Source organism: Borostomias antarcticus (genome assembly GCF_949987555.1).
Source record: "Borostomias antarcticus genome assembly, chromosome: 7".
Lineage (NCBI taxonomy): Eukaryota > Metazoa > Chordata > Actinopteri > Stomiiformes > Stomiidae > Borostomias > Borostomias antarcticus.
In genome coordinates this window covers 1,128,695-1,269,950 of record NC_140240.1, presented here as the reverse complement: position 1 = coordinate 1,269,950, position 141,256 = coordinate 1,128,695, and the positions used below count along the sequence as shown (strand labels likewise).

Genomic DNA, 141,256 nt, shown 5'->3' with positions numbered 1-141,256 from the left:
ACGCATTTGAATGCATGACTACTTGATGAAGGTAAGTAAAGAAGAGCATCTAACGGATGTCTGCACCCTTTCTAGCTACCGTTAGCCAGTTAGCTAGCTAGCGTCCTTGCTAACGTTATTTAGCTAGCTAAATAAATTAGCCCTGCCTAAAATTGCCTATCGTTGCTCACACCATGGTAAAACTCTACCAATAAGGTTCACAAACAACTTCAAAATGTCTTATATTTCGTCAAAAAATGCTTCGTTAATCAGATGTATTGCTCTACGGGCAGGGAAGGGAAGCGTTCATTGAAGTACGTTAGTTTATTATAACCGGGCCGCGCCGCGGTGCACCGCTTTATATTTGACTTCAGAACAGACGGCCACTTTCCTCAAAATCCTCTAATTCAGAGTCAGGTGGCATCGGATCAAATGGGGGGGGGGGTTAACGTTACACTTCACTGTATATAACGTTAAAACAACAATAAACTGTGGTTTCTAAATACGTGGGTTTAATCAATTTAAATTTAATCAATTTAAATTTAAATAAAGCTTTGATTGATTTAATCAACACTTTGCTATAATGCCTTGGTTATAATGACAAATGCACTGTTTCTAACCCACTGTAATACTTGTATCCGTTGTAAATCATTCAATCTTCAGTACACGAACAATATCCCTCCAACTTTGTTTACAAGACATATCAACATCCGATAGCCCCGCATCATTACGGCGCATAGCCCGTTTCAGGCAAAACGAACGGACCTAATGACCGTGTAACCAGCACCGCCAGTAACTATCTAAACCAAACCAGCCTCAATAAACAAGATACGAGGTGAGGTGGAAAGTCAATAAACAAGTCAACTCACCTGTTTTGGACGGCAGTTGATCTTCTCTCTGCACTTGAGTGATGATAGAACTTTCCATCTAACAAATGCACAGCCCCTCAAAGTCCAATCCGTTCCCCCCAAACCGGAGATACTTTCCACATCCAGATAGATGGGGAGCAATCGCGCTTTTACCAACCCGATGTTGTCCTTTCCGAATTATCCCGCACAAAACCTCTTCTTATTCTCGCATATAACGATAGCAATTACGTTTCTAGCTATTGTTTTATGTTTTTTCTATTTCAATTAGTCTCGTTTGCCTCACAGGAAGAGTCTGAACATGGTTGGGAAAGACCTCGCTGTTCCAACATGGAGAATCCAGAGAAGCAAAACAAGCGAGGAAATGGGGCACGACGCGGTCTCAAGTTCCCCTTACTATTGATAAACAACCCTGACGATCACAGTCGGTATCCAATTAAAATAGAACACCAAAAATTATCAGCTTATCTTATTTTTATTGAGGAAAGGTGTGTTTTATCTTAATGTACATTGTAGATAATTGTTTATTTGGACGCCTCGACTCTTGCCTACACTGCTCGCGAATGATTCGCTTCAGTGAATCGATTAGGACAAACTATTCGACTGATTTAATCATTGTGGCATGTTGGAAATTGGAATCTGACTGGCCAGAACCAAAAACTAAAAAAAAGAGTTAAATATAAACACCAATACCTCTTATCAATAAAATACAATATGTTCCTTAATCAATTATCTGCCAGGGGACGCGTCTAATAGGCTTAAGATACAAGCTCATACAAAAACTATGTAAACCACAGAAAATCGTATGGTTGTGAATCCACCAGAGAACAACTGATCTCAGTTCAGGCTGGTGATTCTAAATGCCCGTCACTGACTCGGGGCGCCTTGAGACCGTTGCTCGTCCCCGATTGGTCCTTGTGGAAGCAGAAGTACCACAGGCATTCTTCTCTCCTGGCACATTCCTGCTGCGCCTTAGAAACAGGTTGACAGACTGACTGCTCAAAATAAGACCTGGCTCGTCACTGTTAATGAGGTAGAGAGATATCATAGTCATTCTGGGTTATCCAAATATTTCTATTTCAATTCAAACCTAATGTGGTCTTAGGAAAACGTTCTCTTGACTAAAGTAACTTACTTATATCATCACTCTGATACTTTGCTATTTTGAGTAAGTTTTGCCAGCAGGTTTTGGTAGGCTATGGTTAGGAGCCACATTGAATGACACGTGCGCCATGCAGGGACAGTGAGGGGCTGAGGTAGTGGCTGGTCATACCTGATGCCTATTGGTTGAACAGACATGTATGGAAAACCTATAGGGTGGTCACATGATTCTCTGCTCCTGTTAGGAGGAGGCAGAGGAGGAGGCTGGAGAGAGGAGGAGGGGGCTGGAGAGAGGAGGAGGAGGCCGGCCAGGGAACACATTTAAGAAGTCACAAGAGCGGGGCAGCTAGGCCTCAGACACAACTAGCTGAGTGCCTGGTGTCACTGATTTGATCACGATCTTGTAAAATTACAGAGATCAACTCCCACCAATTAAGATGAGCACTAATTTACAGAACAGAAGGTGCTACTAATATATTTGGTGTGACGAGACACAAGTGCAATTAGGCACGTAGCTCAAGAGGTAGAGCAGCTGGCTGGGGCAAGGTCCCCGGTTCGATCCCAGCTCCCGGCATTTTGCCGAAGTGTCCTTGAGCAAGACACTGAACCCCCAAATCACTCACGTGCGGCATGGTGGCGCAGTACCTAGCACTGTAGTACCTAGCACTGTAGTACCTAGCACTGTAGTACCTCGCACTGTAGTACCTCGCACTGTAGTACCTAGCACTGTCGCCTCACAGCAAGAAGGCCTCTAGTCCTTTCTGTGCTCAGTTTGCATGTTTTTCCCGTGTTTGCAACAGTTTCCACCCAAAGAACCCAATACGAAAAACATGCAGAAGTCCTGTCCCTAACCAGGACTTGGACTGAGCACTTGGACTTGGTCCCAGGTGCCATGAATGTTGTTTGCCCGCTGCCCCTGGAGGCTTGGATGGGATAAATGCACGGAACAATTTCCACTGACAACAAAAAACAAACAACTATGTCAGGGACAGACAGCATTAGCAATCTGTTCTTCTGCAAGTTTTTTGTATGGGTTATTTTGGGAGGAAACCCTTGCGAACATGGGGAGAACATGCAAACTCTGCACAGAAAGGCCCAAGACCTTCTTACTGTGAGGTGACAGTACTAGGTACTGCGCCACCGTGCTGCAGGTGACTGATTTTGGGGTTCAGTGTCTTGCTCATGGATACTTCGGCACTGCCGGGACCTGGGATCAAACTGGGGACCTTGCAATCCCCAGACGACCGCTCTACCTCCTGATCTACGTGTGTTGTGTGTGCTGTAACACCCCTCACTGTGTGATGTGTGTCTCACTGTGTGGCCAATAAAGACCCTTGAGGTCCAGATTATTATTAGCACATTGGGTAGTTATCGTATTCCCAGTACCAACGTGAAGTGTAGCAAAGGCAACTTTGCACCATATGTTTTGTAATTAGAGGTCTGTGTTGCCCCTCCTCTTTACCACATTGCCCTGAGGCGGCCTCTGCTGTAGGGCACTGTTTCCAGGAAAAGGGGCCTAGTGGGCAAATTGTGATGCCTGTGTAGTCTGAGAGGACCCAACAGAGAGACAGACAGACAGAGGTCAAACAGACACAAAGTGTGTGTGTGTGTGTGTGTGTGTGTGTGTGTGTGTGTGTGTGTGTGTGTGTGTGTGTGTGTGTGTGTGTGTGTGTGTGTGTGCGTGTGTGTGTGTGTGTGTGAGAGAGAGAGAGAGAGAGAGAGAGGATATTGGTAATATAAGTGTGTCTTGATAGTGAGGTTAAGGTAGAAACGGAAAAATGCTAAGAATTCACTGCCTTTGTACATGAACCATATTCGAAAGAGTATATAAAAGCTATGTATTTTGATGTTATGATTAGTTGATTAGATTATTCTAGACAATGCTGTGCTGCACATGGTCAGGATATTTAGTGTTGAATATGAGCATGTTTTGAGTTCTTATATGTATTTTATCTGCATAACCTTGTAACAGTTCTCTTTATGTGATATTTATTAAAATCCAAGATAGATGCATTCACACCATTGAGCAGACTATTATTCTAGCTCATGGGCGCCACCCTGTGTGTGATGGTTGTAAATGGTAGTCGACATGAGAGGACTGTACATCCAGTCAAGTGCATTTTATATAGAAAGTAACAGATGCGATAAAAGGCCAAGGCCAATCCATATTGTCATAACTTCCTCGTCACACGAACAATGCACGTAGATATTATGTGTATCATTATAATGTACTCATAAGTCCGTCTCTAAACGCTGCGTTCGAAAGTCTAGTATCGCGAGACTAGCTATGAATTTCTTCTCGAATTGATAGTGCCGTGGCTCTTGTTTTATATATATTACGGTAGGAAAGAGGAAGAGACGCCGGTCATCAGGGTTTTGTTCATCATTTGGCCAACGCATCGGTATCATCGGGGGTCAGCAACCTGTCTCACAGCTTTCGAGATAAACAAATGTAAGTATTAATATGAATTCCTCTATAACAATGCAAGCATTTCCTCTAGTTAACGTTATGTCCCGACGAAAGTGGGCGTGTCTGGAACAGCACAGGTAGCAATCGTGCTAGGATGCTAGGATGCTAGCTAGGGGACACTTCTAACACAACCCTTTTTAGTCAGATGATATCATTCTCTCAAGTGCCAGCTGGTAATTGCTTAGTTGCTATATCTGATCGTGTGCCTGTGACTCGAATAACATATTTACTGTAGGCTACATTAAAGTCGCAATGAAATGAAAAAAGCATTCTGTCCCATTTTGGTTCACATAATTGGTCATAGTGTTCACCTATTCAACGATGTATGCCAAAAAATTTACAAAATTCTACTTTTGTTGTAATCTTATATCAAAGTATATAATTTCTTATTTCCTGGAAAACGGTAGGTCACGTGCAATGACGACAACAGGTACCTTCGATTTTAGGCCAATCATCTCACGACATCCACCCGTCAATCAACGCTATCCTCCTATCGAATCTGTCTAAAGTTTTTAAAACCCGCCCACTTGTCAATGTTCCAATCAAATTCCTCTAAACATATGTCCCACCCTCATAGCTTGTTTGCGTCGGAAACACGTCAAACTAGGAAGTTAGATGATCTCAAACGTCCGTTTCAGTGCGACTTTAAACATTTTCCAAATTTTTATTTTTCAAATGTACGGTGTACAGTCACGGCGAAATGTTGATGATATTATAGCATCTTACTAAAAATTATTTATTAAGAGTAAATTATTCACTCAGACAGAACACACAACCTGACTTGGGGAAGAAAGGTAGTCATGCCCCCTCCCAAATAAGACTGCCCCCTAAGTCAGGATGCTAAAGGGTGACGATGACAAACTTTTCAGCGAATTGGGGTCAATGTCAGTCTATTTTTTCCTGAAATATGGTCCCATGGGACAGCTCTTCCTGCTTGTTTAGGCTCTATTGAGAGAATAGCTAGCAGCACTTAGATGTTTGATCTTCTTCTGACCTTGCTTTTCTTTCCCCAGCGCAGCACGGCATCATGAGCTCAGACCAGGATGTGAAGGTGCCGCGTTATGAGGAGGAGCATTCCTCCAAGTTCATGAGGAAGGCAAAGGAGTCGCCGTTTGTCCCTATAGGTACATTTTCTGGGACGGCTGTAGCTCAGGAGGTAGAGCGGGTTGTCCAATGAACGTAGGGTTGGTGGTTCGAATCCCGGCTCCTCCTGCCCACATGTCGAAGTGTCCTTGGGCAAGGCACTGAAACCCAAACTGCTTCCAATGAGCAGGCTAGCACCTTGCATGGCAGCTGCCGCTATTGGTGTGAATGGGTGAATGAGAGGCCTTTATTGTAAAGCGCTTTGGATAAAGCACTATATAAGTGCAGTCCATTTACCATTTTCAAACTGAGTTTGATGAATAATGCTTTTGCCAGTGTGTGTTTGATTGAATTCTAATGAAGGAAGCAGATCACAACTGTTGGCTGTCTAATCTAAATCCCACGACTCAAAGGTCACCCAGATGCAGAAACCAAGAATATATTTTGCACTCTTTCTGTGTATGTTCACTTCCAGGCATGGCTGGATTCTGTGCTGTGGTTGCCTATGGCCTGTACAAGCTCAAGTCAAGAGGGGACACAAAGATGTCTGTTCACCTCATCCACATGCGCGTTGGAGCCCAAGGTTTTATAGTGAGCGCAATGACATTAGGCAAGTCCAGGCACACAGGCCCTAATATCTGACACATGATTAACACAGCACACAGGACAGACAAGCAAATCTGATCCATTTATACTGTAATGCATCACGCAATAATGATGCCAGTTTTTCCAAATTTTAACTGTGACCCAATAACAAAAATGAAATTCTGTTAAGTACCAAGATAACCAAAGTAATCAATGTGTATCTGTTTGTAGGTGTGATCTACTCCATGTACAAAGAATACCTAGCCCCAAAGGACCCAGCTAAAGACAGCAAGTGACCATGGGGGGCCATTGGACCACATGACCAGAAATTACTCCTTGTTCTCCTACCTGTAGTAATAGAATTAATAGAATGGATGCCACATTCTGCTGCTGGGAGGCCATTTTATTTGTATAAAGGCATATAAAGCACATTTGCATCACAGCAATTACATCTGGACACCATTTTGTACAGTATGACTACAGCTCCCACACTGCATTCTGTTCCTGTGACTTTGATGCCAGCCATCTGAGGAGAGGCTTCTCAAGCTCTAGGGTAAATACATCTAGGGCTGCACAATTAATCGTGAATTAATCGAAATCGCGATTATGACCTCCGCGATTAATTAATCGCAAAAGGCCGCAATTAATGTGATTAATAATTTTGCTTTGAATTGAGTGTGCTAGGACTACACGGACGAATCACAGGCGCTTATGCTGTCTGACCAATCACATGCGTTCCCGCTGAGTGCGCTGTGCGCAGCAATTTCACTGAGAAGACAGATAGCAGTAGGTCAAGACAAGTGTCACAAGAGTACCTGCAGCCGTGAGTAGTGAAAAAAATCTAGGTCAGTGAGTTAGTAGCAAGGGATCAACGTCTGTGATTTGAGAGCATTTTAGTTATTATATATTAATATATATTAAATAATCGCAATTATTAATCGTAATTATTAAATTACCATTTTGAAGCAATAATCGCAATTATCTTTTGTCATAATCGTGCAGCCCTAAATACATCTGCCTCAAAGTCTATAAAAGAGATCAAAGTGATGTACAGGCATAGTTGCATTTACATACCAACATTCCCCACACAATTTACATAAGTCACTTGTACCAGTCTGCTATGGGACACTGGGCTGGGACACGCCCCCTGGCTGAGTCGGGCTAACAGCGGTCCGTCATCAGAACCCCCAGACCAGCGTCCAGGGGAAAGATGCATTTAAACAAATAGAAACCCTCTGTTGTTTGTTTGTCCTAAACAAATAGAAAGCCATCTGTTGTCTTTAGGGCTTCAAAAGAGTGGAACATGAAGAAGTTAAGCTCAGGAATTTTCAAAATGTTGACTTTTTTGTGCTTAAGTTAGCCTATAACAGGGCATCCTGATGACATCATCGGCCTGTGACCTCCAGCACTCTCGGGATCGGTTTGCAGCTGAGTGCGAAGCGGCTGAGATGAAAATCAGCACCTCTAAATCTAGAACATGGTTCTCAGCAGGAAACCGGTGGATTGTCCACTCCGAGTAGGAAATGAGTCCTTACCCCAAGTGGAGGAGTTTAAGTATCTGGGGGTCTTCTCCGTGAGAAACTCTCATTAGAGCCGCTGCTCCTTTGCGTCAAGAGGAGCCAGTTGAGGTGGTTCGGGCATCTAGTGAGGATTCCTCCTGGGCGCCTCCCTAGGGAGGCGTTCCAGGCATGTCCGGCTGGGAGGAGGCCGCGGGGTAGACCCAGGACCAGGTGGCGGGACTACATCTCTGCACTGGCCTGTGAGCGGCTAAAGATTCCCCAGGCAGAGCTGGTTGGTGCTGCTAGGGAAAGGGATGTCTGGGGCCCCCTGCTGGAGCTGCTGCCTCCGCATCCCGGCCCCGGATAAGTGGATGATGATGAATTAACAAATAGAAACCCTGTTTTCTTAAACAAAGAGAAACCCTCTGTTGTCTTAAACAAATAGAAACCCTCTGTTGTCTTTAACAAATAGAAACCCTCTGTTGTCTTCAACAAATAGAAACCCTCTGTTGTCTTCAACAAATAGAAACCCAGTGTTGTTTTTGAATTGTAAACGGAACAGAATGCAGGAAGCTCTTTCTACGCAAGCCTAATAAAACATGTTCTTGAAGCCATGTGGTCAGTTTTCTGGGGAAATAAATTACACTTTTGAGAGAGACTGTCCATCTGACTATTTTCCGATATTTAATTCTGTATATTATGCAAAATGTGGATTGTCTTCTACATTTTCTATTTATTAATTCACCATAAATGTATTAATGTAGGCCTATATAGCCAAGTCTAGATTGGCCTGGGAGTGACACATCTTTGACACCTACTGACTCCTGAACACTGCTTGAGCCAAATATCCATCTTTGACTGTTGTGCCTATTGTGTTTGTCTGTTGTGCCTATTGTGTTTGTCTGTTGTGCCTATTGTGTTTGTCTGTTGTGCCTATTGTGTTTGTCTGTTGTGCCTATTGTGTTTGTCTGTTGTGCCTATTGTGTTTGTCTGTTGTGCCTATTGTGTTTGTCTGTTGTGCCTATTGTGTTTGTCTGTTGCCAACAGCATTTGCTGTACACCGTTTGTACAGAAGCGCCACCATGCTCTGAACCTTTATCTCTCAACACTTTTCACTGTGCAAACTCATATTCAGGTGGTGTTCTATAAAAATGCTGTTTGTACATATGTGAAATTTGTGTAGTGGAAATGGACTTTGGAGTTTGGTAAAATATGAAAATAAAGCACAAAAATGAAAATAAAGTACAAATATTCTTTATTTGGCATGATTTATTTCATTTTACAAAATGTATGATAGAAAAAAATCTAACGGTTGGTTCTTTGGTTGTCCTTTGAAAAAAAATAATACAAATATTCTTTACACAGTGGAATACTGACCTGTCTGTCCACAGAACATTAATAGGAATTTCATAATGTTAACTATTCAATCACTTAGGAGTGGATTTCATTTTAAAGAGTCCATGAATACATCCAGGACTATCACTTTATTGGAGTGACATGACCATCTTCATTTAATTTCCTGGTATTATATATCATATCACCAATGGTGATTAAACATTGGACATTTTCTGCCTTTTAATATTAAAGAATGAATTAAATTAACACAAAATTAAATTAGTGACATCGTCATAAACCTTAAATATGACTATTTTACTTAACACAACCCTCTATTTTTTATAAAGAACAATATCTTATTTTAAAATAAATAAATAAATATTCTTTAAGATAGTGGCCAAAATGTTCCAGTCAATTTCAAATGCCATAGCCACAAGTTCATGGAATCAAATTAAATGTACATACTGTATCTAAGTGCTTAATTTCCCATAATTGATTAAGTTAAAGTTCTTAAAATTGTTATGAATAGTAGCTAATATAAATCTGTCTACAAAATAAAAGCATGTCAATAAAATGACTACACTGCAAATGAAATTGACCAATGTGTAACACAACTTCATAGTAACTAATGCTGTGATAACACCAGTTATCAAGATAAACAATTTATTAAACAAGTAAACAAAAAATATTATTTTTCTGTTTGCCCAATTACAAAAACTCCTTTAACAAACGTACATAGTAACTACACTGCATGTAGTTATGTAACAAAAGCTCACAAATTACTGTGTAACAACATGATAGTGTAGAGCAATTACAGCACGAATGCACAGGTGTACACTAAGGTTTACAGCAGGTATAAACTGTAGCCCTCTGTAATGTAACCTCTGAGTGGCCAGCTAGTTGCCCACCAAGTGGAATGTGAGGTGTTGTGGTTTGAGGCACCTTTGAGGGTTAGGCTGAGGCCGGATAAGGACACTTGCGGTACAAGGGTTGAGCACTAAGGCAAAGGTACTCGTACTAGCCAAGTCTGGTCTAAGGCAAAGGTACTCGTACTAGCCAAGTCTCTGGTCTGGTCTAAGGCAAAGGTACTCGTACTAGCCAAGTCTGGTCTAAGGCACAGGTGCTCGTACTAGCCAGGCTGTGGTCTGGTCTAAGGCAAAGGGACTCGTACTCGTAGCCAAGTCTGGTCTGGTCTTCCGTGTCAGGTCATACTGTTCTCTGTAGCTACCATGCTAACGGCCACCTCAGCCACGGCTCTTCCTATCTCTCCAGCATCACGTCATTGTCCATGTCATTCAGCAGGTAGATGTCAGTATGCCCCGACAGCCCCAGACGCATCTGTAAACACAAAGAAGGGGAGGGGCAGAGAGAGAGAACAGTTTACCTTAGTTAACCTGATATTGTTTTATAACCTAGCCTGTGTCAGAAGCACTGGGTTGGACACCTGTTAATGAATAGTCATGAATCATTCCAGGTAGTGCTGAATCCGGGTTCATGCTACTAGGCCTGGGCTACGGAAGCTGCAAAGCACTCATCTGTGATCTTTGAGCTTATTGTGAAGATTGAGAACAAGATCACTCACTGACAAGAAACCAGTTTTCTTACTGGAATCTCTGAGTACGTTGAGTTTCTAATAGCTGATGTGATTTCCTCGTGATAGTGAAATCATGGTATTCAAGTTAATGAATACGTATTTCATGAGTATGTTGTTGAGTTCATGAGTTCAAAGTTCACTTCACTCAGTAATATGACTAACCGGGGAAGCATCCAAGGAGAAAAAAATGTAGTAATTAATGAGGAAAGTGTTGATCAACTGTGTGTTGACTTATCTTCAATTGATTCCTATCTTGCCTTGCTTTTTCTTCATTAGAGCTGGTAGTTTCAAAAGGGCTGCTCACCTTGTGTTAAAGTGAGGTTTTAAAAACAAAAAATCTAACTGTTCAGTAGACAGCACTTCCAAGTCTGTCCCTCAGTTCACTTATTAGCACACAGCAGTCTGTCCCTCAGTTCACTTATTAGCACACAGCAGTCTGTCCCTCAGTTCACTTATTAGCACACAGCAGTCTGTCCCTCAGTTCACTTATTAGCACACAGCAGAGCCTTGTACCCGTTGACATGATTGAATCGAGAAAAAGTACTTGAAGACGAGACTTGGCAACACTGGCAATACTGCGGTCACTGTATTAATATAGTATCTGTATTAATATAGTATTAAGTAACATCACATTACACACATACAATGTTCAATAATGACATCAGATGATTACGACAATCAATATTGAGGATATGACATAAAACTCTTTGACATCTACTTCACAGATCGACTCCATTATTGTACACTTGCATTCCACTTGGGTTGCTATGATACATGGGGTGTGTTTGATTTGTATTACATTTTTCCCTTCTCTCTCCACTGGACTAAGCGCCTGCTCATTTCTATAATACATACAGACCCTGTCAGATCTGGGCAGGTGAGTGTCGTGATGGGATGGATGAGGATGGATGAGGATGGATGAGGATGCGGAGGATGTGAGGAGCAGTGCGTTTTACTTACTGCACAGACTTCCTGTACAACAGGAGCAGCCAGCTTGCAACATAAACGAACACAGACATCAGAGGCTTCTGGCCACATACTGACTGTTATTTCACCAAGAACACCTGCTTTTATACACTAAATTATCTAAAATGTCATTACTGAAATACATACTTTTTATTATTATTAAAGCTGTAAACTCCTCAGTTTGACATCAAGACACAAGACACCATGAAACATCCATAGAAACATCCATGTTTGTTTTTCCTTTTATTTTGGATACATGGTGTTGCATCATTCAGTAGTCACTGACAGACACTGTCACATAGCTTTGATCTACAGTACACTATACTCCTGATCTCAGTACGGTACATACGTCTACAGACTGATCTCAGTACGGTACATACGTCTACAGACTGATCTCAGTACGGTACATACGTCTACAGACTGATCTCAGTACGGTACATACGTCTACAGACTGATCTCAGTACGGTACATACGTCTACAGACTGATCTCAGTACGGTGCATACGTCTACAGACTGATCTCAGTACGGTGCATACGTCTACAGACTGATCTCAGTACAGTACATACGTCTACAGACTGATCTCAGTACGCTACATACGTCTACAGACTGATCTCAGTACAGTACATACGTCTACAGACTGAGTCACTCTCATCCACGGTGTCACACAGAAAGAGGCAAAGGTATTATAACAGATATGGACAGGCTAGAAGCCCCATGACAGCACTCTCAAATATAACATTGTTACATTACATCTCTTAAAACTTGGTAAAAACCGAATGAAACCCATGAAACCTTTAGTAGCTAGTTTCTGGGTTATTACCAGGTACAGCGGACTATAAGCCCGGCCACGACTCCACTGCAGGACTACAAGTTGCATTTAGTCCACTGCATTAAACATTGACAATAAACCCAGACCTTGACAGCGATGTTATTTCATGGAGGGACAATTTCATTTCTGAAATGGACTTGGCTCTTGCTCATCAGGACAGTTTTCCCGGCTCAAAATTAACATTCAACGGAGGAGCTCAGAGGCAATATTAAAAATAACCCCTAAAATGGTTCTTACACAACAAAAAAACATGAACTGATATACATAAAGTAACCTCAATAATAATTTTGTAAGGGACATGATTGGTTTGTGGTGTGCAATGTGCAATATAATTGTAACAGTAAAATTATCTCTACCAGTTTTAGTACAGGCACCTATTAAAAGAAAGTGCAAGCATCATTATGCGATCTGTCCAACATTATGACCCAAACAAAGTCCTGTTTTCCAGTGTCGGATGAACAACCTACTATTACACTGAAAGATGTAACCGAGAACAGTGACAAAACATACTATAGTGCGTAGAGATGAGTTGACACGGACAAAAGGTACATTTTTAAATCATGTTGAATAAGGGCAACCTGAAGACGTTGAACACAGTTGAGGAACTGTCCTTTACGAGCCGTGTAGGAAAGGCCAAGGAACCTACACCCCTCAGCCAGGACATTAAAACCACCTGCCTAACCTTGTGTAGCCCCCCCCCCCCCCCCACTCTGCCAGAACAGCTGTGGGCTGAGTTTCCCAGAGGCATCGTAGCGCTACGATGAACGGCGTAGCTTACGATGAACGTAGCGCTACGATGCCTCTGGGAAACTCAGCCCTGACCAGCTGAGGCATCGGACTCGTTTTTCCCGCTCACATTCCACAGACGCTCAATCAGACTGAGATCCGAGGAATTTGAAGCCTTGAAGTCTTTGTCTTTGTTCTTCAAACCATTCCCGAACAAATTTGACAGTGTGTCAGAGCACATGATCCCCCTGAAAGAGGCCGCTGCCATCAGGGAATACCGCGGCCAAGAAGGGAAGTACCGACTTGGGCTGCAACCGTGTTCATGTAGGTAGTACGTGTCAAAGTAACGTCCGCATGACCGCCAGGAACTACGTTTCCCAGCAGCACATCTCCCAGAGCGCCACACTGTCAATGTGACTCACTCCACGCGTCAGTGGTTTTAATGTTGTGGCTGATCGGTATATGGCGGAATTGCATTGTTTACATTTAACATCTTTTAACATCCTAATTGATAAAATGTCTCTCTATAAGAAGGAGCAAGTCTCTGAGAGGTATGGGAGTTATTGACTGTCCTGCTCAATGATACGGTAGGGTTGGTCCGCTGTCGGCTCCTCTACGAGCACAGCAGGTCGGGTGCTTACCCTGCCGCCCACGTCCAGACAGGAGACGCCCAGAGCAATCAGACACAGCCAAGCCTGCGGAAACACACACACACACACGCACACACACACACACACACACACACAAACACGCACACGCACGCACACGGACACACACACACACACACACACGCACACACACACACACACACACACAGGGAAGAAGCAGATTAAGTGTAAACCCCAGTAATTGTGGTGTTCAGCATTTACCTCTCAAAACCAAACTTCATTCTGGGCTGAGTTTCCCAGAGGCATCGTAGCGCTACGTTCATCGTAAGCTACGGCGTTCATCATAGCGCTACAATGAACGTAGCGCTACGATGCCTCTGGGAAACTCAGCCCTGATCTGTTTTCTATATTGGTACAGTGTTCTACAGGCTGCTAACTCACCAGGTAGCCCACGAAGCAGAGGTAGGCGATGGACAGCAGCGCGGCCATGACGTAGAGCGTCACGCTGCCCAGGGCCGTCACGTACACGATGACGAAGTACGCGTTGATCGCACAGACGCACAGGATGAGCACGCCTCCGCCAATCTTCCACGCCCTGCGCAGAACGCTCAAGAGTCAGGGACTACCCATCGACAGAGAGGCGTTTTTTAAAGAAAGACACAATAATTCTGTAGGAGTTAAAATTGTCTCCACTTACAATCCGTTAGCAAAATCACTCATTATGGACGTTAGACTGGTGAAGGTCAGGATTGGGATCAAAGCAAATGGCAACTGTTGAATGAAGAGAGACATGGAGAGACATGAGAGACATGAGAGACATGAGAGACATGAGAGACATGGAGAGACATGAGAGACATGGAGAGACATGAGAGACATGAGGGACATTAGGTCTCACCACTACTGCAAAGAATACAGGAACTAAGAGAAGAGTAGTTGTAGAAGCATAAATTATACGTAAATATTATTATTTTTATTATTATTATTTTTTTTAGATATTAAAATATCTAAAAAAGTCCAGCACAACCTGTAGGTGATGTACGCCACTAAAGACCCTCTGATCCCCCGCTCACCCCGTCCCAGCCTCCTCCCTGCTGCCCTAGTAGTGACCCCTGACCTCTAGTAGTGACCCCTGACCTCTAGTAGTGACCCCTGACCTGCATGCTCTGCAGCACGTTGAGGAAGTCGTTCATGCCCGTCAGGTGCGTCACGTCCTGGAAGATGGCGACCAGCAGCGTGGGCGTGATGGCGATGGAGCGCGTCAGCAGGACCCGGGAGAAACGGGACCAGCGGAGGTTCAGGAAACCCTGAGGTCAAGAGGTCACATCTGGTCAACCTGCTCCGTTTGTGTTGGTGGTTCATTTACACACACACACACACACGCACACACACACGCGCGCGCACACACACAAATACACACAAATACACACAAATACACACGCACGCACACACACAAACACACACAAATACACACACACAAATACACATACAAATACACACACACACACACACACACAAACAAATACACAAACAAATACACACACAAACAAATACACACACACACACACAAACAAATACACACACAAACAAACACACACAAACACACACAAAAACAAATACACACAAAAACAAATACACACACAAACAAACACACACAAACAAATACACACACACACACGCGCACACACACACACACAGAATAAATCAGTGTTCTTCTCACCTCCATGACAAACTGCCCAGAGTAAGTACCCGTCATGGTGGAGCTCTGGCCAGCAGCCAGGATTCCTATGGCCCAGATATAGAGAGCCGCAGGGCCGAAGAAACATCCCAGGACCACGCCCTGTACACACACACACACACACACACACACACACACACACACACACACACACACACACACACACACACACACACACACACACACACACACACACACACACACACACACACACACACACACACACACACACACACACACACACACACACACACAGACAGACAGACAGAGACACACAAGCAGACATAGACTTTATTTGATTTCATTAAGACTTCACAGAAAGCTTTCATGTTCTCTTTGAATGGGTTACAGGTGCTGTATGGTCCAGTACTGTAACCATAATATGTGGGAACTAACAGAGGCGTAAACATGGTGATGTGATTCATACTCCAGACAGAGTGAGTTCACACAGATGTGTTGGGTTAGTAACAGACATACCCCTTTGTAGATGTCCACCTGTAGGGTGCTGTTGTCCAGGGGGAAGAGGTCTGTGTGTGGGCTGCCGGTCTCATTACACTGCTGGTTCTGTCACACAGAGAACAGCATCGCGTCACGTAATGTCACACAAACACGCAGACCACAGAACAGCCACACACACACCCAGACCACAGAACAGCCGTACGTCAGACACTGACCACAGAACAGCAGTACGTCAGACACACTGACCCCAGAACAGCAGTACGTCAGACACACTGACCACAGAACAGCAGTACGTCAGACACACTGACCACAGAACAGCAGTACGTCAGACACACTGACCACAGAACAGCGGTACGTCAGACACACTGACCACAGAACAGCCACACTGACAAACACACTGACTTGACTGCTTTAGATGTCCTGCTGCTGCTTAATGAAACATATAGAGATGTCTTATTAACACGTAATGTTGTCTAACGTTAGCGTTCTTATTCTGTGTACTCACCACTTCAATGTTGGTCTTGCCGTAAAAGGCCTCGGCGAACACGGCGACCACAAACACATTGATTAAGAAGGACACGAAGAGGGCGATGGTCGACTCGATGAAGTAGTATTTGTTGGCCTCCTTCACTTCCTTCTTGTTACCGCGATCTATCTGCCGAGACTAGAATAGACCGCAGAACAATTCATTATCAAAAGAGGCCCAGTCTCATCTGTGATGGTTCTCAAAACGCAGAACATCGTAAGGCTGATTGAGGGCAGGGCAGGCCAATCTGGACACACCCGACTCCGCCCCTCGGTGCCGTGACATCATATCCTGTCTGGGTCAAGGTGTGTCTGGGCTCAACTACCTTGACCAGGGCCGAGTGCAGGTAGATATTGTGGGGCATGATGACGGCTCCTACGATGCCCACCGCCTGCTCCAGCTGCACGGGTCCACAGCCCTCGCAGTACGGGACAAACATCCCCTTCAGAAGCTCCCCCTGGTCCGGATTCACCAACACGTACTGGACACAAATGCATGTGAAATATTCAATGGAACCATCCAAACAATCCAAGAGACGATGAGAAACACTGAAGAAAACGGCACGTTACCTCGTAGCCAAAGCTTATCGCCATGACGGTGATGAGGACGCCAAAGAAAGCTTCAAGTTTCCTTAAGCCTGAAAATGCACACAAAAAAACATGCACACCTGGATCTATACTGGCGATGGTAAAGTGCTTTATCCAAAGTGCTTTACAATGGTCTCTCATTCACGCATTCACACACACATTCACACACCAACGGCGGCAGCTGCCATGGGTGCTAGCCTGCTCGTTGGGAGCAATTTGGGGTTCAGTGTCTTGCCCAAGGACACTTCGACATGTGGACAGGAGGAGCTGGGATTCGAACCGCCGACCCTTGCGATCACTGGACGACCCGTCTACCTCCTGAGCCACAGCCGCCCACGGCTATACAGCGTAACCACTCAGTCAGAGGAATGATCACGCTGGAGAAACACTCACCGTACTTATCAACAAACACTCACCATACTTATCAACAAACACTCACCATACTTATCAACAAACACTCACCATACTTATCAACAAACACTCACCATACTTATCAACAAACACTTACCATACTTATCAACAAACACTCACCGTACTTATCAACAAACACTCACCATACTTATCAACAAACACTCACCATACTTATCAACAAACACTCACCATACTTATCAACAAACACTCACCATACTTATCAACAAACACTCACCATACTTATCAACAAATACTCACCATACTTATCAACAAACACTTACCATACTTATCAACAAACACTTACCGTACTTATCAACAAACACTCACCATACTTATCAACAAATACTCACCATACTTATCAACAAACACTCACCGTACTTATCAACAATCACTCACCATACTTATCAACAAATACTCACCATACTTATCAACAAACACTCACCGTACTTATCAACAAACACTCACCGTACTTATCAACAAACACTCACCATACACTCACCGTACTTATCAACAAACACTCACCGTACTTATCAACAAACACTCGCCATACTTATCAACAAACACTCACCATACTTATCAAGAAACACTCACCGTACTTATCAACAAACACTCACCATACTTATCAACAAACACTCACCATACTTACCAACAAACACTCACCATACTTATCAACAATCACTCACCATACTTATCAACAAACACTCACCGTACTTATCAACAATCACTCACTGTACTTATCAACAAACACTCACTGTACTTATCAACAAACACTCACCATACTTATCAAGAAACAGGAACACAAACGTGTCAACAAACACTCACCATACTTATCAACAAACACTCACCATACTTATCAACAAACACTCACCATACTTATCAACAAACACTCACCATACTTATCAACAAACACTCACCATACTTACCAACAAACACTCACCATACTTATCAACAAACACTCACCATACTTATCAACAAACAGGAACACAAACGTGTCAACAAACACTCACCATACTTATCAACAAACACTCACCATACTTATCAACAAACACTCACCATACTTATCAACAAACACTCACCATACTTATCAACAAACACTCACCATACTTATCAACAAACACTCACCATACTTATCAACAAACACTCACCATACTTACCAACAAACACTCACCATACTTATCAACAATCACTCACCATACTTATCAACAAACACTCACCGTACTTATCAACAATCACTCACTGTACTTATCAAGAAACACTCACCATACTTATCAAGAAACAGGAACACAAACGTGTCAACAAACACTCACCATACTTATCAACAAACACTCACCATACTTATCAACAAACACTCACCATACTTATCAACAAACACTCACCATACTTATCAACAAATACTCACCATACTTATCAACAAACACTCACCGTACTTATCAACAATCACTCACCATACTTATCAACAAACACTCACCGTACTTATCAACAAACACTCACCATACTTATCAACAAACACTCACTATACTTATCAACAAATACTCACCATACTTATCAACAAACACTCACCGTACTTATCAACAATCACTCACTGTACTTATCAACAATCACTCACCATACTTATCAACAAACACTCACCGTACTTATCAACAAACACTCACCATACTTATCAACAAATACTCACCATACTTATCAACAAACACTCACCGTACTTATCAACAAACACTCACCGTACTTATCAACAAACACTCACCATACTTATCAACAAACACTCACCATACTTATCAACAAACACTCACCATACTTATCAACAAACACTCACCATACTTATCAACAAACACTCACCATACTTATCAACAAACACTCACCATACTTATCAACAAACACTCACCATACTTATCAACAAACACTCACCATACTTATCAACAAACACTCACCATACTTATCAACAAACACTCACCATACTTATCAATAAACACTCACCATACTTATCAACAAACACTCACCATACTTATCAACAAACACTCACCATACTTATCAACAAACACTCACTGTACTTATCAACAAACACTCACCATACTTATCAACAAACACTTACCATACTTATCAACAATCACTCACTGTACTTATCAACAAACACTCACTATACTTATCAACAATCACTCACCGTACTTATCAACAATCACTCACCATACTTATCAATAAACACTCACCATACTTATCAACAAACACTCACCATACTTATCAACAAACACTTACCATACTTATCAACAATCACTCACTGTACTTATCAACAAACACTCACCGTACTTATCAACAAACACTCACCATACTTATCAACAAACACTCACCATACTTATCAACAAACACTCACCGTACTTATCAACAAACACTCACCATACTTATCAAGAAACAGGAACACAAACGTGTCAATAATGGTGATGAGAACGCCGGCCCACAGCGGAATCCTGGGGAACAGAAACAAAGCAGAAACGGATGTATCTTCTGACCTCTGACCTAACAAACGTGTACCTGTGTAACAAACGAAGCATGTGAAGTTGTGGATGCCAGCGTGTATCCATCTACCTGCCGACGGAGAGGAGGTTGAAGGCGATGGCGCAGCCGATGACCTCCTGCATATCCGAGCCGATGATGGCCAGTTCCACCATCAGCCACAGCAGGATACGAGGAACCTGGGGCAGCAGAACAGCGGTGGTGTAAAGAGTTAAACCAGTCCTTAGCTGTGTTCGGAATCGCTCCCTATTCACTACCTAGTGCACTATATAGGGCGTCAGCCATTTTGTGTCCGAATTCTCCACGGAATTTTCGTTCCCTATATAGTCCACTATTTATTACCCACAATTCACCTTGATTTGCAGGGAACAGTGCATGTACCCTACATTTTCTCCGTTCCCTAGGTAGTTCACTACATGGTGAACCCTATATAGGGAATAGGGAGTGAGGGAACGAGGGAGCGATTCCCAACACAGCTCGTGTGTGTGTGTGTGTGTGTGTGTTGCGCTGGTGTGTGTGTGTGTGTGTGTTGCGCGGGTGTGTGTGTGTGTAAAGTGGGGGGCTAACCTACAGGGGGGTACTGTCGGTTGCAGACCTCCGCCAGGTGCATCCCCGTGACGACCCCCAGGCGTGCCGCCAGCCTCTGCAGGAGGAGACCGATGATGGTGGCGCCTAGGAGAACCCACAGGAGCTAGAGAACACAGAACCACATCAACCTAGGAGAACCCACAGGAGCTAGAGAACACAGAACCACATCAACCTAGGAGAACCCACAGGAGCTAGAGAACACAGAACCACATCAACCTAGGAGAACCCACAGGAGCTAGAGAACACAGAACCACATCAACCTAGGAGAACCCACAGGAGCTAGAGAACACAGAACCACATCAACTTAGGAGAACCCACAGGAGCTAGAGAACACAGAACCACATCGACTTAGGAGAACCCACAGGAGCTAGAGAACACAGAACCACATCGACTTAGGAGAACCCACAGGAGCTAGAGAACACACAGAACCACATCAACCTAGGAGAACCCACAGGAGCTAGAGAACACACAGAACCACATCAACCTAGGAGAACCCACAGGAGCTAGAGAACAGACAGAACCACATCAACCTAGGAGAACCCACAGGAGGTAGAGAAGAGACAGAACCACAGCAACCTAGGAGAACCCACAGGAGCTAGAGAGAAGAACAGACAACCACATCAACCTAGGAGAACCCACAGGAGATGCAGAGAACAGACAGAACCACATCAACCTAGCAGAGCCCACAGGAGCTAGAGAACAGACAGAACCACATCAACCTAGGAGAACCCACAGGAGCTAGAGAGAAGAACAGACACAACCACACCAACCTAGGAGAACCCACAGGAGCTAGAAAACAGACAGAACCACATCCACCTAGGAGAACCCACAGGAGATAGAGAGAAGAACAAACAGAACCACATCAACCTAGGAGAACCCACAGGAGCTAGAGAGAAGAACAGACACAACCACATCAACCTAGAAGAACCCACAGGAGGTAGAGAAGAGACAGAACCACATCAACCTAGGAGAACCCACAGGAGATAAACAGAACCACATCAACCTAGAAGAACCCACAGGAGGTAGAGAAGAGACAGAACCACATCAACCTAGGAGAACCCACAGAGTTTAGAGAGAAGAACAGACAACCACATCAACCTAGGAGAACCCACAGGAGATAGAGAGAAGAACAAACAGAACCACATCAACCTAGGAGAACCCACAGGAGATGCAGAGAACAGACAGAACCACATCAGCCTAGGAGAACCCACAGGAGATGCAGAGAACAGACAGAACCACATCAACCTAGGAGAACCCACAGGAGATAGAGAGAAGAACAAACAGAACCACATCAACCTAGGAGAACCCACAGGAGCTAGAGAGAACAGACACAACCAAATAGGTGTGGCTGAGACTGTGTTTGTGGTCATCACCTTAAAACCTGCTTTGGCTCCAGACTGCAGGTCAGACTCGATGTTCCCGGGGTCCAGGTAGGCGATGCTCATCAGGAAGCCGGGTCCCGTGAAGGCCCAGAGTTTACGGAAACTGAATATCTGCCACGGAGAACCAAAAGTCACACAGTCAACATTCAAAGCTGCCATTTAAGCAGAACAGAAACAGAAAATTGCTTATTGGACAGGAAGGGGCACATTGTTTTACAACTGAGGTTGTCTGAAACTATCCTTCCTCCCTTCCTTGAGGTAATCTCAACCATCACATACACAGCTAATTCCTAGCATCCGACACACTAAGAGGGCTGTAGAATTGAGTTTTACTCACATATAGATGAAGCAAAAAATGTAATTTTTTAAAAATTGTAGAAATGTTTGCCTGCATGTCTGCTTATGACAAAGCAAAATGTTTACATTTATGTCTGTTTATGACAAGATAAATACAGTTGGTATAAATAACATCCAAATTCCCAGTTAATTCCTGTTAATTCCCGTTAATTCCCATAAATTCCCATAAATTCCCATGGAAAGTTTACAACTTTGAATATTCCCGGAATTTTGCAACCCTACTAGCGAGTGTCATTTGTTTTCCCCCAGTTTGGAGGAGGGGCTAAAGGGAGGGGGCAGAGATTTTGTCAGTTGCATTTCGCTAAATCTTTCTAAACCTTCCCTAAGTCTAACAGAAAATCACAAGCTGCATACTGCACCTTTAAAGCAAAATCACAAGCTGCATACTGCACCTTTAAAGCACTGCACAGCTTCTACCAAATAAACTGCAAGTGATTTTTCAAGTAAGGGAAAAGGGAAGGATGCTTCTTCAGAGAATTGAAACGGGGCCAGAGACCCGTTGGCATGAGCAATACCAGGAGTCACCGCTGCTGTGAGGTGATCGGCGCCGTACCTGGCTGGCATCCTCCGGGATCCGCACCTTCTCCTCAAAGTAGGTGGAGAAGGGCTCCTCCTGGTCCAGGGGCGAGGCCGGGGGGGAGATGGAGCTGTACTGGGTGGTCTGGACCACTCCATTCTCCGGGGGGGGCTCCTCTGAGATGGGGGTGGTGGGAGATCGGGTTAGAGAGGGCCCAATGCTCAGAGAATCAAGCAAACATTATTACACCAAATGCATTAAGCACTGATCTGTTGATGGAAAACAAAAGGTCACATGACTGAGTGACACGTTTCAATTCCATAAATTCCATTCACAAGATAACAACATTGTGTAAACTTGTTCAATCTGGTTCAGACACTTTCAGGCAGTTTATGAGGTCAGTGACTGAAGCTTTGGCCAGTGGCATCAAGAAAGCGATGTGACACAGATAGCATAGTAGTAAACGGTGTCCGTGTACTGGAGCTTTGTAATTAACCTGAAATACACAAGAAGCACCAACAGACCTGTTTTATGACTCATGACTCAGAATTTAGCAACGTTTTCTGTTTGTTCTGTTTAAAGATCATCTGGTGTGCTGTCTCCATCTGAACCATGTCATCACACCTCCATAGAGGAGGGAGGGAGGACATAGCAACGAAAACCTAGCAAAGAGAACCTGACATCTTGAAATGTAGGCCTACATAGGGCTGCACAATTAATCGTGAATTAATCGAAATCGCGATTATGAACTCCGCGATTAACTAATCGCAAAAGGCCGCAATTAATGTGATTAATAATGCTTTGAATTGAGTGTGCTAGGACTACACGGACGAATCACAGGCGCTAATGCTGTCTGACCAATCACATGCGTTCCCGCTGAGTGCGCTGTGCGCAGCAATTTCACTGAGAAGACAGATAGCAGTAGGTCAAGACAAGTGTCACAAGAGTACCTGCAGCCGTGAGTAGTGAAAAAATAAGAGAAAATGAGGTCAGTGAGTAAGTAGCAAAAAAGGGATCAACGTCCGTGATTTGGGAGCATTTTGGTTACGAAAAAGATGATGTCGCTCAAGCCCAGCAGGTCATATGCAAACTGTGCAGAGCTAAAGCTATTACTTTGAAATATTCCTCGCAATTATTAATCGCAATTACCATTTTGAAGCAAATAATCGCAATTATTATATTTTGTCATAATCGTGCAGCCCTAGGCCTACATGAAAACAACAAATCACATTCTAATGTTAAGGTCGTGTTGCATGAATTACAAACGTATCATCAAAGAACTGTACCTCTCTGATGTGTACAGACACAGTACGTTGCCAACAAAACCTCGTAATTGACCTCGACAATCGTATAAATCTCTTGATAGAAAGCTGGCCGGTACTCACTCAGCATGGAGTGCTCACCGGACCGCTTCTCCTCACTCATCTCCCACAGACTCGACGGAGGGCTGCAGTCCACTGACCTTATATCTGTCCACTCCCAGCTCTCACACTGACCTTATATCTGTCCAATCCCAGCTCTCACACTGACCTTATATCTGTCCACTCCCAACTCTCACACTGACCTTATATCTGTCCACTCCCAACTCTCACACTGACCTTATATCTGTCCACTCCCAGCTCTCACACTGACTTTATATCTGTCCACTCCCAGCTCTCACACTGACCTTATATCTGTCCACTCCCAGCTCTCACACTGACTTTATATCTGTCCACTCCCGGCTCTCACACTGACTTTATATCTGTCCACTCCCAGCTCTCACACTGACCTTATATCTGTCCACTCCCAGCTCTCACACTGACCTTATATCTGTCCACTCCCAGCTCTCACACTGACCTTATATCTGTCCACTCCCAGCTCTCACACTGACCTTATATCTGTCCACTCCCAGCTCTCACACTGACCTTATATCTGTCCAATCCCAGCTCTCCTCTAACTTTATATCTGTCCAATCCCAGCTCTCCTCTAACTTTATATCTGTCCACTCCCAGCTCTCACACTGACCTTATATCTGTCCACTCCCAGCTCTCACACTGACCTTATATCTGTCCACTCCCAGCTCTCACACTGACCTTATATCTGTCCACTCCCAGCTCTCACACTGACCTTATATCTGTCCAATCCCAGCTCTCCTCTAACTTTATATCTGTCCACTCCCAGCTCTCACACTGACCTTATATCTGTCCACTCCCAGCTCTCACACTGACCTTATATCTGTCCACTCCCAGCTCTCACACTGACCTTATATCTGTCCACTCCCAGCTCTCACACTGACCTTATATCTGTCCAATCCCAGCTCTCCTCTAACTTTATATCTGTCCACTCCCAGCTCTCACACTGACCTTATATCTGTCCAATCCCAGCTCTCCTCTAACTTTATATCTGTCCAATCCCAGCTCTCCTCTAACTTTATATCTGTCCAATCCCAGCTCTCCTCTAACTTTATAACTCACTGACTGTTACATGACTTCCTATTTTTAATGCAGAGTCAGGAAAACTAGGACTGGTGTAGCGACCCAACCAACCCACAAAAACGCTTGGTCACAGTCGCCTGATTTCTATTATTACCCCGTCACTATTTCACATACGGCTGAACACAAGACGCTCACGACACACGAATCACACATCCCTTTGAATCACTAAGTCACAATGACACTGCTGGTTCTTAAAAGGCAAAACAAGTCCCAGTGTCCTCTGACACACAGGATAGAATCCAAAACATACAAAAAGAACCATGCTATAAAATGTAGGTTTTGAGTTATAAAAAGCAAGGTATGGCTTTGATCTGGCCACACTAAACATATAGAATTTAAGTTATGTACATAACTTGTGTTTGGTTTTTTTACTCAATCCCAGCGCAAAAAGGTATGAGGAAATGAGATCTCAGGCCGCGCCCGCTCACACCAGCTCCCTCCATGTGTGCTGATCGCCATAGTGAGGCGTGAGAGAGGGTTGTGTTTCTGTTATCATAGCAGTTACCTTCCAGGAGGTCTGGTTCTCCTTCAGTCTTCATCAGGGTGGGGTCGGGGGGTGGGGGGGGCAGGGTCAGGGGGTCTGCTGGAAACCCCGGAATTAAGACCTGCCTGGATGTACAAAATGAGAATTTAAAAAACAGGAATGTAGGATCTGTTAGCATAATGAAAGGAAGGCTAACGCTAACACCATCCACACAGGGGCCATGGCTTGTTGCAGTCTTGGTGCAGTATTCACTGAAGTCATGAGTGACTCACTGGTTATCAGACAAAACAAGTGAAAATAAAACTCAGAAGAAAATTCAAAATAATCGGTGATCATAATAATAAACAAGCACTCCATTCACCAAGAACCCAAACATTTGTTGTCATTGTTGTAGCGGTTGTTATTGTTGTTTTTTGTTGTCATTGTGTATCGTAACCTTTGTGTTTAGTTGTGTATCGTAACCTTTATGTCTTTTTTTTCAGGAAACTGTGTTGCTGCCACTCTTGGCCAGGATTCTCTTGTAAAAGAGATTTTAATCTCAATGAGTTTTTAACCTGGTTAAATAAAGGTATATATAAACATGAGGAGACAAAATACTGAAGCATCAGAAATGAAAGCAAGAAGCACAGCAGTTGGTTCACAATGAAAACTGATACAAGAGCCTTTAACTGACCTTACAGAAGTCACAAATCAATTTCACTCCCCTCAAAGCCTTCATTCACAAAAAATAGCCTTCTGTCAATTGCAGGCATCTTATAATACTCACAGCCACAATGTTCAAGACAAACAGCTTATTTCTCTCCAGGAACCAGGGGATCTGGAAGGCTGAGAGGCTGTTGGAGCGGGTGACTGTGGAATCATGTGACTGCTAGAAGAACTTGGCGCGAGGGAGTGTGTCCTCAACTCCCCCACTTTAAACCTGCCGTCTAATCTGTATGAACCAGCTCCCATCATCACTCCTAATCTACCAGACCTCCCTAGAACCAGCTCCTATCATTACTCCTAATCTACCAGACCTCCCTAACAGAACAACGACTTTTGAGTCTGCACGCACACACACACGCACTCTCTTTATGTCTCTCTCTCTGCCTCTCTCTTTCACACACACACACACACACGCACGCACTCTCTTTATGTCTCTCTCTCACACTCTCTCTCTCTCTGCCTCTCTCTTTCACACACACTCTCTTTATGTCTCTCTCACACTCTCTCTCTCTCTGCCTCTCTTTCACACACACACACACACACACACACACACACACACACACACACACACACACACACACGGTATTTGGGGTAAACCCCAGTTGTGAAAGGAAGCACCAAGTCAGAACATCAGTGGTTTTAGGGAAGTTGACCTATAAACTGCAAGCTAACGAATTTAACTGGGATGATTTATTGTGTGTGTGAGGGTGGCAGACTGCATTTCAAAATGACAATCAACTAGTCCACCTTAAATTGTGTGTCTGGTTAAAGAGCTCTAGATGTGAGTCTCTACTGACCTTGTATGATTGGGCAAGCTGACAAATACTTGTGATTCAGTGTAAACATATTGATTGATTGATATAAAACTGGCCTGATGTATTCATGGTATTTATTTAGATCCTCTAAACACAGCAACCTAGCTGGCTACTTACAACAATGTGTTGTAACAGATTAGAGCTACCATTGCTAGCATTAGCTAGCACTAGCTAGACTTATTTATTATGTGCTCTTTATGTGTTTGCTGCAACACAACATCAGATAGTGAGCTGGTCCTGTCTGAGCTAGCAAACCTGTCTGGTATCGGCTAGTTAGCCTGGCTAGTAGCTAGCTAGCCATTAAAGCTAACTTGGAAGCTAACTGCTACTTTACTTTATAGCATTCGTCTAGCTCAACTAATTGGAAATAAGACACTTGAATTAGTACGAAATAATATCTTACCGGAGTAATGCTTATGTGCAAAAATGGCAGGTCATCTAGGTTCAGTGACACAAAAATCCAGAAGTGAAGTTAGCTACTAGGCAGACGTCGACATGGCCAGAGTGACACACTTGACACTTCATCCGAAATCACTTCTTCGTCCTCTTCTTCTTCCTCTTCTGGTGTTGCGACCGACTGTTGCCCTCCACTGGTAGATCTCCATATGACATACTTCATTATGTATTTGCTAGATGGATATTAAGTTTAAAATCTTATGATATTAGTCGTTTCAACAGTGGGAAATTATAGCAAAAGGCTGGAAATGCAGAATACAGAATATACATAATAGCAATAAGCTTAAAAGGAACAAGTAATATATACATCCATACATACAGCATGTGTAAAATATAGAAGATGTGCATACATCTAGACTATATGAATAGATATGTCTAGTAATACTTATGTATACATACATACATACATACATACATACATACATACATACATACATACATACATACATACATACATCTAGGCTGTGTAGATATGTCTAGCAATACTCATTTATACTGTATATGTCTAGCAATACCCATGTATACATACATACATACATACATACATACATACATACATACATACATACATACATACACACAGACTGTTCTTCTGCATGTTCTCTTAAGTTAATTGGTAGATGGTAGAGGACTTGATAGGGACAGCTGATGACACATATGGAGCTGGACACGAGGATGGCTGGGTGGTTCTCCTTTTGTGTATTGAACAAAGATCTAGATTCAAACCAGTAAATATGTTTGTGTTAAAAATGAGTTGTATAAGTCAATAAAATAAAATAAAAAAAGAAAACCTCTTTAACTTCAAGAAAACAACTTTAATATTTACCCAAAACACTATACATTTTTATCAATTAGATGTTTCTCATTAAGTGCAGTATGTATGCATGCTGAGAGATTATGAAGAGAATGGAAGAGACGCAGGAATACAGCAGATCAGACAGTACGGATAAAACAATATCTGATAGTACTGTACAGACAAAACAATCTAGGAATTGGTTGTGAACTGAAGTAAAGCTCAAACAAACAGAAAAATACATTGGATTTGGGCCTAAACAGAACAGAATGTTAGAGACATACTACTTTAAATATCAGTTACAATGTTTTCCAGTTTTCCTGTTGTGAAGATTTTTCTTAGCCTTCAATAACTCAAGTTATTACAATAAGTCACCATCTTGGCTACGTACACAGGCATCCCTCCACTCACATGTCTGTTTGGTGTGATTGTGTGTGTGATTGTGTGTGTGATTGTGTGTGTGATTGTGTGTGTGATTGTGTGTGTGATTGTGTGTCTGTGCTGCCTGGCTGTGCGGCTATACTGTACATACGTGTATGTGTGTGTATGAGCGAGTGTTTTTGTGTGTGAACTGCACTGGTGTCATTAACCCAGCCTGTGCCCTGTGTCTCCAGGCCAGGTATGGGTGCTAGTGAGTTGAAGCTGGTGTTCCTGGCTCACCTGGAGCTGTCTGTCCCTGAGGACAGCTGGCCTGGCCAGCGGTGGACCTGGTAATGGCCAAACACAGACTGGTGCTGGCCAAACACAGACTGGTGCTGGCCAGAGACAGACTGGTGCTACTGAACACACCAGACTCACTATCCAACCTGAGGGAGGAGGAGCTACTGAACACATCAAACTCACGTTCTAACCAGTCATATAACTATCACAATTATTATGGTACATACTTTACACTACACCTCCAAATAATATACCATTAAATGGTTATTTTCATTTCTCGTTTTGTATTGTATTTTCCAACAATGTTTTTCTCCCAGTAATTGCACTATTGGTTGACACAGTCAAAGAGGTTGTCAATAGAAGGGTGAAGGCTGTGAAGAGATATCACATAACAACAACAACAAGACTGAGCACCAAAAGGAAAAAAAGGTTTTTGTTTTCTTAATTAATGAGTTGTCATCGGACTTGAACAGGGACCCATCAACCACTCCCTAGGGAAATGGCCTGATCTGGTCATCAAGACTCTTTGAGGAACACTGGACATAAACTGACTTATGGACATTTTTTATCACCCGATGGGGTAAAATGACTTTATAGACAGCCACTCCATGTTGTGCACCCATAACTCTCCCAAAATAATCTTTTTTTCCAGAATTGTGAACTGTTTCAAACAGGGGCCGAGAAGTAGCGTCATGTCCAGCTCCTGTGACTGAGTAAAGATCTGAAGTTGTCTTCTAGACAACTGACCAGCTGTCATCGCGGGTTCCAATCAACGCCAGCTAGGTGCCAGGCCGACTCCAGTGGTGCCACAAAGTTCAGCCTACATCTCCAAGAAAGGGGCCAGACCAAGGAAGACTCCATCTGGCCAGCTGAGGTTCCAGAATGTTCCAGCGCCAACGTCCCCAGCTCTTTTGTCTTCTACAGGGCTGGCCTGCCGACACTGAAGATGTTCCAGCAACTCGCTGGTCTTCAGCTTCAAGACCTGGTTGCCGTTCATCACGACTGGTTACCTTCCATCACTGTAAATTGTCATGGCAACCTCAAAACAAATTGAAATGTTATGGCATTGAAGGAGAGATGTTAATTGTGTGGTTCTGAGACCTGTATGTGAGGAGTTAGCATCACACTCAAGTGAGCAGGGTACAGTAGATCTTCCTTGATCCTAAAGATGGCTGCTGAAGGACTTAAGGTCCATATTGACCACCGCTGCTGGACTGCTCCTAGAGTCTCTTTCAGGAGAAGTCATCTCAACCACTAAGAGATTACAGAACCATCTAGACCAAAACAGGTGGTTTCACGCACCAGAGAAGGGTGTAAACATTTCCCACTCAGGGGACACAGAGGCCATACTCGTTCTCTTGGTAGCCTTGATAGTGAAAACATGGCACATCTGCAAATCACACACTCAAATCTCACACACTTAGGTGTTCTTCAACAAACATTCCCTTAAGAAAGTTGTTTCCTGTTATGAGTGTCACTCATTTGAATTCTGAAGTTGTGACTGATGAAGTCACAAAACTGCTAAAGACAATGTCTTGCGCCTCTTATAAAGTGAGCTGCTGTCCTCTGTTTATTGCCCTGACCCCACTATCTCCTTCTCTTTAACTTTATGGCAGGAGACCTCACCAGGGGTCCCCTCCTCCCAGTTAATTTTTGATCTCTGTAACTGTTTATAATGCTCTGTTTTCCTGATAATCTTTGCTCTTGGTGGATGTTCCTTTTCTCTATGAGCCCGACTTTGCAAACTCATAAACTATTTGCAATAAAAGCAACCAGCTTGGACTTGCAAAGATGAACCTTGGCATTCTCGACTACTCTTTTCTAAATCTGTAACACACTACATCTTTATTTAAAAAATTCACTGCAGAAAATATTAGCTAATGAAGTGTGTCCAAACACAGCAGTTTTTCGTAGTAGTAGAAGTAGTAGTAGTAGAAGTAGTAGAAGTAGTACTGTAGTAGTAGTAGTTGTAGTAGTAGGAGTAGTAGTAGTAGTAGTAGTAGTAGTAGTATTAGTAGTAGTAGTAGTTGTTGTTGTTGTTGCTGTTGTATATTGATCCCCAAAGGGAATTGCACAGAATAAAAACGATACTTTTTTGAGGCACAACTGGCCTACAAGTAGCCCTTTGACAAAATGGTCTTTAACCGATTGAGAGACAACTTATTTATATTATCTAAACTCCTAACATTCCCACCAAGCTTTAAAGTTCTGGACTAGCAACCTTATTCTAACGTTATTCTAATCTAGAAATCTACTCAAACAATAATTTTGTTCAAACAAGTACTTCCTCACACACTACATGCCCCCATCCTACACCAAATCAGTGCTGACTGTTTCTTGTTTCACTGTCGATGCGGGTCACTGCTTCACCTTCCTGTTTTCCCTCAGATGTCACACACTCACTATGCTCCCCGTGACGATCTCTAACATAGTAACCCCCCTCAGAGGTGGTTTGGTCTGCGTCTGTACTGTCCTCCTCTTCCACACGGTGTCTCCACAGCTTCCAGTCCGTCTCCAGTGTCCCCTGGTTCATAGTGTATCTCAGTCAGGCCACATTCCATCTGACAATTTGTGTCCATCAAACTCTTTAATGTCCCTGTCCTCTACCTCTCCCCCGACCTCTCTCTACCTCTCCCCTATCTCTTCCCCTCCCTCTCTTCCTCCCTCTCCCCCTCCTTCGTCCTCTCCCCCTCCTTCTCTTTCTCTACCTCCCTCTACATCTACCCCCCTCACCCTCCCCCCTCTCCCCCTCCCTAGACTACAGTGTAGCTTGTTGACATCCCTGGGTGCTCTGTCCTTCCTCCACGGTTAAGTGGAGTCCCTGGCTGGTGTCGTCCTCCTCTTGGTCGATGTCAGAATCATGTTCTGTCTCCCTCTCTGTCTCGGTGTCAGAGCTGTTAGCCTCCGCCTCCTCCTCCTCTTCCCCCATGACAACAGTGTCCCCAGAGCCATGGCTGTCCACGCTGCTGCAGGAGAGGGTGTCGTCTTCTGTCGGGGCACATGAATCTTCATAGCGTTTTTCCTGTTGCACCCTTATCAACATATCTTCCAACTCCTCTTCCCCGTCACCCCCTGCTTCTTCAGGAGTGACCGTTCCCTCGTTGACGGAGCTGAAAACTCTCAACTCTTTAAGTCCGGCGGGGAATACTAGCTTCTCCTCGCTCAGATCCACCCCTGCTTCCCAAACATAGTCCTCACCCATGCCCTCAGGATCCCATAACTCTGCTGCCTCCTCCTCCTCGTTTTCAGAGTCCGGCGCTGTGTGCTTACGGATCCGGTTGACTGCATCCCACAAGGACCTGGGATACTGGGGCTCCTCTCTGCAGGGGGCAGAAGGGGACAGGGTCTCTGGACCCGGAAGTGTTGGGGGGAGCTGAAGAGGAGGAGTAGGGCTGGGGGGTGGGATCTGGACTGAGGGGGTGCGAGGGGGAGATGGGAATTGCATTAAGGGGCTGGTGTCTATGACTTCCGCAGTGAGAGGATTAGAGTTAGCTCTTAAACCTGAGGGAGAGAATGAAGGCTGGTCAGGGAAAGAAAGTGGCTTTGCTTTGAACTGAGGGCTGTGAGAGAGAGAGGTGGATAGGGAGGCTGCGGGGGAAGAGGGCCATCGTTGACGCTGGGAGACTTCAGGTGAATGTGGAGGGGGATCAGGAGGGTTAGGACAGGAGTTATGGCACTGAGTGCTGGGTGGAAGAAAGATATCACAGTCAAGTTGACTTTCTACTTCATTGCTCGGCTGAGGAGAGGGTTCAAGCGAGGACTCCGTAGTAATGTATGTCGCTACCTGTATTTCAGGTTTTGACTCGGTGTAATTTTCTTTGGCCATGCCACACGTCTGGTCCCTCTGCTCCATGTTATCCTGTCCGTTCACCGTCGATAGCTGGTCATCTTGAGTGACATCGCCTTCTGTGATACAAAAATCATCCTTAGCTCGATTAGACTCGACTGATGCTGCCTGTGACTCCACGATAGCTTCAGAGAGAAACTCGAGGGCATCGTTGCTCTCACAATTGCTGCTGTCATTGTTTGGCAATTCACCCTCATTTGTCTGGTCCTGAGGGCAAAACTCAACATCCTGATTCTGGTCGTCCTGGAGAGAGTCTTGCTGATGAAGATTCAAGGTCTCTCTGTCAGGAGACAACATGGAGGATGAGACGGGGTCGTAAGGTTGGCCTGCCTCTTCAGTCTCCCGCAGTGCTTCTGTCTCTGTGACAACTGTGTTCAAAAGACTATGTTGACCCTCGTCCACATGCTCTTGTCCCTCTGACTCTGTAGACTCACTCCCATAGAGCTCACTCAGAACATCTGACTCTGTAGACTCACTCAGAACATCTGACTCTGTAGACTCACTCTCACAGAGCTTACACAGAACATCTGTGCTCGGTTCAGATTTTTCATCCTGATGGATATGTTCATCTGGTTGGCCAGTCTCACTAGGGAGAAGAGAGTCAGGTTGACTGGTCTCACTAGGGAGAAGAGAGTCTGGTTGACTGGTCTCACTAGGGAGAAGAGAGTCTGGTTGGCTGGTCTCACTAGGGAGAAGAGAGTCTGGTTGACTGATCTCACTAGGGAGAAGAGAGTCTGGTTGGCTGGTCTCACTAGGGAGAAGAGAGTCTGTTTGGCTGGTCTCACTAGGGAGAAGAGAGTCTGGTTGGCTGGTCTCACTAGGGAGAAGAGAGTCTGGTTGGCTGGTCTCACTAGGTAGAAGAGAGTCTGGTTGACTGATCTCACTAGGGAGAAGAGAGTCTGGTTGGCTGGTCTCACTAGGGAGAAGAGAGTCTGTTTGGCTGGTCTCACTAGAGAGAAGAGAGTCTGGTTGGCTGATCTCACTAGGGAGAAGAGAGTCTGGTTGACTGGTCTCACTAGGGAGAAGAGAGTCTGTTTGGCTGGTCTCACTAGGGAGAAGAGAGTCTGTTTGGCTGGTCTCACTAGGGAGAAGAGAGTCTGGTTGACTGGTCTCACTAGGGAGAAGAGAGTCTGGTTGGCTGGTCTCACTAGGGAGAAGAGAGTCTGGTTGACTGGTCTCACTAGGGAGAAGATAGTCTGGTTGACTGGTCTCACTAGGGAGAAGATAGTCTGGTTGACTGGTCTCACTAGGGAGAAGAGAGTCTGGTTGAGTGGTCTCACTAGGGAGAAGAGAGTCTGGTTGGCTGGTCTCACTAGGGAGAAGAGAGTCTGGTTGACTGGTCTCACTAGGGCGAAGAGAGTCTGGTTGACTGGTCTCACTAGGGAGAGAAGAGTCTGGTTGACTGATCTCACTAGGGAGAGAAGAGTCTGGTTGACTGGTCTCACTAGGGAGAAGAGAGTTTGAACCAGTAAGTGGGTCACTGTGTGGCGGTGAGCATAAATACTGCACATGCTCTTTCATAGGAGGGAATATGAATTCAACTCTGACAATGACACAGGTTGCATCGATAACTAAAATACCACTGCTGTTCTCAGAGTCTGGGTCTTTCTTGATCTCCAGTCTCGTAACTTCAATGTCAATAGGGTGACCTCCAACGTCGGGGCTGCTTTGTGTACGGTCATTACTCAGATCCCTCCCTGTCTCACCCCCTTCCCAGCTGCTTTTTAAACAGTACGCAGAGGAGCTGTCACCCTTGAACTTGCCTACGTAGCTAGGCTCCCTCCACAAGGGGTACTTGGCTGATGCAGGAGGAGCCGACGACTGAACTCCTGTTTTCCCAGACGCAGGAGAGGCGGAGGTGCTGGCATCTGTGTCTTCTGGGACAGGAACATCTCTGTTCGTCTGACTGGAAGAGCTCTGCTGCTCTCTCTCGTCTCCGTGGCTCTTTGTTCTGCTTTGAACCACCCTCATCAGCTCCTCTCTGTGTGCAGTGATCTGCTCACTCTTCATCCAGTCAGGACCACCCAGCTTGGCTTTGAGATTGCCGTCCCTTTTGGGCGAAAGGGGCTGTGCAGGGACACCTGACTCGAGCTGAGGTGATGACACGCCATAATCCACTTCATCTGCAAGTTTCTGTGATTCGCTTCTGTCACTGAACTCCCTGTGGCCTCCGCTACCCTCTCCTAACTCTGTATTTGGCAGATTGATATGAGGTGAAGGAGGGCTGTAGAGCGGCAAAGACACAGGTTTTAATGGTTCTCCAGGAGCAGTCGATAATCCTTCTATGCCTTCCATTCTAGACACCAGACAGAATATGGTCTCTCCTCCACTTCTCCTCTTCTTGACGCTGAGTTTCCGTCCCTCGGTGGCGCCAGAGGAAGTCCCCTCACTAAGGTTCGTTTTCAGGGACTGCTGTTGGGGCTGCTGCCAAGATGAGAGGCTTGGGTCCGGTTGGATTGACGTATTCTGTGCAGGGGAGCCTGGTCGCTCATCAACCGCGGCCTGTCCTTGATGCCCGAGCCTTCCAGGCGCTGACCACCGCTCCTTCATGAGCTCTTCCACCTGCTCCCCTCGCTGTAGGTCGACGGAGTCCAGCCTCCTCGGAGCGGGCGGTGAACAGAGTGTGGGTCCAGGAGCTCCCATCTCCCAGCTAGGACTTGCGAAAGCCATGGCCTCTCTATACCGGTCAGAATCCTGCATCGCTGGTGAAACGCTGTGAGGGGTGTTATACGCCGGAGGCGGAACATAGCCGGGGGGGTCGCTGAGCACCCTGCTGTGGTAGCTTGTCTCGTTCTCCTTGGCGTCTGACATGTGGGTAGTTTCAGCGACGAGCGGCTGTGAAAAGCGACGTCGGTCCGTTCTCTCCCACTGTCCCAGTTCCCTCGTCTTCGCAGATGATCCAGAGAGAGGCAGTGTGCTTGCTCTTGGTTCTGTCGCACCACTGTTGCCCCTCTCCGGAACCCTCTCACTCTCTGGCGCCCCCTGGGCCGCCCCCCACATCTCTGCCTCCATCCTCCTCCTCCTGGGCAGCGAATGGCTGTAGCGAGCGGCCCAAGCCTCCAGCTCCCGATAGCTACTGTCGCTTAGACTCCTCTTGGCCGCCTCCCTCCTGTAGTGGACAGGACTACATGACGCACGCCTACTCTGCCACCCCTCCCTCTCCCTCGGAGCCCTGCTATGAGCCTCTCCTGGAACCCATTCTCTCTCCCTTCTCTCCGGGACCTGGTATTCCCTCACGCCCTGGCGCTGGCGGGGCTGGCTGTCGAGAGTGAAAGGGAAGTGCGAGGCGGTGGGCGGCTGGTCCGGGTCGGTCCAGTTGGTGTAGTCCTGCAGAACCCCTCCGGTCCGGGACCCTGGGGTGGTCCAGAAGCTGGGTTCCCTGCTCCCGTCTTGCCACTGACCCAGATAAGACTGGAACCCTGCTGCCTGGCGCTGATATCTGTGGACATGACCGAGGGTATAATGGTCATGGAGAAAACCAAGTTATCACCCCTGATATTTCCACAGAGAAGAAGGATAAGTTTATCAAATCATCAATTATTTAAAGTCATAGATCAATACAAATAACAAATGACCTCTTAATCTCTGACTTGCAGGTAGTCTATGTGAATGATCATGCATTGCAAATGGACATTCTGTTGGGCCAGTGTTTGACAAAGAATGAAAATACATCTCTTGTTTCCATCTCTTTTTGTACGGTAGCTTATCTGACGAGCTTTTAGAAGCAGACAAAGTATAATGTTTTGAAACACTTTGCAGACAGTGAACTTAACTCACGCGTGTGTGTAGTTTCGTCCAGGAACGGTACCAAATTTGGCATAAAGGGGTGGCTGCCCCTGACTCTCTGCCCAGTACTCCATCACACCAGGTCTGTAACCATGGACTTAACTCTGGAACATTACACAAAAAAGGTGCATATTAGTTCTTATCATACATGATAACCTCTAAAGAGGCATTATATATGAATAATTTCCAATGTACATTAACTACAATTTTAGTTGTTGAAGTAAGTGACATACTGTACTTCAACCTAGATTTTTTTTAAACACACAATGTAATGATTGTCACACATACCTTTACGTCAGTGTCCTCAGAGGAACGTCCTTGCTCTTAGAGTGGTCTGCTGCTATTCAAGCTAACAGGGCGACTTGTTTTAAAAAAGACAATGTTTTCCAGACTCCCTCCCACTGCCACACAGCCTCACGCCCCCGCCACTATCTGAGACGTCCTCCTCTCGTCCACCTCCAACATTCCCAGTCAAAACAGAAGTGGAATTCTTTAATCAAGCCTTTTAAAAAGCACTCAGCCCTGGTGGTGTCATCCCCACGCAGTCCCGATAACGTGTGTTGTTGTGAACATGGTTTAAGTCTCTACACAGACACAGCCTAATGTGACACAGCAGTTTGAAAAAACAAACCACTGCTCTCAAATGCTTACCACGGCACTTTTCACAAGTCAATTGTGAAGAGCGACAAAGGCTTTTAGCCATGAATCTAATGGACTGATGGTCGGACACTGCGGGGGTCAGATTGGGGATTAGGATGTGTAGTGGAAGATTTTACATTCAGGAGACGAGGGTGACATTCTGTGATGTCCAGCTGGGTTCTGAGCCTGACTGCATTCATTTGCTTGTACTGCCCAGTAGTAAACAACAGACAAAGCTAGTCATCCGTGCTAGTCATCCGTGACAACAGATAGACAATGATATTATGATGTTAAAAACAACCATTTATAAACCAAGTAATTGTGATATATTACATACTGCAAGGGGATACTTTCTTCTCAACCAATTACTCATTAAGTTAGGGTTCCAAACCATATGATCCATAATTGAATTAGAACCATAAAGTATAAATAGTGAAATCAATAAATACATACATCAATAAAGCACACTGCTTTCAATAATCTCAATATCCCTTGCTGGCGATATTTAAACATTTGGTTTGAGTAGAAGCTTAACTTACTGGTCCTTCAGTCTACATTTAGCCTCACCAGTTGAATTCCTTACTTATATCAATATCAATAAAAAGTAATATAACATGCACTTTGAACAACACTTGGTGGAGAGTGGAACTAATGGCCCATCAGTGCGCCCAGACTGAATGTAGATAGGGATCTGTTGTTTTGTCGGCTGTGCCACTGCGGAGGGATGATGGCGTGGTGAGGCACGGCCTCTCTTTCTTTGGAACTCTCCAGCGGAACAAACAGGCTTTTCTCCTCTGAACAGAAACTCTGTACCTCAGCAGAGAGGCTGGATGAAGGACAGGCATCAGGGCTGCAGGGAGCACAGTTTGTCATCAGCAGAGAGCAGAAGAGGCTCGATGAAGCCTCATGGAGGACAGGCATCAGGGCTGCAGGGAGCACAGTCTGTCCTGGATGAAGCTTCATGAAGGACAGGCATCAGGGCTGCAGGGAGCACAGTCTGTCATGGCCACGCTATCCATGTGTATCACATTTACACACAACAAATCGTGAACAAACTCTGCACTTTTGGAAAATGACATGACTTGACGTAGTGGAGGTGATTGGGTGACTGTGGTGGAGGTGATTGGGTGACCGTAGTGGAGGTGATTGGTTGACTAATGGAGGTGATTAGGTGACCGTAGTGGAGGTGATTGGGTGACCGTAGTGGAGGTGATTGGTTGACTGTAGTGGAGGTGATTGGGTGACTAATGGAGGTGATTAGGTGACCATAGTGGAGGTGATTGGGTGACCGTAGTGGAGGTGATTGGGTAACTAGTGGAGGTGATTGGGTGACCGTAGTGGAGGTGATTGGGTAACTAGTGGAGGTGATTGGGTTCACTGTACTGGAGGTGATTGAGTGACCGTAGTGGAGGTGATTGGGTGACCGTACTGGAGGTGATTGAGTGACCGTAGTGGAGGTGATTGAGTGACCGTACTGGAGGTGATTGAGTGACTGTAGTGGAGGTGATTGGGTGACCGTAGTGGAGGTGATTGGGTAACTAGTGGAGGTGATTGGGTTCACTGTACTGGAGGTGATTGAGTGACCGTAGTGGAGGTGATTGAGTGACCGTAGTGGAGGTGATTGGGTGACTGAGTATGTCTCTGACAGCTACGTGATATCTGCTCCCAGCAGCAGGTCTCAGTGCAGGGGGAAGCTGTGGTGGTCCTTACCCCAGGACAGAGGCAGGACCATGGGGGTGGGGGGGGGGGCAGCGGGCCAGCCGCAGGGAGTGGTGTTGGCGGAAACGTTGCTCTGCAGGTGAGGTACGGCTAAAGGAAGGTCTGTCAGGGTCAAGTCTTCTCCTGCAAACAGTAAATGTAGGTAAGATTGACACAGAAATGTTAGCGGTACACACTTTTAGCTTACACCTCATCTTACTGAGCACATTTCAGATTCAGAATTAGATTTATTGCCAGGCAGGTTTTAGGCCTACTAGGAATTTGTTCTGGTCAGTTGGTGCATAACACTGGTGGATAGACAACAATATACAGATGTCAATCCCTGTCATGCTCTGTACTGTTATCTACGCTCTGTACTATTATATTTCTATCGAAAATAAGATTGACGTCCTTTTTGTAATAAATTGGAACAGATCATTTATCCGAGGTGTTTGTGCTTACTTAGTTCAAAAGTATTTGACCACTAGCCTACCAATTGGCTTTACACACAAACACTGGCCTCTGCTGGATAGACACGTCACATACCCAACCTCGCTGCCAGAATGCCAACTGTTCCTGCCCCCAGCCTCCAACTGAAATAGTTACACACCGTTCCTCGAAATACTAGCGTAGCAAAGTTACAGAAAAATTAACAAATGGCAAATACATAATCCTCATATAGCCTAGTGGATGCTGTTTACACAGCATAGATTTTGGTTTGCCTTTAATAGCTATTCTGTGGCCAAATCCAGAAACTGTCAGCAAAGCCCCAAACCCTTCTCTCACCGGACTTTTAATTCGAAATACCGCGCTGTCCTTGGGACTTTTAATTTGAAATAACTGGTGACAATGACCCGGAAGTGCCTAGTCGTGGCTGTATTGATGTTTTCCACGTAGAGGCCAGACAGCAGCAACCGATCGCGTCTGTGATAATAATCATATTGGTCATATTTTATCTCTTTATTAATGTATTTATTGAAAGCTAGAGAATATAAACGGTCTATTTTTGTTGGAAAGAAAGGGGATTATTGTGGCATCTGGTGGGCAGGTTAGCCTAGCTACTAGTTAGCTTCCGCGCTAGCTACCGTTAGCTCTCCTTGAGACTCTTCTAAGTGACCCACGGCTTGTTATCTGATAGCTGTAAACTCTACCTGTTTAAATTAATCATGGCAACTAGGCGCCTGACCGATGCCTTCTTATTAATGCGGAACAATTCAATCCAAAACCGTCAGATATTGGCAGAGCAAGTGAGTACACACGACCCCCGGGGTACTCTGAGCACACGTAGCAATGCTGCGGTGAGTCTAATACCGTCCCACCGTCTAACATCTGATGTGTGTGTGTGATGATAGATAGATGGATAGATAGATAGATAGATGGATAGATAGATAGATGGATAGATGGATAGATAGAGAGAGAGAGAGAGAGAGAGAGAGATAGAGAGAGAGATAGATAGATAGATAGATAGATAGATGGATGGATGGATAGATGGATAGATAGATGGATGGATGGATAGATAGGTAGATAGATAGATAGATAGATAGATAGATAGATAGGTAGGTAGGTAGGTAGGTAGGTAGGTAGGTAGGTAGGTAGGTAGGTAGGTAGGTAGGTAGGTAGGTAGGTGGATGGATGGATGGATGGATGGATGGATAGATAGATAGATAGAGATGGATAGATAGATAGATAGATAGATAGATAGATGGATAGAGATAGATAGATAGATAGATAGCCTGTTAAGCCGAATCTAGATAGCGGCCATCTACCAAGTCTTTATAGTATAGGCTATCACATACATGCTACTGGAGAAGTATCTAGATGTTCTTTCAAGCCAGCTAGATACAAACTCGCTGCAGTTTTGCGATCAAGTTTTGCCTCCTATCCGAGTTGGGCCTTTCAGACCTTATGGACATGGGATACTCTGGTCACTAGATGTCTGTTGAACGACACATGCTTCGTACACATGTCCAGTGAGCAGAATAGACGATTCCATGTCCAGAACAAAAGGTTGAAGGCTGACCAAGACATTGTTGGACCACCATCCTAATTCTGGATTATAAAGTGCAACCAACATGTTTGACCCAGATATACCTCAGTGATTTGACCCCCCAGCTTGCTATAAACCTGCAGGATGCATGATGTGCCCTGACCATGACACATGCATTTGAAGGGGAAAGAAATCACAAGGAAAAGGCAGAACCTGGAATTCAATTGAAGGCAACAGTTTAACTTGATTGAAGGAAATTTACAGGAGTGACAGTTCCATAAGATGTGTTGTAGATGGTCAGACGTTACATTTGGATGATGTGTGTGTGTGTGTGTGTGTGTGTGTGTGTGTGTGTTTTTGAGTAGTGTCTATTGCATGTGAACCCGAGTGCTTGTTGCAAGTGCATGCTAGCATTGAAGAGAGCTGCCCATAGCACTTTGTATTTAGTTTGAGCACTTTTCTGCTTTATATTTTGGGTTCATGGGTGTTTATGTTTTGTCTGTTTCATACATTTGAGGCACATGGATGTGTTTAGATTGTGTGTTAGTTGCTATGCCAACCACCTGCATGGTCATCTCCATCTCTGTCCAGGTATCTGAAGTCCAACTTCTCATTTAATCCAAATTCTCATTTAATCCAAATTCTCATTTTAATCCAAATTCTCATTTAATCCAAATTCTCATTTAATTCATATTCTCATTTAATCCTGGCTGATTGAAGCAGATGACCAGTTTATATTGCTAAATTGCCAGTGTTGCTGCCGACAGATGCCAACCTGATGGAAAATGATCTTGTGGTTTGATGTCATCGGCACATCAGTCTGAATTGGTTTAAGGGAGTGGTGTTCCAGTTTCCGTTTGTAAATGACACAATATCTTTCAAAGAGAGAGCCTTCATGATGTTCATCTTATCACATGGCTATCACAGGCCTATCTATTTGCATGCAAACCAGTGCTATCTGGTAAAACACCCAATGCTTTCCTGCATCGTTTCGTGCATCGTGCAATGCATCGTTTATTGATGTGGGCAAAGGGGTGTTTTATCTTGCATTCACTCTCTCACTTTCATCTCAAAGTGTTCATTCATTCATTTCTTAGTGATTTAATTTTGGTCTCAAAATCCTACATAAATGTATATGTGTGAGAGTGCCTGCAAACATCACTGTGAAGCAAATCTGTAGGCATGGGGGCGACTGTCAGCTGGGGACTGCTTATTGTCTTGGCCTCACTTTCTCTCACTTCTGTCCACCCCACCTCTTGCTTTTTCCTCATTGGATGGGACTACCCTGGGCTCTGCCAATCACATTAGGAGCTTGATGAGGTACTGTTCAATGTCTGTGAAGCAGAACTGTATCAATCCTCAACAACCAAGATACTATACTGTGTATATTGAGAGGAACCTACAATGTCTGAATGCAGAAGGAATAGTCACAGGATGTGTAGATGAATACTTTGTTTTGATCATTTTGCCGTTAGCTGGCTGATGACCGAATGGCCCTGGTCTCAGGGATCAGTTTGGACCCAGAGGCGGCTATTGGAGTCACAAAGAGACTCCCTCCCAAATGGGTGGATGGAGTTGATGAGGTAAGTACCAAGGCTCATAATGAACCCTCCTTTTCAACATGTTGTTTCTTAATAGGAAAAGATAGCCTTTGTTTAATGCCCTTCCACAAGAAAAGTCAGTTAAAGAGCTGTGGCCTCTGTGGACGGTTTTTTTAAAGACCCATGTTTTTAGACAGGCATCTGCTTAACCGTGAATGTCTGTATTTCTATGTTTATGTCCTGTCTCTGTAATTTTATTGTACTTTCATTATACATCTCAATATTTCTGTCGGTAATTCATTGTACTTATCTGATGTTTCTGTCTGTTTTTAATTCTGTGAAACACTTTGTGACTGTGTGTTTGTGTGAGGTGCTATACCAAATACAATTTACTTGCAAATACATTTACTGTCTTGTTAGAACTCTCAAATGTTGTTAGAGCCCAGTTACATGATCTTCATGTAACACTTAATTCATGACATAAACTCAGGTGTGCAGTCATGATCTTCATGTAACACTAAATTCATGACATCACACCTTTTTTCCTTTCAGATTCAGTATGAAATCACACGGATTCGTCAGAAAATGAAGGAGCTAGCAGCTCTTCACGACAAACACATGAACCGTCCCACACTGGACGACAGCAGTGAGGAGGAGCACGCTATAGAGATCACCACCCAGGAGGTCACACAGGTACACTGTTCACACGAAACAAACCGCATCTAGAGTACTGTGATCAACACCACTACAGCCACATCCTATAAGGTGCATCTTACGGGGAATACCTGCCTGGCTATGCTCTTATAAACGGAGCTCTTAGTACTAGCTTGTGGTCTTGTTTAGTTTGACATTTTTGTATTTTCCCCTACTGTAAGCAGGGCTGAAAATTAACACCTGCCACCGGCCAAATGCAGGTAAAATTTCCAATTGGCGACTAGATTTCGAAAGGATATCTGAAAAAAAAAAAAAACTTAAGCCGGTAGATTTTTTTCATCTACAGTCCCCTTGGCAGGTGACTCACCATGAGCCAAAAATATAATATAATTATATTATTATAATAATATATAATATATATATAATATATATATATATAATAATAATTATAATATAATTTTCACCCCTGACTGTAAGTATGAAGCCTGGGAGACATCATGTCATGGTTGCTGGTGTGAGATCTGAATGTCTTTCCTTGTCTGCTTCTCCGTGGCTGGTGTGTAGATGTTCCACCGGTGCCAGCGCGCCGTGGTCGGCCTGCAGACGCGCTGTGGTCACTGCACCGAGCAGGAGGAGCGTCTGCTGAGGAACGTGGTGTCCTCGCTGGCTCAGAGCCTGCAGGAGCTGTCCACCAACTTCAGACACACGCAGTCCAGCTACCTGAAACGTACGAGCTCCTAGGAAGGAGGCGTGATATTTCACATGCTTGGGAATTTACTTGCTCCTTGCAGATATCCAGATATCTGCAACAGTCACTCACTCACTTAGTAAACAGTCACTCACTCACTTAGTAAACAGTCACTCACTCACTTAGTAAACAGTCACTCACTCACTTAGTGAATTCTTCCATATATAACCACCCATCCACCCTTGTAGATCAGCTATGGTTTGTAATTACTCTCGTATGTATTCCCTCTTTTTCAGGGATGAAGAATCGTGAGGAGAGATCGAAGCACTTTTTTGATTCTGGTCCTCTGATGGAAGAAGATGAAGACATCGCTCTGTATGACAGGGTGAGCTACGCTGTGATAACACCAATCAAACTGATTCATCTTATACTATAGCATTAATGTGGGTATTCTTAGAACACTTACATACATACCTTTATTTTGAAAGGGTTCGTTTTAGAGATTAAATGAAATGTCATCTATTGCCATGTATAATGAGAGTATAATGGATAAAAGAATATTATTCTATTCAAGACTGTAAAAGAATATATCTAAATGGCACTCTCCCTCAGAGGACCTGACACTTGCCATCCCATAATATGACGTTCCTCCAGGGCTTCACAGACGACCAGCTGGTTCTGGTGGAGCAGAACACGGTTCTGGTGGAGGAGCGAGAGAGGGAGATACGGCAGATCGTCCAGTCCATCTCTGACCTGAACGAGATATTCCGAGATCTGGCTGGAATGGTGGTGGAGCAGGTGTGTGACAAGTTAGCGTACATAACACATCTTAATCAATATAGTACATCTTAATTAATATAATACCTATCTTAATCAAGAAAATCTAAAGCTAATCAATCATGTTATGTACATTAGGGCTGTCAAATAAATATTAAAACTTCAACTAGTTGTCGACTTTGGGGGGAAAAATGCACAGTCGATCTTGAAAATGTAGCTTCGATAAGTACAGTAGGCTACCGCAAAGCAGTATCAACAAAAAAATCGAATCATGCCTAAACACATTACGTTAGTATTCATTCTTTTCAACATGGCCAAAATACTAGCCAAATGACTGCATACAGTATCTGTCTATCTATCTAGGTGGCGTAAGATCCGAGTGCGTCTTCTCCTCGTTATGGCAGGCAACATTGTAAACAAGCACTGAATCTGATCAAGTGAACCAGCACTATTGGCTATTCCTCTTGTTTTGTTTTCAGTTGGCTAAGGCCTAATAAAAGGACCCTATTTGCACTACATGTCACCCATGTTGACTGGGTATTACTTGGATTGCTTGGATTGGATACAGATACGTCTGTGCTTGTTCTTGACAATAGGCGGCAAGCGCTCTCTTGTGCTTACAAGTGGTACTGACCAGTGCGTCATTTCTATGCAAAATGATAGGCCTACCAGTAATCAAATATATTCAATTTTCAGAAAGATATTTAAGAGAGAAAGTCGAATATAATTTGTGCTCAGTTGACAGCTCTAATGTACAGTGACTATGAAAAGTATTCACCCCCCTTAGACTCTTTCACATTTTATTGTGTTACAACATGAAATCAAAATGGATTTAATTTAAACTTTTTTGTCACTGATAAATAGGCCTGTGCAAAAAAAAAAGAGTTTGTCTCAATATTTTTTCCCACGATACTATAATGATTTTCCAGCCCCTGGTATTGAGATATTACAAAAATGGAGGGAAAAAAACTTTTTTTTTTTTTTTTTAATTAAATGTTTAATTAAATGTTTTATTCCATATTGGAACACATTAAAATGTGAAAAAGTCCAAGGGGGGTGAATACTTTTATAGGCACTGTATATCAGCTAATTCAATTAATTATTACACATTTATGAATCACAAACACAATTATGATTAAGGTTACACCACTGATATGAATGATATATCTAATAGCATTGCTTATTGGATGTTAGTAGTCCATGTATGACTGTATATTCTGGTGATTGTATATTCTTATTCCCATATCAGGGAACAGTACTTGACAGAATTGACTTCAACGTGGAGCAATCGTGTGTCAAAACAGAAGACGGCTTAAAACAATTACAAAAGGTGAACACATGGATCTCTTATATGGATGTTCGGGATACAAACGTCTTGATTGATGTCCCTCAGTGAAACATTACATTACATTACATGTAACATGTAACATGAAACCTCTGCTTTGTTTCCATGGTTTCCCCGTAGGCTGAACAGTATCAGAAGAAGAACAGGAAGATGCTGGTCATTTTAATCCTCTTCGTCATAGTCGTCGTTCTAATACTTATTCTTTTTGGGACAAAGTTTTAGTTTGGTAAACCTGTTTTGTGGTACGTGTGTGGATGTTTGGTGTGCATCTGTGTGTGCTTGTATGAGGGTCTTCTCTGTCCGTATCTGTCCTCCAAATGACGCTGCCTGATGCTCCTACCAACCAATCAGCATCAGAAGAATCTTCCCTCCAGCTTCATGGCTCTTGGAAAATGTAACTGTAGGTGCCTGATCATAAAGAGGTCTAGAGATGATCAAGGAAGGGTGCCCACATGACCTAGTGACAGACATGCACACATCCTCTAGACAGAAATGGAAGAGTGGTGAACTACTGATTGTCATTGCATAGCAACAGATTGTTGATTATGTAACAAAATGTGTTGTTGCTTTGGAAGCTGAGTATTATCTGTCCAGTTTCATTGCAAGATATTGGTAAACCCATCTACGTGTTTAACACCCACAACCTACAGTACAGGACTGCGTTTCCCAGAGGCATCGTAGCGCTACGTTCATCGTAAGCTACGGCGTTCGTCGCAGCGCTACGAGGAACGTAGCAAACGCAGCCCAGATGGATATTCACTGTAGACACTGTATTCCCTTGTACACTGGTGATCTGCTTGGTTCTATTTTCTTTAGGAGGCTAAAGGGACAAACATCTGTACTCTACCCTCTGAGATTTTTTATTATTATTATTTACCAAATCAGTGTCAAGAAGCTATATTTCAGCTCACTTGATTATTTTTTCCGTTTCATGACCCTCTTCTGTCCAATATTGCACATTATACATCAGTTTTCTCTCGTCTTTAATCCCTCTTGCAGTTTGCACATATTGAAAGACTGGTTGGTTTTGTCATGGCTGTAAAACTACTCTCTCCTGTATGATATGAATAAATAACTATTTATTTTTAGTTTAAATATATGGTTAAAGTGGTCTTATTGAGCGCAGGATTTCTACTCATTCCGAGGACCTTGGGGAAGGTGGTGAAAATGCACACTTGAAACATGAGCTTATACACATCTAAAGATGGAATGAATATCTGTTAATTGGAATTAATTATTTCACTTTTAAGTCCAGTATAAATGCTTTATGTTTGTTCAAGTGTCCTTGACTATTATTTCACACCTGATATCTTGGGAGAATTTTCCATCTCTCAAGTTTAGTTGCACACAGCGATTAAAAATCATTGTTGTTTGTTCAGTGTGGAAAAACGATCACCCAATGGTATTGTACATTAACTGATTTTTTTTTTTTACTATTGTGGATGTTGACAGATTTGTAAAAAATAAAATAAACAACGAATAGAAGAATATGTATATGATTTTGATTTCTTTCCTTACATTTTGAAATTTTTTACCTGACAGGATGCTTGGATGGGACAGGACAAATTTCATCAGCGACCACCTCAGCATGTGTGTTCTGTGTCTCCCATTACACGTGTGGTTTGTGTCACTGTATGACAAGAATAAACGACTTTGAAAAGGACGCCATGTTTGTTTTGTAGGGCACTGGTAGGTCATCCTGAGGATGTAGGGCACTGGTAGGTCATCCTGAAGATGAAAGCCAACTTTTCAGTACACTGGGCCAAATGGTAAGTGGACTGCACTTACATATAGTGCTTCAATCCAAAGCGCTTTACAATGGCCTCATTCACCCATACACACACATTCACACACCAATGGTGGCAGCTGCCATGCAAGGTGCTAAGGAGCAATTTGGGGTTCAGTATCTTGCCCAAGGACACTTTGACATGTGGACAGGAGGAGCCGGGATTCGAACCGCTGACCCTACGATCATTGGACGACCCACTCTACTTCCTGAGTCACAGCCGACCCAAGTGGCAGATCTCATCCTGGACTACAACCAGTTCAGCATGAGTCTCAGATGGGTCTGTAACAGAGTGGCACAGACTAGAGGTTGGGGTCATCACAGGCTGGACCATCTCTGTGATGTCTACTGAGCCAGCTACCAATCAGGGCCTTCATGGATGACCTTCTGGAGCAGACAACGTCTAGGTGTGTTGACCTCCTGGAGGTCATCCTGTCATAAATTAGATTAGCACAGCTATGTGAAAGGTTGAGGGAGGTGGTGAGGTGGTGAAACTACAATTTCTATGACAGAAGCTATCAGCATGGCAATCAGCTGAAAGGCGAGGTGTATACGCCCATCAAGGATAGCTGGAGAGGTTTGCGGGGCAATCGTTCTACAAAGCCTTGAGCACTCTGGGGAGGAGAACAGCCATGAAGAACATCACAGAGGCAGCGGAGAAATCCTGCAGATGGATCTGGACCAGGAGAGGAGGTCCATGGGGAGTAGCTTATCCCACCTGAAAACAGTCAGGGTCTGATCAACCACGGCCGGGTCACCTGGGTCCCCAGACTTCCCCGGGTGTCTGATGTGGAAAGACCCAAAACACCCAATGACTCCAGGTTCTATCAGTGATAATGTGCTCAGGAGCATAGGAGATATATATAATGTCTATTTATGTCCATATTATATCTTTGTTCATAGTGTACAGTTATGTAATCTAGTGTATGTCCAATGTAGCCTATTATGTCGATAATGTCTAAGTGCATAATTATGTATTGCCCGTTGAAGACAGACACAAGACAACCAGCAGATGGGGCAGTAGGGTCTCTCTCTCTCTCTCTCTCTCTCTCTCTCTCTCTCTCTCCCTCCCTCTCTCTCTCTCTCTCTCTCTCTCTCTCTCTCTCTCTCCCTCCCTCTCTCTCTCTCTCTCTCTCTCTCTCTCTCTCTCCCTCCCCCTCCCTCCCTCCCTCCCTCTTTCTCTCTCCCCCCCCCCCTCTCTCTCTCTCTCTCTCTCTCTCTCTCACACACACACACACTCTCTCTCTCACACACACACACAATCAATCATCCAAGTTCCTGTCCAAGATGGCGAACGTGTTGCTGGAGTTCAAGGCTTCTGCTGGGGACTCTGAGCCCCCAAGCCGCCCTGTCCTCATCGTGGGTCAGCTTCCCAACCTGCAGCAGCTCAAATGGACTCAGGTTAGAGGGAAACTGCAACCAGTTGTCAGCAAAGAGGTAAGAAGAAGTAACTAGGTGTGCTGCCGACTAGACTTGGGCAGAAGCAGCCTCACACACACCTGTTCGTTCATTCGGTGTTCCTAGATTGAGAAGCAAACGTTAGTCTAACTAAAAACTTAGTTAACTAAATTCCTGTATCACATAAGCAACTTTGTACTGTTTATATAAGAGACGTGATGTGGGGTAAAGCTTAAATGCTAGCTGTAGTGCTAGCTAGCTAGCTAGCTTAGCTGAAGATGACTAGGCGCAGCATATGTCTATGAGAAGCACTAGCTTAGCTAGCTAGCCATTATAGCACCAGGATTAGGATTGCTGCACGGTTGACTTGTGTGATCGAGAAGCTAGACTATCTAGACTACTATCTAGACTACTATCTAGACTACTATCTAGACTATCTAGACTACTATCTAGACTATCTAGACTACTATCTAGACTACTATCTAGACTATCTAGACTACTATCTAGACTATCTAGACTACTATCTAGACTACTATCTAGACTACTATCTAGACCAGGGGTGTCAAACATACGGCCCGCGGGCCAAAACCGGCCCGCCAGATGGTTCAAACCGGCCCACGAGACGACGTCCAAAATTAATAAAAAGGAACAGATATTCCAAATTTGTCCAGCAGAGGTCGCACTGACATAACGAGAGATCCGGAAATAAACAGCACGTGACAGCAACGCGCCCAGAATCATCTGGCAATCTTGCCTTATCGTTATTAAGCTCTTGTTGTCAAAATTACCCACGGTTGCACAGTCATAACCAAAATGTCTGTCAAAACGGAGAAAAGTTGACACAGAGTGCAGAGTTTTCCAAGAAAAATGGACTGATTCTTATTTATTCACAGAAGTGAAAGGGAAACCTGTGTGCTTGGTGTGTAATCAGCAAGTTTCAGTGCTCAAGGAATATAATATTCGACGCCACTATGAGACTCATGGTGAAAAATACAACCATTTGCGAGGACAACTGAGAATAGAGAAGATAAATGAATTGTTAGTGGGTCTGAAGAAACAGCAGTCTGTTTTTACCCGTAGCCGAGAGGTCAGTGATGCAGCGGTGAAAGCTAGCTACCTTATTGCTAACGAGTTAATGTTAGGATCCAAGCCATTTTCTGAGGGCGAGTTCGTGAAAACATGCATGCTGAAGGCTGCAGAAATCGTGTGCCCTGAAAAGCGACAGGCCTTTGCCAACATTAGCCTAACGAGGAACACTGTCGCAGATAGAATTTCAGATCTCTCGGCAGACTTGGACAGCCAAATGAATCACAAAGTCAAGTCATTTGTTGCATTTTCGGTTGCAATTGATGAGAGCACTCTGAAGAATACAGTTCTGTTAAAAATAACATTTACTGTGGTAATGTAATATTTAAAGACCATGAACATTGTGCAGTATAATATCAGTCAGCAGCTTCAGCACAAAATAGTTTGGTCTGGTGTAACTCTATTGCTCATGCACTGCTATCACTTTTATGGGTTTTTGAAATGTACAAATTTAATACATTTACAAGGCAGGGTGATAACGTTCTTCATAGCTCCCACTTTAGTTTGTGCATAGTGTGGTGAGTCAGTTCAGGTGGTCAGATGTGAAAATGTATCTACTGTATTAAAATAAACAAGTTGTTTTAATCAAAGTGAAATGCCATTTTTTCAGTTCCATAGGCCTATCTGTGAATAAATGTTTTGTGCCTTTGTAGATCCACTGTGATCTGTGAGTTATAATGCACATATATAGGCTAAATGATAAATTAAGGCATAATATTGAAATATTGAAAAACAAAGGTAAAGATTTGGAGTTGACGTTATTTCTAGGTTATTTTGCTATTATTTTACTGGCCCGGCCCACTTGAGATCAGATTGGGCTCTATGTGGCCCCTGAAGCAAAATGAGTTTGACACCCCTGATCTAGACTATCTAGACCAGGGGTCTCAAACTCAAATTGGCTTGGGGCCACTGCTGGTATCGTCAACTCATAGGAGGGCCACTTCAATGACTTCAACTACTACTAGGCCTAACTATAAGAATATGCAATATGTGCAATATTTTGGAAAATTTCATTTTTCATTTCCATAACTAGACTCACAACTCAGTCTCTAAATGTCGCAAGACTATTAAATAACTAACATTTCCATCATACAAATTCAAACCGGTTTCCATTCATTTGAATATATTTTAACAGTTAGTGCTGCAAATCTTTTTTCCTTGCTTTTATTTTATCTTGAATAGCCTACATTTGTACTTTATTCTGTTTTAGCTGCAAGATGCATCACTACTGTAAGCCTGCCCTGGACCTGTAGCTACTGGCATTTATTAAAGTTCAAGTTTGTTTCAATTTCTTACCAGACACTTGAATACATTTGTAGGCTACTACTCTATTTTATATATCTATCTTGAAAGACTGAGAAATTAGCCCATTAGCTGTGTGGCTCGTTTTTTCCTCTCTCCCTATGACACTGTTCTCCATGTTTAGTAATGAATAGCTCTTGACATTATATTCCTTTAGAACGGCGACTTTGTTCTTGCATATCAGGCAGGTAACATGTCCATTGACCTCCACAAAAAATACTGCAATGTCCATATTTCTTGAAACATTCCTAACGTTAGTTAACTATGAAAACAGCCTCTCGATGGCTAGCTGCATTCCGTTCATAGTTCAAAGTCGTGTGTGGATTGATTGCACCTGTGACTATGCAGCATTCACTTCACACGCTGCACACAATAATAGAATTTCACCCCACGTTTGAGCGACTTGAATTTTGCATTGTAGGCCTGCCTGCCGGCGCCGTTTACAAGAAATTATTTTGCGGGCCGGATTACATTATATTTCTGACATCATGTCGCGGGCCGGATGGAGTGGTGTGGCGGGCCGCAAATGGCCCGCGGGCCGTGAGTTTGAGACCCCTGATCTAGACTATCTAGACTACTATCTAGACTACTATCTAGACTATCTAGACTATCTAGACTACTATCTAGACTACTATCTAGACTACTATCTAGACTATCTAGACTACTATCTAGACTACTATCTAGACTATTATCTAGACTACTATCTAGACTATCTAGACTACTATCTAGACTATCTAGACTACTATCTAGACTACTATCTAGACTACTATCTAGACTATCTAGACTATCTAGACTACTATCTAGACTACTATCTAGACTACTATCTAGACTATCTAGACTATCTAGACTACTATCTAGACTACTATCTAGACTATCTAGACTACTATCTAGACTACTATCTAGACTACTATCTAGACTATCTAGACTACTATCTAGACTACTATCTAGACTATCTAGACTACTATCTAGACTACTATCTAGACTACTATCTAGACTACTATCTAGACTATCTAGACTATCTAGAGACTATCTAGACTTTCTAGACTATCTAGCTAGTAGCTGGCTTTCCAGGCGAATATAGCTAGACTAGCTAGGTTAGCCAATTGGCTTTAGCACTAGTTTTTATCACACTATATCACGAGAAGAATGCTTGTGAGTCAACGTTATCTATCCAATTAGACTACTTGATTTTGAATGTTTTTAATTTAGGATGGTTTGTAAGATTAGCCAGATACCAGCCCAGGAAAACATTTAACCAGTCAAGTTGGCTGCATGTTTCAGTTTTGCCCCCATTCAATGTCTTAAAATACATTCTATATAGACTAGCTTTATCCCAGGCTTTGCCAGACCTCTCTGTGACCCTGTCGTGATGTTACTTCATGTTTTGGCCCTGCCTCTTCACACAAGTCACTTCACTAACTTGAGAGAATCAGCGTTGATAGCAAATTGCTGATTCAGATCTTGGTTGTGGAAAGTTAATTTTTGACACCGGCTGCTGTTCCTCCTCATACCAGGCCAGGGATAGATCCCAAGTGTGGATGGAAGCCAAACCGACAAGTCAGATTTGTTTCAAGTGTAAAGTGCATTAAACAAATAAAATGTATTATTACCTCCGCCCCAGGGGCAAAGCCCCGCAGGGCGGAAGGTAATGTTTTCGCCCGTGTGTGTGTGTGTGTGTGTGTGTGTGTGTGTGTGTGTGTGTGTGTGTGTGTGTGTGTGTGTGTGTGTGTGTGTGTGTGTGTGTGTGTGTGTGTGTGTGTGTGTGTGTGTGTGTGTGTTGACCATGATTCATTCATAGGTGGCTCTCTCAGGGGCGGAGGTCTGCACTCCCAAGCCCCTTTAATTATTATTACCTGTGGCGAATATAGACCATGATATTGTCTTGTTTGTGGGGTTTACAGTAAGAATGATATTGGTGGCAGCATGTGTTGTATGACTGTGTATTGTATTACCAGGTGTGGCAGGCTGCGCTCAGTGCTTTGAACCCCAACCCCACCGACAGCTGCCCTCTGTACCTCAACCATGCGGTGGTGGCGGCTCTGCCCTCGCGCGTCAGCAGACACAACAGCCCCTCCGCTGCCAACTTCCTCTCCCGCCTGGTGCGCACCTGCCTGCCTGGAGGAACCAGTCGCTGCCTCCTGGTCAGTCTGCTCGCTGAGATTGGACAGCTATAGGCTTCAAATGCACAACGTGTCTGATGATTACATTACTTAAGTCATTTCGCACTTTTATCCAAAGCGACTTACAATAAGTGCATTTAACATAGGTGGTCAGTGTACTACTCGCCAGAACTCACAAGTGCATCTCCTTTTCTAAAGTGACTAAGAGCATAAATGTTAATCATATCTGGTGTTTAAGATCAGTATAAGAGTTTCATAGTTTTGAGTGAGTTTTTCACCCCTCTCCAGGTTGTGTGTGAGCTGTCTGATGTGTTTGCGTCGGCCTGCGCAGTCGCCCGAGCCTTCCCCATCTTCTCCCGGCGCTCCTCTGCCTCACGGAGGAACGAGAAGAAGCAGGTCGCCGTGGAGTTCCTCATCGTGGACCAAGACAACGGCCCTCTGGACCCTGCTACGCTGGAGGTACCGCTCTCCTCTCACTACCCTGGAGGTACCGCTCTCCTCTCACTACCCTGGAGGTACCGCTCTCCTGTCTGTCTGACTACCCTGGAGGTACCGCTCTCCTGTCTGTCTGACTACCCTGGAGGTACCGCTCTCCTGTCTGTCTGACTACCCTGGAGGTACCGCTCTCCTGTCTGTCTGACTACACTGGAGATACCGCTCTCCTGTCTGACTACCCTGGAGATACCGCTCTCCTGTCTGTCTGACTACCCTGGAGGTACCGCTCTCCTGTCTGTCTGACTACCCTGGAGGTACCGCTCTCCTGTCTGTCTGACTACCCTGGAGGTACCGCTCTCCTGTCTGTCTGACTACCCTGGAGATACCGCTCTCCTGTCTGTCTGACTACACTGGAGATACCACTCTCCTCTCACTACCCTGGAGATACCGCTCTCCTCTCACTACCCTGGAGGTACCGCTCTCCTGTCTGTCTCACTACACTGGAGATACCGCTCTCCTGTCTGTCTCCTGTCTGTCTGACTACCCTGGAGGTACCGCTCTCCTGTCTGTCTGACTACCCTGGAGATACCGCTCTCCTGTCTGTCTGACTACCCTGGAGGTACCGCTCTCCTGTCTGTCTCACTACACTGGAGATACCGCTCTCCTGTCTGTCTCCTGTCTGTCTGACTACCCTGGAGATACCACTCTCCTGTCTGTCTGACTACCCTGGAGGTACCGCTCTCCTGTCTGTCTGACTACCCTGGAGGTACCGCTCTCCTGTCTGTCTGACTACACTGGAGGTACTGCTCTCCTGTCTGTCTGACTACCCTGGAGGTACCGCTCTCCTGTCTGTCTGACTACCCTGGAGGTACCGCTCTCCTGTCTGTCTGACTACCCTGGAGGTACTGCTCTCCTGTCTGTCTCACTACACTGGAGGTACCGCTCTCCTGTCTGTCTGACTACCCTGGAGATACCGCTCTCCTGTCTGTCTGACTACCCTGGAGGTCTCTCTCTCACCCTGGGTCTGTTCCTTCTGTAGCAGAGCTCTGATGTGTTTGTGAATGTAAATGTTTTCACCGGGCCTCTTGTCTTTGTTTCCAGTGTCTTGCCAACGCTGCAGACGGAGTGAGACTAGCAGCTCGGATCGTGGACACGCCCTGCAATGAGATGAACACCGATCACTTCTTAGATGTGAGTGAGAGTGATAGACTTGTTACACGACTGTAAAGAAGTTTAGGGTAAACCGATGGGTGTGATGATGAGTTTGTGCTGTTTCGGTCTCAGGAGATCAAGGCTGTGGGGACGGTGCTGGGGATCTCTCCTGTGATCATCCGGGGAGAGGAGCTGAAGGAGAAGGGCTTTGGAGGTGATGTGTCTGTAGCCATGTTTCCATCCACTTGTCAATCGAATTGTGTGAGGATCGCTAAAAATATGAATGCGGATAAAGCCGGTGAACGTGCGTTTCCATCTAGAGCTTTAAATCGGATAGCATTTATCACAAAAGACTTTTGTCGAACGAGAGAAAATCCGATGAGATCGACAGAACAAACTTTTTGTCGATTTTCATGATTTTTAATCTAATTTTACTGTTTCCATAAGGCATTTTTAATTCGATATAATTTATTCGATAAAACGTGTGGATGGAAACATGGCTTTTGTCAATGTCGTTTTATTTCTATAGCACCATTCATACAAATCAATGTAGCACATAGTGCTTTCCATAAAAAGAGATGGATAAAAACAAATAATATAAACGCTAAGAACAAATTTAAAAGAAACAAAAGTAAAAGAATTAAAAGGTATTGTAAAATAGACTAAACTTATAAAAACAGAGAATACAAATTAAGAACACATTAAAACAAGTAAATCTACATGTAAAAGCAATGTTTAAAAAGCTATGTTTTAAGATTTCGATTAAAAATGACCACGGTCTCGGACATTCTCCGGTCCTCTGGCAGGCTGGGGGCGTACGGACTGAAGGCTGCGTCCCCAGGCCTCTTATGCCGGACTCACACTACAGGATATTTAAAATCCTGACCAATTTCGAAATCGGGTTACATCACGCACATAAGGAGAATCTTAACAGATATTCTTCGTGCGCATCTCAAACAAGCACACACAGCAAGATGTGAAGATAACGGCTCATCACACACTACAGGATCTTATCGCGCCCGAGGGAGCAACGAACCACTGGTCTCGCTGTCTCACTTGTAAAGTCGGGACGTAATAATCTTAAATATCAAACATGTTTGATATTATCGGGGCCGCCCCGATGGGTCTGTGAGCCGATCGGGAGGTATAAGATTGGATCAGTAAACCCCTCACATTACAAGATAATCTGGGCCGATCATCCTCCCCGACCAACGTTCCAGACCAGATTTCTCCTCCGATTGTTGGGAGGGGTGAACCGGGGATAAATCGGCCCAAAAATCCTGTAGTGTGAGCCCGGCATTAGTCGTGGCTCTAGGATCCATTAAAAGCTCAGTGCCAGAGGACCTGAGGGACCTACTAGGTGTATATTTTAACAGCATATCAGGACAGGGAATGCTAATGTCAACAGTTGCCTGGGGATACCTATGATGTAGAGGTGTGTGTGGCAGCTACACTGAGATAGATCTGCAGTCTAGTCTGGACTGGCTACACTCTGTGGTCATTTACTTCCTGTGTCAGCTGCATGTGCTTCTCCTCACTTCCCCTTTACTGATATTCTCATTCCCTGTTCCTCTGTTCTCTCTGAAGATTACAAAACATCCTCTCTCTGATGATTACACCAACTTTTTCTTAGCTATTCTTTATTTAGAAGTCACACAATTGGTCAGATTGAAGAAAAAAAAAAAAAAAAACTCTTAACATAAACTGTGCTTCCACCATTAGCACCTGAGCACAGACATGATGAAATCATGTTTTATGGGTAAATGTCATACTTCCAAAGGAGTTTTGTATTCTGATTATTATAGAAAAACTGAGATTTGACCAATTCTTATCCAGCATATTCAGGCTCAAAGCCCAAAGTGTTGTTTAGGTTTTAATCCAAGTAATTTGCTGTTCCTGGTCAGAGTTTAGGATTAATCAGTTGTCCCTTGATTACATTTCAGGCCCAGGCTAGTGTATCTTGTTGACGTGTGGTTATTCTGCTGTCTGATTGGCTCTTCAGGCATATATGGAGTTGGCAAGGCTGCGGTGCACCCCCCTGCCCTGGCTGTGCTGAGCTACACTCCAGACGGAGCCACCCAGACCATCGCATGGGTGGGGAAGGGGATAGTGTACGATACTGGAGGCCTCAGCATCAAGGGAAAGGTAGGAAAGATGAAGCCCTACATGCAGGGCTGAAAATGAACACCTGCCACTGGCCAAATGCAGGTAAAATTTCCAATTGGCGACTAGATTTCGGAAGGCTATCTGAAAAATATATATATTTGGCCGGTAGATTTTTTCATCTACAGTCCCGTTGGCAGGTGACTCACCGTGAGCTAAAAAGTTAATTTTCACCCCTGCCTACATGGTTTAGGAAAGGTTGAGTCTAAATGTCAAATGAGCTACAACCTGTGTTGTTAACACAAATGTTCCTGTGAAGACCACCATGATATGAGCTACAATCAGTGATCTTAACATAAATGTTGGTCTGCAGACCACCATGCCTGGGATGAAGAGAGACTGCGGTGGAGCTGCAGCCATTCTAGGAGCTTTCAAAGCCACTGTCAAACAGGTGAGGTCTCCTAGTCTTATGGTGCGTTCGTTTGTGGTCGGAGGTGGCAAGTCGCAAGTGGCAAAATACCTACCTCCGACCTGTGTGCATTCAAGCTATATACCATTATATCACAGTTATCTAGTTATATCTAGTGCATTCGAGCAACTGGGGGCTGAGAAACATATCCGAATTTGCAACGAGGAAGTGCGAGTTCATGCGGTGTTTTATTTAATAATTCCTAGTAGCAAGTCGCAATTTGCCACCTCCCAGTTATAAACGAACACACCATTAGAACACACTGGTTTCTCTGCAACATACAGATGGTCCATCTAACAATGTAGGAAAACGAGCTCTGGGTTGTGTGTGCGTGTGTGTGTGTGTGTGTGTGTGTGTGTGTGTGTGTGTGTGTGTGTGTGTGTTCAGGGCTTCAAGGATAACCTCCACGCTGTGTTCTGCCTGGCAGAAAACTCCGTGGGCCCCACAGCCACACGGCCAGATGACATCCACACTCTGTACTCTGGAAAGTGAGTGTTTCCTGACTTTGAAGGATTCTACGGTAGAAGTATCATGAATAATTCATGAGCTCATAAGTACAATAACTTGGTGCAGTTGTAGCAAGTTCTAAAGTATTTGTAGCGCTTGTCCTAAACGATCCTTTTCTAATTACACAAGTTGCCTTTTTTTAATTGGACAACATAGCTTATGTGGGTTGCCATTCATTTAATGATTTCTGTATTGAATCTGGCCGATGGCTGTAGTAGAGCAGGGGTTTTAGCCAACAATAACAACAGACCTCTAGGACTTCACCAACGGTCTCTAAATTGTTTGCCCCTCAGGACGGTGGAGATCAACAACACGGACGCCGAGGGCAGGCTGGTGCTGTCTGACGGGGTGGTGTACGCTAGTAAGGACCTCTCTGCTGACATCATCCTGGACATGGCCACTCTGACAGGCGCTCAGGTGGGTCTGATTTCTGAAGAAGGGCTGGCTGGTAAAAAGCTTCTCAGACGTGCTCTCTTCTTCATTGTCAATACTTGAAAGTTCTGTACCTAGCCTACCTACCTACGAAGTGTCCTTGAGCAAGACACCTAACCCCAAATTGCTCCCAATGAGCAGGTTAGCACCTTGCATGGCAGCTACCGCCATTTGTGTGTGAATGTGTGTGTGAATGAGTGAATGAGAGGCCATTGTAAAGCGCTTTGAGTGCCGCTAAGGTGGAAAAGCGCTATATAAGTGCAGTCCATTTACCATTTACCTACCTGAAACAGTAGAGTTCTGTACCTAGCCTACCTCCTAGCCTACCTACCTGAAACGGTTGGTTAGGTTAAATTCAGGTCCAAAACAAGTCCCATCATGGGTAGGTTATAGAAGTGCTCATGGAAAGCAGCTCATTAATGTTTCAGTCTGCACTTTGACCAGATGCAGCCACTGATTGGTGTACAAAGCTCAACAGGGCTTGTGACAGACCCAATAAAACCAGACCCTATTTTCCTAGTTCTTTACTTTCACTAATATGGTCGTAGGCAAAAGCACAAACTGCTCACCTTGCAATCTTCAAATGGAATAAAACATGAAATGGGCATTGTGTTTATTGCTATTATGAACACTAGATGCTATACTGTTCTTTGGGTGCTGAGAAGAATAGCTGATGAGTGTTTTTTCATAAGGAAGTGCTCAAAAACCTGAACACGCCTTAGTGACTGATGATGACGACACCATGTGACTGATAACAACACCATGTGGTGATCGTCATGTGATAAAGCACTAATCCCACGCGTTGCTCTTTTTCTTAGCCTGAAAAGCAGGTTTTTTTTGCTAACTAGCATAAAATGCCACACAATGAGCTCTATAAATGAATAACAATGAAGAATGCTTTCCTCTGTGCGTATCTTCTCAGGGGATCTCGACCGGGAAGTATCACGCGGCCGTGATGACCAACAGTGACCAGTGGGAGGCGGCGTGCGTGCGCGCCGGCCGCAGCAGCGGAGATCTGGCGCACCCCCTGGTTTACTGCCCCGAGCTGCACTTCAGCGAGTTCAACTCCGCCGTGGCCGACATGAAGAACTCAGTGGCCGTGAGTCGCCCCGCCCACCTCACATATACATGTACTACTAGGATGCTCTTGGATTTATTTGAGATTCACCAAATGTCCTTGTTTTGTTTCAGGACCGGGAGAACGCCCAGAGCTCCTGCGCAGGCCTGTTCATTGGCTGCCACCTGGGTTTTGACTGGCCTGGTGTCTGGGTCCATGTGGACATCGCCTCCCCGGTTCACTCGGTGAGGATCTGGATCTGTCTGCTCTTCCAGTGACATGGAAGTCACATGCAGAACATGCCATTGGCGCAATGATCAAGATATCACATCTTATGACCACAGTAGTTAGGCATTAGCCCTCTCGTTCAGAAGAGTCTAGAGGTCTGTCAGGTTAACGCATTATTCTGGTGCAGTTTGTTTATTGTTTATTTGGCAGGGACAGAGTACATTAACGAATGTACCAGAATTAGCCAAGAAGGCTAGTTTTCATCCGTAGTCCCTGGTTCAGCTGTCCTAATGTCTTGATCTGTTTCCAGGGAGAGCGAGCCACAGGCTTCGGCGTGGCGCTACTCATGGCTCTGTTCGGCCAGGCTTCAGACGACCCTGTGCTCAAACGAGTGTCCCCTCTGGCAGTGACCAACTCGGCCTCAGGGGACCAGATGGAGCGGGACTGTAAGAGGAGGAGACTTGTGTAAAACTAGGGCCACCTCTACGTCTGTCACAGCACCTCCAAGACACCCGCCACAACAAACCCTCATGTCCAGCTTCACCTTTTACATGCGCATTACTGTCTTAGACCGGGACCACAGGGCCTGCAGGCCTTCTGTTCACATCCAGTCCAAAACCTGATTCAACTACTGGTAAACAATGTATTTGATTTTAAGTATTGTTGTACCCACTGAGGAAATAAAACAAGCAATGTTGAAGGTTACTTGTGGAATTTGTTTTGTGAGTACTGAGAAGGAATAAAGGTAAAATCATAGGCTACACACATCAATTCTGCTTTATCCAAGATCAGTGACTAAATGGGAGTGTATCTTAAGGTATTCAAATTTCCATAAAACAAAATTGGGGATTTTCTGTGAAACTTTTATATCTCAGGCCCTCTTGAAATGACATCATTGTACTACCAAGTGATTTACTGCGGTCAAGCCAGCCTTCAATTCGGAAATCAAGTCATGTGGGCCACAACCAATTCCCCTTAGCGCAAACATTAGCGCAAATTGTTTTTTCTCTTGTAAGAACTTGCCACCATCGCGTTCACCGACAAGTAGTGAAGTCAAATGGTCAACTGGTTTGATTAAAGAAGTGAAAGGCGGTTGTGGTGTGGCATTTCAAAATAAAGGACGTCTAAATTGTAGACACTCTGATGTGGAAGTGTTGATGCATTATGGGCGGTCTCCTTTTAATCCTAATCTGAGATTGCAGGAAACAGTAGGTCGTATAACACAGTTTAGAGGGCCTTTATTTTGAAATGCCACATCAGAATGTCCTGAAAATCACTGGGATATACCCAGAGCCAGGGGTGGTCTGCTAGCTCTCTGGGTTGGAGTAGGGGCAGCATTATGGGCGATTTCCTTTTATTTCTAATCTGAATATTAAGGCAATATAGTTATGACAATTTAGAGGTCCTTTATTTTGAAATGCAAAATTGGAAGTTGACTCTAGAGGTAACTGCCAGTGAGGATCCTGTTTCCCTAATAATTTTCTGTTTCTGTTTTAGCTGATCTGTCGTCTGATGCTTGAAATTGTGGACATTTGGGGAAGAGAACCCAAGATGTGAATGATAAAGCTGGAATTTTGAAATAAACAAATACAATCCATACGTGTATGGCAACTGTTCTCTGCCATAACTTGGCCCCGCTTTCCACTTAATCAGCCAGCTAAGACAAATTAATTTAGCCTTAGTTCTTCAAGCAATGTTTGGGACTATAGTCATGGGTGATTTAGGTTACAGTGTTGGATAATGAAAGGTTGTGGCCCGTCCAATCTAGCATCAACCATAATGAAAGGTTGAAACATTGTGTTCGGGTTCAGCCTCCCCAGTTGCGGAAACAGGTTCCGGGAATCTTTTGTTCCTTGAATAAACACATGGTTAGCCTACATGCAGTATGCCGATGTTTAGTCAGGAATACATGTTGTGTGTATTATTTTATTAGACTCCTGGTTGTAATCAAAGACTTTTAGAGTTTAGAGAGACTGTGAAAATTATTTTTTGACATAAATCCGTGTGGCGCATGCGCATCCGAGTTCAGAGCATTATAAAAGCTCAGCAGGTTCAGGATCAGATCATATGACTTCTCTCTTAGTCCAGGTCACCATGACCCACCCGCTGGTCATCTTCCTGCTCATGTTGTCCGGTGTCCTTGCTGGTCGGTACTACCACGACCAGCAGCCATGCTACCAGCGGATGCCACGGAAAGAGCACTTCGGCGTGAAGTATGATTAATCTCAGTTATCTCAAGCTATATTTGGTGAAAGCGAGGTCAGACCTAATGTTTCCTCTCTCTAACTTTAAAGGAAGTCGTGAGGACGTGGCTGATTAAGTTTATCTAAAGTAGCACAAAGCTGTGATTTTTTTTTTTCACGAGGAGTGGCCGTATGTTAAGCGGCGAACCAGTAATATTTAAAGCATTAAGTAGATAAGTTGGTTAATAGTTCTGTCCTGTTTTTATTCTGCCCTCGCATCTCAACAAAATGTGTGCGATGGTGGGTAGGACAGCCCGTTGAAGCATGGCATCATGACTAGGACAGTACTTGAAAAATGTTTACTTCCCTGGACGTTTAATAATTACAATTTTACAAGCAAAGCACCAGCGAACTTTTGAATGTGGTGCCTTAATTGATTCAAGTTCAGTCTATTGCAGGCCAAGCATATCATGGCAATTCGACGTGTGAAATCAATGAAGCAATCAAAGCCGAGGGAGGAGTCCAGGTAGCACAGCTGCTCGAGTCTGAGTCTCCTGGCCTGATTCTGACTGACCGGGTGCACGGAATCACGTTGGCATGGCCTGAAAACTGCTTTTAACACCCCCTCCTCTCTGATTTGGCAGTTAAAGGGCTGACTATATGCTTGCCAGCTTAGTTTTGGTTTGTTTGCGCAGTGGATGTGTTGGTTGTCACGTGACTCTTGATATAATGGGTTTGCAAATGCTGATGGACTTGATTCACATCCCAGCGATTGAGGCATGTAAACTGATGCCTTGGTCTCAAGCGTGCAGATTCAGGTTCAGGGTCCTGCACATGTACAGTGAAGCAGCTTGGTGCTTTTTTTTCTTAACAGGACGACGATCCGTCCCCATGAGTTCCTGAACCTGGAGGTTCTTCCAAAGAGTTGGGACTGGAGGAACATCAACGGTACCAATTACGTCAGCACCACCCGGAACCAGCACATCCCCCAGTACTGCGGCTCCTGCTGGGCACACGGCAGCACCAGCGCCATGGCAGGTGGGTCACGGGACGGACGTGTGTGTGATGCCTGTTAAGGGCTTGGCCAGGGCAGGGTTTGATATCGTTTTTTTATTTTTTATTTTATTCTTTTATTTTTTAAAAGTCATTTGGCAGACGCTTTTATGCTAAGCGACTAACAATAATTGCATTTAACGTAGGAAGAGCCAATGTACTACTACTTTCCAGAACTCACAAGTGCATCTTCTCTCTAAAACAAGTGACTAAGAGCATAATCTAGTGCAAGTGCAAGAATAGCAATCTAAAGTACAGTGCAATATAATACAATAAGTGCTTAGGAGGGAGGATTGTTTTAGTACTTCTTGAAGAGATGAGGTTGTTGTCATCAGATCGAATCAACATCAAGAGGAAGGGAGCCTGGCCCTCGGCGTATCTCTCTGTCCAGAACGTGGTGGACTGCGGCGAGGCCGGCTCCTGTCACGGAGGTGACCACGCTGGGGTGTGGGAGTACGCCAGCAAGCATGGCATCCCTGACGAGACCTGCAACAACTACCAGGCTAAAGACCAGAGTGAGTCCATCCTCCGCACCTGCAGACCGCGCCCTCGCTAGAACATTGTATTAGTTGAGAATAAACCAACGTCTAGTACTTGAAAGTTTCAGAGTTATGACACCCTTTCTGTCATGTCCAGAGTGAGTTATGACGCCCTTTCTGTCGTGTCCAGAGTGTAAGCCTTTCAACCAATGTGGAACGTGCACCACTTTTGGGGTGTGCAACGTCGTCAAGAACTACACCCTGTGGATGGTGGGCGATTACGGCTCCATCAGCGGACGGGAGAAGATGATGGCTGAGATCTACGCTGGAGGACCAATCAGGTCTTGGAACTTGATATTGTCATTATGAAATGTCTAGCTTTCTTTCATGGAATTTGATTTGTAATGTGTAGTTCTCTGTCCTTTTCCAAGCTGTGGGATCATGGCTACAGACAAGCTGGATGCGTACACCGGGGGGCTGTACTCTGAGTACATTGAGACTCCTAACATCAACCACATTGTGTCTGTCGCCGGCTGGGGAGTTGAGAACGGTGTTGAATACTGGATTGTGCGCAACTCGTGGGGAGAGCCCTGGGTAAGACCTGGTTAAATCATTGAACAGTGGTATATTCCTGTGCTCAGCAGGTTAACGTTGCTCTGGAAGTTCTCTGTAATCGCTTTGCTTGTGGCCAGCAAATACTATGTAGCTTCTCCATTTCCACCTGTACTCTATGGAGAACCTCAACCTCTACTCCATGTTCTCTTCCAGGGTGAGAAGGGCTGGCTCAAGATAGTCACCAGCGCTTACAAGGGCGGCAGCGGCAGCCAGTACAACCTGGCGCTGGAGGAGGACTGCATGTATGGAGACCCCATCGTTCCCAAGACCTACCTGTAGTCTGCAGCTCTCATGAGGACCAGATATGCTGTAACTCAATATATTCATATTTTGTAATCCATGTTCTTCCTATGACAATCTCAGGCTAAGGTTTACGGGAGTGCCTCGCACCACTGTAAAATCAAAGGGATTTTTTTTTATTTTCCTTTGATCTGTTTGTTTAGACATGCTGCTGTTAATACACACTGGTATGAACAGGAAGATGGGAGACAACCAAATGAATGATGTTTCTGATTCGTTGCACTTAATGAAACTAGGACATGACTTGATGGGAACTGCACATATAGCCTCTGGGTGTGATTTACTTAATGTGCCTTTTGAATGGTGATCTGGTTTTAGTAACATTGCATTGGAATAGATGAGTGTTTGAAAGGAATATTCTGCTGCTGAAAGGAATATTCTGCTGCTGTACAATGTGACCTCCAATAAAGTGTCATGGTGTTGTATAAAAGTGTTGTCGTATACTATTATGAACCAGTTTAAAAGTGTTGTCGTATACCATTATGAACCAGCACGGTCAGGTTGTCTGTGGGAGAAATTCAACAATTGTTTTTTTTTTATTAAACAAATTTATTCCAAAACTCAAAATATATACACAGAGCTTTACTACATAAATGAAGAGATTTCAGAAGCTGTGCTGAAATATAGCTGTACTCGGAGGTCAGAAGGTGCATTTCAATCTAGCTTCTACAAATTGCCAACTATTGTTTCAAAAAAATCACTGCAGACAAATGTACAACTATTCTAAAGGTTCATCTGAAATTTTGTTTACACCACTTGTAACAAAGTCTGTTAAGTCTGTATGAAAACAGATTCTGACTCCGTATGAAAACAGATTCTGAAAACAGATTCTGACTCCGTGTGAAAACAGATTCTGACTCCATCTGCAGCAGTGTTCCTTCGTTGGCCAGCAGGAAGTGAGGGGCTGGCGATGGTTCTCTTCAGAGGTCAGAGGTCCTGGTCTTTACCTACTCCTCCAGCCACACTCAGTCCAGGTTCACCCAAGTGTCCCTCAATTCATCATGATGAAATTAGACTTGCAATGAGCTGAAAAAAAGAATTACAAATACATTCAATGCATGCGTTATGTAAGAGTTACAACTGTTTTATTAAGACGGTGGCAAAGTCAGTATATTGCCTGATGCTGACCTATGAACTCTGCTACAGGGTCATGTTCCCCCTCGGTGCGGATGGTGCCGGCGATGCTGTCGTTCTCCAGGATCGGCAAGAACAGCTGGACGAAGTCTGACGTGTACGGAGGAGCGATCACATCCAGCACCTTAAAAACACCAGGAAGAAGAGAGTAGAGTTTCAGAGAACTGAAAGCACTGATAAAAGAAAATACAGCTTCACTTCCGTAACCTCCCTGCCTGAGAACAGGTCTGATCACAAGTTACCTCCGTGACGAAGTAGCGGATGAGGGAGATGTCTGTGTTGAGCTTCTCCAGACACCTGCGCATGTAGCCGACCACGGGAAGCACGTAGCCTCGACTCAGCAGGTGAACCATGCGGTCCAGGAGCGTCTTCTTCAGCTCCAGCTGTCAGAGAGACACCAGCGTCAGTCAAGACATTTCTGAAGAGTTTGAAAGATCACACAGGACACGCAAATACACAGTCAAGTTACACACACACACACACACACACCTGCTCCATGACATCTAGCTGGGAATGTTCCGTCTCAAAGAGCTTGATCAGCAGCTGGAGAACCTGAGGATGTAAGAGCTGGTGGCAGGTACTGATCTGCAGAACAAAACACAATCATGTTGGGACTAGTGGACAAACAAACACCATCGAATATCTACTCTCCTAGCCAATAGGAAGAGAGAGGCGGCACCTCGTCCAGCAGTGCCAGGTGGACCGGGGTGTGGTCTGTCTGGAGCTGGAAGTACCGGGGCTCTGAGACCGTCCAGTCCACCCACTTCAACACCCCCATGGCCACCACGGGGAACCTGAACACCAACAAGCACAGTTTTAACACACCGTTACAATCAACCCCGTCAGTAGAGGACGTTGAGAAGTGAAGGTGGTTTCCACCATCCAGACTAAAAGACTGACGGAGCAGGTTTGTTGCAGCTTGTGACTGGACATCTAAACTGATCCTAAATCAGTGGCGGAACAGTTTTTACCTGATGCACTGGTCCAGAGTGATGAGTTACCTGATTCACTGTGATGAATATTGTTGAATTTGGTTGATTTTCAGAGAAATGTTGGTTTAATCTAATCCTCTTCGCTGTTCCTAATTATAATGGTTGACCTCTGAGTATGGCTGTAGCTGGTGTTTTCTGTAAGAAACGGTGTCCCTCTTCCATAGACTTATGAGATAAAGATGACATTCTCAGGGCTGGTACACTCTGTGCCAAACACCATTGTTGTGGTTAGAGATAGAGACCTGGGCGCCGAGGCGGTGTAGTTTATCTTGGCCAAACAAGGCCACAGGAGAGACCAGAAAGACAGTCTTATCGGAGAAGAGACGAGACGAGGGGACGACGACACTCAAACCACATAAGAACGTTGCAATGAGACCAATGCTTTGATTTGGGTCCAGACAGCATACATAGAGGTCAACTGTACATTAAACTAAGCCATCGTCTTTTGTATGTCAAACCTTCTGGAATAAACAGCTTTTGATGTCGCTCAAATCCCGTGTTGGAGAGATTCATTTGGAATACTGGACTGTGTGGTATTGTGTGAGATTGGGGGCTGTCTTTTATTGAAATCAAAACAACGCAGAGCTTAATAAGGACAATAATAAAAGACAACTAAAGTCAACAACTGGTCCAGAGTGCTGAGTTACCTGATGCACTGGTACAGAGTGATGAGTTACCTGGTACAGAGTGATGAGTTACCTGGTACAGAGGGATGAGTTACCTGATGCACTGGTACAGAGGGATGAGTTACCTGATGCACTGGTCCAGAGGGATGAGTTAGCTGATGCACTGGTACAGAGGGATGAGTTACCTGGTCCAGAGGGATGAGTTACCTGATGCACTGGTACAGAGTGCTGAGTTCGGCCACCAGCTCCGTCGCTCCCTTGTTCTCGTTGCAGCAGAGGTTGTGGACCGTCTCGATGGCCTTGGAGGTGGACTTCAGCTCATCTTTGTTAATGTTTACTCGCTTGTTCTGTGGTCGGAGGACAAGAGATGTACAAGCAATTCAACGCGCCTGCATTTTACGTGATTTATCAATGCTCATGGCGATGAACATTAAGAAAACACGCTGACCTCGTGTTCAGGGATGTAAACGTTTTTTTTCATACCTTTTTCCAAGTTTCGACCACACTAGCAGCGTATGCCAGAATATGGATGTATTTGTGTTTATGGTCCTGGTTGATCTTGGAGCCGGGTTTGAACAGCGACTGCATGAACAGGTCCAGGAAAGCAGGCACTCTAATCTAAAAGGGGCACAGCATCAACATTTCAGGAAAGAATTTTTACAGCTCACTTATCTGGCCCCCGGGTGATTACTGTTTTTTTGCTTCCCTCTGGAATATGTAGAGGTGGGTCGTATGACCTCTTCCCTTGTTCTCTGGAAAGCGCATTGTGTTGCCTCTGGGTATGAAATGCGCTACACAAATAAAGCTTTGATTGATTGATTGATTGAACATTTCAGAAGGCTATTTTGCAGCGCTGAAAACACTCTACCATCCTTGTGAGGCAACCAGGAGCTGTGAGTCAGGCTGGTTCTCAGGAAAACTAAGGCAAAACTTTCTTCTCTCGTTTCTTTTACAAAGTACTTTTCATAAAAGGAATGACGCCTCGCTCTCACCAGCTCCACGGGGGGCGGGTCCATACTGCTGAACATCTTGAAGAGCACGGTGATGTCAGCAGGGTTGAGCGCCCCCTTGGAGAGCATGGCGCCCAGCGCCTGGCACGCTCGCGGGTACGCTGCAGCTGTGCCCAACGCCAGCGTAATCTGACTGGCATCATGGCCCCTGAAACACACGCCGTTATAGAAAATCAGTGACACAACTCCCACTAATTTCCCCCCTCAGAACTGTATGAACCCAGTTAAAATGACAGAAGTGCTGCATGGGGAGAGCAGGTTAGTGGTACCTCTGATGTGCCGACTTCTGTACCTCCTGGCCGATCCTGCGCATAGCCGAGCCTCCCTGCTCCTCCTGGGAGAGGATGGACATCATGGCCTGGGCGAACAGGTACGTGTGCTCCCCGTGACACACCATCTTCTGTAAGGCACAGAGGAGGAAGACTCAGCACCAACCACACGTCTGGAGATAATTACAGAACCAGGTGAGACTGCCTCTAGGACGTAGAGTGTGAACCAGGTGAGTCTGCCTCTAGGACGTAGAGCGGCTGTGTGAACCAGGTGAGTCTGCCTCTAGGACGTAGAGCGGCTGTGTGAACCAGGTGAGACTGCCTCTAGGACGTAGAGCGGCTGTGTGAACCAGGTGAGACTGCCTCTAGGACGTAGAGCGGCTGTGTGAACCAGGTGAGACTGCCTCTAGGACGTAGAGTGTGAACCAGGTGAGTCTTCCTCTAGGACGTAGAGTTGTGTGTGAACCAGGTGAGACTGCCTCTAGGACGTAGAGTTGTGTGTGAACCAGGTGAGACTGCCTCTAGGACGGAGTGCGGCTGTGTGAACCAGGTGAGACTGCCTCTAGGACGTAGAGCGGTTGTGTGAACCAGGTGAGACTGCCTCTAGGACGTAGAGCGGCTGTGTGAACCAGGTGAGACTGCCTCTAGGACGTAGAGCGGCTGTGTGAACCAGGTGAGACTGCCTCTAGGACGGAGTGCGGCTGTGTGAACCAGGTGAGTCTGCCTCTAGGACGTAGAGCGGCTGTGTGAACCAGGTGAGTCTGCCTCTAGGACGTAGGGTGGCTGTGTGAACCAGGTGAGACTGCCTCTAGGACGTAGAGCGGCTGTGTGAACCAGGTGACGAACCAAGTGCGGTTGTGAGAGACTCACGGCAAACTCTGGCAGGTTCTTCTCCAGGTTGTCCTCTCCACCGTCCGCCAGTGTGGCCAGGGAGGTCCTTAGGACCCTGGAGAACACCTCCAGCTGCTGGCACGCCGTCGACACGCTGGTGATCTCTCCCTGGTACCCTGCATCTGAGATGAGCTACACACACACACACACACACACACACACAGACACACACACACACACACAGACACACACACACACACACACACACACACACACACACACACACGGAGTATGGTGACCTGGCCATCTGACAGGAAATATCTTTTCACATGCAGAAGGTTTCAGTGAAGTGATTGTATCTGCTGAGGAGGGGTGCTAACGTTACCTTAACAGTGAAGTTGAGCATCAGGCAGTCGGGGTGAGCCTCCGCTAGCTTATAGAAGAGATCTCTCCAGGTGGTGTGAGCGATCATCTGCTCCAACCAGGCAGGCGTCTGAGCAAATACACATTAGCTCACTTAACATACTAGAAGACTTAATATACTGTAACACAGCACTATACTATAACACAACATACTATAACGTACTATTACACTGGCTATTATTTTCACTGGCTTTTGAGGCCTGATAGCCTACATCCCTTGCCTGTTTTGTGTCCTGTCCTTTTATTGTTCTGTGATTATGTGCACTTTATTCTGTTTTTTGTTTTAGTTTATTTTATATATTGTACAGCACTTTGGTGCAACTTCGGTTGATTTTAAACGTGCTTTATAAATAAAGTTGACCTTACACTACAGCCAGGGGCTTTAGGTCTGAGATCTCACCTCTCCCTCCACAGTGAAGATGGAATCTGCTTTCTGAGGGTCAAAGTGCTTAATGAGGAGACTCTTCAAGTGGTTCTCTACCCGCTCCTGCACCTGTGCTGGCTCGACACCTGCAACACCAACACATGAGAATCACTACGTCTGTTAGCGATAACTAAACACTGTGCCTGGAGTTTATACTGGTCACATCACAGGACAGTCCCAGGTGAGGGGACAGGGAGGTGCCAGGCTGGTGTTTACCCATCTGAATGAGCCACTCTGCCAGCAGATTGACCGTCTGGGCCACAGCAGAGTAATTCTCAGACAACAGCTGGATCACATGCTCTGGTGAGCCTCCCGCTTGGAAATACCTGTGGGGAAAAGTGCTCTTAGTTATAGGACATAATGTTCTTGCAAACTACAGAAAACTAAAAACTATAATATTTGTCTCTGAATGTAATCCATGAATGTGGGTTATACGTTTTGAGGGTGTTGAAGACCGCAGGCTCCATGATGTAATCTCTGCTGGAGAACTTCTGTAGACAATCTTCCTGCACCTTCCCATCATTCTCCCCCTCGACGTACCCATCCTCCTACAGGGGACATCACAACTGAGCCTGCATACACTTTACACATGTTATGGGATGTTATGTAGCTAATGTTATTAGCTGGACTGTGTTTCATTTTGTGACCAGTGGCCAGACAATACGTTAGTCAAAACCATGTGTGACAAAGAAGAATATATACAATAATTATATTATAATAAGACAAGAGCATACCGTAATAGCTCGCTGTTAGTAAATAAAGGGACGAGCACCCATACTAACACATTCTCAAGTCTGTCTGGCAACCCAAGCCAGTTATGAGCAAGAGAACGGAATAGAAAAGTCGTAATTGTTGTAATTTCGTTGCAGAATGCCTGGACTACCATTGAACATCCAGGAAGACATCAAACACTAGAGGACATCCTCATTAACAGATGGATGGAGCTAGCGAGTTAGCCGACATCTTACCAGATTCCCGTCTGGCCCGTCCCAGTCCCCCACCGTGCCGTAATACTCCTCGTCCATAACGACGAGAGGAAAGCTATCGAGATGTAAAGTAATCTTATATTAGACCCTAGATCTTTATACAAGCGTGTGTTTGCTAGATATAGAAATAGTTAAGCTAGCTCGCTTCTAGTACCCATGTAATGCAGCGCAGTGTAGAATAAAATGAGTATGAGCCCCCTGGTGGCCTGGCGGACTCATGACTAGTCAAAGGTCTTGGTCAAAAACTTGCAGGTTGATGATATCACCTTAAAAACAGCCTGGTTAGAAATGTTTTCTGGTTGTGATGTGATCTGAAGTCTCTGTAATGTAGACTACTCCACTGACTGCAGGCAGACTTGACATGGATAGTTTGGTAATGTACTGTAACTTTACAGCAAAAACATAATAATGCAAGTACACCTGTGCAAACAAATGTATTTATTCCGTAATGCAAACAGCAACATATGAATTATATTATTTACCCAAGAGGAGGAAAGTGAATCATACCCGTGGCAGTTAGCTAAATCACACAGTTATATTAGCCATGTTACAAATCCAACACACAAAACCTCCGTTCTACAGCCTAAGAGGGCGTTCTATCCAAACCATTTCTAAGCACAACATAGCTCAGATGAAAACTGAACTCCAACAGAATAGTTCAGTTATTGCTCAGATAAATAATATTAGCTCTACAAGAGGAGAAAAGGGTTCACATTGTTCAGACGCATACAAAACAGGTTCCAAAATGTGTTGTCCAACTGACTACTTTTGGTTGAAAAATCCCTGCACTGTTGCTTCTTGTTGCACAAGAAAGTCGAGTGAAAGATTCTCTCCCCACTTTTGCAGATGGAACCTATTTGTGGTATACAATCTGCATCAACTCATTTGTTTGGAAAGAAGTTGATTGGCTGAGAAGCCAGCCACTATAACAAAACAGCGACAGTCTTTGTAGCTCTGGAAAGTAAGTCTGAGGAAGAGGGAAGTAGCACCATTGTCACCATTGTCACCAAGAGCAAGATCAAGAGGGAAGGAAACGAAGAGGCCGCCAGTTCATAGAGCGGCAGGTCAAAAAACAAGTTCAGAGCTGTGACTTGAAATAAAACCTTCAAAACCATTTTGTGTGTGGTGTGTTGTGTGTGTGGTCTTCACTCCCTCGAGTCGTAGTCAGGCTGGGTGCAGCTTATGCAGATATAGTCCTCGTTCTCTGCCTGCTCAGCTGAGAGACCCACACACACCTGGTGGAACCACTGATTACAGCTGCCGTCGCACTGGACCCAGTTCACCTGAGACACGCAGCAGAGGGACAGAGAGAAACAAGTCACTTATCTGGGTTCGTTTCCAACTGGTTGACATCCTTAACTGGCTTTTGTCAAACCGTATTAACGTCAAATACTAGGTTTTTCGGGCACCCTTCCAATAAATCTAGCTAGGAGACATACGGTGTGCAGGAGGGGGGGGGGGGTTATATACTGATCGGGTTGCAGGGACCTACAGTGTATAACGGGGGGGGAGGGGCTAGATACTGACCTGGTTGCAGGGACTATGACATAACGCTGGGGGGTTAGATACTGACCTGCTTGCAGGGACTATGACATAACGCTGGGGGGTTGGATACTGACCTGCTTGCAGGGACTATGACATAACGCTGGGGGGTTGGATACTGACCTGCTTGCAGGGACTATGACATAACGCTGGGGGGTTAGATACTGACCTGCTTGCCCTCTGGCTCCCTGCACCAGGGAGCAGCACACAGGGACAAGTCCTCCCCCTCGGAGTCGGACGGGGAGCGGTCAGAGAGCGTGTTGGTGGGGGACGACGTCTCCTTGGACCCTTTGCTCTTGCTGGCCTTGCTGGGCTTGTCCCTCTTCTTGCGAGGCTTCTTGGCCTTGTCCCGGTGCTGGGAGTCCGAGCTGTCCTTGCGCCGCTTGGTCCGCTTACTGGTCTGGCCGTTCACCGCCTCCTTCTTAAGACTGGACACTCCGTTCTGAGACGACACACACAGCACAACATGACCTTCTTAAGACTGGACACTCCGTTCTGAGACCACACACACAGCACAACATGACCTTCTTAAGACTGGACACTCCGTTCTGAGACCACACACAGCACAACATGACCTTCTTAAGACTGGACGCTCCGTTCTGAGACCACACACAGCACAACATGACCTTCTTAAGACTGGACGCTCCGTTCTGAGACCACACACACACACAACATGACCTTCTTAAGACTGGACACTCCGTTCTGAGACCACACACACACACAACATGACCTTCTTAAGACTGGACACTCCGTTCTGAGACCACACACACAGCACAACATGACCTTCTTAAGACTGGACTCTCCGTTCTGAGACGACACACACAGCACAACATGACCTTAAGACTGGACGCTCCGTTCTGAGACACACACACACACAACATGACCTTAAGACTGGACGCTCCGTTCTGAGACCACACACACACACAACATGACCTTAAGACTGGACGCTCCGTTCTGAGACCACACACACAGCACAACATGACCTTCTTAAGACTGGACGCTCCGTTCTGAGACCACACACACAGCACAACATGACCTTCTTAAGACTGGACACTCCGTTCTGAGACCACACACACAGCACAACATGACCTTAAGACTGGACACTCCGTTCTGAGACCACACACACACACAACATGACCTTAAGACTGGACACTCCGTTCTGAGACCACACACACAGCACAACATGACCTTCTTAAGACTGGACGCTCCGTTCTGAGACCACACACAGCACAACATGACCTTCTTAAGACTGGACACTCCGTTCTGAGACCACACACAGCACAACATGACCTTCTTAAGACTGGACGCTCCGTTCTGAGACCACACACAGCACAACATGACCTTCTTAAGACTGGATGCTCCGTTCTGAGACCACACACACACACAGCACAACCTTCTTAAGACTGGACACTCCGTTCTGAGACCACACACACACACAGCACAACATGACCTTAAGACTGGACACTCCGTTCTGAGACCACACACACAGCACAACATGACCTTCTTAAGACTGGACACTCCGTTCTGAGACCACACACACAGCACAACATGACCTTCTTAAGACTGGACACTCCGTTCTGAGACCACACACAGCACAACATGACCTTCTAAGACTGGACGCTCCGTTCTGAGACCACACACACAGCACAACATGAGGGCTTTAACATGAGGGCTTTAATGTTGAGATAGTAGTTGATAGCATGAAAGCAGTTAGTGGAGTAGTTCGGTATTTAGCATCCTGTTATAAGGTTATTTACATCATATACGGTCCATATCACAATTTTGACACTTTGCACTCTTGAGATATTAGTGCTCATTGCTCATGTCACAGCTAAGTAGAACACAATGGCTCCCTATATATATATACCACATGAGCAATGAGCACCAATATCTCAAGAGTGCAAAGTGTGCAAAATTGTGATTATGGACCACTGTATATGATCGTAAATAACCTTCTAACAGGGCTTATGATGCTAAACTAGTCCTTTAAGCCACCATAGTGCACAGCGGCAGGCTGATTTCCTAGGTTACCTGGTGGGCTGGGGGCGGGTGCTGGTCCTCGCTGTGCTGGGGCCCCTGGCTGTCTGGGGGCCGGGGGGACAGTCTGTGGAGGAGGGATCTGTACAGCTGCTGGGTCTCGGGGAGCGTCACCTGTAGCAGGAATCCCTCCACCATCAGCTCCTCCAGCTGAGCGCTCAGTCCTGCGGCGAGAACAGACATGGTGGTGAAAATGGGTAGCTGTGGTCAGAAGGACACGTGTGCATCGGCTGGTCAAGAACACCACAGTAGTACACACTTTTCACTTGATCTATTGTTTTTAACGTGAGTGTAGGGCTGCTCGATTAATCGGATTTTAATCTAGATTAAGATTTGGGCTGTCAACGATCATTAAAACTAAATAATCGCCATAAAACGATTTTGCACAAATCAAGCGCACCCTACACTGCAGAGCTATACTGCGCTTGACACTTTAGTTCAAAGCGAGACGAGTTGTCAAGCAAGGCGCACGCATGCTCCTCTTGAACAAAACACGACAAGAAGAAGATTATGGCAGCAGAACGAGAGGTGGACAAGAGAGCTAAAACAATGTCAGTGGTGTGGAAACACTATGGGTTCGCGGAGACAGATTTGGACCAAGTTGACACGGTGTGTAAAATTTGCTACGCAGTCGTAGCTGCCCCTCAAAGTAGCCCTTCTCAGTCCCGTTGTCGCATTACGCTCGTTCATGCCAGACAACAGTCCTTTGCCGGTCCATTCACTTTGCCGTCAAAATAAATCGGTATCGGCCTATTTAGGAGAGGTCAGATAAACATGAAACTTCACTTACCTCAGCAAAAGGGTCTATTTTAACAAATGCTGGGTTTTGAAGCCTCGGCGCTACCATTAAATAACTTATTTAGACGCGTTCTGTCAAAGTGAAATTATTTTTCCGAGGTAGTCTTCTTCTGTGATGGTGGCGGTGCTTTGAAGCTTCTTTATTTATCAGTTTTGGCACTTTTATTAATTTATTTATCAAGGTCAAGGTTCACTATTTGTCTCCCATGGGAGAAATGTATATAATCCAAAGAACATTGTTAAAAAGAAAAGCCACTGTCAACATTTAATAAATTAATTGTTATCAAAGTCAATAATTTGATTTAAGAAAATTTGTTGAGAAAATGTTAAAACCTTTGATTAAAAAAAAGAATTCAATGAATAATCGTGTTAAATAATCGTGATCTCAATATCAATCAAAATAATCGTGATTATGATTTTTGCCATAGTCGAGCAGCCCTACGCGAGTGTGTATGAAACTGTACGGCAGCCATTCTTGGCCAGGTCGCTCTTGAAAAAGAGATTTTAATCTCAGTCTAAACCCGGTTAAATAAAGGTGAATGAAACACCAACCCTGAAGAGGAATGCATTGATGCTCCGTGTGGAAAGATCCACCGTTCATTTCCTGAGACGCCCCGGGGCAGTGTCTGACCTGTACGAGAGGAATCACAAGTTAAGTCTGATATTTTGTGCATAAACTGATATGCTGCACTCTAATAGTGAGTTTGTTACACTCTATCTAACAGTGAGGTTATGCTAGGGTTATGTTACACTAACAGTGAGGTTATGCTAGGGTTATGTTACACTAACAGTGAGTTTATGTTACACTAACAGTGAGGTTATGCTAGGGTTATGTTACACTAACAGTGAGGTTATGTTACACCAACAGTGAGTTTATGTTACACTAACAGTGAGGTTATGCTAGGGTTGTTACACTAACCAGTGAGCTTCTGTTACACTAACAGTGAGGTTGTGTTACACTAACAGTGAGGTTGTGTTACATCAAGGCCAGTAACGGCTCCTACCTTCCCAGCGGGGTCAGTGTGAGGCCGGGCAGAGCTCCAGGGCTGGTGCGATCCGGAGGACGCCTGGTCCAGGGTGCCCTCTGCGGCCGCCTGCTGGACCCGGTGTTGCCAGCGGACCGTCCTCTCGATCAGGAAGCGCAGGGCGTCGCCCTCGGGGAGCCGCACGCGGATCCTCTGCAGCGAGGCCAGCAGGGGCAGCACGCGGTCCAGGGGCGGCTTCTCAGAGCGCCGGCACGGCGGGCAGAGCCAGGCCAGCCCGGGCTGAGGGTCCTCGCACCCCCACGCCACGCAGCAGTGGCGGTGGAAGGCGTCTCGACAGAGCTCACAGCGCAGCATGGTGCCGGCGGGGGCCTTGTGGCACACGCACACGCGGAGCGTCTCCGTGTCCCCCGAGACGAGCAGCTTGGACTCGTTGGACGTCCTCAGAGCCAGCAGCGTCTCCATCTCCTTCTGCCGCACGTCGCCCAGGGTGGCCATCTACACAGGACACAGTCACATATCACTACAGTACTCTACACGCTTCCTATACCATAGATGCAATAGACAGACAGATAGGAACTTTAATAATGCCCATAGGAGGACATTTGGGCATTTCAGCAATGGGAAATTACAACAAAGGCAGAATACTAACACATAGTAGTGAATAAACATAAAAAAGAACAAGGGACATATATCCATACATACAGCATGTGTAAAATATAGAATACAAACATAAATACATACAGACTGTACAGATATTTATAGTTATGTATACATAGCTACACACGTACTGTAGAAAGTACAAACAAACAAACAAAGGTGAAAGACCACTTGGAGACATGTACTAGGGTTAGGGTTAGAGTACATACAGCCGAGCCTGAGTCCCTGCTCTCTGACAGAGCTCTCTCCACATCGGGCAGACAGTCCAGCGTGGTGGAGCTCTTCCTGGCGCCGTGGCTCGCCTCCTTCACCCTTTTAGACTTGGTCTTCTGAGGCGTCGTCCCTACCTCACACCTGGGGCACAGCACCTGTTCACACCAAAGATAGGTTAAAACTCGCCCGTAATCACTCGCCCGTAATCACAATAAGTGTTACGTTCACTGATGTACTTGTTACATATTGCTTAATACCTCCAGCAGAGAATACGCAGAGTTCCTAGTCAGGAAGGTCTTGGCTGCGCTCTCCTTCCAGGCCTGCACATCTGAGATCAGGGCCTCGAGCCGAACCAGAGGGTCCAGCTTCACCGGGATGGCCTTGGCTCGAAGCACCAGGTCAGACAGGCTGTCCAGCACTGGTATACGTCCACCAAGCTGCACACAGACACAGACACACACACACACACACAGACACAGACACAGACACACATCAGTCTGGCTAAGCTGAAGTAGTTCCACATATTCAACCTTATTTTGAACCGAGAAACTGTAACGAAAACATCTTCTTCAAGCCCAGAAGCTGCTGTGTCACTGGGGCTGAGTGGGCGGGGACATGATCAGCTGATCTTGAGTGACGCATCACCTCCACTGCGTTAAGAGGAAGGCCGTCCCCTACCTGCAAGGTCTCGGCCTCCTGGAGCCACTCTTTAGCTGTGAGCACCGTGTCCTTCAGCTGGAGGCAGTTGGGCAGGTAGGCGGGGATGCTGTCCACCTCCTGCAGCGTGGCCTCGAGAGTCTCCACACACGGACGTGGTCTGCAAGAAAAGACTTCCTCATTTATCACACCACCCACCTGTGGTCATTAGACGACCCGCTCTACCTCCTGACTCCACCGCCTTGCACATTTCACTGTGGGTTGTATATTGTTTTGGTGTCGTGATTCTATACAACTGAACCACTGAGCTGATCCTGGTTGGATGGATACCACACGTCCTATGGTACACCTACGGCACTGGCTAAGGCTCTGTTCTCACCTGCCCTCCGTGAGGCCGAGCGCTCGCTCCTCCCAGTGCTCGGACACCGTGAGCAGCTCCTGCAGACGGGCCATGGCTTTCTCCACAGAGCTGTGCGGGGCCAGGCCCACCCCCTGGTCGATCAGCCTCCGCATGGTGTCTAGACAGAGGCTGTGGGGCCGGCCGCTGGCCTGCTGCACGGCCTCCAGCCAGCGCGCCTGCTCCAGACGCTCGCGCAGCAGAGCCAGCTGGGGCAGCTCCACGTCCAGGCCCAGGCTCACGTCCAGCAAGCCCTGCAGGTCACTGGGACCAGGGGCCTCCTCCGAGAGCAGCCGCTCGCTGTGCTGCTGGAAGTCATCCACCCGCGTCAGAAGGTCCTGGGTGTCAAAATCAATACAAAACACTGTATGAGGAAATGCAGAAATGTTCCAGTTCTAAGGGTCTAATCCTCCTGCAGGGTTTAGAGGAATGGCTCTTCTCTGTCCTGGCCCCGCAGTGGTGGAATGAACTGCCCACTGATGTCAGGACAGCAGAGTCGCTGCCCATCTTTCGTCGCAGGCTCAAAACTCATCTCTTCAAGAAGTACTACAACAATCCTCCCGCCTAAGCACTTATTGTATTATATTATATTGCACTGTACTTTAGATCGCTATTCTTGCACTTTGCCTTCAGCACTAGATTATGCTCTTAGTCACTTGTTTTAGAGAGAAGATGCACTTGTGAGTTCTGGCAAGTAGTAGTACATTGGCTCTTCCTACGTTAAATGCAATTATTGTTAGTCGCTTTGGATAAAAGCGTCTGCTAAATGACTCTAATGTAATGTTGAAGCCAGTACTGCCGCACCTTGAGTAAGGGCGCCTGGCGGATGCTGCAGGGCAGCGTGTGGAGCTGCTGGACAAACGACCGGAGCTCCTCTACGGTCAGCAGGTTCTGGCTCTGGGTCTTTCCTCCTCCAGACCGGTACCTGTGGACCAACACACACCATCTGAGAGAGCTGCCCGCCAGGCCATGGAGCACAGCCCACAATCACCTTCCAGCAAAACACACTTTCAGCAGAAAAATGTATTCAAGCTCAGTGAATTGAGTGTATGTATATATGTGTGTGTGTGTATATATATATATATATATATATATATATATATATATATATATATTACACACACACACATTTTAATCATTTATTTATGTCCACATAATAAACAATGCATACAGGGACACAAATACTAAAGGCACAGATTAGTCTACATTCACAATTAACATGGACAATGTCTTTCACATACAAAACACATCACTCATGGAGACAAGTAGCAACGTCTCCGCCATATCCGCCACACACACACACACACACACACACACACAGTATATACTGTAAGTGCGGTAGTTGTTAGTACCCGGTCTGTCTCTTGTGTGTGTGTGTGTGTGTATATATATGTATACTAGTGCTGTACTGATGAGTACCTGGTCTGTCTCTTGTGTGTGTGTGTGTATGTATATATATATATATATGAGTACCTGGTCTGTCTCTTGTGTGTGTGTGTGTGTGTATGTATATATATATATATATGAGTACCTGGTCTGTCTCTTGTGTGTGTGTGTGTGTGTGTATGTATATATATATATGAGTACCTGGTCTGTCTCTTGCCGTTCAGCAGCTGCTGGGCCACCACAGCACACTTCTCAGCGTCCTGGGTGGCCGAGCGGAGCTGCTGCAGGAGGTCCGTCGGGGGGAAGGCCTTGGTATCAGCCTCCTCCAGCAGACCCCGTATCTCCTCCAGGCCTGGGTAGAGCACACACAGACACACACGCACACACACACACAGACAGACAGACACAGATAGATAGACAGACAAACAGACAGACAAGCAGGCAGACAAGCAGGCAGATAGACAGACAGACAGACAGACAGACAGACAGACAGACAGACAGACAGACAGACAGACACAGACAGACAGACAGAGACAGACAGACAGACAGACAGAGACAGACAGACAGACAGACACACAGACAGACAGACAGAGACAGACAGACAGACAGACAGACAGACAGACAGGCAGACAGCAGTGAGACCCAATGCACAGTCTAATGAGTAATACTACATTACAAAATATTGAAAAATATTTCAAATATATAAAATTTGTGAAAACAGACAGTATCATAGTAAAGGTCAATCCCAGATCTCAGATCAGCTCACCTCTTTTCTTGTCTTGTCTGGCCTCCAGGATGTCAGTCACGTGAGAGAGCCAGTCACTGTAGGACTCGGCACGGAGCTTCACCAGCTCCAACATGGGCCACAGCTCTGCCAGCGTGAACCTGTAGCTGGAGGTCCAGACACGCACACGCACACAGTTAATGACATTTCAGTCTCACCAATGTATTACCCTCCCCCCAATTTGTTGTTTTCTGTTTTCCTACTTGATTGATCTTCCAAAGGTTATTTTACAATGCCTCTGAACCTACTCTTTAGATCGTTCTCATAACAATCATCATTTGTGCCTGTGTGACATCACTTCCCTGTCCTGTTCGTCCTGCTTGACGTCACTTCCTCTCCCACGTTATAAGACTACACTCCCTATCCCATTCATTCACTCTGCGCGTAGGAAACACTTCCTGTTCAGAGTCCAGTTTGCAAACTCGTAACATCAGAATTTTCCGTGTCCTCCCGAAACTCTCTTTCACATCGCACCTGAAGAACCGTCCGCCATGTTTGTATCGAGACGCCAAGGTCAAATTATGCGTTTTTCTATATCGTCTGGCATGGGGCAGAGACAGAGCCACATAAGGCCGGGGGGGGTGGAGCTAAGGCACCGTCTGGCTATGACAATGCTGGGATAACAACAGACTGGCTACTTGTAGGGATGACTACGGCTCAGTGAAACGATCTGATATCAAGTGGTTTTAATTAGTTTTGACAATGTGAATGACATTTAGTGATAGCAGCTTTAACTGACATAGTATATGTCTGTAATAAGGGGTGAATCTGAAGGAATATCACCGTCTTGATAAGCGTCTGTGGTGGGGGTGGATGGAGAGACTCACTGGAGGGTGCGCTTGCTGGGGGGGCAGGAGCAGAGGTCGCGTGCGTGGTGCAGACACACCAGCTGCCCGGGGCGGCAGGGGCAGGTGAGGGCAGACAGGTAGCAGGTGGTCCGACACTTGGAGCACTGCCGCTCCTCGTCCGGCAGCTGGTCGTACTCCACCTGCTGGGTCTGCAGAACGCCCTGGAGACGCAGGAACACGCGGCGGCCATTACAGCCGGGAGCGGCTAGCATGCACACACTCGGGGGGGGGGGGGGGGGCATGAGGCGACTCTCTCTCAGGTTTCTGTTGTTTTCGTCAGACGCTACTCTGCCTATATATTTGGAGGGTGACGTTGAGCGGGTCACGGAAACAGAAGAGGGTTGTCTCACCATTTTGACCACGCTCTCCCTAAGCTCCTCCTCCTCGCGGACCATGACGGTCATGTCCTTCTGCACGGCAGACGCCAGCTCCACGTCCATGGTGGCGGCCTTGGAGGCCATCTTACACACCATCTCGTCGTGGGAGAAGACGCAGTAGCGGTTCAGCTGGCGGTAGTGGTCGACACACAGACGGCCCATGGGCATCTGGGAAGAGCGGAGGGAGATGATCAGAGGTGCAACTCGACAGCATCAGAACAGCACAGCCTTCTGTTCAAGCTAAGCACCGTATGAAGAGTTCATTTGCAAAAACAGATATGTGCATTTTGATAAATCATTTTTTTCAATCAAATGTCAACATTAAATATCAATTAAATTACAGTTGGGTTGTTTTGATTAAATAAAAAAGACTCTTCTTTACGTCATCAAAACCATCAAACTGTTATTTAATTGATATTTAATGTTGACATTTGATTGAAAAAAATGATTTATCAAAATGTATCAAAATGCACATATCTGTTTTTGCAAATGAACTCTTCATATAATGAATGATTCACATAATCAACACCATTCGTCAGACGTTTCAGTACTGGGTATGGAACAAGCCTGTGCAAGCGTTATCTTGGTATGGGGTGGTATCTGTTATCTTGGTCTGGGGTGGTATCTGTTATCTTGGTATGGGGTGGTATCTGTTATCTTGGTATGGGGCGGTATCTGTTATCTTGGTATGGGGTGGTATCTGTTATCTTGGTATGGGGCGGTATCTGTTATCTTGGTATGGGGCGGTATCTGTTATCTTGGTATGGGGTGGTATCTGTTATCTTGGTATGGGGCGGTATCTGTTATCTTGGTATGGGGCGGTATCTGTTATCTTGGTATGGGGCGGTATCTGTTATCTTGGTATGGGGCGGTATCTGTTATCTTGGTATGGGGTGGTATCTGTTATCTTGGTATGGGGCGGTATCGTGGTATGGGGCGTTATCTTGGTATGGGGCGGTATCCGTTATCTTGGTATGGGGCGGTATCGTGGTATCTTGGTCTGGGGCGGTATCTGTTATCTTGGTATGGGGTGGTATCGTGGTATCTCACCCAGTCCATGGTGGAGAAGTTCACGGCCTCGGCAAAGTTGAAGCCCTGGTTGAATCCGCTGTGGTAAGCTCGGGGAAACGTGATGACGAACTCCCCGGCACACTGGTTGGTGCGATAGATCTACAGAGAGCATCAAGTCGTGGTTAGGTCCAAGATAATTAAATGTATAATACATAAAATAAAAAATCTTGCAAAACAGGTCTGAGGATCTGTGTGTGTGTGTGTGTGTGTGTGTGTGTGTGTGTCAGACCTGCAAACTCTTGAGTAGTGAAAAAGGTGACAACATACAAAATGAAAACCCTCTAGATTCACTTCAACTACCCTGTTTGACATAACAAAGGTGACTGTAGCCAAAAGGTGACAAGTTTGCAGGTGTGGTGTGTGTGTGTGTGTGTGTGTGTGTGTGTGTGTGTGTGTGTGTGTGTGCGTGCTTACCGGAACACCGTGGTTCATGAGTGTGTTGGGGTTCATGATGGTGACCAGCTGGTGCAGTAGGTCCGGCTGGGACGCGAACAGCTCGGGGGCCAGTTTCTTCATCACCCCCTCGAGCTGCTGCGCAGCGTAGCCAGGCGCCCCGTACCACGTCTTGGGCTCCCCCCTGGGGACAGAGACGCCACCACGTCACTAACACTCATCCCTGCTCCTCCACAGAGACGCCACCACATCACAACACTCATCCCTGCTCCTCCACAGAGACACCACCACGTCACTAACACTCATCCCTGCTCCTCCATAGAGACACCACCACGTCACTAACACTCATCGCTGCTCCTCCACAGAGACACCACCACGTCACAACACTCATCCCTGCTCCTCCATAGAGACGTCACCACGTCACAACACTCATCCCTGCTCCTCCACAGACACCACCACGTCACTAACACTCATCCCTGCTCCTCCACAGACACCACCACGTCACTAACACTCATCCCTGCTCCTCCACAGAGACACCACCACGTCACTAACACTCATCCCTGCTCCTCCACAGACACCACCACGTCACTAACACTCATCCCTGCTCCTCCACAGAGACACCACCACGTCACAGACGCCACCACGTCACTAACACTCATCCCTGCTCCTCCATAGAGACCTGGGGGGGTCGGGGGGGCACCGTGCAGTCACCACCGGACAGAGACGGGAGACCGTACCAGTGCAGATCGTTAATAGACAGAGAGGAGACCGTACCAGTGCAGGTAGTTGATGGAGTAGCTCCAGTGGTCCTCGATGTGCCAGCAGAAGGAGGAGAAGCACATGCCCACGTAGAGCCAGGGCACCTTCATCCCACAGATGTCGGCCGTAACGTGGTTCAGCACGGAGCCCTCAATCACCGGCATGTTGTTGAGGTTCCAGCCGCTGGTCAGGTACTCCTGCAGGGCACGAGCTCAGCGTCAGCTCTCCTCACCTCCAGGTACACTCTCTGGTCAGTTCACATGTTATACAACTATATACAAGCAACGCACAGTGAGCCCCAATACAATTATGTTAACTGAAGAGACATTAACCCAATCAACCACACAAACAGTGAAAAGTTGAGGCATCCGAGTCATCGGCCCCGTTTGTAGTTCTGAGTAACGTTCGTTCTACAATGCGTTGATCACAGCACATGATAATGCTAATGCTAATGCTAATGATGTTCAAGAAAACTCGTTACACCTCTAATGTGAGCCTCTCAACGTGTCCATATACTACAGGGCTGTCAACTGTTAAACTGAACCCACAGACTCCCCCCCCTCCCCCAGGGCAAGACTAACTTTTGTCACGTCTGGACACAATGACCTAGCCATAGAATTACAAAAATGAGAGTCATCTGATCCATGTTGTAAAACCTAACGACTATAACTCGCCTTTGACCCAAAACCGAGACACACGTGTTCAGCAGCATGAAGAGAGGCTTGTCTGAAAGCCGCACCAACCAGCTCGAATCCCTCTTTAGTTTGACTCGCCAGAAGTAAAGTGTCTGAACTGAGCGCAAGACGCCCGTCAAGAGACTTGTACTGCATGTACCTCATCCTCGGGGGAGACCTGGAAGTGTCCGTTCTTGACAGGGAAACCGCTACCGAACTCCTTGGAGGCGATGTCCGCCCCGTACTCCACAGTGATGTCCTCCTCGATGGTGCAGACCATGCGCCAGAACTCCTTCTCCACCAGCTCTGTGGGAACCATCTGACAAACACAACACATGCTTACTTCACCTGCTGGTTCCGATGACTCAGTCTGGCTGGATACGTTAATGCCTGATGAGGTGCAACTTTCCCTAAACTTACGTGAACGGGCATGTTGAAGTAGTCTGATTTGAAGGAATCGGCCATGTCTCCGAAGCTTCGTAGAGTGTAGTCTCTGCTAGCCTGCTCAAAGCCAAAAGCTACCTGGGGTTTGCCGCATTCCTGTGGAGAAGATGGGACAGGATCGAAACACTGACACAGCACATGGAAGCAAGTCCTATCAGCCAAAACCAGCATGTGTTGCCGTAGTGCCGGTGTGGTATACTAACTGGGCCGGGGTAGGTATTCACCTGAGCCAGACACCTGGGGCACCTCCAGTCTCCTTTGGGGACGTCGTGGAGGGGCGGGATCAGACAGAAGGTGTGGTAGCTGTCATCGCAGCCGTCACACAGCAGGAGGCGGTCCTCCGCTGTCCCCGTGCCACACACCAGACACATGTACTGGTCCACCTAGGAACACACACACCAGACACATGTACTGGTCCACCTAGGAACACACACACCAGACACATGTACTGGTCCACCTAGGAACACACACACACCAGACACATGTACTGATCCACCTAGGAACACACACACCAGACACATGTACTGGTCCACCTAGGAACACACACACCAGACACATGTACTGGTCCACCTAGGAACACACACACCAGATACATGTACTGATCCACCTAGGAACACACACACCAGACACATGTACTGGTCCACCTAGGAACACACACACCAGACACATGTACTGGTCCACCTAGGAACACACACACACACCAGACACATGTACTGGTCCACCTAGGAACACACACACCAGACACATGTACTGGTCCACCTAGGAACACACACACCAGATACATGTACTGGTCCACCTAGGAACACACACACCAGATACCAGATACATGTAATGGTCCACCTAGGAAGACAGCATATTCTTCTTCACATGTTCAAGACAAAGAGGCATCTGCCTGGGTGATGTGTGACTTCCAAACATTGGTGGGGGATATCAATCAATCAATCAATCAAAGCTTTATTTGTATAGCGCATTTCATACCCAGAGGTAACACAATGCGCTTTACAGAGAACAAGGGAGGTGGGCATACGACCCACTCTCTACATATTCCAGAGGGAAGCAAAAAAACAGTAATCACCCGGGGGCCAGATAAGTGAGCTGTAAAAATTCTTCCCTGACCCCTCTCAACAAGGCGATCGAGCAAGCTCCAGGAGTATGTTTGTCTACCGGCTAAGAACATTTATAAAGCAATACATTACATTAAATTACATTTCAGAGTAAGAGAGGCTAAGGGATAGAAAGCAACTGTCAAAACAATTTTATAGTTCTAAAACTATCCATTTTGACTACCATTGATACCAAGCAATAATGAGGACGTATTTAATTGTTAATCTCACTGACTCCATAATATATAAGTTACTCTACTCACTGTGGGGTCGTGTTTCTTACTCAGTACATCACTGATGGGCTCCGTGCGCTCCTGTTTCACCTCCACAGGGGTCACTTTCACTAAAACAGTGGTCAAAACGGTCAGTCCAACAATCATGCTCTTATATTAGACTGACTTTTACAAATCAGTTCAGATAGAAACTATTTGTCTTTCCCTTGCAAAACATGGAAATGTTTGCTAGGGAACGAGACCCAAAGTTAATCTGAAGTTAAGGACTCTGTGTTCAGGGCTCGTCGGTGCTCACCAGGCTCTGGTTTGGCCACACATGAGCCCATCCTCCTCCTCAGGTTAGGACGGTTCTCACACACCTCCCCGGGCTCCATCTTCACACAGCCTCCCTGTCAGAGAGACAGGGAGAGACACGGGGAGAGACACGGGGAGAGACACGGGGAGAGACACGGGGAGAGACACGGGGAGAGACACAGAGAGAGAGGGTTGTTTCTTAGGGGGCATTGTGCTCATTTCAAGAGACTTTATCCAAAACGCATGCAAAGCAAGTTGCAAAACCAGTTCTGGTCTGCAGCGGGGGCACTCCAAGAACAACGCTGAGTCAGGAGGAGGAGCGGAGAGGACTCACCTCTGATCTCATGCGCTTGGCTCTGCGTGCGGCGCTGCAGGTGTCCACAGGCTGGACAGACTGCCGCTGGGGCAGGTCGTGGGGAGTGTACTCCTTATCCTTGGTGTCACTGGTCAACGTGGGCTTCTGGATAAAGACAGTAGCAGAGCAGGGCTTGTAGAGAAAGACCTTGTAAAGGGATTGATGGGGAAACACTGATGCTCTGGGGCTAGTTTGAGGTCGTAGGGCCACACTGGACCAAATATCACTTCACACGGGCCCAAATAGCTTTAACGATAAAGGATGTGGATCAATGAGCACACACTGTACTTTGATTTGTTGTGTGGTTTTCTCTTAAGCTCCACATTCAACGCAATCCCGACAAACGTGACTTCTTCATAAACTCAGACCGCTCAGTGTGCCTGACTCAATCTGTCAGAGGACTAGCTGGTTTCCTGACAGACAGGAAGCAGTGTGTGCAGCTGGGTAAGCAACTCTACACAAACAACCGCACCTCCAGAGACTCGTCTGTCAAGCTCCTGACATCTGCTGATGACACCACCATCCCTGGCCTAACGGGGGTGAGTCTACCTACCGACGGGAGCCTGATCACCTGGGCTGGGCTGAACCAGTTTGTCTTATCGTGTGACTAAACCCAAGCATTTACTCTTAAGTAACTCTTAATTAACTCTTAGTTGCTACTAGTTAGCCGCATACTAGTTTGTGTCTAATTTCGGTTGCACCACGGCAATTTAGGCGTTGTCTTAACTAGTAACTACTTATTAGTTACTAAAAAATAGTCGTCGGGCTCTGGCTCGCATACGAGTCATGTTCAATTTACAACAGAATATTGAGCTAACCAGGCATTTGAGTTGGTCATCCAACAGGCTCGATCCTCACCTTTCTGTATAATCCAAACTGTGGAATGGCTGTGATAATAGTCCACAAAATGTTCTTCCTTTGCCTCGTTTATCACCAGCTGCAACACTCTTCTCCAAATTCATTATCTCCATTAGCAGGGCTAACGTTGCACTCGGTAGCTTGTGCTTATTATTATTGGGGTTGGTGAGAAGCTTGTGCAGTGGAGAGGTTATTTTGGGGGAGTTAGCCGTTGGATTGTTATGCTTAAATGATCCTAGCCAGCTAGTTCCCAAGTTTGTTTGATAACGTTATTTGATTCAGACATAATGTAGGCTGCCTGGTACAGTCCACTGACCAGTTGCTGGTTAGCTATGAGAGGCAGGATCCCAGCCGACCGTTGCATCCCCCCAACGGAGGGTTATCAACTGGGCTGGGACTCCGCCTCTCATCTCTAACCAGCAACTGAGCCAATTGAGCTAAAGGTGGTTAGCTAGCTCGATCATGAAATTACTCAAACTGAATAAATATGACACCAATAAGCACACCGGTGCCAATAGTTAATTTAAGACATCTGCTAAAAAATAATATTTTTCCACCGACAGATTTATCTTTAATGTTTCAGCCCACCTCCGTCCTAATAGCAGAGTTGAAGACGCTAGTATTAGCTACTTCCTCGCACTAGTCATCACTTACACCCCCTCCCAGGGTGGGTCAATATTTAGTTGTTACTAGGAACTAGTCGTGAGTGGTGAACCCATTTAAATTTAGTAGTGAATAAATCTCAAGTTAGTCAACACTTAGGCTATGACTAGGCCTAGTCACCCCTTAGTAGTACTGGTGCACCCGGCTCCAGGCTTCCTGATGCACCCAGAACAATCTGGAGCTCAACGCCCCCCCGGGAAGATCACTGGTGACCCCTCTCACCCAGGTCACCACATCTGACTAAACCTGGGGCCGGATGAGGAGTCTCTGCAGGCTGAATGTTTGACAGCCCTACCCTGGGGTATGGACAGACGGTGCTGCCTGGTGGAGACAGAAGCCTCATAACATAGTTGTAATGGTGGAGTGGAGAGAGAGAGAACCGGGGAAAGAGGGCAATCAAGAGAAGCTGGCTGAAATGCATGTAGAGCACAACCTGCTAACCACAAACATCAACATGGGCCCCGAGATACAGGCAGAGACGCTGCAAAAGACAACCGAGGTGTGAAATGAAAATTAAGTACGAAAAAAAACACGCCATAAACATCTGTCCGTGTGGGGCACAGAGCTGACTAAAAGAAGCTGTTTCATTGGTAATTTGTCCTCATGTGTTTGGTGATGCTTTCAGAAGGCCACCTGGTTGGTTAGTAAAAGACAAGCCTTCCTACGAGGAAAGGGAGGTGAAGATAATGACATGGAGTTGAGGAGAGGGAGGGGGGGGGGAGATGTCAGTAACCAGAGAGAGAGAGACAGGGAAACTTGACTCACCAGAAGGTTGGCCCCGGTCTGAAACAGGTTGTAAGGGTACAGGATCCTCTCATAGTGAGCCCGCAGATGAGAGCCAATAGCCTTGCCCGGAGCAAAACCCATTTTAACCGATATCTTGCTCCATCGCCTCTCTCTGCAGACTGCATCAAACCCTCCCTCATCATTCACCAGCTGGGAAAGGAGAAAATACATCAATAATCAATCAATGTCCCAAATACAGCAGCGCAAAAACCACTGGTGACAGGCACCGCCATGACAGGCTCGGACAACAGGCATTCAGCAAAGTTTGTGCTTCCTAAAGGTGTTTGCCAGGATCATGCAGAATTAGGGGCAAAACAGATGGAGATGTTCATGGGAGTGTAAGGAAGCAAAGCTCATCTGTTCTTTCCATCACATAGGAGGAGCAGAGACTTATTTTTTCACAGGGGGTGCAGGAAAATAAACAAATAGCCTACATTACTTAAATAAAACACTAATGAGAATGTTTGGGCACTGACAACTGTTGTTAAAAATATAAATTATGATTCTGGCATGCAAAAGAGCGGTCATAAAAACACGTAAACACAAAAAAACCTCCAGTAGACGTCTCACAAATGTAATGTATGTCACCATTACACATGGAAGCCTGGCACTTATAGGATAATGGTTATTCATTAAATACATGGCTTATTATGCCATACACAAATCAAATCAAACTTTATTTATATTAGCACATTTCATACACAAAGGCTACACAATGCGCTTTACAGAGAGGGGGGGGGGGTACTAATCCTCCCCCGAACGGTCCAGAGGGAAGCAAAAAAAACAGTTCACCCATTTGATGCTATGTCCTCTCCAGCAACTTTTAAAGGAGAATGCTCGTTTTTGACAACCTGGATCTTATTTACGGCATATTATAAGACGTTTGACTCACCGAGATAACTTTGGTGTAATTCGGAGGCCTGTAGAAGAAATTTAAAATCCAGCGCGAGCCAAGTATATCCATGTAATGGCGGCGGACGGGGCACTGAGAATGCAGCTTCCAAAAAATCTATTTTCTGCCGCGAAACGGTTGTTTTCATCAATCTGTCTTTATGAATCGCTAGTTGTGCTTGCATAGAGCGAGGGCTTGTTGTGGTTTTCTACATGCCGGATACTTTGTGTGAGCAAATTACCTAAATTTGACCATTGTGCCTATTGTGTTTGCCTATAATGCCAATAGCTTACCATCGTGTTTCTCTGACTGCATGCCCATTTTCAGGTGCTAGATTTGTGTGACATGGACCATGTTCAAAAATAGCTAGTAGATTTCCAACGTGCTGGATCCAGGGTGTGCCAGACTCAGCAGGCTTCGTACCTTGTTGAGCTGGTAAAGGTCCAAGATCTTTCTTTCCACATGAGGGATCTTCAGAGTGCACCCTTGCAGCTCCCAGAACTTGGCAATTTGATCCAGGAAGTTGAGCCTGACTCTGGTCTGAGCCTGCTCAGGAAGGACAAACAAGAACAAAACAAAACAAACAATATGCCGCCATCTTAAATGTCAACAGAAAAAAGGGGATATTCTTATTACACGCATTATAAAACATTTGCATAATTAACCTGAGTTCATTGGCTCTCTGTTGCCTCCAACTGCAGACAACAGAACGCCATTCCCATTTAAAAAGGCTCATTGTATCAGGGGGGTAAGGGGAGGTCTGAGTACTAGTGACCTTTAACCAGACGTCAGCAACGTTCAATGAGGCACATATCAGAGGCCTGGAGAGATCTGAGATCAGTCAGACACCAGACTGATGTGGGTTACAAAGCATGCTGAAGTGCACTGATCTTGCGAGAATGCCACTCAACACATCAATGTAGCCTTTCACTTGAGAATACAGCATTATCTACCAGACTGATGCTTCTATGTTCATTCTCACATGTTAATTTAAAATTCATTAATTCTTTTATACAGCTCATCATTTATCTGTCAACAACTGAGGCAGCCCTACATCCATGGGATGGTGGCAATGGTGAAGCCAACATAGATGGTTATGGTTAATTATGTTAAATTGAACATTTTATACCTTAATGAGTGCACCATATGCAAAACTTGATCAACTGAATGACAACGTACCTCCAACTCATTAAGTCTCTGTATCCGGGGCGTGAAATGCAGTCTGTCCACATCACACGCGAACGGTGGCTGCCATTCCTAGAACAGGGAACACCATCTTGTCAACCAAAACTGCAAAAAGCAAATTCCAGACACGATGTCATCTTCCATTTAGGAAAGTAATTATTAATTGACTAAATGTAAAGAGTAGCCTAGATCATGATAATGTACACGGAATCAAGCTTTCATGCAGAGACTTTATTTTTTTGGACTGTCACAGACTAGGACCTATGAAACAGAAGAGGCCATGGCTTTGAACATTCACACAGTTTCTAGTTTGCAGTCAAACATTGCGAAACCGTTGCTGTGAATGAAACGAGTGTGGTGAAGATATAGTTTCAAGGCCGTACAGGCTGCTTATCTCTGGAGATCCTCTGCCTGTGACCTTGCATGACAGCAGTTTAAGCCATCGCGGGTGCACGCACGAACCGCAGAAAAGTATATCGCTATTCTAAAGTGATGGTGACACGTTTAATCAGTCCTAACAACAACAATAATCTAGGCCATCTCTAACATTCAGATATAATTCTAAACTGTTCCTCCTTTTATCAGACTTCCTTCACAAAACAACCGGTTGTCACCCAGTTGGCAGAGCAGCGTTCAGTTGGGGATCTTGGCGTCTGGTCTGCAGCCATAAAAATGCAGTGAGAAAAAAAAAGCATCCTCAGGGGCCTTGCAGGATGGGTGTTGATGAGACTGACATATGACTCTAAACGCTGTGTGCATCTAACAGCCCAGATGGGGGCGTGGTTATAGAAGCACACCGTAGTTCCATAGGCCTCTTTGTGGAGAACTACAAGAATAGGGAGGGACAGCAGCTCTCGGGATCGCAAGGCCCTACAGAGAGTGGTACGGTCAGCTGAATGTGCATTGGGAGGGCCACTCCCCCACCTTGAAAACATCTACTCCAGAAGATGCAAGACCAAGGCAAAAAGGATCCGGAGAGACCCAGCCACCGGACTGTTCTTTCTGCTATGGTCAGGGAAAAGATACTGCCCACACAGGGCGAGCACGGAGAGACACAGGAAGAGCTTCTTTCTGCAAGCCATCCAGCTCCTGAATGACTCTATTCAACGTCTAGTACAGACCACTTACAACGCTAAATCATACCCCCCCCAGGATTATTTATTATAGCTATAGCCATGTACATAACTCACCCATGCCCCCTCCCATATCCACATAGCATGTACATAATTCATCAACACCTTTATTTATCCCACCCCAGCTTAATCTTATACTGTAAAAAAGGGTACTTAGTGTAATATGTGTTCATTTGTACATTTGTAACTTGTACATTTGGAATTAGGAAATTAATTATTAGAGTTTAAATCTGTAGCATGACATTGGAGCCAGCAGCAACATTTCATGGTGACTGTACACGGTACATGTAACTTGTAAATTTGGAATTAGGAAATTGATTATTAGAGTTTATCTGTAGCATAATCTTGGAGCCAGAAGCAAGATTATGGTGACTGTACACGGTACATTACATGATGTGACAAATATAATGAATCTTGACAAACCACTCCCCCTCTGAACAAGCAACCAACTTCCACTCCCCCTCCCCCCATACACACACACAGACACACACAAATACACACAATCATCAACTAGGCCTCTATAGCCTGTATAAGGCAGATATTTGATTGGAGTATTCCTAGGCTTGCACAGGCTGTGGGATTAATTTTGATGATAAACCACAGTTTCAATGAAAATGTCTGAAAAGTAGGGAGTAGCTAGGGAGAGAGAGAGAGAGATCGATAGATATATCAATTTATCTATCTATCTATAATGTTCAGCCTAGCAGCCTAGATGCACACAATACAGGTAGGAGAATGAAAATTGGTTGTTTATGGGTTGTTTATTATTTCACTTTGCAACTATGCAATTCCACCATAAATAAATGAATAGCCACTTTACAAGAAACCTACTAAAAAAACATTAAAAGATGGCTACACAATCCCTTGATCAAAGACATCCTAATGGTGAAAACGTTTTTAAAGAGAAAAACGTGTACTTCCCTGTCTTAACATCTCTGGCTAGGGGTAGCCTATCTGCAAGGTTTCTAATCTGAGGCGAGCCATAAAATTGCGGTTACAAGAGTGCGTGTTCTCTTGTGTAAGGTGTGAAATAGAAAGATCAACATTACATTAAGACCAAGTGGAATGCAACTCTACCACTGTGTGCTGTCTGTGTATATTAACAAAGACATCCTAGGTCTACATTAACATAGAATTTAACTCAAAAACACAATGGCACAGTTGAGCTCTCCAACACACCCACTGCCACAAAGACAACATGGAGGACTTGTCCAAGCCAAAACATCAGGGAGGTGTTTAAAAGCCAGACCTTCCTGTACCACACCAGCCAAAACCAAACCCTCTGCTCGCTGGTCTATGTTAAGGCAACAACAACTATCTCCTCTCAGCACAATAAGCTGCTTCTAATAATACCTTGACGAGATTTTACAAAGATAATATAAGGGTGGTCAATCGTTAAACTACCCAGCATGATCTAAATTGGTGTCGTTTGATTCGCGCAAAGTTGTGGTCCTTACTTACAATAAAACATGCATTTTTAATTATTGTGGCAGCAATATTCACTTCCACCTAATAACCCATCCTTCTGCACCTCTCCATAAAGACTATGTCACGGTGCACGTAGCTGTCACACGGCAGTATCAGAATAAGGCCATGGCATGGCAGGGGTGACCAAGTTTCATATTGAACCTGTGATTACGCAATGCTCCTTTTCCCAATTAGATGCAAAATTAACATAGAAATTTGACATCAAGCCAAAGTTAATGTGGAATATAATTTCCGTGTCCTAACATTTAAGTCCAGGAAGTAAGCCAAGTTGTTGACGATATACGACCGATATTAAATTATAATTTAATACCCTATCTATAGCTGCTATCACCCTAAATCACATGCTGCTAACATGTAATTCTGCTTCTATGGGAATTATTTGCTGTTTTATCTGAACTTAACTTTTGTCGCGAGGGGAGCCCTGGTGCGCATGCGTACGTGCGCGAGGACAGCAGTTATACACAAACACACGTAACGCTGTTAGCCCAACGGCCCAGCTAGCCTAGCCTAGCCTAGCCTAGCTACTATGTTAGCCCAACGGCCCAGCTAGCAGCTAGCCTAGCCACTATATTAGCCCAACGGCCCAGCTAGCAGCTAGCCTAGCCTAGCTACTATGTTAGCCCAACGGCCGAGCTAGCAGCTAGCCTAGCCTAGCTACTATGTTAGCCCAACGGCCGAGCTAGCAGCTAGCCTAGCCTAGCCTAGCCTAGCTACTAACAACTACACCAAGCCGCAATCCGCCATGTTGAAAACCCAGCTAAAAACACAACATAACGACCAAACACGAACTCAAACACTTATTGACATAATACTTATAAAAAGAGATGTAATAGTTTTGATTTAAACACACTAACCTGCGGCGGACGGACTTTACAGATGCCAGTTTTCTCCGCAATCGGTCGTATTTTGTTGATATACGCAAACGGGTCGGCGAATTCCTCCCAACTGGGCTCAAAAACAGGGCACTCCGGTGGGGCGAGGAACTCGGTGAGCTGTGGTTGGCTCATCGTTGCATCTTCTTATTGAAATAATCCGAGATTTGCAATTAAAAATGTTTTAAGCAAAGTTCAATAAAAAAACGTCTTCTTTAATGAGCTAGCTCCCTTTAAATCGGTCAATTAGGAGCATCACCGCCGCTTCACTCATTCGGGTCGCTCTCACGCACCGAGTCGCGGAACAACACCTCGTTACTTCCGCATCAGAAAGTAGAGACCTTGCACAAGCTATGCACAATAACAATAAATCAAAGAACAACCACAGCTTTGTATGACAATGGTACAACATAATTATTCATAATAATAGGATAATTTGTAGTCAAATGAATATATATAATAAGTTGCGTTGAGGAATAAAACAGCAGGTTATTAAACCATGCATAAGGGATTTTAACGGATGTTTTACTTCATAATGAAGCATGAGCTGTAATTGTCGGTGTACGCATAAATATAAATAAAATATAAATATAAAGTTCTGTTTTATGCCAAATGTATACACATGAGCGCATTCATATTGGAACATGACGGTGACCGGGACTAATTTTTTAAAAGGCTTCGGAAGGCTCAGTGATTGGGTGTCATCAGCTTGTCATCAGGGTGTCATGCAGTAAGGGGAATCACAGACTGGACTCAAAATATCACACAAATTATCAATTATATTTATAACTAGCCAATAAACACAAGCAAATAAGACACTTTTTCTTTGGATAATGGTACTTATTTTATTTGAGGGTTACGAAAAGATCTCAAGTCAATGCTTTAAAATGTTCAGGTGCAGAGAAGTACAGGCAAGAGTGTGAAAGGACAAGAGAATCATATATAAGGCTAGATGTTTAGCTGATGTGATGACTCTGTTATGATGATGTGATGACTGTTATGATGATGTGATGACTCTGTTATGGTGATGTGATGACCCTGTTATGGTGATGTGATGACCCTGTTATGTGTTTTAAGGGGGGAAAACGTTCATGCAGACCAGCAATCACACCCAATGTGGCAGACTGACATTTCAATATATCAGCTTTCATGAAGCACAAATCCATATTAATAATTGTTCTACACATCAAATCAAATGGCCATCTAAATTGTTTTTGTAAGACATCAGAGATAGTAACAATGTTTTTAATGTGGTAAAATAATAAGTACATGTAGGCTACAAGTTGAAAAGTCCACCAATCAAAACATCATGAAGCGAGTCAGTTAGGCTGCATCATTTGATTACTCGACAGCTTCTTAAAAACACACACACAGAATTGTTGATCAGTATAACAAAAGAGTAGAGCAGAACAAATACAACTGTATTTGTTGGACAAACAAGTTATAAAACAACACCCAAATCCAGAGGGGGAAATTAATAACAAGTTGTAGAAGAGATAGATCCAAAACCTTGTTTTCCATGTTGTGACACTAGACACTAGGCATGGTTCACCCTCTCCAGTGCAACATAAAAGCTCTTTTTGTCATCCAGACAGTGCCAGCCAATGGGTCCAATCTCACAGTCTGCACAAATCAGATACTTGATTCGCCCCACGTCCTTGGTAAAGCCCACGTTCTCAAAGGTGTACATGTCATCAACTAACCAATGGGAGGTCAGCGTGTCCCCATCCACAGAGCCCTCTGATTGGCTAATCGTTGTCTTTTTCCGCATAGAGGGCAGGAACAGCTAATGGATAATGGCAAAAATATATATTTTTAATTAAATCTTGAACATGCATTTGATATTTTATACATTTCATTGTTACAAGGAATGCAGTCCCCGAGGCCTGCTTCCTATGAATGTGTAACTTAGGGGTCTGAGGGGATCACAGAGTGCTTCATGCCAAAACCATTGATACTAATGTGGGACTATTCAAGCTAGTTTTACTATTTATTCAGTCTCATGCTCTGGCATATTACAACAGCTGTCTGAGTCTCGCTACCACCCACCACACAACACAATGAATATATATATATAAATAATTGAAGCCTAACATTTTCGTGGAGTGGAATGTTTCCCTCTCTTAATATGACATCAGGTTTGATCTTACTCTTACCTCCCTCTCTGTAAGAACAGCCATCCCTGGACAGAGGACCTTGGATCCGCAACGTTGGCACAAAACAGACTTCATATTCTTCCCATCCTCTGACACCAGCAGAGATCGGTCCGTGCACCCATCAGATAGGGAGTTCTCTACACTGCTGTCCATTGTGAATGTTAACAGGGATTTGTGTGACTTTGGTACTCATACAAATACCAATTTGATGCTCTTAAATGTTCTTCTGGGCGTTAGCGAGCTAATCAGACCGATGGAGACGGAACCATACAAATAAACCACTAGCTAGCTGAATATCCGGAAGGTCCGAGTCGTCTCTCCTGGCCAATTTGAACACCTCTAGAGCGTCTGACTAGATAAATCATGAATTACTAAAACACCCAAACCGAGTACAGCACATGCATTTTAACTAAATAGCAAAATAAATGGTAACAACCACTGACGTTCAGGAGGTACTCAGCATGAGAATGGTGCACCCTTTATATGAGTCCCTCTGGAAAAAAAACGCTGTTTAACAACGTTCCAGAAAAATGCCAGATTGAGGAATTTTGTCTGGTTGATGAGAAAAGCAGGTTAAAAACATGACAATATTTGAAATTATTACTAATAGTCAATAGCTAGCGACCTACGTGCAAATACCACCTACTCAATAATTCACATACATAGATGGTTAAGTATGGTAGAGGATACAACTGGAATAAATTGGAAATACATATATTTTACATTTGTGACAATTCAGGACAAAAGGGTAGTTTAATCCGGTTCCAATTTTACAATTAATAAATATTTATTATGTGTTTACATTTCAAATGTATGATTCATCACTGGTCTACACAGGACACAACACAAAAGTCAAGAATACAGATTGTTTAGTCTTTGTAATAAAGCCGCATTAAGTCGGCTTTTAAAAAAGGAGTCTTAATAAACAGCAGTTCGATAAAAACCTATTGATGGAGTTCATAATTCAATAGTGATCTGATTGGATATAAGGTAAAGAAAACAAAAAAGAAGTTATCATATCTTGAGATCCTAATGAAGTTCACTTGACTGCAATATTGGCCCAACTATTTAAAAACTATTTCCATTGGCCTAAGGCACAGGAATTCTAAAAGATTATTTCATACATACTATATGGAGTATGCAGTTGCGTGACTTATATTTTGAATTGTTATAATATACACTGCTAAGGTGCATTTGACCTTTACCGTTCTCATAGCATCCTGAAATATAGCTTAAAGAGAATGGGATCTTACATGAAGATACTCAGTTGACCTATTCCCAGATTCACACATTGTGCGTTACCCAGCCAGTTTCATTTTAGCAATCAATTCTTACTTACTTTACTTAATCAATTCTAATAGATCTAGTTTGATTGGAAAGAAATGAAGGGGCAGACTACAAACACCAGCCTCGTAGTAAATAGTGAGTTCACTCAAAATTAGTATTATTCTATCTTTAACTATCAAATCAAGGTAATGATAAAATAATTATATACATTGAGTGAACTACCAAATTAAGTATTTGAATGGATGCTTTCGAGTCTATACACCAAGATTGCATCTAAAATAAAAAATTGACTGAATTCTACTATGTTTGTAATTAGGGTCATATTTAACCCAGGATCTGATGAATATCAATCATTTCCTTGAATAAAGTGAGCTGAACTCATCCTGCGCCCTCAGTCATAAACGCCCTTCCAACAGCTTCCCCTATGAAGCTGAGGAAGACGGTATTACAGCATGCGTCTTGGAAGTGGGCTTCTACTAAGAGAACATCCCAATCTGGCCATATACCCACATTGTTCTTCATGAGCTAAAAGGGAGTGAAAACCCTTGATTGATTACAAAAAGTGGTGGGGTGCCACTACATACTTTACTGGCTAGAGCTACTTTAATGGGAGGAAGGAGCCAAAGCAGAACACGCCACCAGAAAACCAAGTATGACATGAGCCAATCAGGAGAGGAGTGAAGGACCAACAGGTGACCATTTTGAGTTCCAGCAGCAGTCTTTTTTCAGGGAGGGGTTGGGAGGGGACAGGGTCGAGGCTCTCAGAGGAGGGTGTCATCCGTGCACCCCCCCTCCAGGCCGTAGCGGAACTCCTGTAGGTTGGAGACTCCGTAGAAGTGGATGAAGGCTGCCGCCACCACCAGCACATGAAAGATCTGATGGGAATGAAACTAGAGACGGGGGGATCGGGGAGAGAGAGATAAAGAGGCAAACGTTTAGCAACATTAACACAACATCAGTGTTGGTTTTCAATGTATGCTTCATTGATTTGACAGGAGTCTCCAAGATGCTACAAGCCTGGGGCTGCGTTCCGAATCGCATACTTCCATACTATATAGTATGCCAAAAAGGATGTAGTGTGTCCCAATACTGTATATAGTATGCCACATGCAGTATGGCAAAAAATACCAGGATGTCGTAGAACATCCGGTTGTATTTTGCAGTATGCAAGCCAGCAGACTTTTCTGTCTATTCTGACCAACAATCCCGTGCGCAGCGGTAATTACATCACATGTGCGAGTCGTGCCGGAGGCGTTATGATGAATCCCAGCTGTGGACAAATGTCACTTTATGGACTCTGGATGGATTTTGTTAAATTTCAAGGTGCAATGTTATGACAAGGTAGTATGTCCCAATTGGATGCGTGCCGTGTGCAAAGTACAGACTTTCTACGTGCAGCTGTACTACGTATTCAGAAATATGCGATTCAGAATGCAGCCTGGGCAATATTGCCACATACACTTACCCAGATGTCACACTTCCCAGGAAAGTAGCGCTCAGGAATCCTGGCAGCGTACAGCCCAGCACCAGTGATGTACATGGCGCCCATCAGGTAGAACCAGCCCATCTGGCCCACCGTGGTGGCCTTGACGAAGCCCTCCTCGATGGTAAAGTGCATGGTGGGGACAATGCCGCTGAGACCCAGACCCATGAACACGCCTGGAAGAACACAATGTTAGGCAGTCGGTGAAGTGAGAAGATGTGAGAAGTAGTGCGATAGTGAGTGAACTCACGGTACCTGCTCGCGTGGGCCTGTGGCGGGGTGTGGAGAAGCGGTCCCACTGGGCCACTACGATGGCGGCGATGCCCAGCACACAGACGATGGTGAGGTAGATGAGTCGCGGCTGGGGGGAGCAATAGAAGGAGTAGTAGAGCCAGGGCACGAACGAGCCCATGATCAGGAGGGCGATGCCCGAGTAGTCAAGCCTGGCAAGGACAAGGACACACATCACCTCAGACATCTGTCCCCTATTTGTGTCAAATCATGTTAAAATAAAGCCAAGGACTATAAACAAAGCCGGCAGAGGAGCAGGGGAGCGGCCGTACTTGGAAAAGGTGCGAGACACTTTCTCAGAATGACAGTAGACGGTGTGAAAGAGCCAGGAGAAGCTGAGACACAGCACCGCTCCCAGGAAGAACATGCCGAAGACCACCTTCTCCTGCAGGGGGGCCATGAAGTAGACGTTGGGCCGCAGCAGGGTGAGCGTGCCCAAACCCAGGAACAGAATCAGCCCTGGGGGAGACAGAACCGGGTCATCCTAAGAGTGTGGGTACAACTGGCTTATTGGGTATGTAAATGGAGCTGGCAATACTGGGCCTCCTGGATCGACCACATATCTCCCTGACTGTATGTTACAGTATATTTATTTGACAAAAGGAGCTGCATTGCTTTAGATTATAGCAAGATCAAAAAATATATATTATTACACAGCTCTCTTAAATACTCGATTCTGATTGGACAATCGCACATTCTACCGGTGAATTATTTCTTGATAATTCACTGGCTTGGAGCAATAATCACCGCTGCCAAGGGCAACACATTACATGTCTACGGGCGACAGTTGGAGGTTGTCTGAAAGTTGCTGAACATTCTAAACATACCACACAGAACCAAGCGTACATACATTATCCCTTACATAATACATTGCATTGATAGAAATACAACTTGTAGTATCGACTTAAATATTTGCTATGTTGACTAGCGACAACAGTAAAACCTCAGTTTGTCTTCAACAACGGTCTGAACTCTGAACCCACAGAGCATGCCACAGACAGAGGGGACAACGGTCTGAACTCTGAACCCACAGAGCATGCCACAGACAGAGCGGACATAACACCAGATACTGCATGTACAGTATTAGGTGAGAGGTTAACAGTTTCATGCGCAACCCTTTCAATGTTTTATACCTAGAAGGTGGGTCCAGATGTTTCCTGTCTCCGTGTGAATCCTGAAGATGCTTCCGAAGCAGGCCCGGAAGGAGGGCATGGGGGGGCGGTGTCCGTGGAGGAGGTAGTCATTGTCTTTCAGCCACTCCGGCAGGACGTGGAAAGGAATGACCCGCCAACGCCCCTCCCATACCTGGAACACAAGTACCGTTTCATTAAACGCCACGGTTTGTAATCCCAGGACGAACAGGGAGAACCAGTCCTGGAGTGAGCTGATAGGCTGCAGACACCAATCAGATCAGGTGCAAAACTGCGAGGCAGACACCGTGGTGCCCCCAAATACGGTGATGAATAACGATGCTGACCTTGTGTACAAACTCCTCCATCTTCTCCATGGCGTGGTGAGCCTGCAGGGGCAGCGTCAGGACCTCGCCCACCTCGTCATCGTCCTCTTCATCGTCGGCAAGCACAGAGTCTCCCTGTGGGAAGCACAGCACACGCTGTTGGGATCGTGTTCCTTTTGTATCGGAGCTCCGGATTTGGCATTCGGGACGACGTCCAGAAACAAAAGGCAAAAAAAGACGAAAGACCCACTAGCCAAGTTAGCCATTATTAGCAATACCAGTTGATAACAATGAACTATGCGCTATTTTGCGCATACGAACTCCGTAGCAGCTTTGTCCACTGATTTAATGAGGCACAAATAAGACAGAAGTGCTAATAAACAGAAGCAGCCATCTTGATTTTGACATCAGCAGTTGACTTCGATGAAGTCAGGGTTGATTTCTTTACCCCGAGTAAAATGGCGGAAAATCAAGTTCAAGTGACATATTTCATGAGGATTTGGACGTTGAACTTGCGAATCCCGATGTTTCCAATACAAAAGAAATGCAGCATTATCCTCGTGAACAATACACACCAGGGGGCCTTCACCCCGTTTCTCACCTCTGACAGCAGGCCTTTGGTCCCTGATGGCCGGCCGGCCTCCTCCAGCAGCGGCCCCAGCTCCATCAGCTCCACGTCCGGGACGCGACAGTCCTCGAGGATCCGGCAGTCTGCATCACTCGCAGACCCGTTTCGGCCTGACATAGGGAGACTGCCTGATGACCTGTCCTCTGCCGCTGTGTCCTGCTGAAGCCTGGAACTTCAGTTTGCACCGGGGACACTGAGGAGCGACAGACACACAGCCACCCAGGACTCAGAACAGACACACAACCACCCAGGATTCAAAACAATAGACACACAACTCCAAGACTCAGAACAACAGACGCACAACCAACCAGGATTCAAAACAACAGACGCACAACTCCAAGACTCAGAACAACAGACACACAACCACCCAGGACTCAGAACAGACACACAACCACCCAGGATTCAAAACAACAGACACAGAACCACCCAGGACACAAAACAACAGACGCACTATCCCAGGACTCAAAAGCATGTCAACCAATAGCTATAATGTACTTATTCAACTGAAATTACCAAGCTTACCTGTACAATTGCAGATGATGTGAGTTTTATGGGGGGTCTTTATCTCCTAATGGATGATTGTTTTTTCTTGGATTTGCATTCGGTACTGAGAAAAAAAGCAATTTGTTTATTGAGTTGGCCTACCTGAGAGTTCACATTTCAGTGGCTTGCAGAAGGTCTGGCAAGTAAGACCACAGCATTGTTTTGGCTCTACCTTGAACATTAGCTTACATTAAATAGCCAACCTAGACATAAAATAATACATAAAATGGAAAATAAACAAGCAGGGACTACTTTGAAAAACGTCCATCGACAATTAATATAATTGTTCAATCAAGGCAATCACCAGAAAATGCTGTAGTCTAAGCTTGGCTAGTTAAAACCCAGTGAGCTGGTTGACATGGACATGGTTACAGAAGTCCTGGTCAAATGAGGATTTTCAGATGGTGATATGGTCAAATGAGGATTTTCAGATGGTGATATGGTCAAATGAGGATTTTCAGATGGTGATATGGTCAAATGAGGATTTTCAGATGGTGATATGGTCAAATGAGGATGTTCAGATGGTGATATGGTCAAATGAGGATTTTCAGATGGTGATATGGTCAAATGAGGATTTTCAGATGGTGATATGGTCAAATGAGGATTTTCAGATGGTGATAGCACTACAACAAAGCCCTTCCTCGCCTAGGCTAGCTCAATTAGCTAGCCCAGATAGGTAAACACATTTGGGCTAGCCTAGCTCATCTCTCTAGCTAGATAAAACACACTTCATCCGCACCAACACAAACAACATGCAGGCAAAGCCTAACATCAGGCAACACAAATGCATTCAGTGCTTCACAACAGGCCTCCTAGTTCAGCTGACATGATCAGGTTACGAACACTAGCAATTAAGATGCTAGCTAGTGGCTAACGCGCTAGCCTAGTGCTAGCTATCTCACAACCGCAATGTAGCTATTGCTAGCTTAGCTAGCCTCTAGTTCGTAGTACGTACACTTGACTGACACATCTGGAGTTAGCTAACGTTAATGCTACACCAAATAAGTCTAAAATCAACTTTGTTATCTTAACGCAATGACATTTACTGGTGCTAGCTACTTTACGGGTTTTCATTGAACGGGCATAACGTTACCAGGCTCTCCAGGTTATAAGGAAATGTGATCCCTTCCGGATTCTCTCACAAAAACAAGCGAACCCCCCCCGGGACAGTCAGTCAGTCACTCAACCCTAACCCTGTACCCAACACCGACTACTCAACACCGCCAGCTAATGACATGACAACCACAAACCCCAATTCAACTAGAGACGCGTGTAAACAACGACGCGCCATCCCCATCTAGTGGCTGCAAGACTGAAGGAGAGAAGTGTGGAAACTCTTGCCAGCAGTATCTCAATCAACTGCTGTATGCTCACTTGATGTCAGCAGTATCTCAATCAACTGCTGTATGCTCACTTGATGTCAGCAGTATCTCAATCAACTGATGTATGCTCACTTGATGTCAGCAGTATCTCAATCAACTGCTGTGTGCTCACTTGATGTCAGCAGTATCTCAATCAACTGATGTATGCTCACTTGATGCCAGCAGTACCCAACTGATGTATGCTCACTTGATGCCAGCAGTATCTCAATCAACTGATGTATGCTCACTTGATGCCAGCAGTACCCAACTGATGTGTGCTCACTTGATGCCAGCAGTATCTCAATCAAGTGCTGTATGCTCACTTGATGCCAGCAGTACCCAACTGATGTATGCTCACTTGATGCCAGCAGTACCCAACTGCTGTATGCTCACTTGATGCCAGCAGTACCCAACTGATGTATGCTCACTTGATGCCAGCAGTGCCCAACTGATGTATGCTCACTTGATGCCAGCAGTACCCAACTGATGTATGCTCACTTGATGCCAGCAGTACCCAACTGATGTATGCTCACTTGATGCCAGCAGTACCCAACTGATGTATGCTCACTTGATGCCAGCAGTACCCAACTGATGTATGCTCACTTGATGCCAGCAGTACCCAACTGATGTATGCTCACTTGATGCCAGCAGTACCCAACTGATGTGTGCTCACTTGATGCCAGCAGTACCCAACTGATGTATGCTCACTTGATGCCAGCAGTACCCAACTGATGTATGCTCACTTGATGCCAGCAGTACCCAACTGATGTATGCTCATCCCCCCATTGCTCTCTGTAAAAAGCATGGTGTTGCCTCTGTGTAGAGGCACTATCCAAATAAAGTTTGATTTGAATTGATGCTCACTTGAACTAGTAAATATGGTATCCTCTTTTAAAATAACATTAAAGTTGCTTTATGGATAGACCAAGTTGTCCGAGAAAGGCTTTAGAAAATTCTGTGAGGATAGTTTCTTTCCAGAAGCCAACTGCCATCAGCATCTCCAATCCCCAGTAATCCTAATCCTACTCTACAAAGGGGACCAGTGAAGCAGGCAGGCTGTGGATTTATAGGGTTAGGGTTACCCTATTTCCAACTCCCACTCAGTCTCATGACCATGAATAATTAAACTGATTGGGGTGTCCATTTTAAATGCCATGCAACTGTATCCACCTTCCATCAAGTTCTTAAACCTCTATTTCAAACTGGACAGTCAATATTTTATGATGAGATGACACTGTTTAGTGTAAGCGTAGAATATTAGATTTTTCAAATGAATTTATTTTATTGTTCCATAAACACAGAATATGAAACAAAGTAGTGCAATGCAGACAGAACTCTTAAAACTTTACGAATTCAAACAGCTCCAAGACAAAAAATCTTAAATTATATTCTTAAATGATTGATTTTAAACTTAGATTCTCCCTCTCTCATGCATTCACACACACATCCCCCCCGACACACACACACACACACAGCATCTTAACTGAAATAAATGGCAAACAATTTGTAAATACCCTTTACCAAAATGTACATATCAGTGAAAGCGGTAATACTTCAGTGCATATAGTTTGTGATGTGCATTTAAAGCGATGCAGGAGCCACCCCATATTTATTGCCGAGGCTTTGAGGGACACTCAAGGCTCAGAATATCAAAATAACACAAAGCTTCACCCTCTCATCCAAGAGTACAGCACTGTATCCAACTGACTGCAGCCAATATATAATAAGCATCACCCTCTCTGAGAGGCTTACATGATCACCAAACAAATAATACAAGTGCTCAATATGGCGAGGCTCAAAGACACCCTGACTCCCTCTTTTCTCTCCCCTGGGCTGAGTTTCCCAGAGGCATCGTAGCGCTACGTTAGCGCTATGATGAACGCCATAGCTTACGATGAACGTAGTGCTACGATGCGTCTGGGAAACTCAGCCCTGTTCTTTCCTTGTCCAGTCCCTCACTGATCAGAGGACGCCAGTAGGCAGAAATAGAAACAGAAGATATATTATTATGTCTTGTGGGAGGACGAGGGCAGTTAGTAGGCAAAGCGCTGAGCCTGCCGGTAGCCCAGCTTGTCCAGGTTAGGGTTGCAGGCAAACTGAATCATGGGGGGCGGTCCACACATGAGCACCAGGCTGTGGTCAGCGGGGGCAGGCAGGTGCTCCTGGATCATCTCAGCGTTGATGAAGCCCTCACTGTATTCCCAGCCTGCAGGGGACAACAGGAAGGAGATGTAGAAAAGAGGATGTTCAATAATGTGCCCTGGTGTGTTTAGCACAGATCATAAACTCAGTGTATGTGGCCTCACTATTTGTTTGTTTGTTTATTAGGATCTCTTTTAGCCATCGGCTAGTTTTCCAAGAGTCCTCAACTAAAACATACAGTACAATACAATAATGCAGAAGATACTACAATTCATAAATAGAATTCAAGAAAAAATAAGAAAAGAAAGAAACATGATAGTAAATACAATAATAACAGTAAAATACAATAGTTCAAAAACACAGCTACTTACGAAATCACACATCTAAAATTATTGTAACAAAAGATTGTAAATTGTTATCAAAAGAAGTTCAAAGAAGGAAAATACAGCACTATGGTCAGTGCAATGAATTCCACATGATCACCATCCTATATGTAAAAGTCCATCTGCCCTAACCCTAACCCTCACTATTCAGTTGCATCTCAAGCAGGGAGAACTTTGCATAGAACATACCCTCGGGCGCTCTGTCCACTGTGAACCACAGCTTAAAGCGCTCTGGGTTTCTGACCTGCAGCTCCTCCAGCTCATCTCTCAGCAGGATGTCCTTCACCGTCTGTCGGTGACACACAGACACAAGCCACACTGGTCAACACAGGGCTTCAGAAAGCATTCTAAAGATACAGTAAACGACATCAGATTAATCATTCATCTAACTGTCTATCCTTTGTGCAGAATCCAAGTTAAAATTCCTCAGGGGACATAATAGGCCAAATACCTGGTTGGCAAACAGCAGGCTGCAAGTGGTCTGGTCAGTGGGGTCTTTGAATTTGGCGCGCACCAGCTGGAGCATTGGGGTGATGCCTACAAACAGGAGGGGATGAGGAATAAAACCACTCCATCTACGCCTTCCTACCAGACACAGCTACTGTAACATCCATGTGTACTGTACGTCCAGGTCCACTGTACATCCAGGGCTGCGTTCAAATTCAGCTAAGAGGCGAACGTTCGTTGCAAACATGTTTTCTCCAAACGGTCACATTTGAACGGCTTTTAATGAACGTTCCAAATAGTTCGCATAAGCAACAATCCCCATGGGAGCACATCTCCAGTAAGCCTGGGTCCATTGTGATCCTTGTTCTGTTACTGGCGAACTACCTCTCCAGACTGTTAGCTTCTGTTAGCAAACGTTTGCAGCGAACACAAAGCTAACGGAAAATAGTTAGCCAACGTTCGCAAACGTTCGCTATGTTCGCTGAATTTGAACGCACCCCTGGTCTACATGGCATGGTGAAGATGTACCTGTTCCACCAGCTATCAGGCCAACTGAACTGGCCGTTTTCATCTCAGCAGCGGCCTTCTTCTCCGCCTGAATGGCAAACTGCCCTGTGAGAGAAAAAAAAAAGTTTAGACAATCATGAGACTGGTTATTCCTTTTCAGAGGGTGCATGGATGGATGCATGGAGCACGGGGTTCCAATATGTTTGGGGAATTGATTCATTGTGGATACTAGAACCTGTTTAGAAAAGACATATAGCGCTTTATTTTGCCGCCCGGTTTTAGATAGTAATTACTATGTAAATGTGAACAAGGAGTACTCATCTTGTAACTACGTAGGCCCTCTGCTGTACACCAGGCTTAACCAGGCCCCCCAACAGTGATACAATCCATCACCTTCTCAGGCACTATTACTTAAAAAGCACATTTGACTCTATAGGTGTGGGTACTAAGATTAAACATCATACACTCACAGGATAAATATGCTGTATGCCTAAGTTACCCAGCACCGCTAATACAGGGCAGTAACATGTTACCAAAAGGAATGTTATCATTATGGACACAACGCCAGCCTGAGAGCTCTCTCTATAATCACCTCAGTAACAAAAACATGTAAATATGGAATGCAGTAAAGATCCATAATTAATGCTGACTTCCTCTATCGCAGTGTAGAACCAGGTGTGTCAGTGTAGAACCAGGTGTGTCAGTGTAGAACCAGGTGTCAGTGTAGAACCAGGTGTGCCAGAATCAAGTGTGCCAGTGTAAAACCAGGTGTGCCAGTGTAGAACCAGGTGTGTCAGTGTAGATCCAGGTGTGCCAGTGATGAACCAGGTGTACCAGTGATGAACCAGGTATGCCAGTGTAGAACCAGGTGTACCAGTGATGAACCAGGTATGCCAGTGTAGAACCAGGTGTGTCCGTGTAGAACCAGGTGTGTCAGTCTAGAACCAGGTGTGTCAGTGTAGAACCAGGTGTGCCAGTGATGAACCAGGTGTACCAGTGTAGAACCAGGTGTACCAGTGTAGAACCAGGTGTGCCAGTGTAGAACCAGGTGTGTCAGTGTAGAACCAGGTGTGTCAGTGATAAACCAGGTGTGTCAGTGATGAGCCAGGTGTACCAGTGATGAACCAGGTATACCAGTGTAGAACCAGGTGTGCCAGTGTAGAACCAGGTGTGTCAGTTTAGAACCAGGTGTGCCAGTGATGAGCCAGGTGTGCCAGTGATGAGCCAGGTGTGCCATCTGACTGTTCCTACCGTGGCCCTGGTACTCCAGAAGGCCCCCTGGTCCTCTGAAGTCAACCACATCTCCCAGCTGCAGGCTCTCCAGGTACTGAGACATCTTTCCTCCTTCAGGGAACTTGAGGTTTACATTTCTGAAATAGATCTGTGGACAGACCACTCATGAATTTCCTCCACAAGCTGTCCACCCAGCACTGACTTATTTCCAGCTGAGTCAGTGTTGAATTGAATTTGAGATATGATTACTCTCATCAAATAATTTAACCCTCACTGTTACGAGTCCTTAATGTCTTGCAGGATATTGGCTGTAAATGTCTGACTTGCCTGTGTTCGCTGTGTATTCAATATTTCATGCGTGTTTTGACAAGCCATACCTTTACAACCAGGTCCACATAGCCTTTGTCATCATCACTGGAAACAGGGGTGTATGGCCGTACAACCAATTTGCCATCAATATGGGAAGACAGATAAACATGCTTTCCTGAGGAAAATCATAACACAGGGTACATTTTAATTGGAATTTCAAGGTGCAACTTCTGTCTATATATATATATATACACACACACACTGTATATATACTGTATAAGTTCTGTACCGCATTGTAAAGTCCAAAACGACCAAAAGCCAAGAGGAACAGTGTGTGAGCGCTCACCTACAGGCAGACCCAGGATGTGCTCAGCTGACGGCAATGCGAACCTGAATCTGCGAGTGTCATGATTAATCACCTACAGTATGAAAGGAATTCATAGTCAGTGAAATAGCAAACAATCTTAACTCTTAATAGGTGTTCAAACTGGGGATGTATAATCTGTATAAGTTAAGATGTGGTATATTTTTTTACACTGTAATTCACTGTATGGGTGTGAGGTGATCATGACCTCTTTATCGATGAGCCTCAGCTTGTATTTAACAGACGGGTCCTGGAGGGTGAGAGGAACCTTCTTCTTCTTGGTGAGGAACCAGGCCCCCAGGATGAGGCCAACGCTGGAGAGAAGAACCACTCCAGTGGTCACAGACACCGTGGTCTAGGGGAAACAACCAGCAGATATGGGCATTTAAAGACTGTTGTTGCAAAGTAGCTACCTACAAAACATTCAGTGAACAAAATGTTAAGTCTGGCTAGCTATCAGGCTATAAACATAGCCATAGATTAATTGACCATGTAATTAATCTATGGAAATTCACCATATGTTCAACAACTCTGCAAGGAATGTCCTGGGAAATGTTTCAAGTAATTTCATTTGATTTGCTGGTAAAAAGACTTCACTTGACAGTAATATAGATAGATAACTTAGTTAGCTCACTTAGCTAGCCACTGTCATAGAGGAAATGGGGACCTAGACATTACTGAGTAACCTTAGTTAGCTAGCTCTTTGCCCTGTCTCTTGCTTACTGGCTAGCCATAAATGCTATCTAAATAAGGTTAGCTAGCCAGCTAACCAGCCATCAAAGACATATGAAAGCAATCAATCCTGAGCAATATAGCTAGACTGATCTTACCAAGGAGTATTTCATGGTGAGTCCAAATATCAAGGTTACAGTGATGGGAGGAAATCCAATTTTCCTTGGGTGGATTAATGATTCATGATTTCCATGAGTTTCCAGGAGACACCCTCTATTTACAGCAAAGAGCATGGAATGCCAAGAGGGGACACTTAAGTGAAGAAAACGTCTGGAAAAACGAAAAGAGTGTTCTGCAATGCTGAGTACATGTCCACAGCTTGCCTTTTACGGGTTGCCCAAAGATTCTGACAGGTAATTGTTTGTTAAAAATGTTCACAAAAGTGTAGACATTGAAGTTTACTGGACCTGTCAGTGCTAGCTAAGTTAGCTAGCTAGCTGTTCACAAAAACCAGGCCAGGTCCAGCCTGGCTTATGTGCGTGGCTGGCTTGTTTGCATATATGGAAGAAATGAGGAGGCATCTATTTTGAATTTTGACTTCAGTTCTTCAAATGAGAGTATGGCCCCATCTTCCACAATCTGTTCTACTTGGTGTACACTATGATCTTGCAACTGTTGCTAATGTGTTTTAAAGGTCTTTTTTTATGGACAAATTTGGGGGGTTGGGGGGGCGCGGGTGTGTCACTGTTTTCAGAGGGGAGGCCCACATTGATGGAGTTTGGGAACCCATGAGTGTCCCCTCTTGGCATTCCATAACCTTTGTTTGAGGGAGTAAAAAAAGAGGGTGCATTCAGAACAATCACTTGAAGAGTCTTCTGTTCTTAATTATGCGTCAAAAGACTGTGGTGCAAGACAAAGCCATGATTGAGTATGACAATTCAAATTTATTTTACGTTCCAGATGAGAAATCTCAATACAAAAGTACAGGTAGGAATTAAAGTCATAGGCCTACATTGCAGTGTCAGTACGGTTTAAAAACTCTGAAAGTTGCTCACTGTTTTGGGCACTCGCACGATCCGTAGGCTTTTTCTGGTTCTGCGCGATCACCAGCCAGACTGCTCTCTATGACTCATGGATATGAGTAGCTACAGTAAACTGCCATAAAAGGATGCAAAAGTAGCCCTACCTCGCAAGTGGTTGGAAAAAGTACTAACTTTAACTGAACAAGGATCACAAAATACAAACAACTGATTTGATTGTCAGTTTTACAATTTGAAAAGTTTTAATTAATGAAAGTAAAACAGCATATTCAATATGCTTTTTCATACAAAAACACAATCATTTAAATGTGGCCTGCATGAACTAAATCAACACTGCATGGTTGCAGTCTAATGCCTTCTCACTAAGTGCTTATGATTGGTTTCCACGACGATCTTCATAAACCCAAGTCACACAACACAAGTCATGACACAAATCCCTCTGACAGGATGACATTGGCAAACGGTCTCGTCTGAAAATAAATGGATTGTCTGGGCCTAAGTGAAAGTTAGGACTGGTCTACAAAGATTAAGCCTAGTCTAGAAATAAGAAGTAATTTCATCAGAGCATCTCCACTGACATGGTCTTATCTTTAGTCCTGTATTTGACTTGCTGTTTGTCCAGGTAAACGTTCTGTAGGCTATCCTCCGACCACTGCTATCATCATTATCATTCACACCCTCCAGATCTCATAAGCCAGTGTTGTTAACTCTTCATGATCTTCTTCACGTAGTTGCGAACGTTGACGTGAAGCTGATGAGAGGTGTCGCTGAAGATCTCCGTAGCCAAGGCTTTGGTCTCCTCAGACCCGTTCCATAGAGCGCGGTACACAGGAAGTGTGTACTTCTGCTTCCCCTGCACACACACACACACACACAGACACACACACACAGATCAGCTAAATAGCTCCTAGCTCTTTACACATAAAACTGTAAGTCATGCGCTGATTCTGCAGCACTATTTGATAATTTGCAGCACTATTTGCACATGACTTTTGATTGGATTGTACATAGGATCACACTGCACATACATAGGCGTATATTGTATGCACATCATATTGTATTTGCCCTTTACTTTCTGCGCTATTATATACTTTGCACTGTCCTGTCGTATTTTTCCACCCTGTCTATTGTTGTCCATTTATCAGAGTCATACACCAACAGTCCAGAACAAATTCCTAGTATGTGTAAAAACCTACCTGGCCTAAATAAATCTGATTCTGATTCTATAGGCAATAAAAATCTTGTTTTGTTGTTGTTGTTTGTTTTTTAAATCCTGTGAACACACCTGGCAGCTGAGGAAGCTGCGTATGTGCTGGTATCCTGGCTGATGCTGGTTTCTGGCAACAATCTGAGCCCAGCGCAGCCTCAGCTCAGCGTTGCTGGTCTTCACCAGGTGAGGGTACTGCTCCTCCAGCTGCTCCATATAACCTGGGCAGGCCCAAAGAGAATGCATGTCATTTTTGTACAAACGTGTTTGTATTTTGTGTCATTTGCACTGTCCTGTCGTGACACTGTCCCATCTAGTCCTTGCACCCTGTCTGGCTCCATCAGCGTTATGCACCAACTGACCAAAACAAATTCCTAGTATGTGTAAAAACTACCTGGCAATAAAAACTGATTCTGAAAACTGATTTTGAGGTGGTATGTAAGAGGCCAATGTTCTTTAGGTGTCACAACACTGTGGTTCTCCAGGAGCAGGGCTGCAGAGCCCTGTGGTTCTCCAGGAGCAGGGCTGCAGAGCCCTGTGGTTCTCCAGGAGCAGGGCTGCAGAACCCTGTGGTTCTCCAGGAGCAGGGCTGCAGAACCCTGTGGTTCTCCAGGAGCAGGGCTGCAGAACCCTGTGGTTCTCCAGGAGCAGGGCTGCAGAACCCTGTGGTTTCTCCAGGAGCAGGGCTGCAAACCCTGTGGTTCTCCAGGAGCAGGGCTGCAGAACCCTGTGGTTCCTCAGGAGCAGGGCTGCAGAACCCTGTGGTTCCTCAGGAGCAGGGCTGCAGAACCCTGCAGGGAGGGGGCCGTGAGCAGGAGAGCTACATGTCCTACCTCTGGGCAGCGGGGACTTCTCCAAGATCTTCTCCAGGAAGTAAACGGTCTGGTATGTTTTCCAGGACTGGATGTTGGTCTTGCCGATGCTGGCCAGATCCAGGTTCTCAGCACCCCACAGCTCTGCCAGCTGTTCTGCTGGGTCCATCAGGCTCTGACCGGCGGACAGGTCAGGGAGGTAGGGGGGCCAACCGGGCACGTTGAGCCAACTGTCAAACCCCAGACCTGGAGAAGAAACCACAGCGCACGTCAGCTCAAACTGTCGTGTCTCATTTCCCCCACCGGGACACTAACGCTTAGACACTTTTACCCTCGATGTCTTGAACTCCCTTCTTTCTAAGGTCAGGGAAATACTCCAGGAAGAACTCGAGGGCGTCCTCTGCCATGATGCTGCGGAACTTGAACTTGTCAACATAGGCCTGTGAAGTGAAGATTCAGAGACATCAGTGATATTGTTCCTAAATGCATTTGTCCATCTGATTCAGATGGGGACAGTAAAGGATGGTGTTGCTCTGATGTCATACAGTGTGATGAGTAACGCCAACCTTGAGGAAGCCATCAAAGCGCTCCTGGGGTCCTGCCAGATGGGCCAGATAGGAGACCAAGCAGAAGCCCTTCTCATACGGCGTCTCGTTGTACGTGTCATCAGGATCAACACCTGAAAAGATTGAAGTGGAAGGATCATAAGAAGCCATGCAGGTTTACACATCACAATGGCACCCACGTTTGTATATATGAAACTCACACACATCAACACTCTGTACACATATTGAACACCATTTTGAATATTGTATTTTGCACTGTTCATTTGCACTGTCCTGTCTAGTCCTTGCACCCTGTCTAATGTTGTATCCGTCAGTGTTATGAACCAACTGACCAGAGCAAACTCCTAGTATGTGTAAAAACTACTTGGCAATGAAACCGATTCTGATTGATTCTGATTCTGAAGATAAGAAACTGCACGGAGGCCATTTTGGCTAGGCTACTGGGAGAAATGGCTGTAGCTGTTAAGAGGCAATGCGATGCCTGCGTTTCCGTGGTCTGACCTGGTCTAATCTCCACACGTAGTTTATTGAGAGGGTGGTCTTCTCCGGTGTTGTCCATGTGCTGCCTGAGTAAGGCCCTCCCCGTCGCCGCCTCCAGGCTGGTGTAGGCCTCGCCTGCAAACAGTGACCAGCAGAGGACTTAGTACAGGCAGCTGGAGAAGATTTTTAACTGATCTAGTCAAAAAGGATTTGCCAAGATCCGCTCATAGAGGTCAAGTCTGGTTTATTGAGAAAAAATAAGAGCGCAAGGACTTCAGAGGAAACGCACGTGAGTGGTTCATCCAAGTGAAGTCCCGCAGTCTGGTCTTGCGCGGCCTTATATTCAAGCAATACACAGGTATGACGCTTCCAGGGATGTGATTGGCTAACCCGTTGTGCACGTCATATTAAATGGCAGGCGTCATCAACAGTGGTCGAGAATACAGACGTGACATGAGAAAAGGCGGTAATTCTTGCAGGGACAATGGGACAAAGGATGGTTATTCTGGAGCAGACAACGTCTAGGTGTGTTGACCTCCTTAGCACAGCTATGTGAAAGGTTGAGGGAGGTGGTGAGGTGGTGAAACTACAATTTCTATGACACAGCCGCAATCGTGGAGCAGGAGGGCGTCTCACCGTACAGCTCCCTGCACACTCTGCGCTGGGCGTACATGGTGAAGCCTTCGTTGAGCCAGAAGTCGCCCCAGTTTGCGTTGGTCACCAGGTTACCGAACCAGCTGTGGCAGATCTCGTGCACGATGACGGCGGCGAGCGAACGGTCGCCGGCAAGCAGGCAGGGGGTCACGAAGGTCAGGCACGGGTTCTCCATCCCCCCGAAGGGGAACGAGGGCGGCATGAACAGGACGTCATACCTGAGGCAGAGACACAGGAAACAAACTTACAAAGACCAGATTTTTATGGTTGTGTTTTTCCTTTTGCCAACCATGTCAACATCACATTTTTAAACACACACCTAAAACATCAGAGCTACATGATGTTCAGGTTCACGTTCAGGTTGTTACTCCAGCAGAGAACTACATTGATGTCTTGATGAGCAGATTATCACTGTAGGGGATCTCACCTTCCCCAGACATAGGGCCCAAATAGTTTCTCTCCGACCGCCAAGAACTCTTCGATGACGCCGTCGTACTCCTGCTTGGCGGCCTGCAGCAGGCATGGCTCTGTCCACACTCTGGTCCTGCAAGAGAATCGGACAGCTGTGAAACTAGAAAGGCATCATCTGATCCGAACAGGTGACATCCGTGGGGTATCCAAAGGTGCATGTCTAACAGGTGTCAGTGCGTCGCTCGTCAATATCGCTTCCTCCTGCGACGTGCCCAATACTGGGATCGAACCTGGGTCCTCTGATTGGTGAACGCACGTGGCCACCTCTCAAACACCGTTACCAGTTACGCCATCGAACAGCTAGGAGTGAGTTTAACCTATTCGACTCCGTTACACATGTAACATGAACGGAATTGGTCATATCACATTTCTCTATGAAGTATAACAACCGTGTTCAAAGTTCTTTTAAGTTAACTAGGCAAACTGTAAGTGGACTGCTCTTTGATTTGCAAGAGGCAATTTAAGTCTACAGAAATAATGAAGGTCAATGATCCCAAGTGAAATTCCTTGGTTATGATTCTGTAGGAATCCTTTTGAGTTTAGAGGACAAACTCTGTAATAAGTATGGGACTATCGGATATAGAACAGATGGTGGAACCAGCATGTGACTGAGGCGGTCGAGCGTTTGGGGCTCTTAAATGAGACGGCGGTGGGATCCCCTCACCTCGGACCAACCTCCGCCGACACCAGGTCCCCCACAGCCAGAGCCACGAGGTAGGAGGGGATGGGCTGCTCCATGGTGAACAGGAAGGTGTTGTCCTCCTTCCTGTGCTCCCACTCGCTAGCGCTCATCACAGCCGTGAAACCATCAGGTACCTGAGACAGATCAGATCAACCATTATGGTGCGTTCGTTTATAACTGGGAGGTGCAAATTGCGACTTGCTACTAGGAATGATTAAATCAAACACCGCATGGACTCGCACTTCCTCGTCGCAAATTCAGATATGTTTCTCAGCCCCCAGTTGCTCGAATGCACTAGATATAACTAGGTAACTGTGATATAATGGTATATAGATATAACTAGGTAACTGTGATATAATGGTATATAGATATAACTAGGTAACTGTGATATAATGGTATATAGCTCGAATGCACACAGGTCGGAGGTAGGTATTTTGCCACTTGCGACTTGCCACCTCTGACCACAAACGAACGCACCATTACTTGAACGGTTATGAAGCAGTCTAGGGAGGAAACTCAGTGATCACTGTAACTTGGATACTGTCTTAAACAGGGCAACTTTAAGCAAATCGCACAAGGCTGATTGAGTGGGACAGCATGGTTTCAGGCAGGCAGAATGAAAGACACACTTTTATCTTTCAAACATAAAAAAAGTAGAAAATAAGATGATCAGAAGCACGGATCTTCCTCCCGGACCGCTGGGTCAGTCCATCCCAGGGAGGGCTCACCTTCACGGAGGCAGAGTAGGTGCTCTTGACGGCTGGAGTGTCAAAGCAGGGGAAGAAGGAGCGGTTGAGCACCGCCTGGCCCTGGGTGAACACGTAGGGCTTGGTCTTCCCGGCCGTCTGCTCTGGAGACAGCCAGCACACCTAGCAGGGTGGGACAGGGAGGGAGCAGAAGGTTTGGGCATGCATTACCTTCACAGCAGCTGAGCAGGGGCTCTTAGGCCTGATTCATAGTCGACGCAAACAACGCAAGCTACGTTGTGAACGCAAGCTCCAACATGACTCGAGAGCTGTGTTTTGTTTTGTGGAAACGCAAGGAATTGCACTATTGCTTGCGTCAAGTGACACATTTCGGTATGACGCGCAAGAACGCAACGAGACCTTGCGTGGCCTTGCGAAGCTTGCGTTGATGTAGTTTGCGTCGACTATGAATCCGGCCTTCATGGGCGTGTGGAAGCCAGGGAAGAGACTTCTGTTCAGCACAGGGAAACCAGACGTGTACAGGAAAGGTTTCTTCTCGCCAATCTGGGCAGAGTCCAGCCATGACATCTACAGACTGGCTGCTAATGAGTGCACTGTCGCTTTTGGCAACTAGAGTTTAACACTCTTGGGCTGAACTAGCACTTCCATGAGTTGAACCTAATTAAACTCAGGCCTTTAACTTTAGGAATAAATTAGCCAATTAGTAGTAGTATTATTGTTATTATTATAGTAGTAGTAGAAGTATTGTTGTATAGCGAGCAGTGAACATATGAGGCTCTTACCCCCGGTCCATCAGTCGCAATGTACTTGATCATCACACGAAATTCATCCTCGCTTCTGAGCGGCGTGGGGAGTTTCACGACCAGCGTGGACCCGTACGTGGTGAACTTTCGCGTGGAAAATTCCACACTGGCAAATACGGACTCGTCTTTGCCCTGTCCGTGGGACACCTCCTGCAGGGACAGAGACGGGTGGATGTCCAGCAGCAACTCGCTCTGAGAATCTTTCATGCATTTCAGCTTCAGCGTCTCGGTGCCTTCAATGGTTTTCTTCTCGAAATCCACGTTCAGATCCAAGTGGAAGTGTTGTATTTTGAACTGACGAAAGCTGGAGGATGTAGCCACGTCCTCTGCTTCATCAGAGTGCAGTTTCAGAGGGGTTTCCATATTTTTAGTTCAATCAGTTCAATAATAATCAATCGGTGCCAAGGTCCATGTGATTCTTCCGCAACCGGCGCTGACTGTGACTTCCGGTGTTATGGCGAGGCATCACCGGCAGAGGGCGCCAGGCGCCGTGATTAGAGCCCATGGAGGAATAGTTAGAGCCGAACACCGGGGCCGCGTTCCCTTCCGTAAAGATGTCGCCTTTCCTCCGATGTGTACTCGTATGATCACCTTCGCAGACCTGACGGGACGGGTAGGTGTAACCAGATGGAACTGTGCACAGACCATGGAGGTTATTCTGGTAGGGCACACAAGCTAATCTACCTGGTATCAATGACAATGAATAGAAAGTTTATTAGCCATGTGTAACAAGTACATGTACAGGAAGCCTACATTGGAATTATTATAATCACTTGTCCTTACAGTGTCTCATCAGTGCTAATCAATTCCTCATTTCAGTCCTAGATATGCAGCTAGACATTCAAAGGTCCCCAAACTGGCAATTTACTATCTGTCGTCTAGCAGTCCATCAGTGTCATCCACATCTACTTGGTGCATTTCTCTATTTTATTGTATATGGGTAATTTTATTTGTAATCTTCACTGTGCGTACGGTTACTGTTATGCTACTGGGTTCTTATTAGTATTTATCCATCTATTCACTTCCACTGATTCACTGGAGCTCCTTTGACGCAGATTAACAATAACCACCATGTCCCGAACGGTCGTTCTGAACTCAATTTATGTTGAGCCAAACTACCTGTGATGAAACATAAAATGCCTCCCAAAGGGTCTTTCACAACAATAACACAGTAGGGGCGGCTGTAGCTCAGTTGGTAGAGCGGGTCGTTCAGTGATCGAAGGGTCAGTGGTTCGAATCCCAGCTCTGACTGTCCACATGTCGAAGTGTCCTTGAGCAAGACACCTAACCCCAAATTGCTCCCAATGAGCAGGTTAGCACCTTGCATGGCAGCTGCCGTGAATGGGTGAATGAGAGGCCATTGTAAAGCGCTTTGAGTGCCGCTAAGGTGGAAAAGCGCTATATAAGTGCAGTCCATTTACCATTTGAAAGGCATGTTTGTTGGGATGACATGACTGCTGTGTGTTTGAGGATGATGGACAGGTTAGTAAATCAATTCCCAGCAAGGTGGAACAAAGTTAAACAACGTACAATTGCATTACATTCTTTATTTTTTTTTCTCTACAGAGAAACATTTTCATGTAGTAAAAGTAAAACTAAATACATTTTCTTAGAAACATACAAAATTGATCGTCAACAGGTCCACTTGTACAAAAAGAATTCTACGTGAAAACATGAAAGCCATTGTTTGTCACAGTAAAAAGAGGCACAGACGGTAACGCTGTCGTCTGCTGATGCCTGAAGTTGACAGTCTTCTCTGCTGCTCGCGTTGAGGTATGAAGCCAGAAGCCCTCGGTCGTCTTGGGAACTTGCCCACCGGGCTAGCACCAGGGCCAGCGGGGTAATAAATTAGTTAATAAATAGGTCTCTGTGAAGCCAGTGTGTTCCAGAGACGAGGAGGATTCCTCATGTCACACCTGACTGACGATCTCAGAGCCGTCTTCCACGAACCACTGAACCGGAGTCCCGTCAGCGGCCCTCTGAAGGACTCGTCTCTGATGTACCTGCAGCGGAGACAGACGGTAAAGACACAGGTTAAAGGTCACATCACCCGCGTTCTACCAAATCAAGACAACGATCCCATCAGTCATCTGAATGACTGGTCTAAAGACCTACTTAGAGATTGTTCCAGCACTTTGACTGTTGCACAATGAAAAGTGCTTTATAAATAAAATGTATTATTATTATTATTTATTACAGTACATAAGTGTATTGAGGATGTCTTATAGAAGTACAGTGCTGCTGACCTCACCTGTCAGGGCACAGTACATAGTCCGCCATATTGTTTCCAGTTTCTCTACACTGAGCTGTTAGTGAGGCAGGATGACACTGTCTGACTCAGGAGTGATGCTGACTAGGAGGATCACATGAACGCTCTCTCACACGGCAGCTGTCTCAATATCTCACACACCCCCGCGTCACTCTCACGGTCAAGTCTGACTAAAGCTTAGTTAACAAAACTGCCCCTACAGCAGCTGTCCATCCCATCTCATCTCATCTCAACCCCTACACGCGTAAATCATTTCTAAAGGCAGTCAAATGATTCAGGAATGTGACTTCTGGCTCTCCTCATGGACGTTCCCACACCTCTTCTTCCACAAAAAACCCAGTGAGGATTTTTTTTAAAAGCGGATATAAGTTATTCTGATAAGCCCCTGATAAGCCTGTTACTCTGTTAGTCTTCAGATCCAATCAACCCCCCCGCTCAATTTCCTTAAGTTTAAATTCATTTCCATCACCAGCCACGGTGCCGTTTGTCTCAATACTATCTTTACTTACCAAAAAGCAACACAAATTGGACTGAGCAGGGTGTAACCAAATCTGTTATTTCATGTGGCACCTGAAACCCGGGTTTTATGACACCTACTGTACTGTAAGGTGCTGTGAGACTGATGCAACAGCAGTGAGCTGGCTGGCCAGAGGCCTGGGCAGGGCGTGGCGCAGGGCGTGGCGCAGTTACAGCCTCCCAGCACCATTCAGAGGGTGCGTTGGCCTCGAACAATTGGGCAGGGAAAACGACAGTATATTGTGTAAAGAACGGTGCAGAGGATATGATGCCCCGGCGGCCATGTTGTGGGCGCAGCCTCTGTCAGGGTGTTGGCGTTGCCCCAGCAATCACGGCCGACGAGTCGACTAAGACACCGTTACCGACATCGCACAAACGAGACTGTTTGGTTTCGAAGTGATCACTCTGGGAAATAGTCCAAAACAGACCTGTAACTGCCCTAGCTAGGTGTCTGTAACTACCCTAGGTAGGTGTCTAACTACCCTAGGTAGGTGTCTGTAACTACCCTAGGTAGGTGTCTGTAACTACCCTAGCTAGGTGTCTGTAACTACCCTAGGTAGGTGTCTGTAACTACCCTAGGTAGGTGTCTGTAACTACCCTAGGTAGGTGTCTGTAATTACCCTAGGTAGGTGTCTGTAACTACCCTAGGTAGGTGTCTGTAACTACCCTAGGTAGGTGTCTGTAACTACCCTAGGTAGGTGTCTGTAACTACCCTAGGTAGGTGTCTGTAATTACCCTAGGTAGGTGTCTGTAACTACCCTAGGTAGGTGTCTGTAACTACCCCAGGTAGGTGTCTGTAATTACCCTAGGTAGGTGTATAACTACCCTAGGTAGGTGTCTGTAACTACCCTAGGTAGGTGTCTGTAACTACCCTAGCTAGGTGTCTGTAACTACCCTAGGTAGGTGTCTGTAACTACCCTAGGTAGGTGTCTGTAACTACCCCAGGTAGGTGTCTGTAACTACCCTAGGTAGGTGTCTGTAACTACCCTAGCTAGGTGTCTGTAACTACCCCAGGTAGGTGTCTGTAACTACCCTAGGTAGGTGTCTGTAACTACCCTAGCTAGGTGTCTGTAACTACCCTAGGTAGGTGTCTGTAACTACCCTAGGTAGGTGTCTGTAACTACCCTAGGTGGGTGTCTGTTACTACCCTAGGTAGGTGTCTGTAACTACCCTAGGTAGGTGTCTGTAACTACCCTAGCTAGGTGTCTGTAACTACCCTAGCTAGGTGTCTGTAACTACCCTAGCTAGGTGTCTGTAACTACCCTAGCTAGGTGTCTGTAACTACCCTAGCTAGGTGTCTGTAACTACCCTAGGTAGGTGTCTGTAACTACCCTAGGTAGGTGTCTGTAACTACCCTAGGTAGGTGTCTGTAACTACCCTAGCTAGGTGTCTGTAACTACCCTAGGTAGGTGTCTGTAACTACCCCAGGTAGGTGTCTGTAACTACCCTAGGTAGGTGTCTGTAACTACCCTAGCTAGGTGTCTGTAACTACCCCAGGTAGGTGTCTGTAACTACCCTAGGTAGGTGTCTGTAACTACCCTAGCTAGGTGTCTGTAACTACCCTAGGTAGGTGTCTGTAACTACCCTAGGTAGGTGTCTGTAACTACCCCAGGTAGGTGTCTGTAACTACCCTAGGTAGGTGTCTGTAACTACCCTAGGTAGGTGTCTGTAACTACCCTAGCTAGGTGTCTGTAACTACCCTAGGTAGGTGTCTGTAACTACCCCAGGTAGGTGTCTGTAACTACCCTAGGTAGGTGTCTGTAACTACCCTAGGTAGGTGTCTGTTACTACCCTAGCTAGGTGTCTGTAACTACCCTAGCTAGGTGTCTGTAACTACCCTAGGTAGGTGTCTGTAACTACCCTAGGTAGGTGACACCCCCCAAAAAACTAAACCAGAACATTTGAGATGATCACTTCAAATTTTCATTGTTCAGAAACTCTACTATGGGGTTTGGATTGTGAAGAGAGCATTATTAGATCAGAGAGCATTAGTATAACAGAGAGCATTAGTATATGAGAGAGCATTATTAGATCAGAGAGCATTAGTATAACAGAGAGCATTAGTATAACAGAGAGCATTAGTATAACAGAGAGCATTAGTATAACAGAGAGCATTAGTATAACAGAGAGCATTATTAGATCAGAGAGCATTAGTATAACAGAGAGAGCATTAGTATAACAGAGAGCATTAGTATAACACAGAGCATTAGTATAACAGAGAGCATTAGTATAACAGAGAGCATTAGTATAAGAGAGAGCATTAGTATAAGAGAGAGCATTAGTATAACAGAGAGCATTAGTATAACAGAGAGCATTAGTATAACAGAGAGCATTAGTATAACAGAGAGCATTAGTATAACAGAGAGCATTAGTATAACAGAGAGCATTAGTATAACAGAGAGCATTAGTAGCCTACATCAGAGAGCATTATTAGATCAGAGAGCATTAGTATAACCCAGAGCATTAGTTCAAGATGTTCCCGGCTGCTAGCGACAGGCCTAGACACAGCCCACCACCAGCAGCAAAGTTAACCGATTATAAATTCTTTCTTCGTCTAACGCCTGAGGGGCTCCTGACAGCGAGATCGTCTGCTGGTGTTCAGTTCCAGACGCCCCGGGGCTAACATGAATCCTGCAGAAACATTTCATCCCTCAGAATAACGTGGTGTGAACACCTCAGTGACAGACCGACCTGGATGTCGTGGCTGGTTATCTGCCCCTGGAACCGGCGCTGCTGGGTGAGGGGTGAGTGGAGGTCAGGGGCGACCCTCACTCTGACCGCCCCCCGTCTGTCCAGGGAGCGCGGCCGGGGCGCTCGGAACGTGTTGCGCTGGTGCCACGACTTCAGCTCCTCGTTCACCACCTGCTGCGGCAGCCCCCTGGAGCGGTGGTGGGGGTACTCACGTAGGGAGGGGGCGCGGGACAGTCTGACATGGGGGGGCAGGGCCCTGAGGCCCCTCGGAGGGAGGACGGGGGCCTCTTCGTACCAGTGCTCATATCTGCTAGGGGGACATGGGGCTGGCTGGCGGTAATAGCCCCTCCCCATGTCCATCTCTGCAGGGTAGGCCACGCCCTCCTCGTAGTAGCCTCTGTGGAAGGCGGGGCTGGACTGGTGCCGGGGGTTCTGGTAGAAGCCGGGGCCCGGGTGGGTGTCGGTGGGGCTGGGGTGCAGGTGTCGGTACGCAGGCTGGCAGGGGCCCTCCTGACACGGAGACCCGGCGTACGACGGAGCCGAGTGTTCAGAGCTGCTGTCCTCGGAGCTGGAGTAAAGGGGGTTTCCGTAGCCCCCCCGCGGGGGGAGGGCGTCCGGTGACATCAGCGTGTATTCCGTCAGGCGCCTCCTGGGACCCCTGGTCCGCCCGCGGTCTCTCTCGGCCTCGAAGGAAGGGTCAGTGCTGGGAAGCCTGAAATACACATGATAGCATCATAACACCCAGCGGTCTCAAGCACCACACCCAGGATGGAGAGAGGCGGTCACCCAGGATGGAGAGGCGCTGTCACCCAGGCTCAGTATCACAGGGTGAGGACGACAGCGTCTGACTTCTCTGGGACCAGCAGAACACTCCAGGGTAGAAATCGGATGCAAGGAACTCCTCACCTATGGCAACAGAACTCAACCGCTATGGTGACCAAGAATTATGTTAGCTAGAAAGCTAACGGTAGCTAATTGGCTAATTTAGGCTAATTGCACTAAATAAAGCAAAACATACAAACAAACAACAGATATGATGGAGTTTTTTTTGGTATTACGGTACACTGCAGTGCTATAAAATCTGGATGGTGTAGTCAGCAAAACCCTCTAAAGAGTTATGCTACAGTTTCTGAATCAAATAAAATGTTGTTGTTTCTGAATAAAATAAATTGTTGTTTCTGAATAAAATAAGTTGTTGTTTCTGAATAAAATAAGTTGTTGTTGTTTCTGAATAAAATAAGTTGTTGTTTCTGAATAAAATAAGTTGTTGTTTCTGAATAAAATAAGTTGTTGTTGTTGCTGAATAAAATACGTTGTTGTTGTTGTTTCTGAATAAAATAAGTTGTTGTTGTTATTATTATTATTATTATTAGGGGGTGGCTGTGGCTCAGTGGTAGAGCGGGTCGTCCACGGATCGTACTATTTGCCCGTCTATTTTATTAGTGTATTTTTTTTAGTAGTGTATTTTTTGTCTAACAAAGTATAAAAGTCAGCACTCAGCTCCAGTAACGCTAAAAACCACAAACGAAGCCAGAAATCTTGATTTAGTCGTGGACTCAGACCTGAATTTCAACAGTCACATTAAGACAATTACAAAGTCAGCCTACTATCACCTGAAGAATATATCAAGGATTAAAGGATTTATGTCTCAGCTAGATCTGGAAAAACTTGTCCATGCATTTATCGTCAGTAGACGCAACTACTGTAACGGTGTGTTTACAGGTCTCTCTAAAAAAATCGATCAGACAGCTGCAGCTGATTCAGAAAGCTGCAGCTTGAGTCCTCACTAAGACTATGAAAGTGGATCACATCACTCCAGTTCTGAAGTCCTTACACTGGCTTCCTGTCTGTCAAAGAATCGACTTTAAAATACTGCTGTTGGTTTATAAAGCACTGAATGGTTTAGGGCTGTTTGGTGTGAAAGGTTTATATTTCTGATCTGCTTTGTTATGAACCATCCAGACCTCTCAGGTCGTCTGGCACAGGCCTGCTTTCTGTCTCCAGAGTTCAAACAAAACATGGAGAAGCAGCATTCAGTTTTTATGCTCCACATATCTGGAACAAACTTCCAGAAAACTGCAGGTCTGCTGCAACTCTCAGTTCTTTTAAATCAAGACTGAAGACTTTTGCTGCTTTTTATTAAATAAAATAATTATTCATTCATACACTGCACTGTAACTTGTATTCCTGTATTTTATTTTTCCTGGATTTTATTTTAAATGTCCTTTTTTGCATTTTGTTTTATATGACCTTTTATGTGTTTTTTGCACTTTGTCTTGATGCTTTTAATGTCTCATGTAAAGCACTTTGAATTGCCTTGTTGCTGAAATGTGCTCTACAAATAAACTTGCCTTGCCTATAAGCTTTGCGATTGCGCGACCAATAGAATCTTGGTTGGATCAGAGCATTTCAACCAAACAATCGACCATCGAGCAATCAAAGTCAGCCCTAGATGCCCAGGGTAACAGACTTGTTGTAAATGAGAATGCTTCTGTATCTTATCCCCTTGGGGTCATATGACAGCGTTAGCTACTGTTGCTGATGAAGGTGGCAACACCGAAACGTTGTTAAGATTAAAGCAGAGAAAAAGTGTGTGCGGGAGTCTTGTATTTCTCATTTGAAACCTTAAAGGGGATTTACTCCCAGCACCACCATTTTGTAAGAGTGTGCATGTTGTTTTTTTCACTCTTATCCCCTTGGGGTCATATGACAGCGTTAGCTACTGTTGTAGGTGGTAACATGCGAGTCTGCGCATTCTATTCTTTCTTCCCGCTTGAAGTCAACTAAAGTTGCCTCAGTCACTGGATTATCATCTGCCTCGTTCTGTTTGTCCAAACAAGGGAGTTTCACTGTAGGCGACTTGAGCTGGCTAGCTGGCAACATTTTGAGAATACAGTTCAATTTATTGAATTTCTTCAAACCAGTTAAGTCAACCAGACTTTACTAGCACCTGCTAGTCTAGTGCTAGAGAAAGGTAAGCATACAATTCTCTCTCTGCTGTGTGTGTGCTGTCTGCTTCAAATATATATAAAAAAAAAAAATGTTGATATCGCCCAGCCCTACTGCCTTTTCGCTCGCCCTACTGTCATCCGGAAGTTACCTGAGAGAGAGCTGGCGCCGCAGTTGCATTTCGGGGGTGGAGGGGGCGCTGTTGGACTGGGTGTGGCACAGCCTCAGATGGGAGATCTTGACGGGGACCGTCGAGTCCCCCAGACAGACCTCCACGGGGGACAGCACGGGGGTGACGGCCGGACTGCTGCTGAGACAACAGAAGAGTGGAGGTGAGTCGAGAAGTGGAACCAGACCGTCACGGTCAGGGAGAGTGTGTGTGCGTGTTTCGCTTCACATGAATTAACCTGTTCCATCGTGCCTGAGTCTCCTTCTACCTGGGCTGTCATTCGAATACGAGTTACGACTTGAATCAGAATGTTCCAGAGTAATATCCTCCCACAAAATAACAAGGCATGCCTTAATGCCAGTCTGAATTAAACCACTTCAAAAAGAACTCTTATTTTAGGAATATCCAGTGGATGTTTAAGTTTCAGATTCAGCACTGCCAACACATACCCCAGACCTTGTGGTTCATTAATGGTAGGTGTTGTGGGCGAACGCCTGATATAAATGCAGGGATTCGAGAGGAGGGTGAATTTGCATGGAAGCCATTACGAAGCCATGATGGCTGCTTTCACAAACCTCATGAAGCTTCAATTATGGCTATTCTTTCCTTATTTACCCCTCACAATAAACTCAAAGGGTGTGGCTCGTATGAAATTACAGGAGCACTTCTGCCTTCACCTTGACTTCCTGCTCCCGGAGCGTGACTTCTTGGATTTCCGGTAAGGCTGGTCCAGACTGGACTCGGCCCAGGGGGAGTGCTGGATGGGGGGGAGGTCCAACTCCAGGCTGGAGCTGAAGCTGAGCTGGAGCTCCTCCAGGGAGGGCAGGGGACTCTGTAGGGGGGTGAGGGCAGGGGACAGCGAGGACAGGGAGGGGGACTGGTGGGGGGTGAGGGAGGACAGGGAGGGGGACTGGTGGGGGGTGAGGACAGGGGACAGCAAGGACAGGGAGGGGGACTGGTGGGGGGTGAGGACAGGGGGCTGGGAGGACAGGGAGGGGGGTTTCTGGGGGGTGAGGACAGGGGAGGGCGAGGACAGGGAGGGGGGTTTCTGGGGGGTGAGGACAAGGCGCTGGGAGGACCCTGGAGGTGGCTGTGGAGACTCTGATGGGCCTTGCTGCTGCAGTGGCTTCAGTGACGGCTGAGATGACTGACTGGTCACCTCTTCTGGGGACAAACAGAGAAACCACACATATGGAGACGTTTCCTCTGAGGAGAAACTACCTTTAAACAGAAAATAACTGAAACTACCTTTAAATAGAGAATAACTGAAACTATATTTAAACGGAGATAAACAAACCATCTTGAAACGGAGAATAACTGAAACTATCTTTAAGAAGAGAAGTCTTACCCTCGTCCAGCAGGGCGGAGTCAGAGAGAGAGCTGTCATCCGAGGTCCCTTGATCTGGAGGCACAACCAGAGTAAACGTTAATCAAATGTGAATGTGTCTATACCTAGCGAAGTTGTGACCAGGGCCGTGTGGTCTGGACCTGCAGTCTGACTCTGTCCCTGCAGGGCGGCGCTCTGCTCACCTCTCAGCGCGGTGACGGCGCCGGGGCGTGGCGAGCCGCGTCCGTGCTGCAGGCGGAGGTGGAGCTGCGTCTCCTGCAGCTCCTTCACCTTCTTCTCCTCGCGCTTGCACTGCAGCGCGCGGCTCCTCCTCACCGCCTTGCTGAGGTGCTCCTCGCTGCACAGACCCCGCGCCGCCTCCAGGATCTGCAGCTGCAGCGCCAGTTCGGACTCGACGGAGCTCAGCTCCGAGTCCTGGGGGAGGAGGGGGAACAGAGGAGAGGAGGAGGAGTGGGAACAGAGGAGAGGAGGAGGAGGGGGAACAGAGGAGAGGAGGAGGAGGGGGAACAGAGGAGTGGAGGAGGAGTGGGAACAGAGGAGTGGAGGAGCGTCAGACATCTTGTCCCAGACAACTGACATGACAGACCTCTGACTAAACTAGCTTGGCACGAACCGCAACTGGGTTGGTCGAATGTACTAGGACTGAACTGAGCCGTACCTCTGTACTAGGACTGAGCCGTACCTCTGTACTAGGACTGAGCCGTACCTCTGTACTAGGACTGAGCCGTACCTCTGTACTAGGACTGAACTGAGCCGTACCTCTGTACTAGGACTGAACTGAGCCGTACCTCTGTACTAGGACTGAACTGAGCCGTACCTCTGTACTAGGACTGAGCCGTACCTCTGTACTAGGACTGAACTGAGCCGTACCTCTGTACTAGGACTGAACTGAGCCGTACCTCTGTACTAGGACTGAGCTGAACCGTACCTCTGTACTAGGACTGAGCCGTACCTCTGTACTAGGACTGAACTGAGTCGTACCTCTGTACTAGAACTGAACTGAACCTCTGTACTAGGACTGAGCCGTACCTCTGTACTAGGACTGAGCCGTACCTCTGTACTAGGACTGAACTGAGCCGTACCTCTGTACTAGGACTGAGCCGTACCTCTGTACTAGGACTGAGCCGTACCTCTGTACTAGGACTGAACCGTACCTCTGTACTAGGACTGAGCCGTACCTCTGTACTAGGACTGAACCGTACCTCTGTACTAGGACTGAGCCGTACCTCTGTACTAGGACTGAACCGTACCTCTGTACTAGGACTGAGCCGTACCTCTGTACTAGGACTGAACCGTACCTCTGTACTAGGACTGAGCCGTACCTCTGTACTAGAACTGAACTGAACCTCTGTACTAGGACTGAGCCGTACCTCTGTACTAGGACTGAGCTGAACCGTACCTCTGTACTAGGACTGAGCTGAGCCCTACCTCTGTACTAGGACTGAACCTCTGTACTAGGACTGAGCCGTACCTCTGTGCTAGGACTGAGCCGTACCTCTGCCCCCTGAGGGAGGCTCTGCTGGTCCAGTTTGAAGGCAGCTCCGATGCGTCTGCGGACTGGAGGAGGTTTCTCCCCCGGCAGTAACGGGTAATCAGCTGACAGCTGTCCCATCAGCTCCTACAGGGAACCAATCACATGACAGCTGTCCCGTCAGCTCCTACAGGGAACCAATCACATGCTCATATTCACCTCCAGACGCCACGCCCCCCGAGACCAGCCACAGCGCAGGATTACGCAAAAACTACCAGACAGATTTTCCTGAAACTTGGTGGAAGGGTGCAGCATGGGCCGCCTTAGAACCCATTCCATTTTGGAGTGGATCCGAATCACGGGGCAGGTTCACGAGACGTTTCTGGGTTTGATTGTTCGTTAGCAGGATTACGCAAAAACTGCCAGACCGATTTTCAGGTGGGGCTGTAGCATTGGCCAACTTAGAACCCATTCAATTTTGGCATACATACACAGATCCACAAACTGCCTTCAGTGGCGGAGGTCTGTGCTCTCTGAGCACCATTTCTAGTAAATAGATATTTCCTTCAACGACCCTTATCTAGGGTTCATCTTGTTTTTCATTGTGGAAATATATTACAAAAATCAGTCTTTCCAGGCATGTTGAGACACGGGAGTTGCTCAAGATACGATTACGCAACGCTGCTTTTCCAAGGAGTCTTCGCTGTTCAAAACACATTCTTAGGGCCTCACCTGTGTCCAACCTCACTGGCCGGCCCTCCTGTTAACCTTCGAACCCGGCCCTGAGCGTGAGAGCGTCCTATTATTCATTACATTTGTGAGCAGACAAAACACACCGTGTTGTCTTGACTCATTCCTAACAGCGGTCTATCGTTCCAGACAGACAATGGCACCAGAAGTGTTTCCCTCGGCCCCTGTGTTCAGAGAGAGGTGTCATAGGAGCCTCCCTCTAGTACACATCCACATGCCCCGACAGGAGCGCCAAGCCCCAATGTCAACAGGAAAGAATGATCATCTATGATGACAGCAGCTCCCCTGTCCTCACCCTGGTGAGACACACCGGATCTACAACACACAGGTACGGACGGCAGGGTTTGATAGAGACACTTCAGACCACCTGTCCATATAGACATGTCCCTATAGAAAATGTCTTTCCTTCGGTCAAATGTCTTTCCTTCGGTGGATGTCGTAGCATGTCCGTAGGATGTCCTCTCTCCTATTATGCTTTTTTTAGCCTCTCTTACTCTGAAATGTAATTTAATGTAATGTATTGCTTTATAAATGTTCTTAGCCGGTAGACAAACATACTCCTGGAGCTTGCTCGATCGCCTTGTTGAGAGGGGTCAGGGAAGAATTTTTACAGCTCACTTATCTGGCCCCGGGTGATTACTGTTTTTTTGCTTCCCTCTGGAATATGTAGAGAGTGGGTCGTATGCCCTCCTCCCTTGTTCTCTGTAAAGCGCATTGTGTTGCCTCTGGGTATGAAATGCGCTATATAAATAAAGCTTTGATTGATTGATTGAAATCCAGAAGGGGTTTGTTTGTGTGTGTGTGTGTGTGTGTGTGTGTGTGTGTGTGTGTGTGTGTGTGTGTGTGTGTGTGAGCACTCACAGCCTCTCGGATGCAGAGTTTCTTCAGTTCTAGCAGGCACAGCTGGAGCCGGTCCTCCAGTGACTGGTTCTTGAGCTTCATGGCCCGGGTGTGAGTGGTCACATCCTTCAGAACCGTGGTGGGGCTGTCTGGGCCTGGAGAACAGGTTTGGTTTTTACACGCAACACATAACAAGACAAGATCTGGAATCTCATAGTGGTTACATTACATTACAGTCATTGAGCTGACGCTTTTATCCAAAGCTACTTAATAATAACTCACTTAATCCAAAGCTACACTTTTATCTAAAGCTACTTATTAATAACTGCATTTAACATAGGTAGTAGTGTACTACCATTCGGCAGAAATCACAACAAGTGTATCTCCTTTCTCAACAAGTGACTAAGAACATAATCTAGTGCTAAAGCTAAAATGCAAGAGCAGCAAAATACAACACAATAGGTGCTTAAGAGGAAGAGTCCAGGCAGTAGTGATGGGAGAGTCGACAGGCGCTCAAATACTCAACACTCACGGTCTATTAATGACACGGAGGTAGAGATTAGAGGTAAAGACAGTTGCTTTTACACTCAGGGAGACAGTGGGGGTGGTGGGGGGGCGTCTATCGAACACCATCTCAAATGGGAACATGAAAGCCAGGGTTTTGGCGAAACCTCGATAGATAGATAACGGTCATGTGTTATGACATACATGACATGTAGACCCAGACTACAATAGCTATTATAGATTCTTGACCGATACTGAAACTGCTTTCTGCAACGACAGGATCAAGCCCAGTGTGAAGCTGCGTTGTGATTGGATCACACTCAATGTACAAAAACAACAATGCCTGGGTGCTCTACTGGAAGAGTCAGTCTCTTGTGTCCCCGGTGACTAACGACTCCTGGATGATTCTCAAGGCCGGGGGGACGGAGGGATGATTAGCCGTGGCGCTGTGGGCGCCGGCGGAGGGCTGACAGGATAAACGCCGCCGGAACGACAACCAGGCGACGGAACAAACAAACGCCAAGAACACACCGGTGACAAAACCCCCCACTCTGGTCTGGACTGACACTCTCTCATTGTGGGGGAGCGGACAGCATGTGACTTAATTGCATATGGGGTGAGGAATGTGACCAGTGGTACTACCTACTGGTCAGAAACCAGTGGGAGTTTACTGGTGCCACTGGTTAAATGACTGCAACGGAGCTGTGGTAAAGGCATCTAGCTTCTCGGGGAGCTTGGTGAAGCAGGAAGTAGATGGATGTGGAGGCGGGGCTTACCGGAATGGAGGATGATTCCGCTGTCGGTGTCGCTGATCTCCTCTTTGCCCTCCATGTCGGCGCGCCGCTGGTTCTCAGAGATGGAAGCGCGGGGTGACGTCCAGTCTCACAACGCCCTGTGAGAGAAGGAATCCTTTCTGTTAAATGGTAAATGGACTGCACTTATATAGCGCTTTTCCACCTTAGCGGCACTCAAAGCGCTTTACAATGGCCTCTCATTCACCCATTCACACACACACTCACACACCAATGGCGGTAGCTGCCATGCAAGGTGCTAACCTGCTCATTGGGAGCAATTTTGGGGTTAGGTGTCTTGCTCAAGGACACTTCGACATGTGGACAGTCGGAGCTGGGATTCGAACCAGTGACCCTTCGATCACTGAACGACCCGCTCTACCAACTGAGCTACAGCCGCCCCTTAACTGCCTCTTCTAGACCCGTGACACCGCTGATGTGACACACGTCACCGACACCATCCCAATACAGAGAATACAGTCATTTACAATGACAGTCATTTACAATGACATTTAACAGCGAGGCTATTCAGCCATGCGTAGGCTGCAGGAAGGCCCGTTTTAGACGGGGATGACAGCGTTGAGAGACCAGCAGTAGGCCAGGCTAAGGCCACACTTAAGTCACCAACCAACCCTTCGGCCAGCGAAAAGGTCACGTGACCCGGTCGCAGGGGTCAACCGCATTCCAGGGTTGACATAGTTTGATCTGTAAACAATGGCGCTTAACAGAGAACCATCCCTCCACATCACCGAGGCTGAGCTTCCCTGCCGTGGAAGCCCGGTCAGCAGAGCCTCTAGCAGGGACTGAAGACGAGCGTCTCGCCCACTCTGCGCCGCCTCAGGTGAATGTTTAGCCTGGAGCTAACGGGGAGGAGGGGGGGGGGGGGGGGGGGGGGGGTACTTACAGGGAGAGGTTGAAAAATGCCTGAAAACAAAAGAGGGAAGAATGGTCCCAGTAATCAGCCTACAGGGCCGGAGAACTGCCACTTGAAGGATTTGATGTTTAAAGAGGTAGGCTACATTAAAAGCACCGGAATTAAAAGTGGTAGACTATTATGAAAGTGTAGGAAACGTCGAGAGGTCAATCTGACCAGCAGTTAGACCTACGGTATTATATAGTCATATAGCTTTGTTTGCCTATTCGTTGATACGTCTCCAATCAGATGGTCTCTCTCAGACAAGGTCCACTTGACCGAGTGACTCAGGACTGACGTGGTCCTGAATACCAGATGGATCCAGGGCCTCGAACCACAGTGTCATGACACCGTATGACACACAGGTTAGTGAGTGCTGTCTAGGGAGCTTCCTGTGACTGCTTCTCTGATAGCGACGCTCCCACGTCATAAGATCCATGACTGCAATCTCACTCCTGGTAATGATTGACTAAGAAAAAGGTAAGAGCCATATAATTGGCCGACGCCAAGTTGCAGTTTTGTGTGCTGAAGGAGAGTTTAAATCCACATTAATGACGGTGAAAACAACAGGAAGATCTGGCACAATCATGGGAATCCTTACAACACATTTAAATGCAATAAAAGTTCTGTAATAACATACAAAAGTATAAAATCATGCAGGACTGAAGAACAATATAAGAGTGAATCACCAATTGTTCTGGTTAAACTAGATTATATGGAATAGCCTATTTAATGCTACAGTCCTGTTCAGCATAACAAGATGCGATTAACCAACTTAGTCTGTATAATGACATGGCAGAAAACGCTTAATTGTTAATTAAGTGTCAATCAACTCCCCAGGCAGTAGACACACACAAATTCAATTAAACAGAATGCTTTTAAATCTACATAGCCAGTCTCACAAACGCACACACCTACACAAGTTAAAGTCAACTAAAGAAAACATTCAAAATTATTTATAGATCTAAACTTAAAAAATGATGGAAAGAGATAAGACTTACATGGTCGTGAGCAACAAAGAACAATTTAAGTCGCCGGAAAGACACTAGAAAGCGTCCTGTCGTGTTAGACTGTCGTCAGCGCCTGACTGGATGAGAATGAACAGCACAGCTGCTTACGGAGTGAGGCGCCCGGGGTGTGGACAGGGAGGAGGCGTCCTCCTGGGCGTGGCGTCAGAATGTGAGCATACCTACGCTGAGCGCTCCATCTGGCCTTGTGTTTGGGCTCGGTCACAACTGGGTAACCGATAAGAAAGAACGATAATGCTCTGGGCACGTTGCTCTTTAGTACTTTACCAGAGTCAGAAACTTCTAACCAGGAAAAGATGTACTTTTTCCAAACATCAACACTAGACGCAAATACGCTGTGATTGATTCTCACATAGAAGTCCTTCCTTAGTGAAAAGTCTGCCTAGTTTTCTTAGTCTCCTTACATAAGTCTTGAATTGAAAATGTACCACATTCAAAAATTGTATAAAATGTTCTTGGTCATTTTATACATTTAATATCTTGGATCATCAAAACAGAACCGTTCTTTTTAAATATGAAATAGACCTTTATTTCATTACGTTGGGGTACATGCATTAGCAAATACTGTATGCTGCATCTAAAATAACAACACACTATGTAGGCTAGAACTATCAAAGTCAAATGTTTAACATGGGAAGGTCTAGTGCCTACATACCAAGTTACCAGCCCTCCTCTTCCAGTGAGAGGAGAGGGAGACGCATGTTGGCCGGGTAGTCTAGTCCCTGCCACAACACCTGCTCTGCCCCTGCATGGCTCACATTCACCCACTATCCCTGTATTTACTCTGGCTCTCCAGGAATGGCAGCACACACAAGTCCCTCAACAGGCTCCCACAATTCCCAGACACCAGAGTATCACATCTCTGTGACGTGGCTCCAACACCGCACTTAAAAAAACAGACAGATCTCCTTCAGTTCCCCTTTTGGGCCGTAGTCCCTAGTCCTAGCGCAGGCGATGCCAATATCTGGCCATAAATGCCACTGTGGTCTGAGGAATTGGGACTTGTATGGCACCAAGTTACGACTTCTGTTCTAATTTACCAGGCCTAGTTGTAGTGAGGAGACTGTCGTAGGGCTTCTAGGGATCGCTAGGCTGCGTTTGAGCGAAGGGAGGCGCTGAACATGGCTTTGTTCAACATCCAGGCTTTGTAGAATCCACCCAAAGGACTTCCATAGGGTTGAGACTCGTTAAGCCCGACACTGAAGATTAAATCTCCATATTCTCTATGGTGACCTGCAGATTCCTATCGCCGCACTTCCTGGGTGGGGAGGAGCTGGATGTACACCGAGGGGGGCGTTGTTGTGGTGATCCCCTACTGTCCTGCCCATTCAGACGGGGAGCTCATGTGGACGGGGGCTGGCAGTGAACCATGGCCAGCACAAAGCTGGGACTAGCACAGTCTGCTTTCCACCACTCTCTCAGCTATGCCAACAAAAGCCTCATGGCTGACTGGGTCTGGCTCTCCCCCTTCATTCACCTCTCTCCCCATTCTCCCCTCTCTCTCCCTCCTGACTACCTTATGGGAGCAATTTCCCTGAGAAACAATAGGCCCTATCTGCTAAGTGCTGACGCCGAGGACATTTCAAGTCACTGTGAAAGCTAAAACCTTCCTTGTACAGGTTTTAACATGCACTACAGTTCTGTTCTTTAAGGCTACAGAACTTATCCGTTGTCATGGCTGTCGTCAGGAGTTTAAGACAAGACGACGTCTGGCCGCTTCACTGACCAGTCGTGGGTTCACTTGGGGGATGTTGTGGGAGGTTCATGTCAACCAGAAACTGTTGAAGGGAGCATGGCAGCTGGCAAAACAACATTCCCCAAATGTTTTAGTGCCTTTATAACACAGACTAACTGTCCCACTGTACACACCGCTACACTCTCAGCTGCCAGGACCACGCCTTTATAACACGGGCTAACTGTACCACTACATGTTCTAGTCATCTAGTGCCTTTATAACACCTTTATAACACAGGCTAACTGTACCGCTACATGTTCTAGTCATCTAGTGCCTTTATAACACCTTTATAACACAGGCTAACTGTACCGCTACATGTTCTAGTCATCTAGTGCCTTTATAACACCTTTATAACACCGGCTAACTGTACTGCTACATGCACACCGCTGCACTGCCAGCTGCCAGGACAGTGGAAAGGAAACTGCCAGAGCTTTTCCACAAGTAACACTTAGCAACTTTACTGGCTCCAGTGTCAATAGTTATGCCTAGTAATTTACAATTAGGCCTACACAAGATAACCATGCCCTGACAGTAATTGCTGGTTGAGAGGAACTTTAAACCGTGCAGGAAACTCTCAGTGCTACTGAACTCTCTCCCACCCTGACGGTCAGTGCCGTTGTGGCCAGGAAGCAGCACTGATTTGGGATAATGAAGATGTGTAACGGAAATGCATTTCAAATGAGCCAAAGATGGGAGCGTCTCTGATGTGGACGGACCAGTCTTAGAGCTTCCACACCACCGAGCAGAGACCCCAGATGGCTGAGCGCTGTGACCGAGCAGGAGCACACAGCCCTGCGCAGGCTCCACCACGCAGGCTCCACCGCGCAGGCTCCACCGCGCAGGCTCCACCGCGCAGGCTCCACCGCGCAGGCTCCACCGCGCAGGCTCCACCGCGCAGCCTCCACCGCGCAGGCTCCACCGCGCAGGCTCCACCACAGAGGGTGTGCTTAAGGCCATCAACACCACTTCACACGGAGCGCTGAAGAGAAGCCGGTCACCTCCCCCTGTCCCTGGCCTCTACTTAGCACTTTGTGTGGTAGAGGGATATTTTTGTCCAAGAAAAACACTTGCTAACCAATGGGACTACTTTAAGAGTCTAATGAACACTTTTGGAACCGTTAAAATAGGCTACCACGCACACACACACACACACACAGTCATGGTTCTGTTCAATCAAAATAAACTGTATGAGTGAGGTAAAAATAAAAAATAAAGCACAGATGGGATCCTCTATGCGTGGGAACCTCGAGCACAAACACAATGCTCGGCCATTTCCTCATTAATGTCTGTCATGTGCGGGTTATGTCCTCTTTTTAATCTTTCCCTGGTAGGAAGATGAAGCTCATATTTCCTTACTTGGTCTCACGGTGCTCCAGCCTCAGAAATGACTGTTCCTGTTCGGTCTGGAATGGATGCAGCCATCAGACCTGCTTAAACTGTGTGGCTGGCTTGTAGTGTTGAACCAGAGCAAAATGTGTAAGAGCTGTAGTAGGGAATTCAGATGGGAATACACTGACAGAGAACAACACCATGCCAGACAGGCCATCATAGTTATACGATCCCTAGGAACGCCAAGCCAACATTGCAATCAATACTAACACTCCTAGGAGTAACCCATTCAGTACTGGGGGAAACAGCGTTGTAAACATATAACAATGGACAGGATTGATGCCACGCAAAGATGACTGACTCACATTGTCACACACTGAGATGTCAGGTTAACTGAATTCTAAATAAAGTTCAGCTGTCAGCGACTCAACACAACTCAACACAGTCTCCAGACATCACCTGGGATAAGTTCACACTGATTGGATTCCAACACTACTCAGCATTTGTTTTCCACTTTCCAGTATGTCCACCATCCCCTGCTGCCTTTCTAGAACCTCGCTCCAAAACCTTGCTCCAAAATAATGTCATGAATCAATCTTTTCTGCCATCAAGCCACTTAGACAACTCTGCATGCAATATGCAGTACTAAAGTTATAGGACTGTGATGCAGAATATATATATATATATATATATATATATACCCTACATGCACGACCTTGTTATACAACACAACAAAAAGACACATTTTTAGTTTCTTACCTTCCAAAATATATTTTTTTTACTATCCTTAAATTAAAGCCAATATAAGAGCATAACAAGAAGTAGGCATGTATAATACACGAGAAACGTTTATGGCATGCATGGTGAGTTAGGATAGCTCGCATCCATAGCAGGGCAGTTTTATCCTCAATGAAAAAGATAGAGCTAACTTAACTAGCCACAGGCTATGCTAGCTACTAGCATTAGCTTGCTACTACAGTAAAAGTTAGCTTGCTAACTTACTATGATGCTAGCAAACAATCTCCAATAGAAAACAGAAAAGAATACAGACAACCATCCTTACGTGTTGGTTAAAAGGCCCAGATTTGAGAGCCAGACAAAGACATTTCCATTTTCATCCACGTTCTTCCACTCAAACTGGAGTTGGAAAACTTCTGCGTCCTCTTGGTCGATTGGGTTGAAGTTCTGGGCGCGTTTCTTTCCAAACAAGAAGTTCCTCCCATGTGTCCTCCCATGTGTCCTTCCCTCCTTCACCACTTTAGCTCGTCTCGGTGGCTACACTTGGTTCTTTTAAAACAAGCCTGAAGACTTTTCTTTTTGCCACTGCTTTCTAAGAGGAGCTATGTTTATCAGTATACTGCACTGTAACTTTTATTCCTGTATTCTATTTGTCCTGCTTTTTGTTTAAATGTCTATAATGACTTGCTTTTTGTTTTAATGCTTTTAATTTGTCCTGCCTTTTGTTTTAAATGTCTATAATGTCTTGCTTTTTGTTTTAATGCTTTTAATGTCTCATGTAAAGCACCTTGAATTGCCCTGTGGCTGAAATGTGCTATATAAATAAACTTGCCTTGCCTTGCCTTGCCTTGCCTTGCCTACACTTCTATGCATCAAGATCAGTTTATTCGCCATGTATATGGTTCACACATACTAGGAATTTGACTAGGATAATGCATACGCTGACTAGGATAATGCATACGCTGACTAGGATAATGCATACGCTGACTAGGATAATGCATACGCTGATGAAGACGACGTACGTACGATAGGGTGCAGGACAGGAGAGGACAGTGCAAATACATGACTGCAAATGCAGTACGAAGAACAGTGCAAATACAAAATATAGGTCAAATATAAAATATAATATAACCAATAAGAAGAAAGGCAAAATAAAATGCACATACAAAATACAATTTAACAAATAAAAAGAAAACCACAAATGCTAATTATACACAATATATACTGAAAAACTGCATGGCAATAAACATATTCTGATTCTGATGTGATATGTACCCTATAAAGAGTTACTGGGATATGGATAACATATTGTTCCCTACTATTCTGGTAAAATATTTATATTTATCTATTTTACTCCTTTGTATTTATTTATTTATTTATTTATTTATTTATCTATCTATCTATCTATCTATCTATCTATCTATCTATCTATCTATATATCTATCTATCTATCTATCTATCTATCTATTTATTTATTTATTTATTTATGGTAATGTTATGTTGCTTTTAATGTAATATTCATACTATGCATATGTGCTCTCGCTCATTATGTACCTATGATAATAGCTAATACAGTTAAACATTTGCTCAATTGTGAGGTGAGGGAAGTCTCCTACATTGGCTCAGGGTGGGTGAACTGTTTTTTTCCTCCCTCTGGAACAGTACAGCTTAGGGGTCTGCATCCTGAGGCTCTTTAGCCCCTCAGTGACTCCCTGGCTATGACAAAATATGGAAATTAATAATTAAATACATGTATTACTATTAAAGAATGATTACTAAAATAAATGGGCATGTTGGCATTCAAGTTAGCTAACTAGCTAGATAGTAACTGACAGGCTAATCCCGCACAAATTGGTGGTTAAAATTGACCAGAATGCAGGAAATCATGTGTTTTAAATTTCCTGGGGAAGGATTCCCAGTCACCAACCTGGTAATATAATGGCTTCTGTTCACAACACCCATCCCGACAGATTCCAGGGAATTACACTAGGTCTTGACATGGGAAATTGGCTGTGCAGATTTCCTGTGAAATCCTGTTCATACAGTACATGCCCCTAACAGGTAAATTCCCTAGAATTTAATAGGAACCCTTCTATGTCTGAATGGGGTTTTAGTGAGCATGACTGAAAAAGTTGTAGTTACGCTAGTGCACCACTAGAGGTCAGAAGTTGATTGTTTAGTGGCCATGCATGTATTTTTGCTGCATTTAAACGTCCTTAATTTCCCCTGTTGCTCAGCTGTACTGTACATGTTGACGTTTCGGAGGGTAAAGGGTAAGGGTTATGTCTTCATGCTAATGTTGAATAAACATTACAGTGTAATATCTGTTTTCAAATACATGCATCTTATGTGTTGGCATCTAATGTGTTAGGTGAACAATTTTTGCTTCCCTCTGAGTCGGTGTAGGACCTATGTCCATCCCCTCATTGCTCTCTGTAAAGTGCATTGTGTTGTCTCTTTGTAAGACAAAGCGCTATACAAATAAAGTTTGATTTGATTTGTTGGGATTCCCTTAGAGTTCAAGAATCAATTCACCTTTTTACAAGTTATGTGACAAGGCCTATGCCACACAACCATGTACAGTACTGTATGTGACCCATTCAAATCAAATCATGCACAATATATCATTAGTAACAGATTCACTAATGTTTGAAACGGATGACTTACACCAAACATCTAGATGAGTTTGACTAACTGTGTCTTTGTGGTATAGAGCTGTAGGTACAACCAAACCACAGACTGCCATGTGATCACGGCTGATGGGAACGTATCAAAGCATCACCGCTCTAGACTGCCTAATGTAGGTTAGTATTTTCAACCCTTTGCGTGTGCATTGCTCTTTTTCAACATATTCCTCACATTTTGCAAGAGTACATTGCTGCATTGTATCACACTTAACACTGTGTTTATGTTATCAAGTGACTAAAGATTTTTTTTATTAGCCGATATAGTTATTTGAAGTGAGCCTCATATATCAAATGCTAGGTGTTCAGTTAACTGACTGTTTATCTAGATTAGGCCTGGTGGTTCATTGTGTTCCTAAAGCCAGCCTCTAGTGAAGATACAGCATAATTAAAGGTTTCACAATTATTCTCACTGTACAGTAACTGTACACTCAGCAAGGAGTGAATGCATGTGGTTTGACTGACTGAAGATACTATCAGATTTGAAGCACCATAGATCTTGCAG

General features: G+C 45.5%; 12 protein-coding genes across 15 annotated transcripts in view; 3 read left to right on the top strand and 9 right to left on the bottom strand.

Annotated features, from left to right (window-relative positions):
- Positions 1–1,166, bottom strand: part of LOC311311415 (carboxy-terminal domain RNA polymerase II polypeptide A small phosphatase 2-like) — a 17,365-nt gene extending 16,199 nt beyond the window's left edge. Inside the window, exon 1 of the mRNA XM_084441125.1 lies at positions 849–1,166. Within this exon, the coding sequence (XP_084297251.1) occupies positions 849–906 (58 nt within the window). The 5' untranslated portion in view covers positions 907–1,166. The remainder of the gene's footprint in view (positions 1–848) is intronic.
- Positions 1,167–9,919: 8,753 nt separating this feature from the next.
- Positions 9,920–27,712, bottom strand: slc11a2 (solute carrier family 11 member 2). 2 transcript variants are annotated; one of them, XM_084440551.1, is made up of 17 exons: positions 27,590–27,712; positions 25,688–25,791; positions 22,745–22,884; positions 21,826–21,945; positions 20,436–20,555; positions 19,937–20,043; positions 19,748–19,818; positions 16,931–16,998; positions 16,687–16,842; positions 16,341–16,499; positions 15,854–15,940; positions 15,359–15,478; positions 14,796–14,945; positions 14,339–14,412; positions 14,083–14,236; positions 13,675–13,728; positions 9,920–10,256 (listed from the first exon to the last, which is right to left on the bottom strand). In XM_084440551.1, exons 2-17 carry the CDS (start codon positions 25,719–25,721, stop codon positions 10,179–10,181), a joined length of 1,692 nt encoding a protein of 563 aa, XP_084296677.1. In that variant the 5' UTR covers positions 25,722–25,791; positions 27,590–27,712; the 3' UTR covers positions 9,920–10,178. The 2 variants fall into 2 exon arrangements, with proteins under 2 accessions (XP_084296677.1, XP_084296676.1); XM_084440550.1 differs by lacking the exon at positions 9,920–10,256 and having other exon boundaries at positions 13,116–13,728.
- A 12,290-nt stretch (positions 27,713–40,002) lies between these two features.
- Positions 40,003–47,444, top strand: stx16 (syntaxin 16). Of its 2 annotated transcripts, none has more exons than XM_084441183.1 (8): positions 40,003–40,312; positions 42,528–42,635; positions 43,146–43,286; positions 43,812–43,974; positions 44,232–44,320; positions 44,590–44,733; positions 45,962–46,042; positions 46,178–47,444. In XM_084441183.1, the coding sequence occupies exons 1-8, from the start codon at positions 40,232–40,234 to the stop codon at positions 46,277–46,279; spliced, it is 909 nt and encodes a 302-aa protein (XP_084297309.1). In that variant the 5' UTR covers positions 40,003–40,231; the 3' UTR covers positions 46,280–47,444. The 2 variants fall into 2 exon arrangements, with proteins under 2 accessions (XP_084297309.1, XP_084297308.1); XM_084441182.1 differs by having other exon boundaries at positions 40,003–40,363.
- A 1,626-nt stretch (positions 47,445–49,070) lies between these two features.
- On the top strand, positions 49,071–60,837 carry npepl1 (aminopeptidase like 1). The gene is made up of 12 exons (XM_084441517.1): positions 49,071–49,280; positions 53,585–53,770; positions 54,038–54,208; positions 55,286–55,375; positions 55,469–55,550; positions 57,339–57,481; positions 57,813–57,890; positions 58,296–58,396; positions 58,709–58,832; positions 59,770–59,946; positions 60,039–60,149; positions 60,443–60,837. Exons 1-12 carry the CDS (start codon positions 49,131–49,133, stop codon positions 60,599–60,601), a joined length of 1,572 nt encoding a protein of 523 aa, XP_084297643.1. The 5' UTR covers positions 49,071–49,130; the 3' UTR covers positions 60,602–60,837.
- A 1,377-nt stretch (positions 60,838–62,214) lies between these two features.
- Positions 62,215–65,153, top strand: ctsz (cathepsin Z). The gene is made up of 6 exons (XM_084441140.1): positions 62,215–62,345; positions 63,190–63,353; positions 63,704–63,883; positions 64,038–64,188; positions 64,279–64,441; positions 64,616–65,153. The coding sequence occupies exons 1-6, from the start codon at positions 62,227–62,229 to the stop codon at positions 64,739–64,741; spliced, it is 903 nt and encodes a 300-aa protein (XP_084297266.1). The 5' UTR covers positions 62,215–62,226; the 3' UTR covers positions 64,742–65,153.
- A 231-nt stretch (positions 65,154–65,384) lies between these two features.
- Positions 65,385–71,579, bottom strand: nelfcd (negative elongation factor complex member C/D). Its single transcript, XM_084441184.1, has 15 exons — positions 71,440–71,579; positions 70,907–71,019; positions 70,688–70,797; positions 70,448–70,557; positions 70,010–70,117; positions 69,664–69,816; positions 68,794–68,924; positions 68,507–68,672; positions 67,998–68,132; positions 67,722–67,861; positions 66,576–66,690; positions 66,386–66,481; positions 66,139–66,279; positions 65,891–66,020; positions 65,385–65,788 (listed from the first exon to the last, which is right to left on the bottom strand). The coding sequence occupies exons 1-15, from the start codon at positions 71,494–71,496 to the stop codon at positions 65,754–65,756; spliced, it is 1,740 nt and encodes a 579-aa protein (XP_084297310.1). The 5' UTR covers positions 71,497–71,579; the 3' UTR covers positions 65,385–65,753.
- A 327-nt stretch (positions 71,580–71,906) lies between these two features.
- On the bottom strand, positions 71,907–95,601 carry kdm5ba (lysine demethylase 5Ba). Of its 2 annotated transcripts, XM_084440902.1 has the most exons (28): positions 95,325–95,601; positions 91,844–91,921; positions 91,088–91,210; positions 89,752–89,922; positions 87,445–87,570; positions 87,112–87,205; positions 86,847–86,926; positions 85,705–85,863; positions 85,457–85,576; positions 85,197–85,355; positions 84,378–84,559; positions 83,625–83,787; positions 83,190–83,309; positions 82,113–82,307; positions 81,742–81,923; positions 80,897–81,021; positions 80,332–80,482; positions 79,549–79,669; positions 78,727–79,082; positions 78,369–78,507; positions 77,948–78,127; positions 77,687–77,845; positions 76,839–77,315; positions 76,387–76,465; positions 75,031–75,200; positions 73,626–73,649; positions 73,169–73,417; positions 71,907–72,740 (listed from the first exon to the last, which is right to left on the bottom strand). In XM_084440902.1, the coding sequence occupies exons 1-28, from the start codon at positions 95,475–95,477 to the stop codon at positions 72,603–72,605; spliced, it is 4,473 nt and encodes a 1,490-aa protein (XP_084297028.1). In that variant the 5' UTR covers positions 95,478–95,601; the 3' UTR covers positions 71,907–72,602. The 2 variants fall into 2 exon arrangements, with proteins under 2 accessions (XP_084297028.1, XP_084297027.1); XM_084440901.1 differs by lacking the exon at positions 73,626–73,649 and having other exon boundaries at positions 73,169–73,441.
- Positions 95,602–96,228: 627 nt separating this feature from the next.
- On the bottom strand, positions 96,229–97,887 carry rabif (RAB interacting factor). The gene is made up of 2 exons (XM_084441200.1): positions 97,499–97,887; positions 96,229–97,128 (listed from the first exon to the last, which is right to left on the bottom strand). Exons 1-2 carry the CDS (start codon positions 97,649–97,651, stop codon positions 96,880–96,882), a joined length of 402 nt encoding a protein of 133 aa, XP_084297326.1. The 5' UTR covers positions 97,652–97,887; the 3' UTR covers positions 96,229–96,879.
- Positions 97,888–98,269: 382 nt separating this feature from the next.
- On the bottom strand, positions 98,270–104,402 carry adipor1a (adiponectin receptor 1a). The gene is made up of 9 exons (XM_084440462.1): positions 104,280–104,402; positions 103,166–103,250; positions 102,617–102,836; positions 102,037–102,150; positions 101,693–101,864; positions 100,832–101,018; positions 100,524–100,711; positions 100,251–100,444; positions 98,270–99,675 (listed from the first exon to the last, which is right to left on the bottom strand). Exons 3-9 carry the CDS (start codon positions 102,758–102,760, stop codon positions 99,547–99,549), a joined length of 1,128 nt encoding a protein of 375 aa, XP_084296588.1. The 5' UTR covers positions 102,761–102,836; positions 103,166–103,250; positions 104,280–104,402; the 3' UTR covers positions 98,270–99,546.
- Positions 104,403–106,470: 2,068 nt separating this feature from the next.
- cyb5r1 (cytochrome b5 reductase 1) lies at positions 106,471–110,777 on the bottom strand (the record flags this gene model as incomplete). The annotated part of the gene is made up of 9 exons (XM_084440943.1): positions 106,471–106,753; positions 107,262–107,361; positions 107,524–107,609; positions 108,048–108,131; positions 109,278–109,407; positions 109,637–109,743; positions 109,915–109,987; positions 110,141–110,287; positions 110,763–110,777. The coding sequence occupies 9 exons, from the start codon at positions 110,775–110,777 to the stop codon at positions 106,581–106,583; spliced, it is 915 nt and encodes a 304-aa protein (XP_084297069.1). The 3' UTR covers positions 106,471–106,580.
- An 820-nt stretch (positions 110,778–111,597) lies between these two features.
- On the bottom strand, positions 111,598–118,451 carry rnpep (arginyl aminopeptidase (aminopeptidase B)). The gene is made up of 11 exons (XM_084440585.1): positions 118,006–118,451; positions 117,245–117,385; positions 116,499–116,650; positions 115,791–115,907; positions 115,346–115,581; positions 114,731–114,844; positions 114,230–114,342; positions 113,995–114,103; positions 113,685–113,909; positions 112,930–113,072; positions 111,598–112,497 (listed from the first exon to the last, which is right to left on the bottom strand). Exons 1-11 carry the CDS (start codon positions 118,387–118,389, stop codon positions 112,348–112,350), a joined length of 1,884 nt encoding a protein of 627 aa, XP_084296711.1. The 5' UTR covers positions 118,390–118,451; the 3' UTR covers positions 111,598–112,347.
- Positions 118,452–119,869: 1,418 nt separating this feature from the next.
- Positions 119,870–132,369, bottom strand: inavab (innate immunity activator b). The gene is made up of 10 exons (XM_084440942.1): positions 132,310–132,369; positions 131,051–131,184; positions 129,464–129,586; positions 128,151–128,382; positions 127,969–128,022; positions 127,639–127,784; positions 127,298–127,452; positions 126,603–126,758; positions 123,503–124,214; positions 119,870–120,029 (listed from the first exon to the last, which is right to left on the bottom strand). The coding sequence occupies exons 1-10, from the start codon at positions 132,362–132,364 to the stop codon at positions 119,937–119,939; spliced, it is 1,860 nt and encodes a 619-aa protein (XP_084297068.1). The 5' UTR covers positions 132,365–132,369; the 3' UTR covers positions 119,870–119,936.
- Between the last annotated feature and the right edge of the window lie 8,887 nt (positions 132,370–141,256).

Excerpts from the sequence above, each read along its gene's own strand:
- slc11a2 (XM_084440550.1), bottom strand. The coding sequence starts at position 25,721 with ATGAAGACTGAAGGAGAACCAGACCTCCTGGAAG. Across the intron at positions 20,556-21,825 it reads GAGCCAAAGCAGGTTTTAAG|CTCCTGTGGGTTCTCCTAGG; the intron begins GTGATGACCACA and ends TGTGTTCTCTAG. Across the intron at positions 14,946-15,358 it reads CTGGGCAGTTTGTCATGGAG|GGTTTCCTGAACCTCCGCTG; the intron begins GTGAGAAGAACA and ends TCTTGACCTCAG.
- stx16 (XM_084441182.1), top strand. The coding sequence starts at position 40,232 with ATGGCAACTAGGCGCCTGACCGATGCCTTCTTATTAATGCGGAACAAT. Across the intron at positions 43,287-43,811 it reads CCACCCAGGAGGTCACACAG|ATGTTCCACCGGTGCCAGCG; the intron begins GTACACTGTTCA and ends GCTGGTGTGTAG. Across the intron at positions 44,734-45,961 it reads CTGGAATGGTGGTGGAGCAG|GGAACAGTACTTGACAGAAT; the intron begins GTGTGTGACAAG and ends TTCCCATATCAG.
- npepl1 (XM_084441517.1), top strand. The coding sequence starts at position 49,131 with ATGGCGAACGTGTTGCTGGAGTTCAAGGCTTCTGCTGGGGACTCTGAG. Across the intron at positions 49,281-53,584 it reads AACCAGTTGTCAGCAAAGAG|GTGTGGCAGGCTGCGCTCAG; the intron begins GTAAGAAGAAGT and ends TTGTATTACCAG. Across the intron at positions 55,551-57,338 it reads GAAGGAGAAGGGCTTTGGAG|GCATATATGGAGTTGGCAAG; the intron begins GTGATGTGTCTG and ends TTGGCTCTTCAG.
- ctsz (XM_084441140.1), top strand. The coding sequence starts at position 62,227 with ATGACCCACCCGCTGGTCATCTTCCTGCTCATGTTGTCCGGTGTCCTT. Across the intron at positions 63,354-63,703 it reads CAGCACCAGCGCCATGGCAG|ATCGAATCAACATCAAGAGG; the intron begins GTGGGTCACGGG and ends TGTTGTCATCAG. Across the intron at positions 63,884-64,037 it reads CTACCAGGCTAAAGACCAGA|AGTGTAAGCCTTTCAACCAA; the intron begins GTGAGTCCATCC and ends TGTCGTGTCCAG.
- nelfcd (XM_084441184.1), bottom strand. The coding sequence starts at position 71,496 with ATGGACGAGGAGTATTACGGCACGGTGGGGGACTGGGACGGGCCAGAC. Across the intron at positions 70,798-70,906 it reads GTCTTCAACACCCTCAAAAC|GTATTTCCAAGCGGGAGGCT; the intron begins GTATAACCCACA and ends TTTTCCCCACAG. Across the intron at positions 65,789-65,890 it reads CCCTGTAGCAGAGTTCATAG|CTCATTGCAAGTCTAATTTC; the intron begins GTCAGCATCAGG and ends TCTTTTTTTCAG.
- kdm5ba (XM_084440902.1), bottom strand. The coding sequence starts at position 95,477 with ATGAGCCAACCACAGCTCACCGAGTTCCTCGCCCCACCGGAGTGCCCT. Across the intron at positions 89,923-91,087 it reads ACCTTTACCAGCTCAACAAG|CTGGTGAATGATGAGGGAGG; the intron begins GTACGAAGCCTG and ends CTCCTTTCCCAG. Across the intron at positions 72,741-73,168 it reads GGGAGCCAGAGGGCAAGCAG|GTGAACTGGGTCCAGTGCGA; the intron begins GTCAGTATCTAA and ends TGCGTGTCTCAG.
- rabif (XM_084441200.1), bottom strand. The coding sequence starts at position 97,651 with ATGGACAGCAGTGTAGAGAACTCCCTATCTGATGGGTGCACGGACCGA. Across the intron at positions 97,129-97,498 it reads CTGTTCTTACAGAGAGGGAG|CTGTTCCTGCCCTCTATGCG; the intron begins GTAAGAGTAAGA and ends ATTATCCATTAG.
- adipor1a (XM_084440462.1), bottom strand. The coding sequence starts at position 102,760 with ATGTCAGGCCGAAACGGGTCTGCGAGTGATGCAGACTGCCGGATCCTC. Across the intron at positions 102,151-102,616 it reads CCAAAGGCCTGCTGTCAGAG|GGAGACTCTGTGCTTGCCGA; the intron begins GTGAGAAACGGG and ends TGCTTCCCACAG. Across the intron at positions 101,019-101,692 it reads CATCTGGACCCACCTTCTAG|GGCTGATTCTGTTCCTGGGT; the intron begins GTATAAAACATT and ends TGTCTCCCCCAG.
- rnpep (XM_084440585.1), bottom strand. The coding sequence starts at position 118,389 with ATGGAAACCCCTCTGAAACTGCACTCTGATGAAGCAGAGGACGTGGCT. Across the intron at positions 115,908-116,498 it reads TCGGCGGAGGTTGGTCCGAG|GACCAGAGTGTGGACAGAGC; the intron begins GTGAGGGGATCC and ends ATTCTCTTGCAG. Across the intron at positions 112,498-112,929 it reads GCAGCTTCCTCAGCTGCCAG|GGGAAGCAGAAGTACACACT; the intron begins GTGTGTTCACAG and ends GTGTGTGTGCAG.
- inavab (XM_084440942.1), bottom strand. The coding sequence starts at position 132,364 with ATGGAGGGCAAAGAGGAGATCAGCGACACCGACAGCGGAATCATCCTC. Across the intron at positions 128,383-129,463 it reads GCCTCCCTCAGGGGGCAGAG|GACTCGGAGCTGAGCTCCGT; the intron begins GTACGGCTCAGT and ends CTCCTCCCCCAG. Across the intron at positions 127,785-127,968 it reads CTCCGCCCTGCTGGACGAGG|AAGAGGTGACCAGTCAGTCA; the intron begins GTAAGACTTCTC and ends GTTTGTCCCCAG.